Source organism: Pogona vitticeps, chromosome 2, assembly GCF_051106095.1.
Source record: "Pogona vitticeps strain Pit_001003342236 chromosome 2, PviZW2.1, whole genome shotgun sequence".
NCBI classification, from domain to species: Eukaryota; Metazoa; Chordata; class Lepidosauria; order Squamata; family Agamidae; genus Pogona; species Pogona vitticeps.
In genome coordinates, this window is record NC_135784.1 from 169901065 (window position 1) to 170022960 (window position 121896).

At 43.9% G+C, this 121896-nt stretch overlaps 1 protein-coding gene and 1 long non-coding RNA gene across 2 annotated transcripts; one reads left to right on the forward strand and one right to left on the reverse strand.

The window, feature by feature from the left end:
* Positions 1–18525: 18525 nt before the first annotated feature.
* On the reverse strand, positions 18526–23098 carry LOC140704167 (uncharacterized). Its single transcript, XR_012083297.2, has 2 exons — positions 22317–23098; positions 18526–20021 (listed from the first exon to the last, which is right to left on the reverse strand). It is a non-coding gene; the product is annotated as an uncharacterized LOC140704167 (long non-coding RNA).
* Positions 23099–67650: 44552 nt separating this feature from the next.
* Positions 67651–121268, forward strand: COXFA4L2 (cytochrome c oxidase hypoxia associated subunit FA4L2). Its single transcript, XM_020778669.3, has 4 exons — positions 67651–67905; positions 88971–89059; positions 119301–119358; positions 120171–121268. The coding sequence occupies exons 1-4, from the start codon at positions 67858–67860 to the stop codon at positions 120225–120227; spliced, it is 252 nt and encodes an 83-aa protein (XP_020634328.1). The 5' UTR covers positions 67651–67857; the 3' UTR covers positions 120228–121268.
* Positions 121269–121896: the final 628 nt, after the last annotated feature.

The window sequence follows — 121896 nt, forward strand, 5'->3', positions numbered from 1 at the left end:
CTGCTCAAGAAATATTTTGTGCCAGAGCATATTGAGGAGGGCAATTAGCTAGGGATGTTGGGTCACCCGAATGCTGAACTGCTAAAGCTAACCTCACTCGGCTCTGTGACCCTCGCTCTTCAGCTCTGCTATCTGCCTTAATTCCACCTGCCCCCAAAATGAACACGTACGGCACACAGAACAGCTCATTTCTCAAGGGACGAGGATCTTAGTGACATCCCGAACAGACACCATTAGACATCCAGTTCCCAGTTCTGGGAGTGTAACAAGCCCCAGTGGGTTCGACTGGGGTCTGGGAGTCAGGCCTTCTGGGCTTTCTCTCTGCCTGTGTCCTGAACTCCTGTTTGACCTCAACAGGCTCTGTAGGAAGAGGATAATAAAGAACAGCTTCTCCTGGTGGGCGTTGTCGTTTTGCTAATGAAGTCTGTGAAATGCTCGAACATCCTCCAGAGACCAGGAGGGGAAGTAAAGCGTTAGCCCCAGTTATTTATAGTTGGAGCCTCTGCGCAAGCACTTCCAAAGCTCCTTGTGCTGTCAGGCGTGTTCCAGGTGCTCTGCCGTGGTGGCCTCTTTCCCCCAATCTTCTGTTTTGTATAAATACATACTTTTGATTCCGTTCCCCTTGTGTCTGTGTATCAGCTCTGCTGTCATTGTGAAAGAAGGAAGAAAAATGGCCCAGCTGAAACTTTTGAAATGAATTGTGCATTACAGAATAGAAGATCACAGTTCTCCCTAATTTTAAGGCAAAGAGCACCTTCAGAACAATTGACAATTCCTGGAAGGGATTTTTTTTTTTTTGGCAGGCAAATGGAATAAGGGAAGAAAGAGTTGAACACACACACACACATCCATCATGGTGCTTGTGTGATCAGCCCCTACTTAGCTACTTGTTTATTGGGGGGGGGGTGCCAGAGCATAAGGTGGTGGAGAGCATGCTAGCCAAAGCATTGTATTCCGAGATACCTCAAAGGCAACACATAAAATGTGGAGTGTTTAAGGTACAGTTTGCCTGAACAGTGGGGTTCTGTGATTAGATTTCCTCCTGGTGTCTTGATTTTGCTCTGAAAATCATTGAGTGTTCATTTCATCTTTTTTGCTTCTGTCACATTGCCCTAGCACAAACGGACTCCTTGGAAAAAGTGTGATGTGATGGGAAGTTTGCACTAGGACCCAGAAGACCTGAGTTCAAATCCCCTCTTGGGCATTAGAAAGTCACTGATTCTGGCAATGATAAACCATTCACTGAACATTTCACATTTTCAAAAACTCTGTTGGAAGAACCATAGGATAGAAGTTACTAGACAGCACACAACACACACTGATCTGTATTTCTGCATCTGTCTGTCTGTCTGTCTGTCTGTACTGTACTGTACTGTACTGTACTGTACTGTACTGTACTGTACTGTACTGTACTGTACTGTACTGTATGTATGTATGTATGTATGTATGTATGTATGTATGTATGTATGTACAGTATGTATGTTTCTGCTAGCCTACAAATGGACTTCTGCATCCCTGCAAATGTTTGCCAGGACTTTCATCATTTGCATGCACTAACTCAAATTGATGCGCAGATATTGTGTGTACCCTGCCTTGTGCACTCATCTGCCAGGGTACCTGATTTCTTAAGGTTCGGGTCTTCTTGTGCTTTGACAGTGTGCTCTGGTTGGCAGAGATCTCTCCCAGCCGCTGCTTCTGACATATTGAAGGAAGAGGCTATTATGTTTATTAAATTGCATTGAGGCAACATTAAAGCAATTGGCAGCTGAGAACCTTGGTTATTTATGAAATGTGCATCAGGAACCGCAGCCCGCAAGACTGAGCTTTTGCTTCAGTGGATATGGAGAATGGCCGGGGTGGTCAGTTTTGTCAGGCATGAGCAAATTTGGTTTTAATTTGATATTCACTTACAGAGAACACACCTGCCAGTGCCTCTTGATACCAACAACAGCAGCTAAATAAATGAAGCTGCCCTGGTCTGCAAACACCCTCCCTCTCACCCAACACCTTGTTAATTCAACTCTTCAACAACACCCCCCCCCCAAATTTATGAATGTCTAATATTGTGCTTGCTGTGCCCACAGTTCAAAATGTCATTGGAAATGCCCCAATCTTGATGCACAATATCATGCCCACATTACCAGCAAGAAAAAGGATGGCAAGCTTTACAAAGCAAAGGGCAGCCTGAATGTTGACAACACCCATAGCAGCAGTCAAGATAGTCTTCAGGATACCCTTTGGTGCACACAAACTATGACAATTGTTTCATGTTTGAGTAAGAAGTGGTTAACTGAAAATAAGTATCTAGGATTTTCCCCTTCACTATCACTCCTTTACTTTATTTAAAGAAAGCTCTTTTTTCACTCTTCAAAGAAAATCTTTCGACTCTGTTTCTGTGATCTTTAATTGCCACAAGCTGTCTAAATATCTTCCTTCCTTGCCCACGAAGCTTCAATGATGTATCTGCTTTCCAAAGTTCTCGTTGGAAAACCTCTTCCACACATGCTCAGTGTAATAAGAAATCACTGTATCTTCCTTTTGGAAGACCTTTTCTGAGGACCAATATTTCAGCCCCTACAGTCTGGATTCTCCCCAAATTAAAGAAGAAGAAGCTGGTGGGACCAACAATTCTCTTTCAAGATAAGCAAGACTGTTTCCCCCCTGATTGATATGATTAAATCTGGGGACATTTAAGGTTGTCTATTTCTGAATGGGGGAAAAAGCAATTTTACAGTGGTGCCTCACTTAACGGGCGCCCCATTTAACGACGAAATCGCATAGCGATTAACTTTTTGTGTTTGCTTTTGCGATCGCTTTGCAATGTTCCCCATGGGGAAAAATTGCTTTGTGATGATCAGTACCCTGTTTCGCTTACCGATTATCACAAAGTGATGTTTTTTTAACAGCTAATCGGCGGTTCCAAAATGGCCGCCGGGTTAAAAAAATGGCCACCCGCTGTTTTCTGGGATGGATTCCTTGCTTACCGGGCAGCGAAAATGGCCGACGTATGGAGGATTTTCGCTTAAAGGTGAGTCTGAAGCCCATAGGAACGCATTGAAGGGGTTTCAATGCATTCCTATCGACTTTTTAATATCGCATAGCGATGAAATCGCTTTGCAGCGATTTTTGCTGCACCGATTATCGTCGCTATACGAGGCACCACTGTACTTTTAAAAAAATCATAACCCCAAATCCTTTTGCCCAAATTTCCCCAAATTTGACACAACCAAGAGCAGACTGTCTGCTACAACTGTACCACATTTGGTGCTGTTCTGAAGTCCAGTTTAAAAGTTATAGTTTTTTGTTTGGGCTTCCCCATTTTAAAAATTGCCTTATAGAATGTTGATTTGCTCTGCTAGCCCAAGATCATTGCTCCACTCTCATACAGCAATAGTAGCTGTGTTGATGTGCCTCTTCAGGGCTTCTACCTTTCTCAGCCCCCTGTCTTTGAACACAGTACTCAGAACTCTGTCCATATCCTTCAGTCCCAACACGCACACACAGCCATTATATCAAGATAGGTCGTTCACAGTCACATCCCAGAGAATAACAGTGCTTTTCTCATGGTTCAAGAAGCAGAGAGAAGGACCCTGGAGGGATGGGAAATGTATTTTCAGAAGTAATTCACAAACAAGAATAAGTTAAACACTACAGGCCCAGTATATGGAGCCAAGGTGGGCAAGAGACAAAGTGTCTTCAGTTCTCAAATCCTGAGCTAGGTTTAGTTTCCTATTAAAAGGGAGAATTGCACCAATCTTGAACAACTTTTGCTCCAGGGTTTCCCACCTTCTGAACCAGGAAGAAAGTAGATTGGAATAATAATGGGAAAGCGTGTGGCTGGTGGATGGATGTTTTACTTTTTGCTGAAAGCAAACAAAAGCATTCTCTCTCTCTCTCTCTCTCTCTCTCTCTCTCTCACACACACACACACACACACACACACACACAAAGAGAGAGGGGGAGAGAGAGAGGGAGGGACACACACACACACACACACACACACACACATTTTCAAGCTAGACAGTTGTGGTTCTAATCTCAGAACAAGAACTAGATTACTCTCTGTTGCCCTGTTTTCTTTTTCTCCTGGGTTCATTTGTGGCAACAACTGAAATCCCCATACCACAGTTCCAGGGATATCCAGGGACAAACTATATATAATCACAGCGTAATCCAAAGAGTAATATTTTTATGGGGAAATAACTGGCTTTTTGGATCATTGGTGGAACAGTTTAGTGCAATCTATTTCCTGGCAATCACATGATGTACAGAGGATCACAATCTACTCGGATGCTGATCCATGCCCAAGCTGGACCTTTTTGGTACAGCAGCAGGATTGCTCTTTCTTGTGACCAGGCAGGAGTAATTTCTCTCCAAATGGAAGGGTCGCTTGAAGGGGAGGTTGCTCCCAGCAAGGGGACCCTTTCTGTTGCAATCAAGACACAATTCTTTCTCAGCATCATATCATACCCTAATTTTAGCAGGGAAGGAGCCCAATTTGGATCAGAAGTACATTGCGGATTAGGCTGAAAACGGCTTTTTTCCCCCAAAAAAGAAAAAAAAGGCAGTTTAAGAATTTTTTTTCCCATTTAGCGATAGCGATAGGCATCCTTCCGTCTCGAGAGACTATGGTAACATGCTCTGAATCGAGGAGTGTCCTCTCGAGAGCATGAAGCCCGGGTAAGGTAATATGGAGGATAGGCTGTAACCCAAGCAGCAGATCCCCCTTCTCGTCATTGCTGAAATGGTCCAATGGAAAGGAAAGAGCCAATACAACTGGTTCCAGCAATGTCGCAGAACGACACATGCTGCCTTCGGGACTCCAGCTCCGGATTTTGCCTCGAGGTTAACTCCTGAAGCCTTTTCCATGAGTGGATATAGCCACAAGGCAGTGGAGATTTGAAATTGGAGTTTTCCTTCTCCTAGATGGAAACAAATTTATCACAATATATGATTGCCTCCCAGTTTCTCCATTTACATTTTTTCCAGATTATCAGTTTGGGATTGTTATTGGATTTGCTACGCAAGACACATTTGTACATTATTCCGTGAATATCACATCACGAGCTTGGGAGGTTCCATGAGGATAGAAAGATCTCGTGTTTACAAACCTCTTGTTCTACGAGTACCTTCTCTTTTTAAGTTGATAATCTGCTTACCTGATCAGAGAAATAGTTTGGGCCACCTGGCCTGTAGTAGCTTCTTCTCCCTCTACCCTGGAAAAGGAGTATCCTCCATTCCTTTGGCTAGTTTCATCCTAAGGAACTTAAGCTATAAAGATCCTTTAATGCTTACACAAGTCAAAGGGTAGCTCGTCTGCCATGACAAGGATGGTTCTCCATATGCGGTGTGCGGCATCAAAAAGGCACACCGAACTGGATTCATCAGGGCTCCCCAGCATGGGAGAGCATCTCTCTATTTTCTTTTGCTATACTCTTATCACACTACATCCCATCAGCCATCTGGACAGGAAAACCTTGAAGGGACCAGCGTCTTTCCATCTTCATCAGGACTCATTAAACCCATCAGGGCATGGGCTGGTCCAAAAGTGCCAATCAACAACATCTTAAAATCCACCTGTTTTTGCTGGTACTAGTGATGCAGAGAGTGATGTCAAATGTGGCCTACTCATGCATCCCCTTCTCAGGATAAGTTACACCTACAAAGGCCTCATCTCCTGCACAGCTGTTACAGATATAGGGGACTTTGTAGCCCTTGCATCGTATCAGCTTACCCTAGCATGATATCCTTATGAACAGTACAGATTTATGACGGGCATTTTGACAGTGCATTCATCGTATGGTGATCAGACCTACAGTTTTCACTCTGAGATGCAGCCTTCAAGCTCAGAGGAAACCTCTTTTCTAGTTTAAAATCCAGCTGTGCACAGCATTAATTGGCTCAGGCTTGTGATGTCATAAACCTCTTCTCTCCAGGGTAGTCTTAGCATTAAAGAAAGAACTCCAATGGAGTCAAAAAGGAAAATAAAGCATAAATGCAGCATTCTAAGCAATTTCTTTGGAAATGGGAGAATCCCTAAATGAAGTGTGGAGAAAGAAGAAAATTGAAAAAAGAAAAGGGTATTTGTTATGGAGTAGATGTGTATGTTATGTATGTGAAGGGTATGTAAATAGTTTTTGATGAGGTGGACTCAGGAAGCTGAGTCCACCTGATCAAAAACCATTGCTATCTTCTGTTGTAAAATACATCTGGAGTCACTTATGCAACGTGGCAGTGGCATAATAAGGAAAGAAGGCTCCATCCTGACTGGCCATCAGAGTCCAGAAAAACATTAGTTACTCCAGGCCAGTGAAAGAAAAGTGTAATGCTATGTCTACCCACCTTTCATGCAGAACAGCATGTTGCTTCTGAACATCTATGGCAAGATCAGAGTTTGGAAACATCATTTATAGTTATGTTAACTTCTTCTTCTTCTTCTTCTTCTTCTTCTTATTCTTATTCTTATTCTTATTATTATTATTATTATTATTATTATTATTATTATTTACTGCTGCCTGGGGGATTTTAGAAGTCATAGTTCCTCTGCTCCCAAAAAAGGTCCAATTTCCAACCTCTTAGGAAGACACAGAAGTAAGCATGTCACAGATCCTTATGAACTTGTTAGGATGCTAAGATAATCAGGGGAGGGCTTTTAGTTGCTCCCACCATCTTCACAGGTGTGTTTGATGGGGACACAGGAGAGGGCCTTCTCTGTTGTTGCTCCCTGACTTTGGAACTCCCTCCCACAGGAGGCCAGACTGGCCCCATCTTTGCTGTCATTCTGCAAGCAGTCAAAGACCTTCCTCTTCAGGCAAGCTTTCCCTTAACGATTGGCTGCCTGAGCGTGATCTTTTTAAATGGATTATTATGTATCACTGCCTTGACTGTGGTTTTAGTAGTGTTAAATATGTTTCCCATTTCTAAGAGGGGTATTTTATTTATTCCTTTAAAATATTTCTATATCTAGCATTTTTAGCTTTAAATATTGCCTTTTAATGATGCCTTTGTAGACTCTTTAAATGCTGTAAACCACCTCAGGTCCTTTTCTAAGGATAAAGGAGGATTTAAAATATTTTAAAATAAGTCAATAATAAATGAATGAAGCACTACACTGCAACATTTCATTGACTGACCATTGCTTCCTGGACCAAATTCACACTTTAATCTGAAAACTATAGAATTTTTTTCCCAGCACAAGCCTGCTGATATATTAAGATCTTTTAACAAAATCCTCCTCCTTTCTCTCAAGAACAAGGCCATTTGGCACAATCCTTCTGGGGCAAACTTTCCATGTAACTTTCAAGAAGTGTGTCAAAACAGACTTGCATCACTAGGTTTTTGAAGGTAGTTACGACCGGGGTAGCAGGTGATCTCCTTTAACTGTAAGAGCCTCATTTGGGATTGGATTATTTGAAAGTCTGCTTTTATTTATTGACTCAATTGTGCCTCCATTCATAGTTGAATTGTGAAGTGTCTTCATCTTTGTTTTGTTTTGTTTCTTGAGAAGGTATCCCAAAAGCAGTTGAACAAAAGAACTGCTAGATAGCTCAGAGGTTGAAGCATCTGGCTGCGGAGGCAAGAGTTGGGAGTTTGATTCCCCACTGGCAAGGATTGGACTTGATAATCTATAGGGTCCTTTCCAGCTCTAAGATGATGATGATGATGATTAAAAGCTGGGTTAAAAAGGCAAAGAATGAGGAAACAAATCAATGAAACAGCTCTTGCTTTAACAAGGTTTATACCTGTGTGGGTCTACCGTTAGTCACAGTGGAAGGGCCCAATCAGTCAGCAGATTTAGATTGTGATGAATGGGCAGTAAATACAGTAATACTAACCTTATTCTTCTCCTTCTTACAGGGAGAGGCAGAAATTACTTGAGGATTACCTGTTTTACACCAAGGAACTTGACCAGTGTTGATGTATACTTTGCATCTTAACCTGGGCAGAGACCTGGGCATTTGTGATTCTGCTGCGAAGCCACAGAATATTTAGGTTTGTAGTTTATTATGGGTTATCAAGTATCTTCTGACTTATGGTGATCTTATTAGTGCTTTTGAGATACATGAGATGGTCTAGGAGTGGTTTACCACTGCTCCCTTTGGTGAGTTTTCATGGCCAAGCAAGCAGTTTACCTCAGGTCTCCCGAGTCCTAGTCTGACACTCTATCCACTACACCACCACGGCCGTCATACCTGCAGTTATAGTAACATGATATAAAATTTTTCACCGTTTGAGCTGCCTATTCACACTCTACGGGCCTCACACTCTTTCCTCTTCCAAACAAACAGCACAATCAGATGTCAAGAAGCAGAGAAAGCCTAGGAGGCGATGTATGAAGATCCACGTAACGAATCCTCTTTTTCTGGCTTACGCTTGCCAGCTATTATAAAGAGAAGGAAATATAGCCATCATCAGAAAACAAAAAAGCACACCTTGGGTAAATGTGTACTAATAGCGCAGTCATAACACACTTCATTAGTAAACATCATTATTGGTGGCACAAATAAGAGCTGCTCCAGAAAATGAAAGCTTTTTGTGTGAATTTTCAGAGAGACTAGCTCTTGAATTTAGCCTAATGGGAATATTATACACAAAGACACAAACATACAAACACAGCCATGTTTGGAGCATTGCTGCTACTTGGTGGGTTTCTTTCTAAGAAAGAGACCTCTACCAAAAAGAAGGAAGGATGATCAGGTAAACTGACCCAAGTTTTAGGAAGTCTAAACTGGAGGGAGCCACTGTGTTGGGATCAGAATGTGCTGGGAACCCGCATGGAATGTAGTGCTCTGCTGCCTTACCCGTATAGCTTACAAATTTCAGAGAAAATGCAGAAGAGAGGAGGCAAAAAGCAATACAAGTAACAAATCCCGATCGCTGGAAAAGCATTTACAAAGCCCGTGGATCAAAGCATGCTGGCTGGATCGCTCTGTGAGTTAGGCATCTGGCTGCAGAACCAAAAGCTGAGAGTTCAATTCCCCACTGTGCCTCCTGGAAGAAGAGCTAGCCGGTGTGGCCTTGGGTGAATTGCACATTCTCAAGGTGCCTCCAGAAGAAGTGAATGGGAAACCACTTCTGAGTACTACTCTCTAGCTGGAAAACACTGGAAAGGGTTGCCAGAAGTCAGAACTAACTTGATGGCACACAATTGGTCAGAGGACTTAGTGGATATGGTTTCAATAGGTAAAATCTAGTATCACCCTCCCAGCATGACCATTGGGGGGATTCTGGGAATTGTAGTCTAAAAGGTGACTTTTTCTAAGCCCCACAGTTCTCACCTCTGTATTGTAATTTGTGGGCAAATGAGGAAGGGTTGAAATACTTTCCCTTCTTTTGAACCAGCCCATACACCTTTGAAAGTCACTCATTTGTAAGGTCACCACAAGTTGCAGATGACTTTATGGCACATAACAACAGCAGTGTACCTGTGCTTTTAATAATGGTCCGACCAGTAGAAATTAGTATAAGTGCTAAGAAGCAGGTAGACTGCTTCACTTGACTGATGGTAAAGCTGTATTCTTACCCAGAGATATCATGGTGTGTACCGTGTTTCCCTGAAAATAAGATAGGGTCTTATATTATTTTTTGCTCCATAAACGCATTAGGGCTTATTTTCAGGGGATGTTTTTTTTTTCATGTACAGCAATCTACATTCATTCAAATGCAGTCATGTCATCTTCTTCTGATTGCTGCACTATAGTGGAGGGTGGGTTTTCACTTAACTGTGGCTTATTTTTAGGGTAGTGCTTATATTACAAGCATCCTGAAAAATCATACTAAGGCTTATTTTCAGGTTAGGTCTTATTTGGGGGGAAACAGGGTAGTTTAGACTCCAGAAGCTATGCTGCACCAGCCTCCTGTCCCAAACAAGTTTATATGAGGCATTACTTAAACTAGGATGAGAAGGAACAGTTTAGAACAGCGGTAGATCCAATCAGACCAACAGTGCTTCTGACTCAGTTTTGTCTACACCACCAGCCATCTGCTGATGAGTGGAACTTTGTATTGGGTTTCAGCCTGATAGAGGGTGCACGGCATCAATAGCACCTATCACATCATATAAAAGTATGGTAAAAAAATTGGAAGTGGGCCTCCACATATTGTCTGAAGAGTCAGATATGAAAAATGTTAGGACCCAACACTTGCTACAAGCAAAGTTTATACTTCTGCAACTGTTCTCTCCTGCTCCACCCTAGGCATCTAGACTCTCACTGTACCCATTCTCTCTTTCTCTCTCTCTCTCTCTCTCTCTCTCTCTCTCTCTCTTATTCTGCTACCTTTAATTGAAAAAGAAAGAAATCCTGATGATCTTGACATACCCCGGTCCCCTCAAAATAAGACCTAACGTGAAAATAAGCCCTAGTATGATTTTTCAATATGCTCATCATATAAGCCCTACACCAAAAATAAGCCCCAGTTAAGTGAAACCTCACCCTCCACCATTGTGCAGCAACCAGAAGAAGATGACAGGACTGTATTTGAATAAACGTAGATGGCTGTACATGAAAAAAAAATCCCCTGAAAATAAGTCCTAATGCATTTTTGGAGCAAAAATTAATATAAGACTATGTCTTATTTTCAGGAAAACATGGTAGTAGTGCTGTTGCCCTGAAATATTAGGACCAGTGTCCGTTTGCCTGCTCACAGGGCATAGGTTTATTTTAAAGACTGATAATAGCCTGTTTGGTTAAAAAAGAAATCACCAAAACGATGCCTGACAATGCCAAAGGTGGCAAGACAGAGTGGACGCATGTGGTGGGGTGGTGATCGGGCTCTAAGTTTCAGCACAGACTTTAGAAGAGCTGTCCAGGGTGCTGAATGTACTTGGGAAACACTATTGAGCACCTAGGGCAGTTCCTTTTAGGCAAGTATTAAAACCTGGAGTGGATTTACCACCCACTGACCTTGACAGCCACCATCCTCCATTGACTACAAGTAGATCAAGTTCATCCCTCTTGGCCATAGGAGTATAAAACTGTGCATCTGTTTCAGCAGCATAAATATAACATATTGAGTTTAATAATAAAGGCAACTCCACTACACACACTGGCCAATAGATGTCACTTGGCATTTCTGAAAAACCTGAGCATGTGTTGAAACATTTTTCTTACTATCACCATAAAAAGGACGAATGTACGTATACACAGGTTTATTTTTCCTGTGACCCTAAGCTTGACAAGTGCAGAAAAAAAGAAAGGGAAGGACAGTAAGACTGAGAGAAAAGTTGGGGAGAAAAAGGAAAGATGTGGTAAGCAATGAAAGAGATCTAGACATCTACAAGGAAGGGTGGGTGAGATTAAGATGACCCTAGGAATTCAGAGTAGGTATCACCAAATGTAGTGCCAGAAAAATGATCTTTACCTGTTGTATGAAAAAAATCATACCATAAATGTACATTTATTACATAGCCCACGGAAATTTCTACCAGTCCTCAATTTCTGCCTCCTAAGGGAAAGGGGGGAATTTCTGAAGGCCACCCTCATCACCAGAACTACCAATCTGTCCTAGCTCAGACCCTTCCATTCCCCCCAGCCTCCCAGAGGCCTCTTTTCCTCCCTTGTCATGCCAGCCAACACTCGATCCTCAAGAAGACTCTGTGTCTTACAAACCTCCAGGTGGCAAGTGATATTTAGACAGTCCAGTTGGATCAGGGTGGAAGGAGCTAAGCTAAACAGAGTTGCTCTGAGGTGTGGTATGTCATTTGGGGTGATCCTTGCATCTACATGCAAGGATTGGGCGATTCTCGGACAGGAAATTACACAACAGCTCAAAGGGTCCCTGTTTAGCCCCTGCACCCTCTCCTGTCTTCCTCTCCTTGGGAAGTGGGGCAGCTGCAATTAAAAAAAAATTATAGGCAAGTGGCTTGTCACCAAATGACATAGCACTGGACTTTTAAGGAAACAACAATAAAAATAAAGGTCCTCCTTCCATCCTCTTCTGTCTGCCCCATGTGGGACAGTGGGAGAAAGATGCATTGATTCATTGATTCATTCATTTATACTTTGTTGATAGATAAAATATTGCTTACATGGGAGGGCAGAATTGATCCCAGTGATCTTACATGCCAGAAACTAGACCTAATTGGAGTGATCCTATTTATGATAAAATAAAAATACAGTAGTCCCTGACAAGGGTCAGAAAAAGGTGCAGGTAGGCATGACAAAAGGTTGGGTTGGTTCACAACGTCCAGAATGTCATGGGGATGCTGGAAAATGGACTGAACCTGGGCATATCAAAAGTGCTCCAAAAGCCCAGTTATAAAGAAACACTGACTGACTGTGCTTCATCTTCTTTTCTTCCCGAACTTTCTTGATTCCGTCAAAAGCCTTGGTCAGATGAAAGGTAATTCTTGGTCTTGTGCATCATCCCCCTTGAATCGCCTGGCAGATTACCTTTAGTTTAGCCACTCCTTTTTGAAAACTGGATTTAAAGAAGCCAATCAAACAAGTAGGGTAAAAATCATGGATTACATTTGGAAGCACACAGCATATCTCTCTGAGTTTTAGAGATCTGAAGGTCCAGGGGAAGGGAAGGGGGGAAAAAAACCAAAGAAGGGACCAAAATAACGGGAGGAAACATTCCCCCACTTTTTTCCCCTCCAAGGAGAGATGTTCAGTTTTGCATCTGAAAATTGGGGGGCTATTGGTCAGTACCTTGCTGCTCATCCCACCTAGAGTAGATCCACTGACTCAATGGAATTTACTTAAGTATTGACTTACTTTTCAGCAGTTGATTCAATAGAACTAAGAATGGGATAGTGGCCATAGGAAAATATTACAATGGAATATTTTCTCTTTGCTCACTCAAAATGTTAGGAACAGCTTGGACCCAAGCTATCTCAAGGACCACATCTCCCTTTATGATCCCTACCACATGCTCTGCGTTGGGCTGCCTTTGGAAAGTGTTCAGAAACTTCAGCAGGTCCAAAATGCTGCAGCCAGATTTGGGGGCTGATTACAGAGATCCCATAACCCCGTTACAGCAGCTCCACCAGCTGCCCATCTGTTTCTGGGCACAACTCAAAGTGCTGTTTTTAACATATGAAGCACTAAACAGCTTGAGTCCAAGTTATCTCAAAGATCTTATCTCCCTTTATGAGCCTGCATGAGTATTAAGATCATCAGGAGAGGCCTTTCTCTTGGTCCTGCCACTTTTGCTGATGTGTTTGGTGGGGACCACAGGAGAGGGCCTTCTCTGTCTCTGCTCCCAGCCTCTGGAACTCCCTCCCAAAGGGAGCCAGGCTGACCCCATCTTTGCTGTCCTTCTGCAAGCAGGCGAAGACCTTTCTCTTCAGGCAAGTTTTCCCTGAGTGACTGGCTGTCTGAATGCAGATTGTTGTACCCTACATCTTTGAACATGTCTCGGGGTTGCTCTTATTTACTGGTTTTAGTGTGGTATATGTTTGATCCTTTTTAGTACTGTATACTAATGGTTGTTAGCTTTACATGCTGTCTTTTAATGATGTAAACTGACTTTGGTCCTTTTGAAGGAGAAAGGTGGGGTAAAATATTTTTTAAATAAATAAATAAATAAATGAGAAAGATGTGTATGTAAGTCAGTCTACAGAATAAGAGAACAATAATTCATATGCATATTATAGAAATGCATAACATGCAGAGATGTACGTAGTGGGGGCAGCTCTCTCATTGGGGGGGGTTGATATGGCAGGTTGGGAGCTTCGTTGCTGGTGGATTGCTGCTTGTCTTCCGCTGGTGAGCACTGTTCTAATTTCACAAAGACACTCACTGTAGAAACATCACCATTTCTGTCCATATAGTACACTTCTTTTTCTCTCTCTCTTGCAGCATCTGTAGTTACTGCCTGTCTCCATGTTTGCCCCTTCTTCTCAAATGGCAAAAACTAAAATACACGCGGCGCAGCTTGGGGCTTGCAGTTCTTTCTTCAGTACAGGCTGTGCTCATAGTTTTGCTCTTAGAAAAACCAAGGCTTTTATTTTTTTAAAAAAATAACAATAATGAAACATGCCACATTATATCAATTTTGTAAATTACGAATGCTTTTATTCTTTTCAGTATCCTTCTCTCCCCCAAATTCCCTTGAATAAAGTAATGAATGAAGGCTTTTATATTGCTAAAGCAGTAGTTTAAGCTTGATGGGAAAATAAGTAGAGCATAAATTTCAATTTCCATAAAAAAAAAACACCCTCCATTTTCCCCACTCTGGAGGGGAAAAAGCGAGGAAAACGGGGGGGGGGGGGGCAGAGTTTGTCCCTCATGGCTTACAAATACCTGCGAATTTTACATTTCTACAGAGAGCTCTGCTGGGGATCCCCATCACTGGGAAAGCGGGTTGTCCTGAGGCTACTGGAGAGATTCCCCTGCCATGCCAGCCCCATTGTTTGTGCTACAATTTCCCTTATTGTCCTAGAGCCGTCAGGAGGGATGGCCTTACGCAACAGCATGATGCCAGGTTGAGCTCCAATGATGAATGACTGGAATTACTCTGATAATAGCCCTTTAAATGAATGTGCCACTTGGAGATGATGTATTTCTGTGCACAGATGATGGATGCAGGTGGATTCTGCTCCTCATTGCCAGAAGCTGCTTGTTCTAGGGAAATGAAGGATCAACCAGTAGGACAGGGAGATGAGATCCCTGAGCCTGAACAATGTCATGATACAACAACACCATCCAACGGAATACTGCCAGCACATATGGCGAGTAGGGCATCTCACCATTCACAAAGGCCAGTGATCAAAGCTCCTCCTGCAGCAGTGCAACAATTGCATGAGATCATGGTTGCATCAAAATGGTACGAAAACTGCTCATGTGACACAGCCTCTGTGGCGTAGATCCAGCATCACTGGCATGTTTATATCTTTAAAATTGTCTATTTTTCACATGCAGGTATGATATCATGAACTTGAGGCTGCCTGGCGATTTTGTGGACATAGGGTGGGATAGCAGAGGCATCTGACTGACTTACATCTGAATGAGTAAAGGAGCAGATATGTTCTCTCTGAAATGCTGTTTTCCATTTTCCACCCTGATCCCCTGGCCTTTATGTATAGATTTGTGCAAGAAGAACCTTCTCAGTTTCACAAGTGCATATTACCTTCCCTGACTTGGGGGAAAGTCTTGTCATGGTTCCCAATGCCATTCCTTCCTTGTGCAAAACAGAGAAGCTAGGAAAAAACAGTACGGTATGTTCCCTGATTCCACCCCCCCCCCCCAATCACTGGAGATTAGAGCAATTCTATCAGGTCAGAACACAGGGATGCTTTTATTACATGTTACAGAGAAGAACTCAACATGGTGATACCATTCTGGGCAGGAAGCCCCAACATTATTGTAATGTGTGTCCTCAAAGACTATGTGGGAAAAGATACTGAAATGCACAGGTCTCAGGCCCATCAGAATCGCAGCTGGGGGGCAACCAGAAAGAAATATGGATCTTAAGTCTTTTTTTTTTCCTATTTGCTTACTCCACTCATAGATCTCTCCATCTCCACCTCCTTAAAAAGCTAATGTAAAAAGCCTGGACATTTCCATCCACTTTCATTGCCCCCCCTTCCTGTTCCCTCCATCTGAAATCAGTGGTGCTCTGACCACAAGGCTCTGATGGTTTGATCTTTGACTTCTCAGCAGAAAAAAGCAGGGAGGGTTCATTCCGAAGGGAAAGAGCACACTCTCCTTAGTCTTCTGGAGTTTTTCCTTCTTGATGACAAATTCAACAAGCAAAGTCAATGAGGGGGTTGCTCCACCCTCCATGCATTAACACCTCTAGGCTTTTTGCCCTGCCCTAAAGTCAACCCAGAAATGCACAAATTTGCCTGATGTGGTTCACTTTTCATACATTTGCCAAAACATGATGCACATTCTTAATATCTATATGTGCATATATGCATGTGCACATGCTGTCATGCATCTGTCTGTCTGTCTATCTATCTATCTATCTATCTATCTATCTGTCTATCTATCTATCTATCTATCTATCTATCTATCTATCTATCTATCTATCTATCTATCTATCTATCTATCTGTCTATCTGTCTGTCTGTCTGTCTGTCTGTCTGTCTGTCTGTCTGTCTGTCTATCATCTTACTGAGACATACAAATACTGTATCCCCTTTCTTATGGCAGTCAAAAATGAATACCATAGTGTAGAAGATTTTGAGGATCATAGACACTTCAGAAACGTTTGGCTAGTGAGAATGAAGTAAGCAGGCAAGTGAATTCAGAGTATGAGGGTGAGAAACCAACCCAGAAATGTTCTTATGAGTATGTGAGGAAAGGTCAACAAGGCTAAATCCAGTGCTGTTTTCCTTTACAGGACTAGATGATCCTTCTACATTTTTGAGCGGCTCAGGGAACCATGCACAAACATCCAAATTGGGGGGGGGGGGGGCTCAAATAATTTCCATTAAACCTCAGTATCACTTCAGCCTGCTACATACCCCACTGCCCCCCCCACCTCGCAGCTTTTCCCAGAGAAAGGCAAGGGACAGAGATTTACAGAGAGAAATGCAATTTGATGCAGTAACTCAGCCTCCGCCCGCCGCGTCGCCAGGATTGGAATAAAGAATCCATTAAAATAACAAAGCACAAAGTGAAAAGGGGTGCCGGAGAGAAAAATAGATGTGTGCGCAGCACAAACAATAGTCAAATTGGATTTGAGATAGCAACGGGCAAGCGGGCTCTGGGTGCATCAAGGTGGGGAAGGAGAATGCAGATTGGAAAGACAAGCTTGAAAAGCACGTTTCTTCCTGGCAAAGGTGGCCATCGGGCCTGGCTTCAAATCTGGAGATAACAGACTGTGAGCCCTTGAGGGATAGGGAACCGTCTCTTTGATCTATAATTATATTTGTATGTATAATTGTGTTACTTACCCTGAGCCTTTGGAAAAGGAGAGGCTTACAGTTTTATGCATAATTCTCTTCCCCCACCCTTGGCTGTCCCAACCAACACTTGAAATGGAGAAGCAATTAAAAAGCAAACACAAAATTCAATTAAAACCACTAAATGCATAAACAGATGCTAAACCCCTCAGTCTACTGTGCTAAATGAATCCCAAAAAGGACAGCTATAGCAGAGCTATTCCCAGGCTCTGACTTTAGGGAGCCTCCAAGAAAATGGAGTTCCATATTTTTATGTCTGGCATCCCAATGATTTTGCACAGGTAGGCACCTCAAGGAGGAACTCTTAAAGCATTCGTGTCTCTCTTTCTAAGGTAGTGTAACAACCAGTTGCAAACAGGACCAGAAACAAGGAGCATGGTGTTAAAAAGATTCTTGCTGCATGAGTTTAAGAGCTGGCATTGTCATTTTGGCAAGACATGGTTCCTATATCGTTCATGCTGGTAATCCTAATATTCTGCCCACTAAGGTAGTCTAGAAGTGAATTACAAACAGAGAGAGAGAGAGAGAGAGAGAGAGAGAGAGAGAGAGAGAGAGAGAGAGAGAGAGAGAGAGAGAGGACAATCTCTTCTGAATCACAATGAAACCTAACACACTGGCTAAAATCCAACAGTAAGCCACAACTAGGGTAGACCCAGTTGACTTGGCTAATGCTAAGAGGTGAAAATTCAGTTCTAGTTCATTTATGAAGAATTGGCTGAAGCTCCCTACTCACTGTTGTGGGAAAAAGAAGAGGCCAAACTTTGAAACTCTCGAATTCAGGAGAAACTAAACTTGATATATTTTCCCATCCTAATTTTAAGGCCTCAAATCTAATCTTGGAAATACTTACCCTGTATTTATTTATTTATTAGATTTTTATCCCGCCCATTTAGAGAACGTCTACTCTGGGCAGCTTAAATCCAAACACACTTTTTCCTCATGAAGATCAATCAGTCCATTAGAGAAAGAGAGAGACAGAGAAAACGTCTGAGATGGCCATCCATGAAAGCTGCAAGACAAATGATGGATGTAATCAAGAAAACGTATTCCCTCCAACCTCCTCGGTAGAGCTGTTTTTCCACTTTTTTTTTTTAAAAAAAGTTTTTCCAAGGTTTCTAAATTAGTCTATTAATGAAGGAGCAGCTAGATGGATAAAAATGCACGGCACTTTTAATAATTAAAAAAGACAACCCAGTTGAAGCATTTGGGGACTGACAGGTGAGCTGGCATTCAGTTGCGTGGTGGGAATGTCCATCTTTTGATTTTTGAAGGCAGGAGGTACCTGGGCTCGCCTTGCAACTCAAGTGTGTTATCATGAGTACTGCTTTAAATTGATTACATCTCTCTTCGTCTTCAGAGTGTTAATTTCCCTGGTTGGTCTTAGAACATATATTGGTCCCCAATCAGGAAGAAGGATCTCACAAATAGGTTCTGCTAGAAGTTGGGAAAGGTCCTTTTGGACAAATTCACTGGTAGTTATTTGTGTTACTTTTTTCTCATCAAAATTTATATAATTTGTGCAAGTTCTGTTTGCACAAAGCTAGATTTCTGTCCCTTTGACAAGCAAAGTGTGCGTGCAAGCAGAAAACATTCTTTTTAAAAGATACAAACTTTCCCCTCAGATGCCTGTAATCCTTAAAAGATCATGTAAACAAAGCAGCCGTCATAATGATTTTGCATAATTTGTATTAATGTATTAAAGCAAGATTCCAACATGCATTTGCAATTATTCAGCTATTCCCTTACTCATTCAGATTCACACTTGGAAAAAAAAAGAATGTCAAAGTCACACTCCAGCTGCTGACTTAATTTGACCTCAGCCTCCAAATTCTGTAAGTGCTTTTGAGAAACACTTGTAATTTAATATTTCTTGTGTCATAAGTTTGTATTAGAATTTCCTTTTTAAAGGGCTTCTTTTAAAGTGCCATTTAAGCAGCCTGTCATTACTCATCCGCCCCCAAGGTGCAGGGGTGGTGATGATGAGTAACCACCCCTTTATTCAGTTACTCAGCTGAATAGAAGAGACTGCTTTAGGTCCAGTCAAACTGTGTCCTCCCTGGTCTAACTTGTAACAGCTTTCCAGGGTTTTAGACAAGGGAAAATCCCAGCCTTGGCTGGAGATGTCAGGGATCAAACCTCCTCCACTCAAAGTGACAACCGCGAGCGCACTGTGGATGATGCCAAGCCTGCGGCTCTCAGATCTTGGCTGGCTGGAGCAGAGCAAGCAGGAACTGGGAGAAGGCAAGTTTCCTCCTTTTTTTAACAGGCCAAGATGAGGGATCTTTTGTCCTCAGACTCAGCCAATGATAATGGACTATGGGAAGATCCTGGCTGGAATGAGCTGTGGAGTTTTGTTGTTGTAGTATATTTTTTATATTTTAAACTTTGTTTAAATTTTAAATAATTGTAAAACATTTAAATTGCTGGCTGGTACTCTTGTACTCTGGCCTAAGATGGCATGACATAGGCTGAGATTATAAATAAATTAATAACGATGGAAAATCCACACTTGACATTGTTGCACCCCACTGGAAAAGATCTTCCAGTCACTTCCTGTTTTGCTTGACACCCTGGTGTTGCAGAGCCACGACTTACATGGCTGAAGCTTGAGGATCCTTTGAACATCCAAGGCATGACATCAGCTGCCAGAACTTGTAGGGTTCAGAGGGAACAGGTCTACCATTATCAGAGCAATCAGAAGAAAAATGGATTTCCTCAGGAAGAGAATATTGTTGCAAACTGTCCCTGTTGTTATGCAAGCTATTTTAGGGTTGTATTCAGAGCCATTAGCTTTATAAAAGTCCTGTTTTTCATTTGTTGAAATGGACTGATCCAGCATCCTGTGTTTTTGGACTTTTTGAGGGGAGGGCAGAGTAATGATTGCAGAGGTTGTCGAGAAGAGTATCTGTACTTTCAAATTTACCACTACATCACCAACTAGAAGTGGCTGGTATGGTCTGTTTTGCTTCAAAGGCATGGCTGGAAATGGCCCCAGTTCTGTCTGAGGATGTCCTTTCCTAAGCCAGATGGACCCAGCATCTGATTGAGTAGGCCCACAACTTTCAGAAATCCACAGCCGGACTAGCTGATATGGTTATTATGCTGCATAGATCCTGCAGATTTCAAAGGGGTTTGAGCAAACTTCCTGTTTGCAGGATTGTTGGCTATATAATAAAAATAACACTCATTAGAAGACTATTCAAAACTTAATGATCATCATATGCTAAACTGATCAAACAAATGAATTTGAATGCATTGAACAGGAAAATATTGAATATTAGAGAAGTCAGGCTAATGACTACCCAGCCCAAACAACAGTTAATGTAAACCAATCACTCAACTCTGTATCAAATATGAAATTAATTAAACAAATTGCACTAATGAATATCACTTATGGAGCTAATAAACAGAGAATGCCAGGCTTGCAGAATTAGGCAGTCAAGATCGGAGGAAACTTCAGTCACAAATCTCTGCCAGGTGTCGATTTTTACACCACTGAAACCCTAGCAGGGAGGACGGTGAGCTAGGCCTGGGCAAATCCGGCCAGCGATGCCATTCTTCGAGGCACTTTCTTGGAAGGTGAATAAGAGAAGGGCAAACATCCACCACCCGCCACCGTGGTTCAGCTCATAAACAGGCTTCTCACACTAAGCTGCCCCTTTCCTCCACTCCCCCCATCCCCACTGGAGAAAACAGCTTTTTAACAATCAAGTGTGCAGCAGCTTTAAACTCCTCCCTTAACTTCCAAAAACCCTTTCCTCCATTTTACCAGGCTACTACTCTGGCAACAGTAGTGCGAAAGGAAAGGAAAGCCATATCTGCCGCCATCCTGTCCAGGGCAGCGCTAAAAAAGCTGACCCATAATCACCACTTAACTCTGGGAAATGTGGTTTCTTTCCCCAGCACTCTTGTGCACAGATATGGAAAAAGTTGCTTTTATTTATTTATTTATTTTTTTGAGAGCACCTCCCAGAACCTTCTAGCCTCACATGCTCAGCGGCCATGCCAATTGGGGTTTGGTGGGAATTAATTTTCCCATATTTGACTAAGAGTAGCCTTGAGAAAATTCAATTTCCCATGGCACCTGGGTTACTGCTACAGTTGTGCTCAAGGTTCAGTAGCCAGAGAGAAAGAAAGAGCAGCAAGCGAGGTGTGGGCAGGGCTCTTTGATATTTATAAATAAAAGGAAACTAGCTGTTCATTGAATAAGGAAAGTTACTCAAGGATAGAGGGACGTGGTGGCGCTGCGGGCTAAACCGCAGAAGCCTTTGTGTGCTGCAGGGTCAGAAGACCAGCAGTTGTAAGATCGAATCCACGCAACAGAGTGAGCTCCCGTCACTTTGTCCCAGCTCCTTGCCAACCTAGCAGTTCGAAAGCATGCAAAAGCGAGTAGATAAATAGGGACCACCTCGGTGGGAAGGTAAAGAGCGTTCCGGGTCTAAGTCACGTTGGCCACGTGACAACGGAAACTGTCGTCAGACAAACGCTGCCTCTACAGCTTGGAAACGGGGATGAGCACCTCCCCCTAGAGTCGAACACGACTGACTAAAAATGTCAAGGGGAACCTTTACCTTTACCTTACTCAAGGATAGTGCAGGAGCAGAGAGATTCACCAACTTAAATGCAGAAACCCCTGGAGGCAGCTTGCGTATTTACAGGGTTTTTTGCAGCCATCATGAAGAAACTGTGGGCTGCTTCCTCATTCTATCCCGCTGTCCGAAGAAGCAGCAAGTGGCCAAAAAGGAAGAAGGAAGTGAGCCTGAGAGTAGCAGTCTAAACACAGAAATAAAAATTGCAAGAGGGGAAATAGCTGGGCTATCAGCCTCGTCAATGTTCCCCACACACCACTTCCATTCACGGATTGCCCATGACTGCCCTCTGTTTTAAAAGATGGACCATAAATTCCAAACTGCTCGTTGAGAAGAAATTTGAAACCAACATGCATGCTGCAGCTATTTCCACCTAAGAAGTGAACCTGGCCTCAACACCATCAGCCACGCGAACTTGGGACATAAATAACAGCATATAAGTTTGGGACTACCCACAAGAGTTTGATGCACAGCTTTGAAGATGATGATTGATCATCGAAAGCTTGCTGTTTGTTTTTGGGGTTTTATTCTTTTTTGTTTTATCTTCTTAAGGGGTCAATTAAAGGTATCACCCGCTCCTGCATTTGTATTGTTTCTCCAACCATGTGGCCTTTTCCTGATTTTTCCATTCGCTGTCTACATATGTTGATGTTCAGTTCCAACAAGTGATTGGGTAGAAAGAAGATTGAGGTGTGGAAGATTAGGACGACTGGGCTCTTTTGCAGCTCAGACTAAAAAACCCAAGCCAGAGAAGAACTTCACAGCAGAGTCTTACCGCTCATCTCTTATGCAAGACAAATGCTGTGTAAGTCACTAAGGAAACACAAGCTTTCCCTTGAACTACCAACCTTATAAGAGACAAATACCTACCGGAGTCTTTCTCCGTCTGGACGGCGGTTGCTTTCAAAAGGAGAACAGCCATGTCTTTCTGCCTCGGTGGCCTTCAATGCAATTTGCAATTTGTTTTGCCCCCAAGAGGAATCGAACCTAATTAAAATCACATAACAATAACAACTATGTTTTATAATTATTTCAAAGTACAGCCCCAGATGCTTCCCCACGCACAAACGCACATCTACACCGGATTTTATGAAAATCTGTCTCTCTTCACACCTTTTGAAATAAACACCTAGCCTGAAGAAGCCAGGTGGGGGGTGGGGTGGGCTGAAACCTTCCCGGCCACTTCAGATAGTCTTTAAGAAACAGGATCACACCCGGGATGGGGGGAAGCTGTCACCCTCCCAATGTGGGTGGCATCCAGCTCCCGCTAACCCTAAGGGGCATGCTCAAGGATGATGGGAACTGTAATCCAACATCTGAAGGGGCAGAAGTGTTCCCACCATTGGATAATAGGCACACCATAAGCAGCTTGCTTCCTCTTGCGTGGTTGCGTTATTTGGGCAACGCTCTGGTTTCCGAGCCTGGTTACAACGAGGTGTGAATCTTTCCAGGGTGCTCTTCGGTAATGGCCAGATCCCCCCCAATTCCCTGTGGAGTCAACTACTCAGGGGAGGCCGTATCTCCTATATGTCTAACAGCCCTCTCCCTCCCTCGCTGCATTTCGCGCCCCCTCCCCTGTTCTGCCGAGGCCTTCGGGAAGCTCGGCTGAATGAATCTGCCGCCACCACGACGAGCTCATTTCTCTCTCCAAGAGCCGGTGGCAGCTCGGAATGAAGCACCATCGTCTAGCAAGGACAGACTCATCAAAACGACCATAATACGGACGGGGGCGGCGGCGAGGGGGAGCGAGAAAGAAAGCAAGGGGTGGGGGGAAAGGAGGGGAATCAAAGAAATATTAGCGCTATCTAATAGCCAATACTCAATGTGAAATAGGAGCCAGATCAGGCGGCTTTATGAGCTCCCGGCTGCCGGGGGTGGTGGTGGCGTGTCTTGGATGGGGGGGGGGGAATGGAAAAACCGAAGCCCGTGCGCACCAGGCGGGGAAGCCGCGTCTCCGTCTTGTGGGAAAAGGCGGGAAAAGGAGGACCTCGTCACTCGGGAGAGATAAAAATACCCATTTTTCTCCTGGGCTCTGTCCACCTTTGGCTGCTGTGTCATCCGCCCCCCCAATCAGGGTGGGCACCCGCTGCCTCCCCACAAGAGCCCCTTTCACGCCTTTTGCTGCCCTATCTGTCCTTGGCATGGCGTGGGACCCGCCATGTAGTCGCATCCAACCGGCATTGCCTTGTGTGTCCGCCCTGCAGCCCTGGCTTCAAAGAAGGTGCACTGAAGATGGCCCTTGGAAGATGGGAAGCAGGCTTCCATGGGAACTGGATGAGAGCTTAGGGAAGTTAAATTTTTTGGATGACAAGTCTTGATCCCTCAGCCGTCCTGGATTCCTGAGAGGATGCCATAGGTAGGGGATCTGGCCATCCCGCCAAAGTAATCTTTTTTTTCCCCAGCTGCAGTTCCGGACTGTGGAGATGGCACGCGTACACAGAGGCTTTCCCACTTGTAGTACAATAGGATCGCGCTATCCGGGGGGGGGGAGATTAGTTCCAAACCCACCCACCACACGCGGATGCTGAAAAACGCTGCAGTATGAAATTGCTTGGTCTCTGGCTCCCTCTAGTGACCAGTTCTGATAAATACATCCTGGAAAACATAAATAATAAATAAAAATACTGTTATTTAGTATTTTTAGCCAGCTGATAAGTGAATCAGTGGATACTGATCCCGCAGATAAGAGGGTCCTGCTGTATTCCATATTTAGTGCACAGACATTGGGATTGGGGAAATGGTGTACCACCCGGGATGGGAGTAAACCGCAGTTCCTTCAGAACTAACAAAATACCTGAAAGAAATTTCATCAGCCTTCTAGCAGCACCTTCCAGACGTGTTTAATTGCAATTTCTGCTGCTCCTGGATAGTACAGCCTGTGGCTGAGCTGAGGAAAGTGCGGCTTGTAGTCTTCACTGATACAGGTGAAAGGCCCCGTTTTAGGGAAGGCTGGACAGAAATTTTTTTAAGGTGCTGAACTGAAATCCAGTGGTCTACTCCATCGATCAGAACATAATTATCCACTAGACTGTGCACTTCCCATATGTTCCAGGACATTTCTTGGTTCAGAAACATATCTGGCTACCTGTCTCTCTAATATCCATGCATGTTTTCTTTTCTTCCACTGCAGATCGATTCAGAAATTAAACAGAATCTGTCCGTGAGTGAACAGTGAATGAATTTTTTTAAAAAATGGCCTGGCATGGAAAATAGACTGATTCCTCCAGTCATGCTTCACACTAATGTTTAGAGAAATGCATCTTCTCTGAATGCGCATTCATTTTTTGTCCAAATCCATATGTTGACCTGAAAATCAATGCTATGCGGAGACACATGCTAGCCAGGAAGACTCATTGGCACCAGCCAGGAGCAATTCTGCCACAGGGGGAAAAAGAGAGCTAAAATTGGCACTAAGGAGCTGGTGCCTGTTTGCAGGGCACTTAAAAGTAGGTATGGGCAACTAAGTCTGGTTTGCTCGCATCCACCTCCCTCGCAGAGACGGTGAGGACGCTTAACCTGAAGCATTGCATCACAGCTGCAGTGCAGCTAAACCAAGGAATGTTTCTCACCTTAGTCCAGAAAGGTTGTGCACTTTCCAACTGGGCTTTATGCTCAGAAGAAATGTCCTTTGAGTGGACATTTCTCTGCTGTACAACCGCAAGTCATTGCACAGAATAGGTGAAGGCTGTGACAACGTGGTTCATTATGGTGGGATTTGCTGTGGGATATTCATCTTAGAACTCCAGAGCTGGAAGGGACCCTATAGATCATTGAGTCCAGCCCCTATCAGGAATCCACACTGAGGAATCGAACTCCTAAATCACTGAGCTATAACAACATGAAATAGATGAATTCACTTTTTTTAACTGATCATACAACAACAATTCTGGCAAACTACAGCAGACTACTACTGTATGTGTGTATGTGTTTTTATGTTATGGAGAACTTCGGAAAACTGTCTCTCTTCCCTAGGGCTATGCAGTCCTTTAAACAGCTCACTGGCTTTACAGGGAACCAAAGGAGAGCCGGAGATCAGCAGAGGGTGGGATCAAAGGAAAAGAGGACTGCGGTGTGTGGCCTAAATCAAACCGCATCAGATTGAGGGGCCAGTGTGGACACTGACACAACCCACACTTTCCATGTGATAGGCTGCAAGCCACATGACCCTCCAGATGCCGCTTGACTACCAATCTCATCAGCCCTAGCCCAGCACAGTTGCAGCCAAAGAGAGGCGTTCAGGTGAAGTTCAAGACTGTGGGAACAAAGACCGGATAGGGAAACTCTAGCCTTCTAGTTGCTGGAATGAAACTCCCTGCATTCCTGACTGTTGCTGGCCTGGGCTGATGGGATTTGTAGTCAAGTGACATCTGGAAGGTAATGTGTTGCCTATCCTGCCGCAAATCAACGGGCTTGAAGTGTGCGTGTCTCTGGCTGATCCTATCATGCAGAAGCTTTTCCACCACCACCCCCAGTCCACAAAAAGGAAACCCCCTTTACCGAAAGGGCAAAGCAAGTAATACAAGGCAATTGAATGGTCATGAGTGCCAAGCAGAGAATCACACCACACTGGGTATTTAGTGGTGGGTGGACAAAGGAGATGGTCTTAGGTTCAAGTGTTGTAATCAAGGCGTGGAGAAAGGGAGAAAAAGACCCATCTTCCCTTCATCTCTGCCCCATCCCTCAGCCTAAGTCATCAATCAAAATAAATCCTGTTAATTCACTGCTTAATTATGGCGTGCTGCTTTATTGTTTGTTTGTATTAGTTCCTATGAATTTTTTATTCTTTGCAGACAGGAAACAAGCCTCCAAGATTTACAATACAGGGATCTCATTCTGGAGCGAGCCAAACTAAATAACAGAGGAGACAATCGGAGATTCGTTATACAGAAGGCAGAGGAAATAAATAGTCATGAAACAGAACCAACGGCACGGAGTTTGAAATATATCCACAGAAGCTCTGAAATGCAGGGACGTTCTTTATGGATTAAGCGCTGTCAGTTGTCTGTGGATTTTGATGCCTCTCAGTCAGAATGCCCCCATTGTGACAGTCGTTTTCTAACTTTCTGCCATCCAGCAGAGCGTCTTCCAAAGAACAACAAGATGGGGAAAGTTTGTTTCTTTGTGCCAGGCTGCACTTGGAGACATAAGACTTGCCCTAAAAACGGCTCCATCCCAAACTCTGTAGAGCATAGACAGCTTTCTGTTTATTAGCAATGGTTCCCAAATGTAGGTCCTGATATGTTGCTATCTATTCTCCAAAGCCCCAGCCAACACAAACCGATGGGCAGGAGATGTATATCCTCTACCTTTGGGGACCCAGTGGTCCCCAACCTTGGGTCTCCAGATGTTCTTGGACTTCAACTCCCAGAAATCCTGGCCAACAGAGATGGTGGTGAAGGCTTTCAAGAACATCTGGAGGCCCAAGGTTAGGGACCACTGCTCTAAGCTCCTTTAGTCTGCACGAATTTTATTTTAACTACAATCGAAGCTTCTTATTTGAATGTCTGCCGCTTTTAATAGTTGTACGACTTTGGGTTTTGTTTCACTGTAGTTAGGAGCCTTCTCTGTTGCTGCTACTAGACTGTGGAACTCCCTCCCACAGGAGGCCAGGCTGGCCCCATCTTTACTGTCCTTCCACTAGCAAGGTGAAGAGTTTTCTTTTCAGGCAGGCTTTTCCTTAGCGACTGGCTGTCTAAGCAGGGTTTTAAATTCTGGATAGTTAGTATTTTGTGGTTTGTAAGCCGTTGTAACAATGTTTTTATTTAACATGCTCAACATAATACTGTATATATTTAAATATTCTTAATATTTGAATAATTTATGGTTTTAATCTCTTTTCATGATGTAATCCTCCTTGTGTCCTTTTATGGAGAAATGCGGCATAAAGATAGTTTAAATAAAATGAAACAAAAGATGCAAAAGAAGCCCTTCAATAAATAAATGAACTGACTTTGAGATCATGCCTATTTTGATATAAATAAATAAGTAAATAAAGGAAAACCTGCTCCTAAAGTTTACTTTTTACCTCAACAACAAGGTTGCTTTGTACAGAAACAAATAATGTTACAGGTGGCTCCTTTTTTAGGATATTCAGAATCAAAGATATTGAGATATCTGCAGGCCAAGCCCAAGATATTTCTCAGCCTAAGGCTGCCTTCACTGCTGTGGCCACCCCACACAAGTCACATCGTTTTGGTGGATAAGACAGAAAAGTCACAAGTGCCTCTCACCATCTGGACAGTTTTTTTTTTTAAAAAATAAATAACTAAAATAAGTAACATTTGCTGCCCTTTTATGACACTCCAAAAATACTCTCTGAGGCAGTTGCTTCCTTTGCTTAATGGCAGGTCTGGCTGAGGAGCCCTCTGAAATGCAAGTCTGGAAGGAGTTCTTGCCCTGTCACATCGCCCGTACATCTGCTTCCTCCTCCTTCCTCCCTTCTTTCTCAAGGGAGGTGGTCGAGGAAAAGAACAGAGACCAAAAGAGGTGAGAGTCAGAAATACAGCTGCCTTTTATTTCACTCCCACTTCCCCGAAAGCCTTTGGATGAAAACATCTTAATTAATAGATTACACCACAATCAATTTGGATGTTTTCTTCTTCTTTTCTTCTTCAATACTCTCCAGAAGCACAAACTGAATAGTTTCCTAACGCTAGAGAAGGTCCAAAAATAGAAATATTGTCAGTTTCATTGAAGGCAGATTCACACAACACTTCCCTTGTTAGCCACATACACTCAGCGAAAATTTGCAAGCAGTGCACACCTTTAAGCGGTGAAAGAGATCTGCTTATCATTGCAACACTTTCCCTACCCTCCATGTCTTGCATTTAGGCATACCTTTTGGGTCTCTGGGATGCAAACACAATCTTAATTAAAACGTTGGATTGCAGAGGGAGACAGTTCCAAGAAGCCCCAGTGCTGGAGATAAAAATATGTTGATCTCAGGAAATATACAGACCCACTACCTTTCACCCACTGCCAGCAGAAATTCCCATCATCTCGCGGTTCTGTAAAGAAGTACCAACAGGGCCATGGGAAGTTCATTTAGCAGTCCATGGAAGGAAGGTTCCACACCTGCTCATCCCTTCATCACCTCTCCCCATCCCACCCCTCCAGGGAGGCTCTTTACAAGGGTTGGGCAGGAGGGACAGGGATCCTTCTTCTCTTACTTTGATGTCTTAGGATCCAAGCTGTTGCATTTACCCACACGAGTCAGTGTAAGAGGATGGCCAGAAAGTTGTTGTTTATGTGCAGGCCAATATTGTGTGAAGAAAAAGCTTTAAAAGGCAGGAGGTGAGGTAAGATAGTGGATGCAATGAGGACCCATGAGGGAATCGCTGCCTTTCCGAAAGAACATCAATTAAAAGACTGAAGCAAGATGATACAGATAGCAAGCACCGGGGCAGTGGATCCTGGGCTCACAGGGTCAAAACCCCAGGACATTCTGAGTAGGAGGGACTATGACGTCACCTGCTGCCACCTCCACCAACTTCCTTGCTTCCTCCAAGGTGAGCTGCAGTACTGAAGGTAACTGGGAGAGAAAGGGATTTACCCAGGACTAGGATATTGGTGCAAGCTGTCTTTATAATGCAAATTATCTGAGTGCCAATTAGCTCTTGAATGTGCAATTACGAGCTGTTACCTTTACAAAGGTCTGCTCCTTGTTGATATGAACTGATCCACATGCTGCCGTTTTTCGGCTCACCTGGTGGAAGCTGTCATGATGAGTGTCTGCACTTACAAATTTACCACTACTGTATACCACTGGTGGCCACTCTACATTTCTAATTTTCTGATTGTTTCAACAATTACCGTCCCGTGGAATATATTTCCCATGCTAGCTAGGGCTGATGGGAGCTGCATTCTAACAACATCTGAAGGACCACAGGTAGCCCACCCCATATTTATTGGGTAAAGCTCTCTTTAGAAGTTTGAATTCCAGAGACTCCCTCAGCTAAGAAGTGGGTACAATTCAAGACTGAGTCCAGAGAGCAAGAAGGGAGGAGTTCTCCTTGCTCCCTGGATCTGGCTATAGCTTGGTCTCCTTTACTGCACATCTCCACCCTTCTGCCTCTTGTCTGTATCAAAGCCATTTTGCAGGAGCCGGACAGCATGACTCATGACCGTAGTCCGGGGAGCAGAAAGAGGGGGGGGAGCCCCCTGATATTGCACTTTGCTGGATAACTCTCTCCTAATAGAAAATCACTGTGCTATAAGAGAATCCAGTTTAATAACCTTTCGGGGATGAGAGGCAGGTGGGGGCTCCTGTCAAGGGTGGGGGGAGGGTCCCAGAACAAATGGATGTGTGGGGACGTCAGGTGTCGAGGAAGCTGTTGAATCAGCCGGCATCTGAGCTACCGCATCTCCCATTAATGAAGCACTTCATCACGGTGTAGAGAGAGGAGTCCCAATTCAGGATGATATATTCCCAGCGAAGGCCTGGCGCCTGCACGAGCAATGATTCTCCTTCATCTTGAATAATATTTTTGGAGAGACTGTAAAACATGCCACTCGGAAGTGGCTCTGCCGAGAGAATGGGGACGGCGCTCCGTAACTCAGCACCAGCCCACAGCAGTGGTGGTGCTGGAGTCGGGGAAAAGGACTGGTGGGGGGGGGGACTGGAATCAGAGAGGTGACCAGGTTAGTGGTGGAGGAGGAGGAGCAAGACTGAGATACTGTACACTGAAGAGCAACATACAGCTCCTGGAGCTTCTTGGTCATCCCACTAGGCAGCTCAGCCCTAGAGCATTTACACTGGGCATTGCGGAAAGTACCACTGAGGTTGATACAAGGCCACTGGTCTTCCTTGACCAGAGATATTGGCAGGTCTTTGTGTCTGAGTCCCAAGTCCCAAGTCCCAAGTCCCAAGTCCCAAGTCTAAATGTTTGCTACCAAGACACGAATCCGAAGCCCTTATTAAAAATAAGCTTTTTCCCTCCTGGAAAAAAAGAGAGAGCAGGTAGGTGGGTTCTGAGTCGCAAGCTGAGTCTGAATCATGGGGGGGGGGAACCAAGTTAAGGCACTGGTGCGACTTAAGTCTGACTGGAGAGCGAGCCACATGACTCAAGTTCCCATCCCTGCCCTTGACTGATGGCAGACTGTAGTAACTCAGTGGCAGATCACATCACAGTCCAGAAGTTGTTAGGTTCAATTCCAGGCATATGGAGATAGAGATGAGAAGGATCCCTCTCCAAAACCCCAGAGAGGTGCTCCAAGCTGGTGCTGACTATATGGGGCTACATATGCTAGTGGCTTCATTAAGGCTGCAGTCACACTAGAGAAATCCCCCCCTTCTTTCTCGCCTCTTCTGCTTCCTGTATAGTAGCACGTTGTGGTCACGTGGCATACATCCTGTGAGGGTGGTTCATCTGTTTTTTAACTGTTCCATTTTTGGGACGGGGGTGAATTAGATGCAGTGCATTCGCCTACACCCCTCGAGCAGGACACTGGAAACAGGAAAGAAAAATTTATTGAAAAAACAAATTCTGATGGGATTCTGGGAATTGTAGTTTTTTTATATTAAAAAAACAGGCATTTTTCTTTTGTGCCTGGAAATTATAAGAGCAAAGATGAGGACGGGTAGATGTCTCTGTCTAGGGATCTCATCCACTCTCCCTAAAACAGTCACCAGGATTCGGGAAGGGGAGTCGTGTCAAGGAAACTGATATCAAACTGACAGGACCCAAGTACAGAGTGGGTGTGAGTCTTGGTGACTCTGCTCTCTCAGGAGATCATGTCACGAAATATCCTTTGCCATTGCTTTTACCCTGAGAAATGTGGTGAAGCCTACTGTCTGGTATAGAAGGGCAGAAGCTATTATCATGCCTCACTGGGTAAAATAAGCCGAAAGGAAAAACCCATGAGATAAACGAAGTTGGAAGCATAGCAAATAGCAGTAACATGTCCCTCCTTATTCCTGTCTCAGGTTCTTTGTGGACTCCAGGGCTGTATGCAGTTCACCAAAACACGATGGGCTACTGCTTAGAGGCCTAATGGTATGGCTAGACCAAGCGGTGACTCACCATGGATGAAAATCCAGCCCTCCAGTATTTAGATTTAAGTGTTGATCCTAATCCGAAACACTGCTCCCTTTATCAGGCACCTCAGGTTCTTTCTCCTGAGTAGATGCATAAGTGTGTAACTTTTGTGTGTGTGTGCATGCACACATGCATATACACACATGCACACACACACATGCACGCGCACAGCACTAATAGAAGATGGCCATATTTACCTTTTTGAATGTGTAGTGGGATCCAGTCTTTGAAAGGAATACACGGAACCAGATGTATTGTTTGCATGAAACAACATGGCATCCCTTATGCCTCATTATGACATGCCAGTGTGTTTATTGTTACGTGCTATGAGGTTGTTTCCATCTTTTGTGCTCCTACACACCTTTACCCTTAAGAACAGTGCTTAGTTCCCTCGTAGCTGCTCTTCTCAGCCTTCATTTGATTTCTTGGCTGTGGTCTGCATTTTGACTGATGCTTGGACTAAGGTATATAGATAATCTCTAGCAATCTTTTACACATGAACAAATAAAGCCCCCTGTATGTTATAGATTTACATATGTTCAAGTAAAGAATCCTATATAAGTCCATAATAATCTGTGGTGTCTCCTGTATGTTTTGTTGCCACAGAAAACATTACAACCAGGGTTGGAAATTTTTCAGGTGCAGTGCCTGGGAGCCTGAAATATTTATTCAGCCTTGTAGGGCACATAAAATGTTGAAGGTTGGTTTCTTTAAAAATTGATGGTGGCACCTAGGGACTGGAAGTGGTTTTCTAGCCCTGATGATTATGATTATGAATCTCTCATATATTATATCACTTTTTATGTCTTAGTGATTCCTTTGAACATAGCACAGAAGCCACGCTTCTAGTCTGGTAGGTTTCAAGAATGAGATTTGGTGGTTTTGTTTTTTAAAAATCTTCTTATGCACTATTTCTGCCCCCCAATTGCAAAAAAAGCAAAACATTACCGAGACTGAACCCCTGCTTTCTTCTCAAACCCAGAATACAAATTCTGCTGCTATGAATGTTGTGACAGAAACATCTCCAAGTCAGTTCACATCACCTCACTCCACCAGCTCTCCATTCTCTGTGTGTGTGTGTGTGTGTGTGTGTGTGTGTGTGTGTGTGTGTGTGTGTGTGTGTGTGTGTGTGTGTGTGTGTGTGTGTGTGTGTGTGTGTGTGTGTGTGTGTGTGTGTGTGTGTGTGTGTGTGTGTGTGTGTGTGCATGGGCATACGAGGGGGAGAGGTCCATGCACCTGTATCATGCCATTATTTTCTCTGTCATTTTCTTCCTCCACCCCCCACTACCACCTCTAGAATCATTTCCCTGGGAAGTATATATTTTACCTTGACACCTCTTTTTTATTTATTAGCCTGCGGCTGGCGGCAATAATAACATCCCTGGGCCGTGTACGGATCAGGCGAGCAGAGAGAAAGCAATGCAGCTCCCGCCTGTTCTTTAAAAAATAATAATAACATTCACTGTGGCATTTGGTAGTGAAGGATCAGGAAGGAGGTCAGGGGAAGAGAGGACTTATTTTACCTTCTCTGTTTCCCCCCACCCTTTAGTTTCCTTCCTTCCTTTCATCATGCCACAAGAAATCATGTCCTCCTTCTAGGACCAATTTGGGAAACCCCGTAGACCTCGGACACCACGAAGGTCTCCTGCCTGGCATAGGTTCTGTTTGGTGTGTCTTTCCATGTGAACCTGCAAGCCTGATATCCCGACAGAGATACCACCTGTGCAGTTTGCTTCTTTGCTGTCCACTTAGCATGAACAAACTGCACTGCAGTCAAGGTGCTGGGAAGGTTCAGTGGTGCAAGAGATAATATCTGCATGGTAACCTTCTCCTACTACATCACTGCTATTGATCTCACTGTTATGATGCCACGGAGCATGTGCAGCTGCCTTAACACTGAGCTGGGCCATTCATCTGTCCAGCCCTATACCGCTTGCTTTGACTGGCAGCAGCAGCAGCAGCTGTCTACAGTGATACAGTTAGGTGATTATAGATTCTGGATGTAATAGTTTTACAAGTTTCAAGGCATTCTTTAGAGCAAGAGGAGAAGACCTCTCTCAGCCTAAGGGCTGAATTCAACTGCAGTTAAGCTCCTGGGGTCTGTATTCAGCATGGTGCAGGGGCAAAGGTGAAAGGATGGGACCAATAATATCTACACGAGAAATTACCCAGTCATCAAATGATGGTAGCCCAAGGAGGGAAGTGTGGCCAAACGTCTTCAAAACTGTGAAGCTGGGAGTGCTGGATTTGGCCCCCTGACATGATGTTTCCCAGCACTGCTTTAGACAGGATTGCCAGGTCAGCAAAATCTTATTTCTTAGATCCTCCCCCCAATAAACCCTACAATCAGGAGTCTATCCTTGTGATGTTAGCAGGGGTGGGTCCTCAATGTCGTCGCAGTGCAGACCCTCCAGCCACATGTGCAAAACTGAGACTAGGGGATAGACTGGAATGGGGCACACGTGTGGGCCCTTGTGATGTCACAGAGGTGGGGCAGGCAAGGGTTGAGAGGAGACACAGAGTTGCCAGATTTTAGAGTGTGAGCGGAAGTCTCGGGGACTCCCTACACCTCTCTGAGTCTCCAAGTGAGGAGAGAAATCTATGGGCAAGCAATGGTGGAGAAGGAGTAAGTCTCTCTCTCTCTCTCTCTCTCTCAGCAGAAAAATCTCTCCTTTTTTGGTATGTTGCATCTACCCAATGTCTGTGCACCAAAGAATCAAGATCAAGAAGAAGAGCAGTTAAGAGAGCCAGTGGATGCACACACTTGGGCCCATCATGCCAGGTGGAACACGACAGAGACTATGGGCTCTTCCACACAGACCCCCTTCTCCCACTTTGTAAAAAAAGATAACAGGGCTTACTGTGATTCACATCCAAATCCAAGAGAAAAGGCCATTTCTCTTTAAATGACAGAATCCTTTGAATTTTTTTCACCAAATATGAAAGAAATCCAACTTCACAGCAGGAACTTTCCCTCTAGAGCTACATTTCCACCCTGTAGTTAATTGAAAGCTTGATTCAAAGTTTCTGACTGGGAGTCTGTGATGTAGAAATTATTTTCCTCCCAGAAGCACTTCAGCGCTAAAGTCCATCCATCAGCATGAAGTAGTTGTTTTTTTTTAAGCCTGAGAAGTGGACAAAAGATGTGGAAAGTCACAGATTTAGATACTATTTGAACTGAGACAAGCTTTACAACATCTGGATGGCAGGAAAATGACTGATGCAATCAGTGCTGAAATCAGGTACGACATCACCATCATCTTAGAATTGCAGAGCTAGAAGGGACCCTATGGATCCCTGAGTCCAGGCCTTGTCAAGGAGGCCCAGTGGGGAATTGAAGTCCCGTCCTCTGAAGCCCTGACAGCAGCAGTGCAAAGCTTGGAGAAAAATCTGTGTCGGCTGGAGTGTGATAACAAGAGGTTAGCTATTTGTTGTTGTTTAGTTGTTAAGTCGTATCTGACTCTTCATGACCCCATGGATCAGAGCACGGCAGGCCCTCCTGTCTTCCACTGCCTCCCAGAGTTGGGTCAAATTCATGTTGGTCGCTTCGATGACACCGTCCAACCATCTCATCCTCTGTCGTCCCCTTCTCCTATTGCCTTCACTCTTTCCCAACATCAGGAACTTTTCCAGGGAGTCTCCTCTTCTCAAGAAGTGGCCAAAGTATTGGAGACTCAGAATCATAGAAATGTGAAGTTGGAAGGGGCCTACAAGGCCATCAAGTCCAACCCTTGTTCAATACAATCAAAGCATATCTGCCCGGTGATTATCCAAGTTTTTCTTGAATGTCTCCAGTGTTGGAGCACTCACCAATTCCCAAGGTAACTGGTTCCACTGTAGTACTGCTCTAACAGTTAGGAAGTTTTTTTCTGATATTCAACCGAAATCTTACTTCCTGTAACCTTTGAGCCCATTGTTGCGTGTCCTGCACTCTGGGACGATCTAGAACAAATCTTGCCCCTCCTCTGTATGACAGCCTTTCAAATATATGAAAAGTGTTATCATATCACCCCTCAGCCTTCTTTTCTCAAGGCTAAACATGCCCATTTATTTCAGCCTTTCCTCATAAGGCTTGCTTTCCAGCCCCCTGATCACCTCTCTTAATCCAGCCTTGCACCATCATTTGTCAGGAGTAGTACACAGGATTTGCTTCTATCATAATATTTCCCAAGTGACACATTTTATTTCCCCCCCATAGGAATTCATCGTCGTTAGTCGTTTAGTCGTGTCCAACTCTTCATGACCCCATGGACCAGAGCATGGCAGGCCGTCCTGTCTTCCACTGCCTCCCCGAGCTGGGCCAAATTCATGTTGGTAGCTTCGATGACCCTGTCCAGCCATCTCGTCACCTGTCGTCCCCTTCTCCTCTTGCCTTCACACTTTCCTAACATCAAGGTCTTTTCCAAGGAGTCTTCTCTTCTCATCAGATGGCCAAAGTATTGGAGCTTTAGCTTCAGGATCTGTCCTTCCAGTGAGCACTCAGGGTTGATTTCCTTTAGAATTGATAGGTTTGTTCTCCTTGCAGTCCAGGGGACTCTCAAGAGCCTCCTCCGACACCACAATTCAAAAGCATCAATTCTTCAGTGGTCAGCTTTCTTTATGGTCCAGCTCTCACTTCCATACATCACTACAGGAAAAACCATAGCTTTGACTATGTGGACTTTTGTTGGCAAGGTGATGTCTCTGCTTTTTAGGATGCTGTCAAGGTTTGTCATCGCTTTCCTCCCAAGAAGCAAACGTGTTTTAATTTCGTGGCTGCTGTCTCCATCTGCAGTGATCATGGAGGCCCAGAAAGTAAAATCTATCACTGCCTCCATATGTTCCCCTTCAATTTCCCAGGAGGTGATGGGACCATGGCCATGATCTTAGTTTTTTTGATGTTGAGCTTCAAACCGTTTTTTTGCACTCTCCTCTTTCACCCTCATTACAAGGTTCCTTAATTCTTCCTCACTTTCTGCCATCAGAGTGGTATCATCTGCATATCGGAGGTATTTCATCTGCATATTGTTGGTATTTCTCCCGGCAATCTTGATTCCGGCTTGGGATTCCTCCAGTCCAGCTTTTCGCATGATGTATTCTGCATATAAGTTGAATAAGCAGAGGGACAATATACAGCCTTGTATTCGCGAAGTCTTTCACGGCCGGGATCTAATGGTTGTTGTGGGTTTTTCGGGCTTCTTGGCCGTGTTCTGAAAGTGGTTCTTCCTAACGTTTCGCCAGTCTCTGTGGCCGGCATCTTCAGAGGACAGCAAACTGTGCTATTGAAGATTTTAAATAGTTCAACTGGAATGCCATCACCTCCACTGGCCTTGTTGTTAGCCATGCTTTCTAAGGTCCAGTTGACTTCACTCTCCAGGATGTCTGGCTCAAGGTCTGCAACCACATTATCTGGGTTGTCTGGGATATCCAAATCTTTCTGGTATAACTCATCTGTGTATTCTTGCCACCTCTTCTAGATGTCTTCTGCTTCTGTGAGGTCTCTCCCATTTTTGTCCTTTATCATGTTCATCTTTGCACAAAATGTTCCTCTAATATCTCCAATTTTCCTGAACAGATCTCTGGTTTTTCCTTTTCTATTATTTTCCTCTATTTCTTTACATTGTTAATTTAAGAAAGCCCTCTTGTCTCTCCTTGCTATTCTTTGGAAGTCTGCATTCAATTTTCTGTAACTTTCCCTATCTCCCTTGCATTTTGTTTCCCTTCTCCTCTCTCTTATTTCTAAGGCCTCGTTGGACAGCCATTTTGCTTTCTTGCATTTCCTTTTTTTTGGGATGGTTTCTGTTGCTGCCTCCTGGACAATGTTACGAGCCTCTATCCAAAGTTCTTCAGGCACTCTGTCCACCAAATCTAGTTCCTTAAATCTGTTCTTCACTTCCACTGTGTATTCATAAGGGATGTGGTTTAGATTATACCTGACTAGCCCAGTGGTTTTTCCTACTCTCTTCAGTTTAAGCTTGAATTTTGCTATGAGAAGCTGATGATCAGAGCCACAATCAGCTCCAGGCCTTGTTTTTGCTGACTGTATTGAGCTTCTCCATCTTCTCCATAGGAATTAGTCATGGCTATTTCCGTAGTATCTTGCTCTCCCCCCCTTCAACGCTTGGAAAGCTCAGGCGAAAATAAGGATAACTCAGCCATCTGCTTAGCCCTACCACTTCATCTGCATAACCTCACTCAAGGATCTTGATCACATTACAGTGTGACCCAGGGATTGGTTTATATAGATCTCAGAACCACCTCTACTTTTTCATTTTGTAATCCTGCAGGTGATTTAGTGGAATTTTATCGTTGTCTTTTTTTTTTCTTGCCTAAGAGCCGCTTCAGGAGAGGGCGGGGGAGGAGGGAGAGAGAAAGTCCCTCCGCAGCTATGTACTATTGATGGCAGGAATGAAATCAAATGACCCTGGCCAAATGGCATACACTTGTAATCCCATTGATCAGGGAAGTCGGTGGTGGTGGTGGGGGGGAGTTTTGTTTTTCGGCTCATCGGTTCAATATCAAAATGACACCCACCCCAAAATCTATTTTCCTCTGGCTTCAGCATAGTGTGTGTGCGTGTGTTGCTGAGGTCAGGCACAGTAATTCTTTCATCTCAAGGGAAAAATTCTCAAGTTGTCTCTCGCCTGTTTTTTTTCCCCCCAAACTGCTGAGCCATCAGATCTCAAAAGTAACTCGAAGCTGGGAAGAGCATCCATAAAAGAACAGGAAATTCAAACAGATTCCATTTGGCCTGTTATTTATTGCGTTCCATATTTAGGAAGAAGGGGGAGGAGGCGAGGAATGGAGAGAGAGAGAATTTGCGTATTTTTGTACTCAATCGTTTCAAAGTTGAACCGTCGAAGTTGCTCTTGAAAGGATTTCTCTCCCAAGAAACAGAAGACTCCCCCCCCTCCCCGCTCCCCGCCGGTACTGTAATTAACAAAGAGAAGGCAATGACGGGGCTAAATTAAAGCAGATCTTAATTATAATAATTAACAATGGAGGGCACAGCTGCCTGAGGTGGTGGGTTAGCGCACAGGAAATAAAACCGCTCCTCCCGCGGGTGGAGGGGGATTTCAATTCATATAGTAGTTCCGCCAGAGTTGACTCCTGGGGGATCTCGTCCTCTCGCCGCTCGCCACCCCCCCCCCCCGCAGCCCTCCGCCCCGTCCGGCGTCTTCGGAGAGTCCCTGAAGCCACCGCGCAACCAACATCTGCCGTGTGTGCGACCCCGCGGCCTCGTTCCGAGCCGGCCGGCTGGCCGGCCGTGCGGGCACCGGGCCACCGCCAGGCCCCGGGAGCTGCCTGGGCTCCGCTCCAACATCTGCCACCACCACCACCCCGCAAGCACCCCGGCCCGGCCCGGCCCGGCCCGCCGCCGGCGACCTTGAGCGCCCGTTGCCAAGGTCACCCCGAAGTTTTTTTCCCCAAGGCCCCGCTCCTCCCCACCACCATGCTTTCTCAGCTACCCCCCTCTCCTTTCCTCTTATTCGGAAAACCGGCCGGCAGCCAAGCTGCTGCTCCCCCTCCCCTCATCTGATCTATTCAAATTGCTCAAGTGTTTAAAAAATAATATTTTTTTTAAAAGGGAGTCCAGGCAGCCTTTTCAGCCGATGCTCCCTTTGTGTGTGAACGGTGTCCATCCATTCCTATTCATCTCTCCCAGCCGGTCTGTTTCTCTCCCGCGCTTTCTTTCCCGCCATCCCTAGAGGAGCTTATTGTCTTAGGATCAGGCGGCTTCCAGGTTGCGAGGAAGATTGTCCTGCCTTTCAACCCCACGAGGTACATCCTCCCGGGAAGCAGCGCGCCCGTCCAAGTCTGTTCAGCCAGGACCACTTTCATCCATCTGTTACACTCTTTTTTTCCTTATACAGTATTTTAAATTGATAGCGGGATCTGCATCAAAATGTGGCGGCGTTCCGGATTCTGGCCAGACAGCAGCGTCCTTTGCCAGGACTTTTCATGCCGATGCCCCCCCTGCTCGCCCGCCTGCCCCATAAAGAGAATGATGGTCCCCAATGCCTGCTTGTCTTCTGCAAAGCAGGGGGTTTCCCCCATGTTTATAGACACCCCCTTTTTCCGTGGGGAGAGGTTACTGAAAGAGCAGCACTCAGGGTTCTGTGGCAAGACAGAGGGTCAAGCCAAAACCAAACAAATACCGAAGGAGAGTCGGTACCAAGGAGTGTGTAAGGGTAAAAATTACATGTAAATTAAAATGGGAAGGAGCTTTTGGGGACATGAGACATCTACAGTATCCCTATTCTAGTTGCCCTCTGGATAGCTATCATCCCCCCCCAAAAAAAGATGACAATTTGGTGGGGGGCATTTATTTGCATAAAGCTCATGCTCTGTTATGTATAGATGAGTGCACCTTTGGAGATAAGGAAAGTAATTTTTCATAGAAATAGAATACCCCTACCTTTGGTGAGGAGGAAGCCTGACCGCATGCCTGCTGGCTCAGCCAGCTGTCCTTGTTGATGGGCAATTTCAAAGTTTCAGATTTCTCTTCTTAGGGTTCATTATCTCCATACTAGATGTAGATGTGAAGAGATGTGTTTTTATTGCAGGGAGAGTAGTGGCGGGGGGCGGGGGCAGGGAGTGAGGCAGCAGTCATCAGAATTGATCAGGGCAGGGGGAGATATGGTGTGGGACAGCGGCTACAGCATTATGTAAGAGGGAAGGGCAAAAGGATATGGGTTGCCCTTAAGCCGTCTCCAAATTTAAATAGCTTGGACAGCCTTGGCGACAGGCCCCCTGGGTTGAAAGGGCTGCTGCTAAATGCCAGACTGGTCAGTGGGAAAACAACAGCCATCCAAGACTTGATCCTGTATGAGCATGTTGACCTGGCTTGCATCACAAAGATTGGGTTAAATGAGGCTGGGGGTGTTCATCTCACTGAATTTTGTCCACCAGAGTTTTCTGTGCAAGAGCAGGCAAGACCAGGGGGTGAGGAAGTGGAGTTGCAGTGCTCTATCATGATTCCATCTCCCTCCCCAGGTGCCCCACACCTCAGTTTTCCAGGTTGAAATGTGTGTATCTGAAAGTGGACGTCCAGGACTGAATTGGCCGTGGTTAGCAGCCTTGGGTCCCCAGATGTCCTTGGACGAAAATCCCAAGAAGCCTTCACCACCACCTGTGTTGGCCAGGATTCCTGGGAATTGCAGTCCAAGGACATCTGGGGACCCAAGGTTGGGAACCACTGAAATAGGGATTCTGTTGGTGTACCACCCACCTTGCTGCTCAATACTGTCCCTTCCTAAGCCATCTGAGTTAGTCTTGGGAGTGGTGTTGGAATCCCCACAGCTTGTTATGCTGGGAGGCTTCAACATCCATGCCAAGGCAGCTTTGTCAGGACTTCATGTTCTCCATGACAACCTTGGGTCTGTCACAAACGATATGTGCCCTCACCCATTTGGCAGGGCACACGGTAGACCTTTCTTTCTGTACTGCCACTATTGCATCTGCACAGAGTTCTCCAATGGACCTCTTTTGAGAGATCAAGGGCCATGCTGTCCCACGGGAAGAGATTGGAGACCACACTGTAGCTTGCTGTGAAGAATTTGCACAACACTTTGCAGGCAAAATTGCACGAATCCATTCTAACTTGGATGCTGCAGCTGATACAGGACCTGTGGATGTAACTCTGGCCTCTGCTTGTCCCATGTTAATGGATAGGTCTCAGTTCTTGCAGCCTCATTATGTGGACAGGACCCTTAGAAAGGTGATGGCTACCACATATCTGTCGGACCCTTCCTGGCTTATAAAATCCGCTAGAGAGGGACTGGCTGAGTGGGTAGGAGAAATGGTACATTGCTTCCTTGCAGCAGGGTAGGATCCCAGGATATTTAAATGAGGCAGTAGTAAGACCATTGTTGAAAAAGCCCTCCTTGGATTCCACAGTAGTGTATAATTACCAAGCAGTCTGTAATATTCCATTCTTGGGCAAGGTGCTGGAGCAGGTTGTGGCTTCTCAACCTGGATGAGACAGATTATCTAGATCCATTGCAGTCTGGCTTCAGGTCTGGTTATGGGGTGGAGACTGCTTAGGTCACCTTGGTGGATGACCTACACCAGGAGCTGGACAGGGTGTATGTGTCTCTGTTGGTTCTGCTGGACCTCTCAATGGCTTTCAATGCCATCAACCATGTTGTCTTTCTGGGCTCTCTCTCTGGGATGGGACTGGGAGGCACTCTTTTATGGTGGTTCTACTCCTTCCTGGAGGGGAGAACTTAGAAAGTAGTGCTGGGGGACTTCTTTTCGACACCCTGGCTGCTGGCCTCTAGGGTCCCCCAGTTCTGTTTTCTCCCCTATGCTATTTAACTTCTATGTTAAACTTTGGGGGGACGTTGTCGTGGGGTTCAGTGTCACTAGCATGCAGATGACACTCAACTCTATCACACTTTGCCATCTAAATGCAAGGAAGCTGCTTTGACTCTAGATTAGTGTCTGGTGTCAGTAATTGATATGAAGTGAATAAACTGAATAATCCAGACGAGGCAGAGGTGATCCTGGCCAGTCAAATGGCAGATAAGGGAAGAGGGATGCACTCTCTCTGAAAATGCAGGCATGCAGCTTGGGAATGCTCTTGGATTCATCTCTGAACCTGAACACCAAGGATCCAGTGGTGGCCAGGAGTGCCTTTGCACAGTTAAAACTAGTGTGTGAGCTGTGCTCATTCCTGGAGAGGTCTGCTTTGGCCACGGTGACACATGCCTTAGTTATATGGCTGGATCACTACAACACCCTCTACATGGGGCTGCCTTTGGAAACTGTTCAAAAATTTCAGCAGGTCCAGAAGGCTTCAGACAGGTTGTTAACTGGGGCTGGTTACAGGGATTCCATACCGCCACATACACACCGGGCACAATTCAAAGTGCTGGTTTTAACCTATAAAGCCCTGAACAGCTGGGGTCAAAGTTATCTCAAAGAGTGTATTTCCCTTTATGAGTCTGTGTGAGTATTAAAATAATCAGGAGAGGCCTTCCCCTTGGTCCCTTCACCCTCACAAGTGCATTTGGAAGGGACACGGGAGAAGGCATTCTCTGTTGCTGCTCCCAGACTCTGGAACTCCCTCCCACAGGAGAACAGGCTGGCCCCATCTGCAAGCAGACAAAAAACCTTCCTCTTCAGGCAGGCTTTTCCTGAGTGACTAAACAACAGAGCATTGAAAATATTTGCCTCTATTAAATGGCAATAACTACTTAAAGGTGATGAACTCAATGGGATTCTCCTTATTTACAGCTGAATAAAGTATCTTTTCTGGACTTCCTAATTCCCCCACTCTGCATAGTAAGTGACCACAGCTGTTTTGCCTTCTGTTGCACTGGGTGATTCAGAGGTACTTAAACATACCTTGTCTGTATTAGTTAACCCTAGTAACCAAAATAGGCTTAGATTCATCGCATAGCTTTTATCAATACTGTAGATTAATCAACAAAATATGTAATTGACTAGGGGGATTTTGATTGCATGATCTAAGAGCATCCTGATAGTTTGCTTGGATGCTCTTTGGGGGTTGTTTTGATTCGAGTGCTTTGTGGCTGAGCTACTGTCCCCGGTAATGAGAAAGCAAATATTAAAGTTGGCCTTTTCATTTAATATTGTGCGATAGCTTTTGTTTATGAAGTTATCTCACACTTCCTTCAATATTTTGAAAAAGTGCCTACCTCTGTTGAATACAGATGTCATCTCCAAATATTGGAGGAAGCATACTGAGGCTGAGGTGGCATGAAAATGTATTTCAATTTATATTTTAAATGTAAATAAATAAACATGTTAAAAAGGTAGTTGATTGGCCAACCAAAAAAGAAAAAAAAAGCAACAGTATTAGTCTCTGACTACACTATCAAATATCATGGGATTTGCTCTGTTTATCAAACAGATAAATTTGAAGTATTTTTTTACAGCTCATACAATGCAAAGGCTGATTTGAATTGGTCTGGCCCTTTTTGCTCCTAACACAGCTTTTTTTCCTCTTCCACTTGGGGGCCTCTGTTTTTTTCAAACTGGAAAGATTCAAATAGATAGGGGCATATCTGTGGGTGGTGTTTCACTGATGTAGGCAGTTGAGGCATGATGCTCAGGACCACAGGAACAACTGCCTGTGTCTTGTTTTCTCCCGATCATCCTCTGAAATTTTTATATATTTTTACCTATGTGTATGAGATTAGCACTAGATCACCTTATCACAGTATATACCAGCATTCATATACTAGTTTAACACCAGATCACCTGTGGATAAGAGGGGAATTTTAAAAAAAAAACTATGAACAAAACAGATGCAACCCAGACAAATAAAAGATGTACCTGTGGTATGTGGCATTTCTATCCATGTTAAGAAGAGCTTTGAGACACTGCCATCTTTTCTGGAACAGTGTACAACCCTTTCAAACTAAGTGGCCTGACAGTGAACCATAGAAGGATTGGCAGAGGAAAGGAAGCAAAGAAGGGAGGGGGGGGACTGTGAGCTGTAATGCGAATTGAACAATGAGCTCCTGAATCAGTCCACAAGCCCTGTGTGATCACTGAGTGAAAATGCAACCATAATACAGGCTGCGAATCAAATCACAGCAAATCACCGAATCACAGTGATTCAGATTGTCAGTGTAGGCACAGCCTTCATTGGTTCATAAACCTGATAGGAACCTACTTTTATCTGTTCTTTCTGCTTGCTAGGACTCTCTTGTCCTGTTATTAAGCCACGACCACTCTTCCTTCTTTATTACGGTATTATATGCTGTCAAGTTGCACTTGATTTATAGCAACCCGAAATGGGTTTTCGAAATATGAAATATATTTAAGCACTGCCACCTTACCAGTGCCAACCCCACCCGTGAGGTTCTATGACCAAACAAGGATTTGAACCCAGGTCTCCTGAGCCCTAGTTCATCATACTATCCACTATGCCACAGTGACTTTTTTTTTCTTTTTCATATCTTGACAGAATTACCCAATCGCTAATGCAAGAAAACAGTCAGGGAGATTAGGCCCAGCATCAGTATGTAATATCCTTAGAAAGCTGACAATAACAACAACAAAAACAACTGCACTCCACCTGGGTTTAGAGGGCACCTTCTAAATTTCCCACAGTGCACTGGGTATTGCCACACGGGAAAGTAAAATGGCAGCTCATACCTGCCAGGTTTTGATGGGAAAGTTGCTACACGCCACTCCTACTGTCATTTCATAAAGCCACCAGTTCTTATGCACCTACGAGAGAGTAGGAATGGGGGAAATCTGGCAATTCCACAATGTTGGGTAAATTCTTCACAAATGGACTAAAACAACATTTCTCCCTCATTTCCACTAGCCGAATTCAATACATATTGTACCTGTTGTGTTATGCGAATATTAACACGAGACCTCCAAAGGAAAAAAGAAAAGCAAAAAGAAATTTTAAAAAGAAGTAGCAATCTTACTTTGGCCTGAATATGGGTGAAAACATAGGGTTTCAAACCCCAATTTCTACATACTCAAGAGTCCTGGGCATGGATGGCAAATCAGTCCGGTTCAGTATACCTCACATATCAAATGCTTCTCTCAGGTTGTCTCCATTTTGAGTAGGAAGAACAATTTTGAACTTTGGAAAAATTGTATTCGAAAAAGCAAATTGAAATGAACATTTTTCCCTTCTCTATGAGGGGGCCACTGGTGGAGAAGGGAGCTTCTTGAAGGCATTTTGCCAAGATCATGTCCAAGCATGAAGATAGTATATTTTGCCTCCCTTGTGCCGTTTGAGTTAAGTAGCAGGCCCTTTCTTACCTCAAGATTGCCCGTATACATTTCCTTCACAGTCATCATTGTGATGTATTGGGGCAGCTGTGGTGGCGGGACCTCATGTAGAAAATTACAATTGAGGCTCTCATAAGTGTTTCCCCCCCACCCCAGGGAATTGCCTGCACGTGGAATAATTAGAAGAAACACACCCTTAACTAGAACTTGGGGCCACTAATCCCAGGGAGAAAGAGAGAAAGAGATACACACATGCACACACATGATTGTGAGTGCCTCCATTGTAATTTTCCGTATGTAAATTCCACCACCACAGCTGCTACAATCGTACATAATAATGTTGTCTGTGAAGAAAATGTGTAAGGGCAATCTTGAGGAAAGAAACACACACACACACACACACACACACACACACACACACACACACACACACACACAGAGAGAGAGAGAGAGAGAGAGAGAGAGAGAGAGAGAGAGAGAGAGAGCACTTTAACTTGCAGAATTATCCAGTCTAGCACAGCCAGTACTGGGGGAGATGGAAGCAGTGGTCCAACTGTATCTTGAGGACAAACAGGATGGGGGGGGGGAAGCTAGTTTAGATGGACATGTGCCTCACAAGATGGGCTAACAGCCACCAGTAAATACCAGAACCAGGCAATGCAAAGAAAACACCAGGCCTTCAGGACTCGATGCATCTGGCCTCCCAGCTGCAGAGCCAGTAAATCTCAGCCACATGGTATTTCTTGCCAAGATTAGAAAGACCTCTGGGTCTTTTGATGACTAAAGATAACCCAGTGGGCTCTTGGGGGAGATTAGTACAGTCGGGACTAGATTCAGATCTTGGGCAAAGCCTGAACTGACTACTAGAAGTAATTGTTCCCATCACAAGGACAGAGCTGTTGTTTTATTGCTGCCAGGAGATATTGATCGTACCATACCAGCTGGACATTACTATTACTTTCAGGAGGAAGTGATTAGCCCCCTTTAAGACCCCAAAACAAATTCATACATTTTCTCCTGCTGCAGAGCACTTAGGGCCCTGCCTGACTTCCAGATAATCAGTGGTGGCTGATGTCCTCTTTGGCTGATGGGGTCAGAAGGCACTGTAGTCAATGATCCATGGAGCCAAGGGCCACATGGGTACTTGGATGTTCACTCACGGAAGCAGACAAGTGTTTACAGTCATGGCCAAAAATATTGCCACCCTTGCAATTCTGTCAGAAAATGCAACTCTTCTCTCAGAAAATCATTGCAGTTGTAAATGTAGCGGTACTCACATTCCATTTCTTGGTTAGCGCTGGAACAGCACAAAAAAACAGAGAAGAAAAGTCAAATCTGATACAATCCCACAAAGAAACCCAAAAATGCACTGGCCAAAATTAACTTAATATTTGATTGCACACCCTTTGGAAGAAATAACTGAAACCATCGCTTCCTGTAACCATGAATGAGTTTCTTACACCTATCTCATGGAATTTTGGACCACTCTTCTTTTGCAAACTGCTCCATGGCCTTCAGATTTGAAGGATGCCTTCCCCCAACTGCTGCTTTGAGATCTCTCCACAGGTGTTTTATGGGATTCAGATCTGGACTCATTTCTGGCCATTTCAAAACTCTCCAGTGCTTTGTTTGTAACCATTTCTGAGTGCTTTTTGGAGTGTGTTTCAGGTCATTGTCCTGCTGGAAGACCCATGACCTTTGGTAGAGATGCAGCTTTCTGACACTGGCCACTACATTGACCCCAAAAGTCTTTGGTAATCATCAGGTTTCATGATACCGTTCACACAGTCAAGGCATCCAGTGCCAGAAGCAGCAAAGCAACCCCAAAACATCTTTGAACCTCCACCATGTTTGACTGTAGGGATTGTGTTCTTTTCTTTGAATGCCTCATTTCTTTTTCTGTAAACAGTGCCATTGATGTCTTTGACGAAAAAGCTCTACTTTTGTCTCATCTGTCCACAGTACATTCTCCCAGAAGGATTGTGGTTTTGTCACATAAGTTTTGGCATACTCTAGTCTTGCTTTTTTATGCCTTTGTGTCAGCCGTGGTGTCCTCCTGGGTCTCCAACCATAGAGTCCTTTTTCATTCAGATGCCGACGGATAGTGTGAGCTGACATTGTTGTACCCTGTGTCTGCAGATCAGCTTGAATACTTAGGAAAGTTAATCTGGGTTCTTTATCCACCATTCAAACAACCCTTCTTTGTAATTTTTCAGTAACTTTGCTCTTCCGTCCATGTCCAGGGAGGTTTAGCTACAGTGCCATGGGCTGTTAACCTCTTGATGATATTGCACACAGTGGACATAAGAACATTAAGATCTCTGGAGATGGACTTGCATTGTTGATGTTTTTCCACAATTTCCTCTCAAATCCACAGACAACTCTTTACACTTCATTCTTTTCTCCATGCTCAGTGCCACACACAAAACGAAGGCTAAGTCAACTTTTCTCCATCTTAACTGGTTCCAAGTGTGATTATTATTTTGCCCAGAGCTCTTACTTGTGACAGGTGTGTCTAAATACAAATTGAAGGAGCATCACATGTTTGAAAAGCAATTACTTCTTACAATTTAGACAGGGTGCCAATAATTTTGACCAGTGCATTTTTGGGTTTCTGTGTGGGATTGTATCAGATTTGATTTTTCTTCTCTGTTTTTTTTTTTTTTTGCATTGTTCCAATGCAAACTAAAGAAATGAATGTGTGAGTACCAAAACATTTGCAACTGCAACAATTTTCTGAGAGAAGGGTTGCAATTTCTGATAGAATTGCAAGGGTGTCAATCTTTTTGGCCATGACTGTACATACAGGACAGGCATTCAGTCAGAGGGTGACTACATAATCAAATATCATAGGATTTGCTCCACTTCTAAAACAGGTGATTTTTTTTTACTTTCTGCATGATATACAAGACTGATTCAAATCAGTTCAGCGTTCTTGCTGCCAAACTGACTTTTTTTCTCTTCCTCTAGAGGGCTTCAAGTTTTTCATGCTGAAAGGATTCAACTGGGCATTTCCCTCTACAGACATGGTTGTAAAGATGGGACCGTGTCTGTAATATCAGCATTCACCTCTCTCCACAAAGCCTCCCCTGTTCCAAGCCACTTAAAAAAATAACTCACCACTCAGGTAGGCATGATGTGCAGTATAGGAGGGCGGAACATGCAAAAGCAAAGCACTGTCCCTATGGTTTTCTGTGAAGCTGCTTTCTCATTTAAAGCTTCTCACTACTATATTTCTGAAAAACGTTTCTATAGAAATAGAAAAATAATGTAGAAAAGGTACTCCATAGTTTCAGAATACAGAACATCAAAAGTTTGAATAGTACCCCACCTATCCTAAGAGAACAGCTTCCACAGAATAATGACTTTCTTCTTTTTCGGGTTCATGGTTGACTTGTGCTGTTTATGGCATACCTCTCAGATGCTCCTCTGCTCACTTTGCTTCTGTACATAGAGCATTTTGAATGTATTTGTCACCAAATCTAACCCTTGCTGGTGCAGGTCCTAAGTTGAATTGGTCAAACATTGTCCATCACCACTTCTTTGGTGTTTTAAGGATGTATTTCCCTGCCCTGTACGATTACATTGCTCTCCTGCATGACTTCTATTCTTTATCATTTGACAACATTTACACATCCGCTACTGTCCATCACTTACCCATGCTTTAACATCCTGCAACACAGCTCATTGCAAAAGCAGATTTTTTTTAAAAAAAAGAATGAAAATCAAAATCCAGATTTTTTTTACATATCTTCAGATATTGAGCTTAGAATGTAGCATATGAATGGGGGGCATTTATACAAATAAGCATCTGTGCATACATTGGATCAATTTGCATGATTTATTCTGCACAAGCTCTTCTTGTATGTCACCTCTTCCTTCCCTGACATGCTGCTGTCTCCGCCAGCTCCTGTCTCAGTGCCTATGCATAGAACAGCCACATAGAGAGAGAGCACACGCATGTGGGTTTCACCATTTCAGGTGTGAGTTTCAGCATTTTTCAGGAAGAAGAAACACAGCCAAGCCCCCTAAGATGTATACTAGAGCTGTGCATCAGGTTTAGGCAAAGCCTGAAATACTAATGTAATCAGCCTGATCTAGATCTGTTTGTTTGAGTCTAAACTGAAAGTTTAGGCTCGATTCCAGACTCAATTCCAGAGTGCAGTGAAGAAAATTTGTACGTGGAGTGAAAATTACTTCAATCTTTTCTTCTTCATTTTTTTACAAAAAGAAAATTTAAATATCCTTGCTACACAGATGCCTGAAGCAGGCTGTCCAGCATCTGGGAAGCTTTCTCCTATCTTAGGATCTATCTTAGATTGGGCATCCTTCAGTCTCGAGAAACTATAGTAATGTGCTGTGAATAGGGCCCTCCTGACCTCATGATGCTGCGTGGTACATTTGTTCCCAAGTAGGTCTCTCCAAGGGTCTATGAGTCTTCTAGAGCAGATGCAGTTTTGCCCCATTTGAATCCCCTGTTGGTCAGTGGAAAGGGGGCGCTGCTGTTGCAATCAAAAAGTCATAAGAAGGGAGTAAATTCAATAAACACAGTGGGATTTATTTTAAAAAACCAAACTTTTTCTGGAGCCAGTGTAGCATAATGGATAGAAGGTCAGACTAGGACTCAAGAGACCTTGGCTCAAATTGCGACTTGGCCATGGAAAACTCAAGACAGGAACAATGGTAAAACCTCTCCTTAAATATCTCAAATAACTTGAAAACCCTGCTAGGGTGGCCATAGGTTGGGTGTAAATTAACAAACACGGTTGTGCTCTTTCTGTGCTTACCTGTTGGGGTTCATTCAGTTCATTTAAGTGGCCTCATTAGTTACCCATTATCATTCATTATGTGGATGTGGGCTATGTAGATTTATCTTGGACTTTCTTTTTTGTTATGCCTTTATCTTCACTGTTGTTGTTTCCCCCCCCCCCCCAAGTTTGGTAAATTGCTACCGCCTGTGGCTAGCACATTAAAATTGCATCCCATCATTATGAAGATTCATTTGTAAGATGTCATCTCACAAATGAGGATTAGACTCCCTACTGTACCCACACAGCTGTCACCCCTTGAAAGAGTGTGTACAGATTAGGGTTCAGAATTGTAGGGATTACAAACCTCATAATCCACACTCAAATTTGGCCAGGTTGGATAGGGATGATGAGAGGTGTGGTCTAATGCATCCATACAGTTCTGGTTTTGGGGAGGCTAATACAGAATCTACTCTTTTGATTCTCCGATTGTGACTTTTAAAAGGGAGTGAGAGTGTTGTTGTTGTTGTTGTTGTTGTTAGCCATCAAGTCAATTCTGACTTATGGCATCCTTTTCCCTGGTTTTCTAGGTATAAGGAGTAACTAAATCTCCAGGGCATGATCTTGTGAACACATATTTATAACTAAGAAGACTCATCTAGCAGAGCACATATATGTCAGGCCTCTCAAAATATCAGTGAAGAAAATATTATGTGATTTAAAAAAAAAACCCTCAAAGAAGTGACCTCAATTACTAATTTCAAGGAAATACATAGGGCTTGCCAGTTTTCCTGACAATGCATTGTGCAGTTTATCCACAGATTGCGATCCACTGGATCTTCCCAGTGCAGTCCTAACACAACCACCACATGTCTTGCACAGCCGTTAGCTCCCAATCCATGTCTTGCATAATCTCATCCTGAGCTCTGTTTCATCGTCACATTCATACATAGGGATGTTGGAAGACTGTGGGAAGTTGGGGTACTAGCTGAGATATCTAGGTAGCTCCCTAATGGAATATCTGTTGGATTCAAGGCTAGCCTGACCTTATTTATTAGGTAAAGTTAGGCATCTGTTCCAGGCATCCCATTTTAGATATCATAAAAGGAAAGCAAATAGTTATTCAGTGTATTAACTCTTGAGCTGCAGGACTCTTCACCAGCCTGGGCATGGCAGAATGGGAAGAGGAAGAGGAGGGGGCAGGAATCTAAAAATCATCCTGATTATTTGTTGAAGCTGTAGAATCTATAGTCAACATTCCAAGATGGAAAGGCCAGACTTTAAAGAATCAGATGGAAGTGCAGACATAGTGTTTTAATAAAGGTATTGCTGTTTTTTATTTTTCTACATGGAGCAAATCTGGTGTCATTATCTTCCCGCTTCTCTTTCCTATTTTCATTATTTCTGTGGGAAAATGTCTTTGTTAGATCTTTTCCCAGCCTTCATGCACAGTTGCGCTATTACTGCCATTGCTATCCAAATTTTTTTCAACAGAGCAAAATGTATCATACCCCAGTCGTTATACCACCTTTGCCTTTTATAGATAAGTGCCTTTCTCACTGAGGTTGGCAGTAAAGCTTATCTGATTCGATGGGGGAAAAGTGGATTTTGCCAATGGGATAGTCACAGTCAATTAACTCAAAGGTGGCGGGCCACCTTGAGGAAGCCCAGTGCATAATAAAGGGTGTAATAATCCATATTATAAGAATGAATAAAATGTTTATGCAGGATAGGAGGTGTGCAGTGACATATATTAAACTGATACCTGTGAGCCAGGAGGGAATTACCAGACACAGATGGACTGACAACTTTTCTTTCTATGCGTCCTCAAGAAAATAACTCCTTAGTCCAATAGTATGCAAAATTATTCCAAACGGTCGTGATGAGGGAAGAGCTGGTAAGGTTGTACATGGTGCAAGCAGATTACACACTGTGTGACCACCATTTTGGGGAGAGGGGGGGTCACAACATAACCATACAGATGGTTATAGGCAGAGAGAACACAAATGGGTCTCATAAACTAATTGATTAGATGGATGGAAATCACAATAAACATCTGTGCAATGCTTTTGGTTATGTTTCCCCATTAGTTTGTAAATCGAGTTTGTTATGATAATGGAAAAGTAGTAGTCATATTGTATATCTCAGAAGAACTGTTACTGCACCAGGAGAAAGAAATTCATTATATAATTGTGGGCTCCCCTGAGCTCACAGGGCTTACCCACGATAGAGGCTGCCTGCTGTTTCTCTGTATGTTTCTTTGCTCTGGCCTTGCCTTCTTCCTAGCTAACTCCACTGGGAGGTTTCATTGGAACAGGCAGTTACTCCCAGTGCAGAGATGCACACCAGAACTGCCCACAGCTCAGTGGTAGACCATGGGATGTGCTCAGGACAGAAAAGATCCAAATTTCATCTCTCAATCTCTCCAGGCAAGTGTGAGAAAGGCTTCACTCTGAAACTGGGGAGAGCCATTGCCAGTCAACATTGACAAATACTGGGTGAGGTAGAGCAGGGCCCAGAGACCGCATAAGGAAAATTCACATGTTCCTAATGACCCACCCTCAAAGGAGGTTGCCTGTTGTATCTCTGGGTGGGTGGTTGTGGTGGAATGATCTCTTTGCAATTTGGAGGTGGGCATGAAATAATAATTCATGCTGAAATTGAGGATGGGAAAGGATTGGTGTAAGAGCTTGCAAAGATGTTCCTCTTCTCAGCAAGAATGAGGTGTGTCTTTGATTTTCTTTGGGGGACGGAGTGTGCTTCAGTTGTCAGAAGACATGATGTAAGACATGGTAGCAAGTTGCCACCCAAAGTATACCCATTGGGGTTTTTATAAAAATGATTGTTTTGCAGACGGCCAAACAATACAATACACTGCATGCAAAACATAAAGATAATCATACTACGGAAATACCTTATTAGTTAGTAATGTGCCACCAAACTGGAATCAACTTATTGTGACTCTAACAGGGCTTTCAAGGTAAGTGAGCTATTTTAAGGAGTGGGCTTACTAGTTCCATTTTCCCAGTGAGTTTCCATGGCCAAGGGCAGACTCTAACCCAGGCTTTCTGAGATCTTGGTCCATCACTCTATCCTAATACTTTATCTGACTAATCTAAAGTTCTTGAAACATCCTGTTTGGGTTCTCCAGAACTGTTCTTCTTTCTAAATCAGTCTTCTGCCAAGCTAGCACTTCCCAAACATGTCGGACTTTTGCTGAGCTGTGGCCGTGCTGCCTGGAATGATGGGAGTTGTAGTTCAACAAGTTCCAGAGGGCTCCAGATTGGATGATAAGCAGTGCTGCCTGGTGTTGAAACCAAGGATTTAGTCACAGTTCTGGGCGTACCCACAGAAAACAACAATGCTTCAGTGCAAGCACCCGGGAACAGAAACGGCACAGCCAACCCTACCTGTAGAAAAGGGAAGCAGTCAAATCATGCATCAGATCTGGGATGGACGAGGCCACCCCTGCAAGACAAGAGGGGCCCCCAGAGCTCAGAAAATTCTTTGTTTCTGAATGACAGTTCCCCAAATCCCCAACCATCCTGGCTCAAATACGGAACTCTGGATCTAGCCAGCAAAATTATCCCATATAAGCCCAGCTAAAATGAATAGAAGCCACACAAGACCGTGGTCACTCACAGCCATAACAGTTTCCTTTCCTGCAGCCCTAACAATATTATTACATGTATTCGCGAAGGCTTTCACGGCTGGGATCTAATGGTTGTTGTGGGTTTTTCGGGCTCTTTGGCCATGTTCAGAAGGTTGTTCTACCTAACGTTTCGCCAGTCTCTGTGGCCGGCATCTTCAGAGGACAGCACTCTGTGCTCTGGTGTAGTTGGCTTGGGCTCCCAGAGCACAGAGTGCTGTCCTCTGAAGATGCCGGCCACAGAGACTGGCGAAATGTTAAGAAGAACAACATTCAGAACATGGCCAAAGAGCCCAAAAAACCCACAACAACTAATATGATTACACTGTACAGTGTAATCATATCGCCTCTTAAATAGTGCACAACCCACACTGAGCCTCCAGTGGCCCCTAGAGGGCGCAGCATGGAAATACTGTACTGTACTGTACTATTTCTTGCAGGCTCTCATCCCAGCGGCGCCAGTTTACCTCGTCCTCTGTCTTGAGCCAGACCTGAGTTTGGTGAGGCTTTCAGTGTCCATTGCAAGTGTTTCAAGAAGGGGAACTCAGATTATAAAACTAGTGCCTCCTAGGGAGGAATGGGTGAAGGCTTTGTCCTTCTCAAACACCGATATAGACTGATTCAGTTCCGAGCTTGGGCACAGTTTCATTTGTGGGCCTCTGGCCAAGAGATTTGGGGAGTTATGAAATGAAAAGGTAACTTTTCTAAACTTGGGACTGGAACCTACTACTCCCAGAATTAAGAGTTTCATGATCTACTGAATTTCACAACTCCTGACTATTTTGATGTGCGATTGCTTGCTTTTAAAAATAGCATCGAAATATGTTTAAAACGGCTGATTTTGAAATAATATACATTTAAACACACATTTAAGTCCCGGTTTTTAATGCAGTTTTGTTTCAGGCTGAAAGGTGACTGAAAGGACAGACAGAACAAGATAGGAGTGAATGCAATGAAGCCACTGAGAGCCAGTTATGGTGTAGTGGTTAGAGAAGTAGACCAGTCCTTCTGGATTGGCATGAACACAAAACGAGGAACTGGCAAATCTTGTGCCCTCTTTTGCACAGACATTGTTACTTGTGCTTATTCAGACATTACCCCCCAAAGGAGGGGGAATACTAAAGCTTCCTCCCAACCCTGTGCATCTGACTCAGTCTCCAAACAATATTCTCTCTCTCTCTCTCTCTCTCTCTGTGTGTGTGTGTGTGTGTGTGTGTGTGTATTTACTGAACCAATTAGGAAGAGCTCCTAGCGCAGCCCCATTCAGACATTATAGGAGCCCCCACCCTTGCCAAGCACAGCTGCCAGAGCTAAGAAATATTCACCTTCTTCTTCTGCCTCCGCGCTCCCTCTCCCCTGCTCCCAATGTTGCCCGTCGTGTTTTTTTCAAGTGAAGGGAAAGATTGCTGTGCGCGCTGATGATTGCTAAACCCCAGCCTCTGCAGTCAGGGAAAGAAGGGAGGCAATTTGTCTTGGGGAGTGGCACTTGATCAATTCTATTTCAAAACTCTAATTATATCAACAAAGGGCTCTACATGGTGCCGCTGGCTAGGATTCAAGTTCTTGTTTATTTATTTCCATGCACATCCAAGAAGTTCTCCCCTTTTGTCGCCCACCCCAATTTTTATTTTTTTAAAGAGACTTGCTGGAAGAAATGAGGTCAGGTTTGAGGTGCATCAACATACGGGCTCGGGTAGAGGGATGGAAATGGGATGGAGGAAGGGCTGAGGGCTGTAGATAGGGATGGGGTGACTTGTAGGTAGAGCCTAGTTACAATTGAGGCATGGCTGACAGTAGGGATGGAAACAAAAGGATTGAGAGTCTGAACTGGAAGTACAGTATAGGGGAAGAGGACCTACGCATACATGCTCATTTCTTCCTGGTAGCAAAGCCTCTCTGTTCTCATAGTCCCTGCCACAGACCTAACCCTATCAGGTTGACGTCTCCCATAAATGAAGTTGGCTTGCACATTCAGCATTCTTAAAGCCCGTGATAAAACCTAAAATGTTTAAGCCAAAGGTAAACATAAAAAACAAAGGACTAGGTGCCTGGTAGACAAATAAGGTTCTACCTTGGCTTCAAAACAGTGTTAATGCCAAGTGCTTCTCTCTTTGTAAGGCAATCTAAAGTTAATCTCGGCGAACCCACCCATCCTTCCCCGCCAGGGAGTGCTTAGCTTTTTCCGTTTCCCCCAGCGGCATTCCTATCTGAAGTATATAACTCTGCCCTGCCTGAGAAAAGTTATAAAAGGGAAATTAGAAAGCTAGCGTGGCAAGCGACACATGCTCTCTTTGCAAAGCTGTTGAGCCTGCTCTCCTGATAGGGAGTTCTCACACTACTCAAGGTTGGCAACTTTGGGGCAAGGCTGGGGACCAGATTTCCTGGAATCTGTTATGTGCTGATCCAGGCCTGGAGATGGAAAGGAAGAAGAGAAGAGAAGAGAAGAGAAGAGAAGAGAAGAGAAGAGAAGAGAAGAGAAGAGAAGAGAAGAGAAGAGAAGAGAAGAGGGGAAAGAAAATTTACAACTAAATGCAGAAATGACTGGACATCCACTTGTGCTTTTGATTTGGGGGGGTGGGTTGCAACTTGCCTAATACAAAAACTGATGCTCTGGAAAACTCCTTTGTGTGTGCATGCATATGTGTGTGTGTGTGTATTTACCTCTATCGCTAGATATATCTAGCCTTACTTCTATATTTCCCGAGGAGAGTATTATATAAGGTCTGTGTGGGCCTATACAATAACATAATTGTGTGCTACCAAGTCAGTTCTGACTTATGGGAACCCCTTTTCAAGGTTTTCTAGGTAAAGAGTATCCAAGAAGTGGTTTCCTGTTTCCTTCTTGGGGGGGGGGGCAGCCTGGGACTGGAGCCTGCCCAAGGCCACACAGGCTGGCTCTTCTGGAATGCACAGCAGGGGACTGAACCCCCAACCTCTGGCTCTGCAGGCAGATAGTACTTAACTCACGAGGGATCACAAAAAGTGATTTTGGGGGTGGCTGCAGCCCATGGGTGGCATTTTGCTGCCTCTCTCCACTAACCCATCAAATCATCTCCGTAATCTTCATATAAATTTATTTTTAAATTTAAATATAAAAATTATATAAATATATATATATATACACCAAGATGGCGTAGAAAATGTTCCCTCCCCCCTCCAAATCAAGGTCCCCAAAGCCTGCCCAGTTATTTTGAAACATGATAGAAAATTCGACCTGTACATCTCCGCCTGCCTGGTTTTGAAAAAAAAAAAAGAAAAAGAATAGACTAAATAAGTTAAAAGAAGACCACCATTTAATGTCACCCCAGATCTGCTGCCTGAAGTGGTCTCTTCTTTCCACCTGAGAATAGCATTGGAAAGCCTCGCTGCCAGCCCTTAGGGCTCAACCATTCTTTCCGGCTCTGAGACCAAATTCCTGGCACTGAACTAGTCGTGACGTGGCAGGTGGATGCTTTCCAACACACGGGACAGTTGACTGACTGTAGGGGCAGCTACTGCTTAGCTCTACCTCCCTTACCTATTGACCTCCTATAAAATCCTCTCCCCACTGCCATGTGCAAATGCAGCAAGTGTCCTGCCACCTGATCCCTTGCCATTCAACATTGTGGAGAGACACAGGACAGCTAGTGTGGTGTAATGGGCTGGAGTGTTCAGAAAACCTGAGTACAAATTCTTGCCCGGCTACGAAACTCACTAGGTGACCCTCAGCTAATCGGCCTTTCTCAGCCAACTCTACCTCCCAGGATTGTGTGAGAATAAGGTTAAAGAGGAAATGTCTCATGTTTTTGCTCATTGGGCTAGAGATGTAATAAAGCAATATGAATAAGAACAAATACACCACATGGGCAGGAGGAGCTTAGTGGGAGAGTGATATTTATCTCAAAATTGCTATATCTTCCAATGAGTTTTTCATCAGATGCACAGACTCCCACAGCTGTCTCTCATTCAGAACAATGCTAGGATGATGGGGAGTGTTACATAGGATTGCCTTATAAGCCCTCATACTATCTAATCCATTACCCCACCCGAAGTGATAAATAGGCATAAAATATTCATATTTCATGAACTCCAGTCTCTAGAATTCAGCAGGAATTCCCCTGGGCAGAATTTTTGGAGCTTTAATCAAGAAATCAGTCTTGACAGGTGTTTTCATGTTCCTGTTGCTCTGTGTAGTCAAGTTGGAACTGACTGACTGTGACCCTGATGGGGCTTCCAAAGTAGGTGAGATACTTAAGAAGTGGTTTTACCAGTTCCACACCCCTAGTAAGTTCTCATGGCTAAGCAGAGCTTTGAACCCAAACCTCCTGAGTCCTAGTTCATCGCTCTATCACAGTGGTTCCCAAACTTTTTTGTGTCACTGCTCCCTTTACTCCATCCTGGAGCCTCCCCAGCACAAAATGGGCACTGCCTCTGCCTCTTGTCCTCCTGCGCAGGTGGGCGTCCAGGGGCAAGGGTGCATCGTGCCCTGGGGTCTGCACCTGGGTACAGAGATAGTCTTTGGTACCACCTTGGTTGGCATGCAGGGAAACCCACTTTGGGAACTACTGCTCTGTCCACTATCACAGTGGGTAATTTCATGTTCTTTCCGGTGATTGATTAAGGGTCTGGCAGCCATTTTGTGCTGTGGAAAAGGCAGGGGAAATGCTTAGTAGCCAGTAGGCTCTATGGGAGCTGCAAGGAATTAGATTCTGGTAGGTTTTCTTAAAGATACCCTGTGCAAAGCTTAATGGGCAGAGACTACGAGATCCCTAATTCCTTGCAGCTCAGATGAAGTTTAGCCCTGCCCAGTTTGTTTCCTCTGTCTTTTCCAAAGGATGGAAATCATTGCCAGACCCTTAATTAACCACCACTAAAAACTTGAAAATGCCCGTCATGATTTTGAGTTCTTGATTAAATTCTGGCTGCAGAAATTCCTTCTGATTTCTGGGGGCTGAAGATCAAGAAATATGGCAGTCCCTCGCCTAGTGATAAACCTGAACGTGGACTGCATCACTTGGGCTATAGGTGTAACTCACACAACTGAACATTCTGCCATAGAATGAAGAAACAATTGAAACCAGACTTCAAGGAGAAAAGTAACAAACTGCCAGCCAAAACTTCAGGTATGAGCCAGATATGGTGACCTTGCCTGGCTTGCTGCCCATTTCAGTCCTTGGTTGGCACACATCCACCTGTGATGTGCAAATTAACAGATATCTTTGGTGTATTCCAGTGATGGGGACAGACGTAGCACATACTCCTGCTACAATCACTTGGCGTCCTCCCTCCCCCTCTCCCAACCCATTGTAAATATCCATTAGGAGATATTATCCGACCTGCTACACAGAATATTAAAAAAACTAATTAGAGCTACGTTTAAAGCCCAACCGGGCCTCTGTTCCTTGCTTGTATAATGGTTTAACAGCCCTCCTTCTAGGCACACATTCTGTCAATCTACAAATCTTTTGTTAAGAGTAAATGGATACAAATAGCTGTTTTCCATATGCACAGCAACATCTGTTACTGCCAGGAAAATTTGCATGGCTAAATGTAATTTGTGTATTATGTCATTTATCAACATAAAGGGGGGGGGAGAGAGAGGAGATGGGGAAGGGAACAGAGAAAAGATCAAATGCTGATGAGACAAACAGAAGGAGAAGAGGCTGTCCAGAGAAGGAAGCAGGAAATAACCTTTGCGCTCCAAGCAATCCCTATGTACTCCCTGGAAGATCAGAGTCATGGAGGAATGTTAAACCATGGGTCAGAGTACAAAGATGAAAAAAAATAAGTGGAGAGGGTGGAATCAGGGTGAGTTCCCACAGCCCCATTCAGCACTGCTGAAGTGCGGAACCAGGCAATGAATTACAGAGGTGCACGTTCACATGTTGCACTAAACACATGTTCACACTGCACATAAAACTCATGCAAGAGATTGTGAGAATCTGCCTACATGCCTTCATATTTTATTACTCCTTAGGTACTAGAATAATAGTTACTCCAGGTGCAGACCAAGCATATACGTAGCTGTCCCTGGGCAAAACAAATACATATATGGCTTTGTGAATTGATAGAAACAGATTTTCTGAGGACTGATGGAGCAGATTCTGAAAACGTTTCTTTTTTCAAGGCCACTCAGAAGGCGTTTAGAAGATTGTAAGGCAGTGGTTCCCAAACTTGGGTAGCCGAAATGTCCTTGGACTGCAACTTCTAGAAAACCCAGGCAGCACAGTTAGTGTTGAAGGCTTCTGGGAATTACAGTCCAAGAACGCCTGGGTTACCCATGATTTAGACCACTGTCGTAAGAGAAAGAGAGGGCCTCTGGAGGAAAAAGGTAATTTAAAAGTACAAGTTGGAGAACATGGTGGAGGGGAGAACTTCACACAATACCTTCACACAATATTCAGTTACAGCTGCGAAGCCGAGAGTGACCGGACGAGACCTATAACAGCATATCAACCCATGTCATCTCCTTCCCAGTCAGCGATGGAGGAACTACTAAGGGAATCAACTTAGTCCACATAGTTGCACTTATCACATACATGATGCAAGTGCATGGGATCAACATTAGGTCATGGAGAACTGGCTGTGAGTTCAGTAGAAAAGGGGGCAGGATGTCAGAGATGGTTCACATGGCAAGGGAGGAACATCTCTTACTCCCGAGTGCATATGGTGGATAAGAGAACCCAGAACTGCATGTTACTCAAATATCTTAGCATTCTTCTCAAAGTCAATAAATCCTTTATTATTACTATTACTATTATTATTATTGGCCTAAATGCAGGATTGCACTAGCAGCTAACCATTAGCACAATGGGACTTTCTTTCTCTTCCCGTGTCACTCTCTGTATTGCCTCAGAACCCATCCCAGGGGGTTTCCAGAGGGTGCACAAGACATTGTGAGGAAGGAGGAATAAAAGAACCCCCCCCTTCCTACTGGCAGAGGTTCCTGCAATAATCTCACTGATTCCTGGCTTTTATATTAGCTTTTGGTATGTGCCATCAAGTCACCTCTGACTTACGGTGACCCGATGAATGTACGACCCCCAAGATGGCCTGTCCTCAACTGACCTGCTCAGTTCTTGGAAACTCAAGCCTATGACTTCCTTTATATTAGTATTATCAACAAAATCCTCTGCCTTTTGACTGCTCTCTCACCCTTTCTTCCCACATCTTTCCCCTCCCTCCCTCCCTCCCTCTCAATCTGTGTACTGTACATATGAGTGCACATAAACATACAGAAGGAAGATTCATATCTTATAAGAGCTAAAGGGGATTCAAGCCACTAAACCCTGATCATTACTAACATGGGCTGTCACATATGGTGGTTAGGGGTCTCTCTCTCTCTCTCTCTCTCTCGCACACATACACACACACAAACTCAGAATATCCAAATTCAGTTCCTGACCTGTACAAGAGAAGTACAACAGTCCTTCATTTATATATGAGAAACTCTTTGTGGACATCAGTCAGTGGGTTGAACTATGGATCCTTCTGTAACGACCCCAGTGTCTGGTAGCAAAATGTTGGTTTGGGCTCTCCTTATAATATTGTGGATTGTAGCCTCTTTACGTTTCCCCATAGAGAACCCACAGTGAATCAAGGCTGTTCTTGTTTCCATCACCTTGGCCCCAGCTTCCTTGTCTTGATCAGTCAGACATGTGACAGGACCTGAGAGGTGCAGCTTTATAAACAGTCAAATAATGTACTGATCAGTTTGAAGCAGCATGTGAACTTCAGAAATTTTAATATGCAGAATTCAGTATGTGAAGTCGACACAAAAACACATCCAGGTGTATTTGTGTGTGTCTGCGGGTGTATGTCTGTGTGTTTTGTCTTGTCTTGCACCCTTTGATTTGCCAAGGCATAACGCTCCAACGATAGTAGACAGCACTCAGGTACGATGCAGAAATTTTATCTCCCTTGCATCCTTCCCCCCCCCACACACACACATAGCATATGTCTTCTGTTTAATTTCTTCTTAGCCTGTTGGCTATAATATGTTGTTCCAGTTTCTTGGAACAACATCTTAGCACTCTTCTTCTTACTAAGGTGCCAGCTGTTCCTCATCTTGAGTATTATGGAGCTGCTTCAACACTCTTTCTTCTGACTGGCCTCCCACTTCCGAACCTTGTCCCCTCTAGCTTTTTTCTTAAGCTGCATCTACCAACCCTTTAGGTTATGTTTCATCTGCCCACTGCATGTCTCTCTCTCTCTCTCTCTCTGTTTCCTGGCTCCCTATATGTTGAGATCTCATCTCTATCCTCAGCTATTCCCTTTGTGAGTTAAAAAAAAATCCCAGCCAAACTGACAGCTTTCTATTCCCTCACAGAAACTGACAAAAGCTTTGTTCCCTCTACTTTCTGAACCGTCAGCTAGCTCAGCCAATCAGTGTCAAAAACTTCACCACTGTGAGCTCAATACCATGTAGATAGATCAGGGGCACTTTTCAGCCTAGGTTTCAAACTGCTTTGTGATTTAGCTTCCAAACACGCCCACAGGCTAAGTTAGGCCTGAGAGCTAAAGAGACGCTCAAGGACCTCTGGTGAGCTTCATGAGTGAAAAAAGGAAGTGATCTTTGGCACTTTAACCAAATAGCCTAGCTACTTCACCTGGTCGGCTGTGATCATTTCTGATTCTGCTTCCTTCTGCTGTTTGCTCCTGTCCTATAAATTGACCTATGAGTTCAGAAGTGGTTCAAGACCATTTCATGATGCCCTCCTGAAATTTTTATATTATATATTTTTATTATATATGTGTGTGCGTAAATTCAACATCGAGAGCTTGGAAAACCGTGTTTTAAAGTAATTGATGACTTATAGTTCTATTGACTGAATTAGCTAATTATTTTATAGTACCATTAAAAAAATAACTTTCTATTTCACAAATATGACTAAACACTTGTAGTTACTTTTTTTTAAAAGGTGAGAATGCTACAAGTTGTTGCATCAACTGCCACAGTACAGCACTAGACATTACTTGAACTATGTGATGTTACTTTACTATTGATTGATTGATTGATTGATTGATTGATTGATTGATTGATTGATTGATTGATTGATTGATTGATTGATTGACTCATTGACTGACTGATTGATTGATTGATTGTATTTATATCCAGCCTATCTGGTCAAACGACCACTCTAGGCAGCTACCAACATATATAACCATATGCAAAAAATAACAACAATTTTAAACATCAATACACAAATTAATCAGGATGCAAGAAGGGAATGTAGCCTCACTACTACTGTTTAGTGAGGCTACATACCTGTAAAGATAAAAGTAAGTTGAAGTTCCAGTTCCTCCATAAAAGCAGTGTCAGAGTCTTTTACGAAGTTATAGTCATAGCGTAACTTAGGTACGTCGCCATTATCGGATAAAGGAATTAATGACACAGAAGAATCTTTCTGTATCAAGCAGCTTCCAAGCTGTGCTCCAGGTTTACTACACCACTCTATGAGGGCCAGTTCTGCAGAGGGCATTCCATGTTTTGCCTGCTCCAATCGGAATTCAGCAGATCTTCGCGTTACTATAGGAGCAGCATCAGCATCTGGCAGTGTTGGGTCCCTGAACAACACCAACACTGATGCCCACTCTAGGGGAACACATCCACATGGCACAAAACAGCTGGATCCAGCTACATTTTCGATTTCCCACAATGCTCTTGACCTACCTTTACTCTGGGGCATTTCTGGAAAACTGAGGTGTAATTAAAGCCAAGCAACTATTGAAGAACCACTGCCATCACAGCAGGATAAGCCAACAAGAACCTAGTCATGGCGTGAGTAGGGGTTCCACTGCAGCATATGCCCACGACTGTATCAAATCTGGAGCTTGTCTTCACCCTTCCAGCTCCCACTGTTCCCAGTTTCTCTTGGGGAGAAAAAATAGATTTTGCTTCCTTTCCTGAGCTCCTATGTCTACTTCAATTTCCAAGCCGATTAGAAAACCCATATAGCTGTTTGCCCCTTTCTCTCTTTCTGGAGCACCGGGGAACAGCTTGTAGTGTTTAGGGCTGTTTTTTTGTGTGTGTTCATTTTAAAAAGTAACTAAAAGTAACTGTTTGGTTACTTTTGAAAAATGGAAAACACTTTTTAAAAACAGTGACCCATAGGTATAATTAGTTGCTTTGCATAAAGACTGCTTTCTAAAAGTTGCTTTCCAGACTCTTGATTTGGGGACACCAAATTGTCAGTGCTGAAACCTCCTTTTTGCCACTGTATGAAACTATGTGGATTTCAATCTTCAGCTAAAAATGTCACTCCCTTAGATAAAAAGCACACACAGCTTCTTTGGGAGCTGGAAAGAAGATGCAGAATCCTGAGTATTGTTTTCATCCCTTCTCCCCACATTTTTGCTCACACCCCATTTTCCTTCCTGAGACTGGAACCCAAACCAGTTCCATCCTCCTCTAAGCAACAGCATGCCTGCTGTTCACAGAGGAAAGCTTTGTTTCCATCCCAGCAATCAGAGGGAAGAAGGGAAATAACACACACACACACACACACACACACACACACACACACACACACACACACACACCACATTGCATTTATAAGCAACGCAGGTTGATGGCCCCATCAGTTATAAATGTCACCCCCGCCTAATGTGAAATGTAGGGACCCAGCAGCAAACATACCTGCATTTTGTTTGTATGAAAAATAAATTGATTGCAGGCTGGCATATGGTGGAGAGACGTGCTTTTTGCCGGCCCTGGCAAATATTCCCGGCTCAGCCCTGCGAGGGGCAGGGAGAAGGAATTATGAAAATGGTAGATACCAGAAGGCTGGTATGAAAAGCCCTCTTCGTCACAGAGCTCTCCCATGCAGTGATGATAGGGCAGAGATCCAAGCGGCACGTCACAATACTAACACGGCACACAGCTCCATTTTTGTAACGTGCAGCTGGACTCCTTTACAGAAAGATGTGTGTCCATCTGTCCCAAGAAAAGGCATCCTTTGCTTTCCCATCCCATCTCTTTCCATTTGGAAAGCTGTCCATTGCAACACAAGGGCGTTTTCAAAACAATGTGCTCGCCAAGAACCTGGCTGGGGATTTCACAGGCTGTAGTCCCCTAATGCATGCAAGGATCTGGCCTTTCACATGCGTGGAAACAGCTCTGTTCCTATCCAGGAACAGTTCGTGTGTTAAGCTTTTACACCAGGATAAACCTTTAGGCTGCTTTCTTTCTCCCAAGCCAATGGCTGGCAGTTTCCCTGGACTCAAAAGCCACAACCTAAGGCAGGGGTTGGGAACATTTGGCCTACATGGTTGCTGTTGGACTGCAGCACTCATGATTCCTCACCAGCAGTTCTGTTGGCAAGGACTGATGGATGTTCAACAACCTCTAAAGGGCTTCAGATGTTGGGAGTTTTTGCAATCATGCATGCTGCCTTGGAGGGACCATTCTAGGCTGGGGTGACTGTCTATCTATCCAGCACTAGCTTCTGAATTCAGAGAAAGTCCTCCTCTTTTCTCAGTGCTTCCCCTCCTCTCTGTTGACTCTGTTGAGGTCTGTTCCTGAAAGCAGTCATGTTTGAGCCTTGTGGCGCAGTGTTTAAACTGCTGTATTTCAGCCAAAACTGTGCTCATGATCCAGGGTTCAAATCCCAGGTAGCCGGCTCAAGGTTGACTCAGCCTTCTATCCTTCCAAGGTCCATAAAATTAGTACCCAGCTTGCTGGAGAGGCAATCTATAGCCTGCATAATTAAATTTGTCAATGGCCCAGATAATGCTTTAAGCACTACGGGGCAGTTGCTCTGCTTTTTGCTTTGCTTTGTCAGTTTGCTGTTGATCTGTAAATAAATGATTTTTGTCTAATTCTTTCTGCTACTAATGTCTCAGAGTGAACTATTGAGACTGCAAGTACCAGTTAATGAGATAGTGGTGGTCTGCTCAGGGGAACCTGAAGCTATTCTGCTTTGTCAGTCTCAGCACTTCTGCTGTGTAGTTAGAGGAATTTAACCAGAAATTCAAAACTCTGCAACATAAGGTTCTCTGCTTCTGCCCTAATAGCATGGATGATGCTCCAGGCTACCCAAAGATTACATGGTCTTGCATCTACAGAAAGTAGTCACATAATCTCTTTTGAGGAATAGAGGAAAACCTTTGAAAGCTTTAGTAGGTTCTCTTCCTGCTAGAGATGGAGGCTACAACAAACTTCATAAGCAGTTGGATGCCTCTAGTTGCCAGGATAGCTAGCATGTTACTCTGGTGCAGCTCATGGGTCAGGAGGGGAGAACCCCCTCACCCCAATATTTCAGGAGTCATTTCCCCAGTCCAGCCATGATTTGGTGTTTACTAGCACCACATGTTGTCTATTCCTTTAACATGGAATAGACAACATGTGGGCCATTGTCTGTATGCAACCCACATTCCAAGTGAAGCCTTCGTAAGAAACAACCAAAAAAAAGTATTGTAGGGGAAAGTGGAGGTCCAGATCCAGGGTTGAACCCATGTTAACCCCCAGAGTGTGATCTGCAAATATTACTGGGGGTTAACATGAATGTCCATAGCAGTGACTACGGCAGTTCATGCCACTGTTCCTCGAGGCCTAGGAACAGGCCAATCTGTTTGTTCCTGCTCAGTTGACAAACTGCGTGGTAAAACCTGGCAAGCCTGCACAGATCTAGAAAGGTTTTTAAACATGTTGGTGAGAATGGTGGTCACTGCAAATCCTTCATCCACCTCCAACTTTCCCCAGGTTTTCTCACTTATTTATTTATTTATTTATTTATTTATTTATTTATTTATTTATTTATTTATTTATTTATTTATTTATTTAGTTAGTTAGTTAGTTAGTTAGTTAGTTAGTTAGTTAGTTAGTTAGTTTGCTTGCTTGCTTGCTTGCTTGCTTGCTTGCTTGCTTGCTTGCTTGCTTGCTTGTCTTCTACCCCACCCATCTAGACCAAGGTCTACTTTCAGTGGGTATCATATAATTTACAAAGCGCTTTTAAATCCCCATAAAAGTCTGTGACAGAGATGAAGGCGAACTTGAATCCACTCCGAGTTTTAGTTTATAGGACTTCTCTACGGTGGCAACTAGTAGTGTATCTACAGCTCCTGGCTGCTTGGGGAAGCCTGGGAGTTGTAGTCCAAAACGACAAATCTGCACACCTCTAGCGCTGACTCCATCCCAAGAATAAGTTCAGCACCCTGGATAACCCTTGTTAAAAAATGCGGACTGACTCAACAGCATTCCGCCCTCCAAACTGGAGTCCCCAGCTGGGGGGGGGGATTCTGCCTCCCCAGTTTTACTTTGCAACACCCCTCCCTCCCTTCTCCCGTGATTTTTTTTTTAAACGGGCTCACCATGTACAACTTTTCTCTCTTTTTTCTTTTCTCACTGGAACCGAATCCCGGTCCTATCTGGGTTCAGAAATGGGGGGGGGGGAGGGCGGGAGGGAACAGGGACTCCCTGTTTTTGTTTTTAAAAATTACAACTACAGTACAGCACCTCATTGGCGCTGTAATTCCCAAAAAGTAACTTTCTCAAGTTCCGCCTTGATTTCCTGGGTTGCGCCAGGACCGGCAGAAAAACAACGGGCGAGCCCTGCCCCCCATCACTGCTTTCCAGACCAGGAGGTGGGTGGGAGGAGAAGCACCACCTGTTGAACTTCCGCCCGATCCCAATTCAGAAAAAAGCATTGGGATCTTCCCACTAGTATCAACCTCCATGTCCGACCGACACAAATGCTGAGCCAGGTGATCCCATGAATTTTCCTGAGCTCCAGAACTCCCCTTTTGCCAAAGGTACTCGTGTTGCCTTGTTTTAAGGACAATCCCTCTCTCGCTCCCTCTTTCTAAAGGTCCCACCGGCATCGAGCCCCATAGAATAGCCTTGCCCCCCCGCCCGCCCCAAATGGCAACGGCAGGCCCTCCCGTAAGACCGGAGACGGTTCTGGGCTGAACTGAACTGAACAGGGGACAAACTTTTCTCTCTCGTCCGCTCCCGTCTCCCGACTTCCCTGGTCTTCAAACTCTTGTTACAAAGCCGACCACGTGCCGCCGCCCCCCACCCCCATCGCCACCCCCCACCCCCCGCGATCCCGATCCCTCATCGAAAGGGCTGCGCCTTCGGCACGCGTCCAACCCGCCCCCCCAAGGACCCACAATAGGTGGGAGGGGAGGAGGAAGACGAAGGGTGGGGTGGGCTACCCCGCCTTCCCCCGTCCAATATTTGCCACCGGGACGCGGCGGGCTCTGCGAACAACTCCCGGAGCAGCTGTTTCCCGTCGCCGGACTCGAGCCGAGGAAGCCCGCGCAGCCCCGGCACCCAGGGCGCCCCGATGAGGAACACGCTCTTAAACCTCCATATCCTCAAGACGAAACCAACAGTAAGTCCTCTTTCCCCGTCCTTGTCCCCCCCACCTATTATGAGCTCGGGGGGGGGACACAGGTCCCCACACCTACTTTCTAGGGAGCCCCTAAATCACCATGCCCGCACCCTGTCCTGAAATGGCTACGCCCCCCCCCGTCTCCTCTCCGCCTTCGTTGCCTGCTGAGCATACTTCCCTCCCAACAGGTGTAGCTTTCTCCTGGGAAGAGGTACAGCTTCCTCTCATCATTTTTTTTTTCTCTATACTTGGAGCTGAGGTGCCTGAGTGGGTTCACATCACGAGGATCTTGTTACAGGAGGCAAATGGAGTCTGTCTTCTTCTGGGTTGGGGAGCGGCCATCGACCCCTTCTCCAAAGAGAAGAAGTTCTTATGTTCTCTCACTCCCCGCCAGTCCACCAGGAGGGCTCTCTCTCTGTGTGTGTGTGTCAAACTTCCACTCTTATTTCTACCCCTCTGCCTGGCTACCTTTGGTCCTTATTGAACCGGATCCACCCCAGAGCCAGCCCTTGCCATTAGGCAGAGTCTGGCGGTTCCCTTTGGCCGCAGGTGCTGGGTAAGGGGCAGCCCCTGTTTCATTTTTGTTTCCAACCTCTGAGGAAGACAGAGCTGTGGGTTCCAGGCTCCCTGTAACCCAGCTCACTATCCGCAGGGGAGCGGGAGGATGCTCTTCCACCACCACCAGAACAGGAGTCATGTTCAGGGAGTGTGGCTTCTGCAGATGGAATGAGTAGGATGCCCCCCATTTTGTACTTCTCCTGAAGTAGCAAAAATGTCTCTAGCTGGACTTTCAATAATAACTAATCATAAAAATAAAAAATGGATTCTGACTTATGGCAACCCTTTCCAGGGTTTTCTAGGTATAGGGTGCTCAGAAGTGGTTTACCCACCGTCCTTTTCTTCTAGAGCTACTGTGGGACTCTGTAGCTTGGCCCAGGCTCCATAGCCTGGTTCTTCTCCTGAGAGACACAGTGGGGAATTGAACTCCCAACCTCTACCTCTGCAGCTGGGTACACAATTTACTGTGCTAGGCGGCCAGCATATAATAACTGGCATGCTATCGAGTCAATTCCTGTCCCATCTCATATTGACATTAAAGCCTGAAAGTTCAAAGCCTAGTCCTTGGTTACACTCAGGAAAAGCAACTATCACTTCTCCCAGCAAATCACATGGCTCATAACCTGCTCTCGCCATCACATCTGTAGGTGAGCCTCAGTCCTGATGTTTGCTCACTACAGTCAGAAGCAAGTAACTCTTTATGCCTGCCTCTCCCTTTACTCTCAAGACAAAATGGCCATAGGCTAAATACATTGTGGAAAGCCATGTCTCTTACCTAGTCTTCTGCCTTACATCAAAAGCTTGGGGGGGGAAATACCTTTCTCTTTTCTTTTTTTTACAACTCCCAGAATCCCCAGGCAACATTCCCACTGTCCTAAGCTCTGCTTATAGATTTGCTTGATGTGAGACCCCTTCAACAGGTGTTTCCCTATTTGACAATAAAGATGCTTTAGAGCTGCTTTAAGATATTTGCCTACATGTGTGGATGTTATCCATGCTGGAGAGAAAGTAAAAGAGAGATCACGGTAAAATAAAGTGTCTAATAAAGGTAGACATTACAATGTCTTATAGTATTAGAGGTGTTGAAATGAAAAAGTTATTTGTACAGCCAAGAAGGGTGACCAGGAGTTAGTGATTGCTCATGAATAGGGCAGAAAGGTGCCCCACCTGAACTTTTTCCGTGAGGCACTCCTCCCAACCAGGTCTACATGTTGTTCCTGCTAGGAGAAGACTTAGCAATGAGCCACCTGTTACATCCTTGAACTGATCCCAAGCCAGCAAGTTTAGATCTAAATGCCTAATTTTAGAAGTTTCAAGATCAATCCACACCGTTTCCTTTGGAAGTTAACGCTCAGCCAATGTATCTGTGAATTTATTAATTTCAAACAGTCTCTCCAGGATAAAGCCTCCTCCTCCTCTTTTGAACAAACTAATGAATTTAGCTGTCCAAAATGGTGTCTGCCTGTGCTTTTTCTGAAATACAAAACTAAATTGCCAGGAAAAACTCCAATATATTTTATTAATATTTGTTGTAAACATTATGTAGAGTTTATAACAGGCAGACCAACGTCCTGAAAATAAGAAGTCTTGCATATTTCGCACTGATCCCTCAGATTTCAGCCCATTCAGTTGTAAAACTAGTGAGTCGGCATGAAATGTTATCTCTCCTCTTGAGGAATAATCACAGATGCAGTCCAATATGCAAGGGACAGATTGATTCAAGACCATGATTACTTCTTTTCACTAATATGGCTTGTAGGTTTTATGTCAGGGAGAAGCACACTTTGCACATACCCTAGTTATTATCAGACTACAATTCCCATCATCCTGAACCACTGGCCATGGTGTCTGGGGCTGATGGGTCATGGCTGCTAACAAGACCTGGAGGCTAAGCAGTTTATTTCTACACCCTCCAGAAGGAAGCACACTTCTGTTCCTAAACTCTCTGTGCCCTCATCCTTTGGCCAAGATAAGCCCTGTTTTCACTGAAACAGTCCACTCCTCACTCAGAATGAACATATTCCAAGGATGAGCCAGAGAATCACAGCCCTGCACTCCTGCTACCACGTCTCCCACACAGTGTTCTTGGAATGATCCCTTATCCATCCACTACTCTCTCTCTCTCTCTCTCTCTCTCTCTCTCTCTCTCTCTCTCAAGGCCACAACTCCCAGAATTCCCTATTACTGGCCCAATGATGATGATGATGATGATGATGATGATGATGATGATGATGATGATGATGATGATGATGATGATGATTTATACACCTCAAGCCACATAACTCTTTCTAAGGCTTTGCCCAAGAACTTACCTGGATCCCTTAGGGTGCCAGTTTCCATCATTATGGGAAATCTTATTTTCCCCTGAAGGACAAGATCTGGTGCTATTTAAAAGATTGGTGCTATTTCCATCACCCCTCCCAATAGTTTGTTATTTAAAATCACTTAAAGGCCTCTGATTCAGAAGTACTTTTTCCCTCCACCCAGATGCTGGGTACAGTAGTTTGTTCACTAACCCTAAGATGGCTGTAGCTGGCTTGTGTGCAGTTGGCAAGGGGGAGATTTGATGCGTTGTTATTTACCTTGTTATATCTGATGCCCCAAGGGTTGTTTTTGTCCTACGCTGTAGGAATAAATCAACACAGGGAGTAGGTTTCAACCCTCCCTCACAGATATTTGCACCTCCCAAACTCAAAAGCCAGCTTAAGGTGTGTATTTTTCCCCCTTTCCCCCTGTCCTCTGTGATCTGACTGTTCCCTGACACACACACACACACTTCACAATTTCAGTGACAGCCTGGAAAGCCTACAACCCACCCACCCCCTTCACCCCATCTCCCAAAGCCATTGTCTCGCTTTCCATCAAAAATTCATGACAGGGATTTTGTTTACAAATATGAATAAACCCAGATAAATTATATATGCCCGCGAGGCCTTGATATAAATACAGTTTCCTCTCTCATAGGCTCAAGAAGGGGAGAGGGAGATGGCCTTATTTTAGCAGGCTATGCAAACACACACACACAAACACACACACAAACACACACACACACACACACACACACACACACAGACACACGTACCCCGCTGCGTTTTCATTCGCTGAAGGAAACATGTTTTAAAAATTTTTTAAGTCAGATCCTCTTCAAGGCATTCAAGATATTTTAAAGGATTTTTAAAAACTTCACATAGATCAGGGGTGGAAAGTTATCGCTCCCTCCCCATGTTGCCGGACTGCAACTCCACCAGCCCAGGCCAAGGGTGAAGATGGGAATCGTACTCCAACAACATCTGTAAGGCCACATATTTCCATACCAGATCTATAGATCACCTCATCTGAGAAGCAATTGCCATTTAGATAGTGCAGTGAACAATGCAGCCCATCTGGAATGCCCACCACGACCAGGACACAAATCTAGTCTACAATCACTCCAGAGTTAAGCACTTTGAGAGTCAAGTTATATGAGGGATGGGGGCATATGGTTCTCCCTGATGTTCTTGAGCTGCCACTCCCATCAGCCTTCACCACCATAACCCAAGGTGAAGTACGCTGGGTATTGCAGATCAAAAACATCCAGAGTGTTGTGCTTTATCCGTCTCTAGCCTTCAAATTTAATTGAAGCCTCTTTGGACTATGCCTCTTTGGGTATGTGAACTCTTGGGTATGTGAGCTTATTTCTTCTCATTCTCAGACACTGTGTCCCCTCATGGTCACTCTGACCCTGGACAGAGCAGGTCTATAAACAATAAGGTTGTGCTGTACCCAAACCAGTCTCCAGGGTCATTGAGCCAATACATTTTTTCCTTAACAACAACAACATGCTGACAAATCCATTTGGCTTATGGTAATGCTTTTAGGGTTTTCTAAGTAATGGGTATTCAGAAGTGGTTTGCCATTTAATCAGGAGTGCATTTGCACAATTAAAACTAGTGTGCCAACTGCACCCATTCCCGGAAAGGTCTGATCTGACCACAGGGACACATGCCTTAATTCCTCTTGGCTGGACTACTGTAGCACACTCTATGTGGGGCTGCCTCTGAAAAGTCTCTGAAAACTTCAGTGGGTCCAAAACACAGCTGTCAAATTGCTAACATGTCTTCCTTTATGAACCTGCTCAGGTGTTAAGATCATCAGGAGAGGCCTTTCTCTCAATCCCACCACCTTATCAGGTGTATTTGGTGGGGACACAGGAGAGGGCCTTCCCTGTTGCTGCTCTCAGGCTCTGGAACTCCCGCCCACAGGAAGCCAGTTGACCCCTTCCACAAGCAGGCAAAATCCTTTCTCTTTGAGCAAGCTTTCTCTCTGTGAAATACATGTATTTCCCTTCTTCTGGGGGCACTCTGAGATTATGTTGCTTGTCCACGGCTATGCAAGCTGATTCTTTTCCCAGGAGGCATGGCAGTAAATCAAATTCTTGGGCTCTGGGTCTGTAGCTAGGTACAGTACTCAACAGATTGAGCTATCCAGCCACTGCACTTTCCCCCAATTTATTTACCTTAAAAAGTTAACTGCAACCAACTGGTCCTCTAGGCTTGTGTGTGTGTGTGTGTGTGTGTGTGTGTGTGTGTGTGTGTGTGTGTGTGTGTGTGTGTGTGTGTGTGTGTGTGTGTGTGTGTGTGTGTGTGTGTGTGTGCGCGCGTGTGTGTGTGCGCGCGCGCGCGCCCCTTCATGGATTGCTGCCTTGTTGTGGCGAAGGGGTTTGAGTAACTCAGAGAAACTATGGGCTATGCCGTGCAGGGACACCCAAGACGGACAGGACATAGTGGAGAGTTCCAACTAAACGCAATCCACCTGGAGTAGGAAATGGCAATGCCACTCCAGTATCTTTGCCAAGAATGCCCCATGATCAGAAACAAAAGGCTAAAAGATATGACGCTGGAAGATGGGCCCCTCAGGTCGAAAGGCATCCAACATGCTACTGAGGAAGAGCGGAGGACAAGTACAAGCAGCTCCAGAGCTAATGAAGTGGTTGTGCCAAATCCGAAAGGACGCTCAACTGTGGACGCGCCTGGAAGTGAAAGGAAACTCCGTAGCGGCAAAGAAAAATACTGCATAGGAACCTGGAATGTAAGATCTATGAACCTTGGGAAGCTGGAGGTGGTCAAACAGGAGATGGCAAGAATAAACATCGACATCCTGGGCATCAGTGAACTAAAATGGACAGGAATGGGTGCATACAGCTCAGATGATTATCATATCTACTATTGTGGGCAAGAATCCCATAGAAGGAATGGAGTGGCCCTCATAGTCAACAAAAGAGTGGGAAAAGCTGTAATGGGATACAATCTCAAAAATGATAGAATGATATCAATACGAATCCAAGACAGACCTTTCAGCATCACAATAATCCAAGTTTATGCACCAACCACCACTGCTGAGGAGATTGAAATTGAACAATTTTATGAAGATTTACACCTTCTAGAACTGACACCAAAGAAAGATGTTCTTCTCATTCTAGGTCAGTGGTTCTTAAGCTTTGTTACTCGGATGCTTTTGAACTGCAACTCCCAGAAACCCCAGTCAGGACAGCTGGTGGTGAAGGCTTCTGGGAGTTGCAGTCCAAAACTCCTGAGTAACCCAAGGTTAAGAACCAGTGTTCTAGGTGACTGGAATGCTAAAGTAGGGAGCCAAGACATAAAAGGAACAACAGGGAAGTTTGGCCTTGGAGTTCAGAATGAAGCAGGACAAAGGCTAATAGAGTTTTGTCAAGAGAACAAGCTGGTCATCACAAACACTCTTTTCCAACAACAAAGTGGCTGTCCAACGAGGCCTTAGAAAAAGCAGAGAGGAGAAGGGAAGCAAAATGCAAGGCAGATAGGGAAAGTTACAGAAAACTGAATGCAGACTTCCAAAGAATAGCAAGGAGAGACAAGAGGGCCTTCTTAAATCAACAATGCAAAGAAATAGAGGAAAATAACAGAAAAGGAAAAACCAGAGATCTGTTCAGGAAAACTGGAGATATTAGAGGAACATTTTGCGCAAAGATGGACATGATAAAGGACAAAAATGGGAGGGACCTAACAGAAGCAGAAGACATCAAGAAGAGGTGGCAAGAATACACAGAGGAATTATATCAGAAAGATTTGGATATCCCAGACAACCCAGACAGTGTAGTTGCTGACCTTGAGCCAGACATCCTGGAGAGTGAAGTCAAGTGGGCCTTAGAAAGCCTGGCTAACAACACGGCCAGTGGAAGTGATGTCATTCCAGCTGAACTGTTTAAAATCTTGAAAGATGATGCTGTTAAGGTGCTACATTCAATATGCCAGCAAGTTTGGAAAACCCAACAATGGCCAGAGGATTGGAAAAGATCAGTCTACATCCCAATCCCAAAGAAAGGCAGTGCCAAAGAATGCTCCAACTACCGTACAATTGCACTCATTTCACACGCTAGCAAGGTTATGCTCAAAATCCTCCAAGGTAGACTTCAACAGTATGTGGACCGAGAACTCCCAGAAGTACAAACTGGATTCCGAAGAGGCAGAGGAACTAGAGACCAAATTGCTAACTTGTGCTGGATTATGGAAAATAGCCAGAGAGTTCCAGAAAAATATCTACTTCTGCTTCATTGACTATGCAAAAGCCTTTGACTGTGTGGACCACAACAAACTATGGCAAGTTCTTAAAGAAATGGGAGTGCCTGACCACCTTATCTATCTCCTGAGAAACCTATATGTGGGACAGGAAGCAACAGTTAGAACTGGATATGGAACAACTGACTTGTTCAAAATTGGGAAAGGAGTACGACAAGGCTGTATATTGTCCCCCTGCTTATTTAACTTATATGCAGAATACATCATGCGGAAGGCTGGACTGGAGGAATCCCAAACCGGAATTAAGATTGCTGGAAGAAATATCAACAACGTCCGATATGTAGATGATACCACTCTGATGGCAGAAAGTGAGGAGGAATTAAAGAACCTTGTAATGACAGTGAAAGAGGAGAGTGCAAAAAACGGCCTGAAACTCAACATAAAAAAACTAAGATCATGGCCACTGGTCCCATCACCTCCTGGGAAATAGAAGGGGAAGATATGGAGGCAGTGACAGATTTTATTTTCCTGGGCTCCATGATCACTGCAGATGGAGACAGCAGCCATGAAATTAAAAGACACCTGCTTCTTGGGAGGAAAGCGATGACAAATCTTGACAGCATCTTAAAAAGCAGAGACATCACCTTGCCAACAAAAGTCTGAATAGTCAAAGCTATAGTTTTTCCTGTCGTGATGTACTGTATGGAAGTGAGCGCTGGACCATAAAGAGAGCAGACCACCGAAGAATTTATGCCTTTGAATTGTGGTGCTGGAGGAGGCTCTTGAGAATCCCCTGGACTGCAATGAGAACAAATCTATCAATTCTAAAGGAAATCAACCCTGGGTGCTCACTGGAAGGACAGATCCTGAAGCTGAGGCTTCGGTACTTTGGCCATCTCATGAGAAGAGAAGACTCCTTGGAAAAAACCTTGATGTTAGGAAAGTGTAAAGGCAAGAGGAGAAGGGGACGACAGAGGATGAGATGGTTGGACAGTGTCTGCGAAGCAACCAACATGAATTTGACACAACTCTGGGAGGCAGTGGAAGATAGGAGGGCCTGGCGTGCTCTGGTCCATGGGGTCATGAAGAGTCGGACACGACTAAACGACAACGACGATGTGTGTGTGTGTTTTGCTTTTCATCTTTTATGATTTCCTGATGTTCATTCATTTGGTTCATTCATTTATTTAACCCAATAAATTCTTAGCACCGTGCCCATAGACTACCCCTTAGTCTTTTTTCTTGAAACTTATTTGAACACAACAAATGACCAAGGCAAGGGGGACAGTCCAGAGCAGGCTCCTCCATCGCATGTTATTTTTCTCAACACGTAAAGTCACTAGTGCTCCTATTTGCTGTCCACTGATTATCCTAGCTAGCCTCATGGAATTTACACCTCAACAACTTTTGGAGGGTGATCTGTTCCTCACTCCTTTCATATGAGAAGATTTAAATGAACAGCGAGAAACAAGGGTGGGTACAAGCACTGGACACTGTTTTTAGGATGTGCCTCCTTGTTGCCCTGCATATCTTTTCTCTCGTCTCACAATTAGCCAGAGTCGATTTATGCTGGGCCACTTATCTGTTGTCTTCCTTCATGCAGAATTTGGGTTGGGTATCGTTGGTTTGTTTATCTCAGGGCATGCATGATATGCTCTAGCTTCAGTTCAGTCCAGCGGGTGTCTTAAGAAGGCTTCTGACTTTACCACCAGAACAATCATAACACAGCCACACTGTCCCTCCATCCCACGGCAATTACAGCGAAAAATTGGCATTCCCCACCAATTTAGCACCAGCGTGGCGAGATTGCACTCTGCCACCACAGACACTTAAGAGGCCCTGTTTGACATGCATATGCTCTAAATTTTCACCCTCCGGCTTTGCACAGCTGAAAACAGTGCGCTTCTCACATTTCCATGCTTTTGTATGGCTATTCTTATTTTTCTTCTATTCTTCTCAGATCAAGGATTATTGCCTGAGCATGTATCTGGTTACAGGGCTTAGAAAAAAAATACCCTTCTCAATTTCAGCATTTCATTTATATAGTACTTCAGGGAGGAACATTTTGAGTGAAGGGTGCAAAATTCATCAGAAGTTCAGCTGTGGCAGCAGCAGCACCCATTTCCCTCTTTTATGGGTGGAAAACAGCCCCCCATTCTGAAGTTGTTAGACTACAGTTTCCATCACCACTATTTGCTGTGCTGCTGATGGGAGTTGTCATTAGTGCCTTTTGTAGGGCCACATGTGCCCTAGCTCTGTCTTAAAACCACACACCCCCTGGCACCAAGGAAACACTGGTGGGCACACTGGCCAGCATCCACCCTCTTCCCTTCCAGAACGTCATGAAAGAATCCTGTGCCTGGGATACCCTAGGTGGGGAACGTCAGCTGGCAGCCATTGAGAGAAATCAGATCACCAGCAGAATTCAAACAGGACAAACGAGAAATGAAAACAGGAATTGTGTCAAAACCACAGCTTATGGTAGTAGCCAACCCTACAAATCTTTGAGAAAATGTCACTTCCCCCTCAAACAGGTCCTGCACCTGCCACCATTTCAAATCCAAAATTTTCATCTGAGAGTTTTTACAAGTCATTCTTATTTAATGTCACCGGTGGCACCTGGGGCCCATTGCGAGTGGTGGGTTGAAGAACACAGTAGAAGGCAGAGACAGGAATGACAGCCTATTGGTTCCTGCCACTCCTCCCCATAGAGTAAAGCTGGGTAGGACTGGGTGACTGGGTGGACCCTAAGGTTAGGCAATGCCCCATTTGCCCTCAAACCCAGCTACCGCTGGCTGTTGCCATGAGGATCTTGAACAAGATCGACATTTTCAACCACCACTAGTGGGGAGTGGGCATAGGAAGCAGCCAGTATCCTATGGTACAAGTGCCCCCATTGCCACCAAAATCCTCTCCCAAAGGCAATAGAAAAGATACACACGTTGGAAAACAAGTCAGCTTGCTAGAAAAGAAGTACAGTTGGAGGGTACGGAAGTTGTTGTCGCTGCGATTGCCAAGCCATATGCTTACAAAAGAAGCTTCAGGGAAGATGTTGGTAGAGCTTGGGTGGCAGAAGGGGATGCCTGACACACCATCTATTACCCACAGCCAGCTGTTTTTTGCACCGTCCGCATAGTTCAGCATTTTCACCTTGCAACAGCTTCTCCTGCTGCTCTGAGGGTTATGCTTCCCAGGGTGCCCAACTGCCTCAGCTTGTGATTAATGCCAGCTCCACATCTCATGCCAGCTGGAGAGGTGGAGGGAATCTCGCAACCCCAGAACTCTGCTGGTGGACCAACAAGGGAGCAGCAACAAGCCGTTCCAAGGAAGCAAAGCTTGGGAATGTTTTGAACTTCTCTTTCTTGGAATGACAGCATAGACACGATGGGTCTCTAACATGAAGGTTGGTCGTATGGTTATAGTGGAGTGGGGGGAGTAGAGGTTGCCATCTTGGCTATAGAACAATTTCCAGAATTCCTACTGCAGGCAGCCAGAAAGGCAAAAAAACCCCAAAACAACATATAAGCTTTTGTTATCACTGAGATGACTGATTTCTTTGCTAGCAGGAAGGAAAGGGATGGGAAGTTTATGATTTGATCTTGAAACTTTACAGTCTGCAATGATTTAAGCGTAAGCCCTCCCTACTCTCCCCCCCTTTTAAAAACATCCTAGATTATTTAGGCTTCACTGACACTGCCTAGTCCTCTCTAGGTAATCTGGAACACCCTTCCTGCACCCAGTGTGGCCCACATGTGTGGGATTACAATTCCCATTAATTACAGTCAGTATGACTGTGGATGATGCGGTTCATAATCCAAAACCTCTTGATGGTGCCAGGCTGACTTAACAGAATCTTTGTTTCTTTGTTCACATCAGAAGCACCACAACACTATTAATAAACATACATCACATAATTTTTGTTCTATGATGTGCAACACCAAGAGCATTTGGGGTGGCCCACATCACATCTTCCATGATACATACTGTATGGGAGGGCATAAAGTACATTGGCAAAGGTGTAACGTTGCCTTTTTTCCCCTCTGTACTCAAAAAGGACTGCATTGGTGTGAAAATCCCATTTTCTTAGGTTCACTTTGGTTTTGTCAACTCCAGTCCATAACCCCATTAAGTGACGTTCATATACCCCTACTCCACATGTGGCATTCTTGGGATTCCATCATTTTGAGAGCTGGGTAATTTCCCCCCCTTTCCACATTATAGTCCTGCATTCTCTGTTATTCCATCAACATTCACAACTGTTCTGGGGGGAAAAAACATTTCCTTGATTTGAATCAGGGAAGGGTGAGATGGTAACCAAATAAGCTAATGGGAAACCATTTTACACCAAGCCATGCCATCCTTGTGACTGGCACTCTGTGGTTCCAGACTGGGCTCCTTTCTTGTCCTTACATGGAAATGCTATGGATTGAACTTGGGACCTTTTGAACACATTGTGTGTATTCTGTTCACTGAGCTACAGCCTCTAATAGTACTTAAACTAGACTGCGTCCTCTTTCCCATGTCCCTTTTTGATTCACTTTTTTTGTCTTGTGTCTTGCGCTTTCTCATTTTCAGAAAAGCCGGCTATTCTGCTTTCTAATCCAGAATTTATCTGTAAGGCAGAGTTACATCAGTTTTATATGGCTTGAACTACTGTTGCTCTATCGTACAGAATCTTGGGGCCTGTAGTTTGGTGAGGAGTGTGGAATTCTCCGTTACAAAGCTCCGATACACTCCCCGAAAAAGCGCATTCTAAGTCCCCCTGTAACTGCTGATCCCAGGATTCCTTAAGAGGGACCCATGGCAGCTGAAATGGTGTCAGACTGATGCAGCAGAGTACTGTAGATACACTATTAGGCAATTGATACACGTGCATGAATGAGGCTGGAAAGAACCAGGAAAAAAATTGCACTTCCCCAGGTCCTTTCTACTGTTCCCTAAGGCAGTGGTCCCCAACCTTGGGCCTCCAGATGTTCTTGGACTTCAACTCCCAGAAATCCTGGCCAGCAGAGGTAGTGGTGAAGGCTTTTGGGAGTTGTAGTCCAGGAACATCTGGAGGCCCAAGGTTGGGGACTGCTGCCCTAAGGCCATTTATCTTACACTGGAGATGAAAAAACTGATTCTTCATGGCCTGGAGTTGTATATTATTGTGCTGGACCTTCCATGTGACTAACAGTACCATCAGCAGCTGTCTTCTCCTGCAACCTCCACCCTACATTTTCTTGGACATTTTCAATTTTGTATTGTAATAACCATTTACTAAGCATTTCGTATCTTAGAACTGCAGAGCTGGAAGGGACCCTAGATCATCAAGCCCAGCCTCTGACAAGGAAGTACAGTGGGGGGATCAAATCCTCAGCCTCTGGCTCTACAGCAGATACTTAAACCAACAAGCCATCCAAGCAATATGCTCATGATTTGGGCAGGCGAGTGCCTTAGTCCAAAATTTCAGGTTGAGATGAAACTCCATAAGAGAAGCATCTATTGGAAAAATCAGCCTGTAAATTTGAATATTAATGAATTAAAATCCCAATCTTGGAAGCAGACTTCATTGCAGACTGTATTATATCTCCATTGATTCCTGCCCATTGACCTTGTTTGCTGGGGTTGATGGAACTTCAGTTCAAAACAAGACGAAATTGGTCAGGGAAAAGCTGGTGTATACAGTACTTCTGAGAGCCATTCTGCAACTGCAGAAGACTTGTGGTGTATAGAGGTACAGCTTGGGAAAGGTATGTTTTGGACAACAACTCCCAGCATACCTCACCCCATGGCCATTCGGCTGTGCTTGCTGGGGGTTCCTGGGAATTGTAGTTCAGCTCTTCCGTCCTCTGGATCGAGGAGAATACACATTCCCTGCAATCCTAGATAACATGAAATCGGTTGGAGAGACATCCTCAGACACTATTCTTCTGTGTACTGTATGGTCCACATCTTGGCTGCGATAAAGCCATTGCAGTCTCCTTCTAGGTAGCAACCAAACTCATATGTTTATCCCCAGTGACTCAACCATCCTCAGATGTTTCCCCGGCATTAATAACTCAGAAAGTGCCAATGGCAGATGGTGAAAGACATCTGCAAACCCTGACTCTTTGCAAAGGTGCCAGTAGTCCTTGGGACTGTGGCGTCATTCTTGATTATCTGGTGTATTTCAGCTAGCAGCCACTGCCAGGTCTTCCTGGCACACGGCGGGCACACAGTAGAAAAAGGAAAATCATTATTTCCCCCCGACATCTCTAACCTCTTAAATCACAATAAGCATCTGCTGCCTGAAAGGCGGATACACCCAAGGAGGTAAAGTGGGAAGCGTAATGCCTGGTACCAAGTATGCTGAGACATTGAGAGAGAGTGCCAAAGGGGGATGGGATGCAGGACGCGGACAAGTTGAAAAGTTCCAGTTTTTCTGGGTTCTGTAGTTCTCTCTCAAGTATAAGGAAAGGGGACTGAGCATAGGTGGGGATCCTGACCCCCAGTTCAGCCCTCTCTTGTCCTCAGTTAGATTTCTCTCTGCTTCAGTATCTACACTCAGCATGTTTGGTATTAGGCACTATCCTTACCACTTCACTAATCATCATCATTGCCACCATCATTGTACAACTGCAGAGCTGGAAGGGACCTGTCAAGGAGGCACACTAAGGAACTGAACTCTCAACCTCTGGCTTTGCAGCCAGATGTTTAGGCCACCGAGCTATCCAGCAGTTCCGTTGGTGTATCTCTTTTGCCTGGCTTTCTTGTACATCAAACTCCAGGTTCCTAAACATGGAAAATGTTGGCACCCCCAAATATTTTGGAACTCAAAATCCAGAAGCTCCGGGCAATTTGGCCAACTATGAAGGACAATGGGACTTGTGATTGAAAACATCTGGCGGCTCTCCATATTGTTCCAGCCTTCAACAACGATTACAGCTTTCTGCTACCTGTGTAGAAAGAATTGCCTCATATGTAACACTCCTCATAAACTTTATTTTATACAGCTTACCTGCTTTCTGATGTCCTTGGTTCTCCTCAATCTACTGTTGATTCCATTTTTTTCCACCATGCTGGATTTTGTGACTGAAACAGACTCCCCATTTGTCCTGACACCTATTATTATTACTGACATTTGCATGGATATCCTACCTGTCTTCCGAAGAGTTGAAGAGCACTCAAAAGACAGGTTAAGCTGAGAGACAACAACCAATCCAAAGTCAACCAATGAGCCTCATGACTGACATCTCCCCTGCATTAGTCCAACATTATGACATAACTCCACACCGGCCCTGTAAAATATTACACCCTTATCAGACTGATTGATGTTGCGGCCAACCCTGATATTCTGGGAGTTCTCATTCTGCAGAAGGTGTTGGGGACTCCACACAATGTTGGATCTTAGCACCTTTATAAAACTGCAGTTCCCAATATTCTTTTTGAGATAACTCTTCAGAACACTTATCCTTCTCGGAAGAAATATGTATGGCAAAAATGCATTTTCTTTACCAAAACATTTAATTATAGATTGGAGTTGGCAATATGTGGCTCTCCAGATGTTGTTGGAATGTAACTTTCTGAATTCCTCACCATTGATGGTAAGGACTGGGACTGGTGGACCTTGCAGCCCAACTGTGCCTGGAAGGCTGCACTTCACTCCTTTTTGGTACAAAGGATAAATGGGGAAGGTCCCCAGTTTTCCAAGAGGCCACCCTTTCCAGGCCTGTATGACATGGGTCTATAGCCCTACCAGCTTTCTCCATCTCAGGTGTATCATATTGATCTTTATAAAAGACAGGCTAAGGGTTCTAAGCCGGATTGTGGACCCTGATGTCAGAAACTGAGTGACATATTTTGAACCAGGGATGTGCAACTTGTAATCACCCCCAGATGTTGTTGTACTGCAGCTGCTTTCAACTATAGCCAATATGGGCAATGGTAAGCATGGACAGGACTTGCTCTCCAACAACATCTGGAAGACCAGAACTGTCATAATTTGGTTTCTTTATGTCCAGACTGAGAAAAAACTGCATATCTTCAAGTCATTGTGAGTTAGCCTCAACTCCAACCCTTACATTTTAATTGACAAGATGCTAATTTAAGAATGGTTTGGTTACAATCCTTGTCCTCTCTCTTGCTTCAGTTGAAGCCTGCTTTTTTTAAGTTTCACTTATTATTACTCTTTCATCACCATCAACAAAAACAAATATTCTAAAATGCAAATAACTTTTTTTTAAAGTGCTAAATCAAAATTCAGCCCCTTTTGCTGTAACAAGAAACAAAATATGAAAAAAAACTGATCAGGGGATGAACAAGAAGGTCAGGGCACAGTTACATTACTGATTTCTATCCATTTCAGTTCTGATGAATTTTAAATCAATTTGCAGCCATGTGGTTTTTGTATTGCTGTGCATGTTTGCTATGAAAATGTTTACTTCAATATAAAATAGAGGGTTAAAACTGCTTCAGGAAACTACACATGAGATTTTAAATTCTTTCATTAACCAGCATATTTGCAGACCATGCTGTTTCCATTGTAGCTGATCCTGGTATATTGCCAATGATTGCAACTTTCTTTTTCCCATTTGTTTTCAACATGGTGTAGTAATTCTTTGGTTTTCAGGCATCCTTTGAAATGCATGCATTTCTCTCTTTTTCAAAAAAATTAATAAATGTTAAGTGGCATAGCGCTACAATGACGCAGTGCTAAGTTAATTTTTTAAAAAATATAGGTACTTCAAATGGATGGCGTTTCTGACATCCAAAACCCGTAACCGCCCCCAAAGGCAGTATTTAATATATGGAGCATTCACATTGCCCAAATTGATTAATGAAGAATAGATTTCACAAGCATGTTAAATTAAAAAGCCCCTGCTAGTTTCCTCAAAAAAAAAAAAAAAAACACTTTGTGGCAAAAAAAAGGAGTGGGTCTCACTGTGTGTTATAGTTAGGATTTTTCAAATCTATTTTAAATAAGCAAATTAAAATCTAGTCCCTATTTTTTTGTGTAACCGTGCCCTCAATGTAGAAGTGAGATGAAGGTTGTTTCTTCATAACTTCGGAGGGTATAGACCAATCAGCAGTTTACACAGCCAGCTTCTTTTAGAAATGTTAGTGCTGGAGCTCAGAAGAAATGGGTGTGCAATGGGGATATTTCTGAATCAACACCTTTGATCTAAAAATGTTTATTCTGCTTTCATCTAGTAAGTATAGTTAATTGCCTTTGAGAGTTGTTTGATCAGTCTCAAATCTATATCCTTATAGATAGCTCAGTGGTTTAGGTATCTGGCTGGAGAGCCAGAGGTTGGGAGTTTGATTCCCCACTGTGGGTCCCAAAAGAGCCAGCCTGTGTAGCTTTGGGCAAGCTACATAGTCCCATGATACCCACAGAAGAAGGGAATGGGAAACCACTTCTGGTATTCTCTACCCAGAAAATCCTTAAAAGGGTCACCGTAAGTCAGAACTGACTTGACGGATGATGATGATGGTTGATCTCAAGAGACAAGAGTTTTAGGCACCTGGACTCTTAGCTCTCTCATAATAACAGCCCACAATAATCTTTCCCAGTTCGTTCATCCACATTAACATGGGCATTTTGATCCTCTCCTCCTCTTCTGGTTTTCACTTTGCATTCTGGTGCAGGCAAAATTTTGCCTCTCTTTTATGCCCATAGTTAAGATTATAAACACTTGGGTATTTAGTTTCCTAACAACAGGGGGTGAGGGGTTGCAGACAGGAAACTTCATTATACTCCAAATACCTGGCCAGGCATGAAGGGCCAGTGCAATTTGGGGAAGGTCAAGCAGCTGCTGTATCTGTTCAGATTGAGGCTTTGCACCTTCAGCCTCCTGGGGATTCGTAGAACAGGCTGGGAAGGAAATTGCCTTGGAATTGGATACAAAAGCTGTTGGTGCTCAGGGTGGCTTCGTTAAAGAAGGATGGTAGCTGGAACTGAAGAATCAAGTAAACAGAAACATTAGAGGGAGGGGGTTGCTCTCTCTCTCTCTCTCTCTCTCTCTCTCCATCTCGCACATGGAGAAGGTTTCACCATCATCACCAATGAGATCATATCTGCAAAGTTTTGAAAACACCACCCAAATCTGTGAAACCTGCTGATTGGAGAGGTCATGATGAGATAAATAAAGTGCACCATACTAACAGTGGTCCATTCTCTTTCACACCATTTTCAGTACTTGGTGAACTGGGGTGTGTGTGTGTCCATGTGTACTTGTAATTTGTTTCTAGTTTAATTTCCCATTCAAGGCTAACAGAGCAATAAACCATGCCCCCATTGTTTAGTCGGTAGGAATGGGAAAACACTTGTACAATCGGTGTTCATAAGTCTCTTGCACCAGGAGAGATAGCCCATGGTAGTGTCTGGAGATATGCCTGTCTGAAACATCATCTCTACAAAGTGCAGACCTTCATGTAGTGCAGAGGTTAGAAAGTTGGAGCGGATTTGGGCGAGCCAGCCATGAAGCTAACTGGGGGTGGTGGTACTTGTGACATTAAAGGAGGGCGGAGGGGAGCCATTTGCACAAGCAGGATCTCACCTAAGGACAAGTTGGGTTAGAAATGCAATCAATAAATAAACAAGCAAATAAATAATACACTTATTGTAATATCTCCAGGACCGGATGAACTGCAGCCAATAGTTTTGATGGAGCTGGTTGAAGAGCTCTCAGAGCCACTGTCCATTGAAATCATGGGAAATGAGTGAGATGCCAGATGGCCCTCCAGAGAAATGTAAAGGACAGGCGGAGGGGACAGGATTGCAGCTGGAGATAGATAAACAAATAGTCAAGGAAGACCTAATTACCTTGAAGCAAGTTCAAATCTCTAGGGTTGGATGAACTGCATCCAAGAGTATTGAAGGAACTGGCTGAAAAATGCTCAGAGCCACTGTCCTTTATTTTCTTGAAATCATGAGAATTGGGTGAGGTGCCAGAGGATTGGAGGAGGGCTATGTTGTCCCTACCAAAAAGGAGGAACCTGGGACTACAGACCAGTCAGCCTGACAGCCATCCCAGGGAAAATTCTGGAACCGATTATCAAGTGGTCGCTATGCAAGCGTCTAGAAAACAATGCAGTTATAACTCGGAGTCAACATGGATTTGTCAAGAACAAATCCTGCCAGACTAACCTGATCTCCTTTTTTGGTCTGGTAACCTCCCTGATAGACAGAGGGAATGCTGTTGACATAGTATATCTGGACATCAGCAAAGCTTTTGACAAAGTGCCCCACAATATTCTGATTAGCAAGCTAACTAGAAATGGGCTGCATAGAACAACTGTTGGGTGAAAATACACAGTTGGCTACAGAATTAGAGGATGATGGTGAATGGCTCCTTCTCCAACTGGGAGGAGGTAACAAGTGGGGAACCCCAGTCCTGGGCCCTGTGCTCTTTGTTTTTATTAATGACCTGGATCAGGTGATACAGAGAATGCTTATCAAATTTACAGATGATACAAAATTGGGTGGATTGGCTAATACCCTGGAAGACAGAAACAACGTTCAAAAAGATGTTGATAGGCTTAAGCACTGGGCTGAAAACAACAGAGTGAAATTCAACAGAGATAAATGCAAAGTATTACACCTAAGAAAAAGAAAACAAATACATTTGCAAGGGTGGGGGATACCTGGCTCAGCAATACTACAAGAAAAAGGGATCTTGGAGTTGTAGATCACAAGCTGAATATGAGCCAACAGTGTAATGTGGCTACAAAATAGGCAAGTGCTATTTTAGACTGCATTAAGAGAAGTATAGTCTCCAAATCCTGTGAGGTACTAGTTACCCTTTATTCAGCAGTGGCTAGTCCTCATCTTATGGCCACAAATTGGAACAAGTCCAGAGGAGGGCAACAAGGATGATCAGGGGCTGGAAACCAAGTCATATGAGGAAAGGCTGAAGGAAATGGCCATGTATAGTCTTGAGAAAAGAAGACTGGGGGGAGGCATGATAGCAATTTTCAAATACTTGAAAGGTGGTCATAAAAAGGACGGGCAGGATCTGTTCTCAATCATCCCTGAGTGCAGGACATGCAACAATGGGCTCAAGTTACAGGAAGCCAGATTTCAGTTGAATATCAGGAAAAACTTCCTAACTGTTAGAGCAGTATGCCAATGGAATCAATGACCTTGAGAGGTGGCGAGTGATCCAACACTGAAGACGTTCAAGAAAAATGTAGACAACCACGTGGCAGATATCCTTTGATTTGTATTCCTGCATTGAGCACAGGGTTGGACTTGATGGCCTCATAGGTCCTTCCAACTTCATTATTCTATGATTCTATGTCAAGTTTAGGTCCAGGTAACATTGGCCATGTGTGAAAAGTTCCTGTGGGGCACAGTAACTATGGAGGCCAAGATAACAATGACATATACTCATAAATGATCTGACTGAGGAGAAAAACAGATGTATTGTAGCAACAGATGCTACAGAATGTGGAACCATGGAAAGAAATACAAGTGCTTTGCCCTCCTCTCATTGTACTGCACTAGAACGTGGGGTCACCTGGTGAAACTGTCAGTCGACTCAGGAAAAACAAAACACAAGCACTTCTTCACCTTGAAAAATGCCAGGAACTATGCAGACAAGACGAGGGGGTGTGGTGGCGCTGTGGGTTAAACTGCAGAAGCCTCTGTGCTGCAAGGTCAGAAGACCTGCAGTTGTAAGATTGAATCCACACAACGGAGTGAGCCCCCATCGCTTGTCCCAGCTCCCGCCAACCTAGCGGTTCGAAAGCATGTAAATGCGAGTAGATAAATAGGTACCACTATGGTGGGAAGGTAAACGGCGTTCCGTGTCTAGTCTTGCTGGCCACGTGACCACGGAAGATTGTCTGCGGACAAACACTAGCTCTATGGGTTGGAAATGGAGATGAGCACCGCCGCCTAGAGTCGGACACAACTGGACTAAATGTCAAGGGGAACCTTTACCTTTTTATGCAGACAAGACACAGGACCAGGTCTTCTGTACCAGCATCTAAAGATTTCATTTAAGTGTTTCCCTATGTTCTTTATACCAGTAACTCATGGTAGGAACTAGGATCTTTTTTAAAAGCTGAAATTCTCAAAATTCTGAGCAGAGCTTGGAAGACCTCACTTTTGGCTGCAGTGTTCACAATCCTTCAACTAGCACAGGAATACTGGGGGATTCTGGGAGTTGTAGTCTACCCTGAAAATGGGGGGACGGGGAACTGTTCAGGCTCTGCTGAGTTGTGACAGGATGCGACGTTGTTGTAGGAAATGATGCTCCAGCAATAAGCATTCACTTATTGATAGTGCTTCAGCTAAATCATCTAGAAGATGACTTAAAGAGTAAGTGATAGTCAGAAGACGGCCAAGAAGGAAAGAAAGAGACAAAATGGTGGAGGAGAAATCAGAGAAACAAAGAAAGGTTTATAATAGGTAAGTGGATGGAAGAAGATGCATCTCATTTGGGCCTAGACGGGGTTCTCATGAAAGGTAGTGAAGTGCATTGTGTTAAATAAAGACTTCAGTCTAGTAAACGTTGGTGTTCATAACCTCATCTCCCATGTCTGCCATGAACAAGAACTGCCACTCTTCTCACTTCCATTGCTGGTATTCCCCTCCATCCATGTCCCGATTCTCTAAAGGCTCAGTGCGCAAAAGGAAGGGGGACTTTCCCATTCACTCCCCTTGTTACCTCTCCAATAGGAAACACTGTAAGCCCCTGCTCTTCTCTCATCCTGCAAGGTATTGCTGGTGTTGAGTGGTAGTGGTAGTAGGGGACTGAGTTCTTTCCCTCGGTCCAGTTGCTCTCCAAGACAGAGCTGTTTTTCTCATCCGCTTTTAACCCAGAGTGACTGCTACACAGTGTATTCAAGCTGGGCTGTATTTTCCCTGTAACTTTCTCAATGTGTTAGGGCTCCCTTTTACTCTTTTTGTCTCCTGCTAGGTATTCATCGTATTTAAGGTGTGTGTTTTTTTCTCTCCCCCATTTCTTTTTCACTCTCTTTCTCCCTTTTTATCTCATTGTGTAGATCATCTTTATCATTGGCATCATGGGAGTTGGAATAGGTAGCGGACTCCTCTGCTGCTTGAAGTATGCCATGTTCAACCCCGAAATAAGGTATGTTTCTGTTTCCAGAAGATGGTTAATTTCACAGTGGAAGAACAGCTTCTGTGAAGTTTGGAAAATCTGACATCTTTTGATGGGAGCTCCAGGGCTCTGTCACAGCAAGGACCAGCCATTCCTAACCTCGTCCCCTTCAGGTGTTTTTGGGCTTACAACTGCTGACACCTTGGGTGGTGTTTTGGTTGCAATCCAAAACATCCCCAAGGCAGCAGGATGGCTGTGGAAGGCTGGCTGAAGCCCCATAAGACAGCTGGTGACGGGAACTGGGGAGGCAACATCTCCCACCCAAATGTTTAGGTGTGGGGTCAGCCTCTAGTCCACAAAAAGTCTATGCTACAGACCAGTGGTTCTCAACCTTGGGTCCCCAGATGTTCTTGGACTGCAACTCCCAGAAAGTCTGGCTAACACAGCTGGTGGCGAAGGCTTCTAGGATTTGTAGTCCAAGAACACTTGGGCTACCCAAGGTTGGGAACCACTGCTGTAGACCAAGATAAGCCAAATTGTGTCCCTCCCGATGTTGAACCCTCTTTCACCCCTTTCCTATGGCTATGCTGACTAGGGACGATGGGAACTGCAGTCCTGTCCTATCTGGAGAGTCTAAAATACCCATCTCTGTGTGAGACCATCTCAGGATTTATGCTAGACAATGGAAGATTTGGAAAGAAAGACCTGGAAATCATGTAGGGGGATAACCTGTATGTTTGAGCTCTGCTTCTACTGACCCTATACCAGGAATTCAGTCCAGTATACTTTTGCCCTCTGTACACCCTGAGATTCACTTTGGGTGGCAATGTCTATTACTTCACTTATTTCCAGATGTGTCCCACTACTTTGTGGGGCTTTGTTCTGCTGTGTAGAAGTAACTCCACCTTTTAGCCTGACAGAAAGCCATGGCATTCTTGTATACACTAGGAAGTCAAGGGTGAGTGATGCCCTTATCAGACCACTAAAAATCACAAACATAAAGCTAGCTTTCAACCCTGTGCAGGTCTTCACCAGGCTGGGCACCACAGAGCTGCAAGGTGGTCACCAGCTGAAAAGAAACCATGTTGTGTTTGGATGGGAAAAAATATGATGAATGATTGGCAAAGGTAACAAGATTGGGAGAGAGATTCCAATTATCTAACAAGATTGGGAGAGATATTCCAGTCCACAGCATTAAAGGTGAAATCCGGAACCTATACTTCTGATCTGAAGCTTGTTTTAAATAGAGAAGCCTGACCTGCACATGAACTTGTTTCTCCTGTACCACCCTGAATTCTGTGGTCCCCAGACTGAGGAAGATGTGTCAAGTCAAAAGCTAGCTTATGTGTGTGATTTTTTAAAAATACTCTGATAAGGGTATCACCCATCTTTGCCTCCACATTTTAGGTGGGGGCCTTGACGTGATACCCAAGGAATGCTTCTCCCTTCTCTTCACCCTGCTGCCCTTTCATTTACTCATTTGCTCTGGATCCAGCCTATACAGGGAATACAGAGAAAGAAAACTAGGGGAAAGAAGAAATCTGTCCTGTCTTCTCTTTTGACTCTCTGCTTAGATGCTCAGAGAAGGCAAGTGATTGCGTGTTGACAGGTAAAAAGGAGCAACAGCAGCATGCCAGGGTATTGGCAGGTGCCCAACCATGACTACTCTTAATATTGGCCTTGCTTCCGAATGGCATCCTGGACATCTACCCCACTGTCCTGCCCAGATGAAGCTACAGATCTAGTGGAAAGAAAAGGACCCCAAAAGTTCTGCTAGGAAACAACAACAGAGGGGCTACATCTCAGGGTGCCTAAAGCTCTGCCCAATATTTATTGGTTAAAAAAAGTTGTTTGCTTTTTTTTTGCAAATCAATATTTGATGCAAGTTCTTGCATCTTGAGGAATCACTAATAGTCAAGTAGAGTATCCAAAGATTTGGGATCCATTTTTTAATAGCTTTGCATACTTATGGGAAACAGCTCATTGCAACACTGAGATTAAGCATTAACAAAGATGTCCCTAAAGACACGGATAAAGATGCATAACCTATTCATCACCAAATGGAAGCAAATATTATTTAGTATAACGGAAAATGTAAGCCACAAGACAAAAGGCCTCGTGATGTAGGGGCCAGAGATGGAGTGGTTTAATGCATTGAATCATTTTGTTGGGAGAATCTGGAAATGCTAGGGTTAAAATAAAACAAAACCTTGTGCCACATTGTCCCTCTAGTGCATATAGTCCAGAAATAAATAAGTGCATAAAATACCAATGTGGCTAATTTAATTATTATTATTTTTTTTTTTTTTGCTGAAGCAGGAGAAAACCATACAGACAAATCGTACAAGACAGATTCCTCTTGGCAATGCCTATCGCCATGGGCAAAGATGAGCAAAAGTGTGGTTAGGAAATCGAGGATCAACCTCAATTGTAGTAATGTTTACACATAAGCTTTAGAAAACTTTGACAAGAAACTGCAACCTGGTTCTCCAAATGTACTCAGGGAAAGAGTAGACAGTCCTCTCCCATCCTATTTACAGTAGCTTGGTTGGAAATGCAACCCTCAAGCATCTTCAGATATGATACCTTCTGCATGCCTCCAATGAAATATATACATAACCAGTGTGCAGATCAATGTCATGTCAGTTTAGGGAACTGAGGATCACATTAGGCATGTTGGCATAGGAGAGCCACGTTCAGAAATTCCTACATTTTGTTCTGATTATACTAGTATATCAGCCTCATGTGTCTGAAGGAAGGTATTGTTCACCCTTCCTTCCAGTGCCACCTTGATTCCAATGACTCAAGATTTGTATGTTAGTGTTTGTGTTGGAGGGCAGATGATTTTCACTGTGGCACACGAAAGAGCATCAAAAGACTGTAGGGGAAATTTATCCATCCCCATGAAGCTACCCTGTGCCCCATATTGATCTATCACTAGGGTGTGAAAAGTGTGGCTTTTGGGGCACAGTTCTCAGTGGCATTTTAGGCTATATCAATCTAGTTCCAAGTCACTTGGGGAAAAAAACATTTCAAAAAATGCCCCAACACCAAGACAAGTATCGGACACACTCTCCAGTGTCCCTTTCAACCACTAACGGTAGTCATATCCACTAAAAATGAGGGAGGGGTGAGATGATGCAAATTGCTACAACCCTCCTCCCCAACACTAGCCCCTGCCAGCTGAATAAAAAGCAACAAATGCCCAGGAAAAAAGACAGGGCTCAGTCACAATTAGCCGTATGCCATGTAGTCGGTGGAAAATAGATAGGATTTAAACTCCAACACAAACAATGGGGTAGATCTCGGGGTCATGGCATTGTCAAAGAAAATGTAAAAGCTCTCTCACTTGGTCTCCATCCATCCCTCCCAGCCCCCCCTCTCTCTGTGTGTATAACACACACACACACACACACACACAGAGAGAGAGAGAGAGAGAGAGAAAGAGAGAGAGAGAGAGAGAACACCATAACCCCTCAAAATCAAAAAGACTCAGTGATTCCACTCTGTGAGCTGTATCAGCAGTATACAACCATGTGCAAACCAATGCACAGCCGAGTAGATGGACAGAGTAGGCTTCTACTGGGGCTTCCTTGCTTTACATATAGGCATCTGGGGTTGTGCTACAGTGTGGGTGCAAATGTGGGAGTAGGGTTGCATGGCATGGCTCTGCTACCTCCTGGTTAAGGCACTGAGCTTTGTGACTTGTCTGAATAGATTTCCCACAGAAGAACCATGTGATGAGATGCCAACCAAGTTTTACATTCCCAGTGAAACTTGGTTTTTGAAAGGGAGGAGAAAAACTGAAGGTTCTGATGTCATTGCCCCATCATGTATTTTTTTTTCCATTAAGGATTACTGCAGGTGAGGGGCAGCCACACCTCCACATCTAGACCTTTCAATACTGAGAAAATACATTGTGGGAAACACCTCCCAAAGGCATGGAGGCAAGTTCCAGTATACGGGTAGCTTAGGGAGGTTTACAAGGAAGACAGACAAGCAGGCCAGTTCACCCATGCAGTTCGCCCATTTGATGACTGCACCATCCAGGAATGAAATGTACGTGTGAATGGGCCAGTACAGATCAAACAGCATCTTATGCCATCTCTAGTGCAACTGCTTATAGTAAGCTCCTTCACATACTCATCTGCAAGCCACTAAGTGTCTGACAGTCAAGGCAAGAGAAAGCTGGCAATGCAGATGCTTGTGCAAACCAGTGTAGCTTATGGGAGGGCAGAGGATATGCAGACGCAGCGACTTCCATGCACTGTCATCATTACAAATCTTTGTCAGCCCCAGCAAATGGATCATATCATCTGGCTGATCCAGTCTGAAACAGGGATCTTGTAATTGGGTCGCACCTTGGTAAACAGTCTGTATGGCACTATTCTTAGTAGCATTTTAGGCTAAGAAACGTGTCTGGGACTCACCAAGGGAAACATCCGTGGCTAGACTTTGTTTTCTAAGTTACAAGCACAAATAACAGGATACTCCTCTCCTCTCTTTAAATAAGTAATTGATCTTTTGAGAATTTTACCTACCCGCCGCAATCTTTAGGGCTCGCTTCTGTTCATTTGCACGTGCAATGCCATGCCCGGGGAAAACGGTACAAAAAGTTTGTCAGAGCTGTAGTTCTGACCCACAGAGAAGATGGAGAAAAGAGTGGGAAAGGGGTGATTGGCTACTCATTCTTCTTTCTCAATGGCCCATGCCTGCCTGCTGAACTGATAGTCTAGGCTAGGGTGCCTCTGGCAAATGCACCACACGTCACCCTTTGAAGACACCTAATGCTTTTATAATATCTATTTGCTCCTGCTAAAGCAATCATTGATTCAATTTGACACCAGCTGCCCAAGGCACTTAGCACAGCAATTATCAGCTCTAGAGCTCCTGTGCCTCTCGCTGGGAGTCAGCTGCGCACAGCGCTGGAACATAAGTCCAGAGATGATCACCAGCCTTTTAACAGGCAGTGGCAAAGTCAGCTCTGGGTTTTTATGGCCCCCTAGACCTATGGGGAGGCCTCCTGGATCCATTGTGGTCCCAGAAAAAGGAAGACCTTGCATCTGAAAACATACAAAGTGCTTTCTCTTGCCACTGCACTATCACTGGCAACCTCAGGATATCAGAACATTAGGAAAGAGTGTTTCCCAGGTCAGCACTGGTGTTTCCACCTGTTCAGTTACCTGCTTCTGAAATTTCTGCCTGCAGTCATTATCCCCAAATGACCTTGTTTAGTAGGCTTAGAAGATCGTAACCTATGTGGACGGTCGGGCAAGGATGGCCTCTTTAATACTCATGGTCCCTGCAAAGGCTGAGTACTACTGAGTACTATCATTTACACGTCACAAAAAGGTGTGTGAGAGAGGACAGCAACATCAAAACAAAGCCAAAAAAAGAATGCAGATTTGCATAACATTTGCATATATAAATATTAATTTATAGAGATGAAGATTTAGAAATAATCTCTTGGATTTAAATAGTAACTAGTAATACACCTGCCTGCCTGCCTGCCTGCCTATAAAACAATCTCAGGGTAGACACTGTATACATCATTGTTAAAAATCTAATAAAAACATACAGCTATTAGTCAGTGTCAGATTCAATATGTATCACCCTTTAAATATCTTGTACTATACCTGCCATAGAGGGGAAGGCTATGACTTGTGTGCTTGCTGTTAATTCAAGGTCCTTGCTGTAGATGAACAACATAAAGACTGCTGTCTCCCTTCTTGTGGGCCTTTATCTCAAAATCAAACAGTCCTCTGGGAGAAAGACCCTGTGGCTCTCCTGATGTTGTTGGGCTGCAACTTGCCTCTGCCTAAACCAATGATGAGAGATGAATGAGAGCTACACTGCTGCAGCATCTGCGAAGGTGGGCCATACATTCCCCATCCTTGACATGGGGGGGGGATCTCCCAAGAGAGCAACAGTTCTCAGCCTGTGGCCCTCCAGATGTTTTGGATTTCAGCTCCTAGAAACTATAGATAGGCAGCACTGCAGATGCTCAGGCTTTCTAGAAGTTGAAATCCCAGAATGCCTGAAGGTCAGATAGAGAACCATTGCATTGAGGAACTATCCTCTGCTTCTACGACTAATAATAATAATTATTATGTGCTGCCAAGTCAATTCTGACATATATTGACCCTTTTCAGGTGTGTGTGTGTGTGTGTGAGAGAGAGAGAGAGTGAGAGTGAGAGAGAGAGAGACATGCATACTAGGGTTAGGGAGGGAGCTAAAGTAAACCCAGAAGTGAAATTGTCTGGAGTTAAAACATACAAGCTCCTGTGATATGCTGATGCTAAAGCAAGCGATTTAATTCATCAGCTCTTGATTCCCACATGGAAAGTTTGGTCTCTTGTTTCCTGCCTTACACCACAGTGTTGATGGAGGAAGAGAGAGTCCATCAGTGTGTGAGAAAAAAGTTCTCGTGGGAACTTTTCCTCGGCCTTGATCTCCAGTGCTGCTGGCCTTTTTTATTTTCCCCTGACTTAACTCCCCCCCTCCCCATCTCCCTGTTCCATTCTCTACCCCTTAATGGGCTGTTTGCTCAAAGACACCTCCAAGCCTTTATTTACATTAAGTTGTAATGGCAAGAACAAAAAACCCACAAGGGATCAAATGATAAACATCGAGTTCTCTTTTTGTCTCAACACCACTTCCCCTGTTCCTTGAAAACTTACCAGGCCCATTGAAAGCTCACAGCCACCAAGGCCAGTCCTGTTTCACTCACATTCAAAAAGACCCACCACCTTCTTTTATAGACCACAGAACCTCTCCTTTAACCCCTCTGTAATTTTTGGTGTACATCCATTTCATGTCAGTGTAGGAGCCCTGTCTTCCCACAAAGAATTCTGCAATGAGTTAAAGCGCTAAGAATTCCTGTTATGGGTTCCCTAGACCTCTCCCTCTCCCACACATCCCAAGGGATTGTTAAAGGGAGAAAAGATGGCTACAACAATCCTAAATTCTGATGGCCATGCTACTAGGGGATTCTGGGAGTTGTCGTTCAAAAGAGTTAGTTTTCTGAACCCTGACCAAATCCACTAAACAATAGCTGCAGAATGTGAAGGGGGCATCCTTGCTGCAGTTAAGTGCCTTAAAATTGCTTCCAGGAGGTAGGAGAAATTTAATGCAAACTCGGGGGGGGGGGGAGGGAGAGATGGTAATTCCTATGGCCTCCAATACTTCTTGCCCTGGTCAGGTGGAGTCAATAGGCCTACGGAAGTAGTGCAGGATCTACCACTTCCATTCCACCATCACTTTGGATTATACATTAAATAAATGGAGGATTTTGGTGAAGAAAAGCATCGTGCATGTAGACTTTCCCATGGTAAGGACTTCAATGCAGCTGGACTATTCTCAGTTAAAGCCATTGTAGACTTAGTGTCTATCACCCTCAACACATGAGATCACTTGCATGCTTTAATTTCAAGCATCAGAGAGGAGTAAATGAACTGAGGATGCTGCTGTGTCAGCTTGTTGGGAGTCTGTCTGCTGAAACTTCTCCTCCTAAGCCCCTACAATTTAAAGGGCAACTCCCAAACTTAGGAAAAAGTGGCTATGAGGGAAAGGTTTAAACCTCTCCCCTTTAACACATGGTGCTTATTCAGTTTGATGGGCTTGTCTACATAGATCCTTTTAAAGCAGACTGGTACAGGCTAAAGAAGAGTCCATCAGGGTCAGTTAGACGTGTGATGTGCCATTCAGTGCAATCCTTGCACCCAAATGGCATATTAGAGCTCAAATGGTCCTATTGGGTCTGGTTCCTTCTGGTTTTAATTACTGATACAGAGGTGGCTTAATAAGTGAACCACTTCAGGATATCAGCAAATTGAACCCTTCCTCTGCTCCTTGGCAAAGGGGAAAGCAAGTGATATTTTTTTTAGACTGTAATAGACCATTGCTGATGCACTGCATCACTTATATATTTTTATACAAATGTGTTTACCTTGTCTGAAGGGCTAGTCAAGAAACTGCCTGCAGCCAAATCAATAGATTTATGGTGAAGTGTGAATTTGCTCACCCTAACAACATGGAGGGTTTAACTAGTTGCTCCTATACTCAACCCTCCCAGTTTGAAAGAAAATGGGTGATTTTGAACAAGAGAAGACTAGCAATGGTGAACAGAAATAACCACTGATGCTAGTAGGAATGTAGAAATCAGTCAATTTCACTTTCTCACATGTTTTAAAATCTCAAGTCATTTCTATCCAAAATTTAAAACTTGTGAATTTTGACAAACTCATTTTAAAAAAATGAAACAAAGCCTAAACAGTTAATGCTGGCTAAACTACACATTACCAAGGACAGAATGGAATAGCTATTGTAGGAGAAGATAAATTGGAGATAGAATCATCATCATCTTATAACTGCAGAGCTGAAAGGGACCTTATGGATCATCAAGTCCAGCTACTGTCAGGGAGGCACCGTGGGGAACTGAACTCCCCACTGATGCCTAAACCACTGAGCTATCCAGCAGTTCTAAGATATGCAACCACTAAATGAATAAGTATTCGCAAAGGGATATACTGTGCTAGAAAGTTCTACTTCCGTGTCACACTGCAGGAGTTTCTGGCCTCCCTGACCTTGCAGAGGAAGAATAATGGCAGTCAACAGCTTGAGGGCAAAGTAGGAGGCTGTACTGCCCAGGGCCATCCTGATTTCCTGATGCTCTTGCCTCAAGTTCTGCTATAGTATCTGACAGTCAGGGCCACAGTTCATGACACACACACACACTCCATCATGATGAGGGATGACAGGGCAGAATATGCCATGGGGCCCTGTAGGTGCACAGTCCATTTGGCAAAATAACCCCAAGAGGACATGGTTGGGAATTTTGCCTCAATGCATACGCAAAATGTCTGAGGTTACCTCCACAGGCTTGCTCCTTTGGTATATTCAGTCAGACAGCCCCAGCTGTTGCTGCCATGCTGTGGGAACCTGGGATTCAGTTCTGCCATTACCCAACAAGGCTAGCCTTTGGCAGTTTGCTATTTCCTCACCTTATTCTCCCTATTTGTAAAGATGGAATAAAATAATGACAAGTCACAGGTATCACAAGGGAAGTGAACTCTGGTCATCTACAATTGTGTCACAGTCATTGTGATCAGCCACAAAATAGCCACAGAAGACTCATTAGGAATTTGTCCCCACCTCAGCTCTAAATGTGTGTTGCCTTGTGGGTAACCTCAGGTAGGTTAATGCAGTAGCAGGCAAAGTTACTTTTTTGGACTCTCACAATGGACATTTTATTTGAATCCATGTTGTCTGGGGGGATTCTGAGAGCTGTAGCCTAAAAAGTAACTTTTTCAAGCTCTGCAGTGTACAGTGCACGGTGTATGTGCACATGTAGATAAACAAACAATACCCAAAGGGATCAAGGAAACGTCCTCTTATTGTCAGGTGAACAAAAACAATATTTTGCTTTTATGGGTTAATCCACAACCCGATATGGAGAAGTGAAAACATGAACTTTTTCACAACACTGAAGTAAAACATGCCCATTTGGTAATCTCTGCAGCCCTTGAGGCCATTAAAGACATGTCTGGTTTACAAATTGGCAACCTAACCCAAATGTGTGTCAGAGGTTCTCAGGTTTTGGCCCTCCAGCCGTTTTGGAGGCCAACTCTCAGAATCTATGATTGCCACCCACACTGAGGCCTTTTCTGGAATTGAAAGCCCAAGACATTTGGAAGGACCAAACATTGTGAACTATTCATGCATATGTAATGAAGCGCATCATGTATAGACTGAGCAAATCTTTCCATGATACTCTAGTGTTAAACCCAGATAAGATTATGTGGCCAAGCACCCCGCTCTACAGATACGTACTCGGGCTTCACCTATTGTCACTGGAGCACCAATACTCCCATTGCTCTTTATATAGGAGGGCACCAGGAATAGAGCCTGTGTTATGTGTGTGTGTGTTGTGTGCTGACAAATCATATTTGACTTACTTTGACCCTAGTAGGGCTTTCAAAATCTCCCAGTGAGTTTCAATGGCTTAGCATGGAGTTGAAGCCAGGTCTCCTAAGTCCCAGTGCAGGTGTGGTGAACCTTTGGCATCCTAGATGTGTTTAACAACAACTCTCACAGTTCTCTATCATTGACCACACAGGCTGGGGATTCTGGGAGCTGTAATCTGAAACGTACGGCATGTCAAAGGTTGATTGCTCTTCCTAAGGCCATCACTCTACCCACTACACAACACTGGACTCTAGGCAGACATATGGAGGTGGAAATAATTAAAGATGAAAGCTAGATAAACAGGCACTTATGAAATGTACAGACTAATCTCTGGTTATATTTACTCAGAAGTAAATGTGCATAGGGCTGCTGTCAAAGGTAGATTAGATATAGAAGAAAATATGTGTTTTGGATATGATGCTGGGTTAATTTATCACTTCAGCTCAACCTCTCTCTATTTGCCTGCCCAGCTACTCTGCAAAGAGACTGGACTGTACAGAGAATTAGAAGGTGATTTAAAGACTGTGGCTAAATTAGTTAAGTTTAGGTTGCAATCGTATTGCACAGCTGTAGCAGATTGATACCACTGTAACATAACGGCTGCATCCTAAAGAATCCTAGTAATTCTCTGAACTGTGCAATACACCAAACTACAGGGTAGCCTTTCAGAGGCTGATGGACTACAGCTCCCATCAGCCCTAGCCAGCACTGCCAATAGTGAGTGTTGCAATCCAGAAATATCACTTTATCACCTCTGTCTTATGGGTATTTAAAATACTTAGAATAAATGCTCCAAGCTATGTTTTTAGAAGAGGGACTTTCGGAAGGTTCACCTTTTTATCTAGTGTTTTTTTGGGGGGGGGGGATTTGGATTACAGATCTCATAATCTGCCAGTCAACATAAGGCAGTGGCCATTCTATCTGGGCTGCACTCCAAAAATGTAAATTGCTGAACTCCTGGATAACTCAGTGGTTTAGGCATCTGGCTATAGAACCAGAGGTTGGGAGTTTGATCCCCCCCCCCGGTGCCTCCTTGACAGGGGCTGGGCTCAATGATCAATGCTAAGCCATTGAAACTCACTGGGTCCCATCCAGCTCTGCAGTTCTAAGATAATGATGATGTTAATCACAGTAACGAAATTGTACCTGTTAAAATGTCCTTTGCCATATAAATATATAAAAAGCATAAGGAACCCTGCCCTCCTTGTTTGTACCTGCTCACTGAATAACAGTTCAATCTCTCATGTCTCTTCTGAAGCCAAAACCAAAACTTTATTTGAAAGACCATGGAAGAAAATTAGAAGAAAAAGAGAAGGAAAATATGTTGTCCTTACTGCTTGGTGGACAGAACATACTGTGGGACAATGACTGGACCAATCTCCCAAGTTACAGATTTAACTAAGTAATATGCAAGAAGGGACGTGGTGGCACTGCGAGTTAAACCGCAGAAGCCTCTGTGCTGCAAAGCCAGAAGACCAGCAGTTGTAAGATCAAATCCACACAACGGAGTAAACTCCTGTCGCTTGTCCCAGCTCCCGCCAGCCTAGCAATTCGAAAGCATGTAAATGCGAGTAGATAAATAGGTACCACCATGGCGGGAAGATAACAGCATTCTGTGTCTAAGTCGCACTGGCCACGTGACCATGGAAACTGTCTATGGACAAATGCTGGCTCTATGGCTTGGAGACAGGGATGAGCACCGCATCCTAGAATCGAACACAACTGAACTAAATGTCAAGGGGAACCTTTACCTTTTAATGCAAGGAGACCCTATGAAGTTGCTCTGAGTTTGTGGAGCAATCTTTAAACAACAGGCAACCTAGCGAATAGCAGTGTTAGTCTGTTGTCCCACAAGACAAACCAGAAGTCTTGTGGCACCTTTGAAGATGAACTAGTTTTTATTTTTCATAAGCTTTTGTGTGTCCAAGTGCACTTCTTCAAATGAATGGACTGACTGTGTCTCCATTGTGATGGTATTAACCATATCCTACTGTCTTTTAAAGTTCTTCTTCACCAACAACCAGCACACATTATTGTTGTCCTCCCCAGCACATCCTCCCCTGCAACAGTCTTATATTACACTCAGAGACACACAGACACTCCATGCACCTGAAGAAGTGTGCTTGAACACACAAAAGCTTATGAAAAATGAAAAGTAGTTCATCTTAAAGGCACTACAGACATTCTGGTTTCTTTAAAAAATAAGGTATTTTTGTGTTGTTTTGAGACAGGGATCAGCCTGACCTAAAGCACAGGCAGGAAACCTATGTCTCTCTAGCTGCTTGCACCCACAGCTCCCATCAGTCCCACCTGCATTTAGCCTAGGTAATGGTAAAGGACTATGGGAGTTCTAAGTCAAAAGATAAAGATGCAGATAAAAATAAAAATTAAAGGAGGGCCAGTGGTTCCTCACAATGGCCTACAGCAGTGGTTCTTAACGTGGGCGATAATGCCCCCCAGGGGGCGATTTCATTTTTCAGGGGGGCGGTAGAACGAAAAGGGGCGGCATGGGGGTGCTGGAGCAGAAGGGGGGCGGTAGGGGGGCGCTGGAGCAAGCCAAACCTGTGAAGATGGCTGCAGCCTTTTTACAATGTGCATGAATATATATTTTCCTCCAATCTTAATTTAGTTTCAGAGTTGCGTCTTGAAATTTTTAGTTCCTGCATTGTGGTTTGTTTTTATGCCCTTTTTATATTTCTTTTTGCGTCTTGAAATTCGCTTGCAACTACATCATTAAATGTTACTTTTTGAGGGCATTTCATTTTCTTGGAATTGAATTTTGTTTTCAGGGGTCATTGGATTTAAGTGTCTTAAAGAAAGAAAGAAAGAAAGAAAGAAAGAAAGAAAGAAAGAAAGAAAGAAAGAAAGATATCATCACCGCGGGGGGGGGGCAATGATAACTTCCTCAATGGCTCAAGGGGGCGTTTCCTTCAAAAAGGTTAAGAACCACTGGCCTACAGCATTCATGGAGAAGTGCACAAAATGGAGCACAAGACTCTTTCAACAGATAGGTAGACTGGAAGCATGAGGGTGAGATCTTAACTGTACACTAACAGGTATACCCATAAATATATACATAGCAGACCAGACATACAGGCAACAGAACAGCTGGAGTGAGAGAGGTTTGTGTCTGTGAGAGAGAGAGAGAGAGAGAGAGAGAGAGAGAGAGAGAGAGAGAGAGAGAGCAAATATGATTTCTTCAAGGGATCCACATGTGTGGTTAAATTTCTCTTCTTGGATTCACTGCTATAAGCAGCTGGAGTGTAGCTGAAGTTCTCACATGGCACCATGCCTGGCAGTCTCCCCGGCAGCCAGTTGTCATAGCTACAGGAGTTCACAGGAGTCTCACAGGTTTTGTGTGGTTTTTTAAAAAGTGTTAATTGTGAAGGCTTAATTCCATCTCTTTAGCTTCACACATGGAGATCTTGCTCTTGTTCTCCTGCTTCTCTGTGTGAAGCAGCTGTAACCTGGCTCAAAGCAAGAAGGGGCCGGATTCGGAATCAGGAAGATAAGTAGCAGGAGGAAGAGGAGTGTGAAACACTCGGCTTGAAAATATCCCCTCAGACTTCTCTTCTGAGAATTTGTGTGGCACATCCTATTGGAATCGTCTCTGAATATTCAAATTACGAGTACAGTATTTGTTGGATTTTCACTGCTGTTTGATATCTGCATTAGAGAATGGTTATATTCAATGTTATTAGTAATACTCTGAGCAAATGGAGCCAGAGGCCCTGCTGTTTTTTCAGGGTTGTAGTTCCAAAAAGTAACTTTTCTGAGATGCAGATCATAGTCTATGTTGGAACCCAATTTCCTTTCTCTCATGCAGTTCCCTGTGCGCACAGGCTAAATAGGAAGACAGGAAGACCCACAGTGCACAGTTTCTTTCTGCGTTGGCCTTCCATAATGCTGTTTGGCTGTCAGAGCTGGCCCAAGACATTTTGCCTCCTGTGGTAAAGAACAAGATGGTGCCTCTTTCGTTCCAAGTACAGACGCTACCTGGACTGGCGAGAGAATCTGTCTTTGGTGATGATAGTAGGATAGTATAATCCATTGCACCTGAAAATTGCCAGGTAGCTTAGGCAGGGTGAAGAACAGGCTGCATGGCACTTGGCTCTCTCTTCCAATGCCATATTGCCAACTCTTGTGCATTTGCTGCCTGAGGCAACCATCTCTGGCTGCCAAATTAAAAAGCAAGTCTAGTATTGTCTAGTCTACAGCCTGTAGGGGGTTCTCTGAGCACTATGCAGAGGAGGGGGAGTAGAAATGGGAAGCAAGTCCCACCCTTGCATGCATTGCACTGCACATTTAAAGTGAGCTTCCATTCACACAGCGAATTACACATGGGTCAGGAAAGGGCTTTGTGACCACGATAATCTCAGTCTCCCTACCCCCATGTTTGTATTTAGTAAATCTAACATGATATCTGCATAGGACTGTACTGTACCATTAAAAAGGCAGTGGTTTATTTCTATTTTTTTTGTTTTGTTTTGTTAAGAACAGAAAGGAGAAAGAAAAAGCTTAGGTTGGAGTCATCATAGTGCCTTGGCACATGGGGCGGGGAGGAGCCACTGGTGGCCTTGAGGTGACTGGTGTGAACGACAAGTGACCAGAAAAAAGCTGAAACTACAAGAAATAAAAAGAATAAAATGGAAATCAATCTACAAGCAGGAGCCTGAATGAACAATGTAGTGTAGCAGTCAGAAGCTGAAATCCTGTTGCAGTTATGCAAAAGATGCAACTTTTAGCATCAAACTGCTATAACTTCAGAAATCTCCATAGGCATTAGCTGTTTTATGCCAACTTGTGTCACTCACTCAGTATAAAACAGATCACGCTTCTGGAGATTTCTGAACTTACAGTAATTTAATGCTAAAAGTTACATCTTTTGCATAACTGCACAACAGGATTTGGGTCATAGCATTCAGGTTACAATAGGGAGAACTGATTCATGCCATGGCATTTATTGAGTGACCTTGACTAAACTACTGTTTCTCTGCTTAGTTTCACCTTGCAGATCATAAGGACAGTACGAGATAAGTATCTTCATTTTCCTTGTGCACCCCAGCTCTTATCTTGTTTTGTATCTATTCAACCATGGTTTTGTGAGCAGGGATGGTTTAGTCTTTTAATCTCTGTGAAGCACCTAGAAAATAAAGGCAGTTTAAAATTAAATCATATTAATGCTACTACAATTTTTTCTGAGCTCTTTAGAGGAATAGAAAATACATGTAGTCACAATAGCAGTACAAGCATTAACAATAAATAATGATGTTGATGATAGCCCAATATTTTAGGTTCCTTGGCAAAGATCCCTCCCCTCCTTCTGAAGCAGGGAGCACCCTGTCTGCTCTAGTTCCAGACAGTAATTTTCTCCATTGCTCTCCTTTATGAGTGTATTATATTTTAAATGGTGATATCGGCTCAGCATTGACCTGAGAAGAGTTAACACAACCCCATTATAAGTGAACAGGCCTGCAGCTGACAAGCAGCTTTCCATCCCCTGTCAAGCCCCAGTATCATGTCAGCCGTTAGCCTGGATATTCATTTAAATGGAAAGATGCAGGTTATTTCCCTCAGGCACCTCACCACGATCTGTGGCCATTGCCTGACAGGTAAATATACATTAAAATGCCATTCTTTAAGTCTATACACTGCCTGGCTTAAATGAGCATGTATTTCCATAATACCCAAGTACATAAAAATTTTTACCTTATTCCCACTGTGCGGTTGAAAGACAGAGGCCTTGAATAGTTTGGGTCCGTCGCCCACACTTGATCTTGCTAATGCTATAGTGGTTTATTGGTGGGTTATTTATCAGTTTGTTACACATAAAACTATCTTATGTCAGGTAAATATTAGCAGTGCTAGCTTCTGTAAAACCAGAAAAATCTTCATTCAGCTGACTTCTATCTATTGAAATGGGCAGAATCTTTCTTGTTTTTAACTCTAGTTATGTCCTGTTACCTTGCCCCAGATACCAATATTCTTGAAATCAAAAGTGGACATGGTCCATCTTGGCACTCTAGCCAGACATGGCCGACGGCCTTTTGCTTTATGACGCAAAAAGAAGAAGAAGAAGAAGAGGAAGGTGACAAAGCCCTTTGTCCCCTTAGTGACTGGCTGTCTAAGAGGGGTTGTTAACTGGATTGTTGTGCTTTACGGCTTTGAATGTAGTTTTGGTATTGTTTTTATTTACCATGTTGTAGCATGTATTTGACCCTTTCTAGTATTTGTATACTGTACTTACTGTTCTTAGCTTTAAATATGGTCTTTTAATGCTGTAAGCCGCCGTGAGTCCTTTTTAAGGAGAATCATAGGATCATAAAGTTGGCAGTGGCCTATAAGGCCGTGAAGACCAAGCCCCTGCTCAATGCAGACATACAAATCAAAGAGTATCTGCCAAGTAGTTGTCTAAACTTTTTCTTGAATGCCTCCAGTGTTGGAGCACTCATCACCTCTTCAGGTAATTGGTTCCATTGCTGTGCTACTTTACTTAGGAGGTTTTTCCTGATATTCACCCAAAATCTAGCTTCCTGTAACTTGAGCTCATTGGTGTGTGTCCTGCACTCCGGGATGATCAAGAACAGATTCTGCCCCTCCTCTTTATGTCTGCCTTGAAAATTGCTATCATATCTCCTTTCAGTCTTCTTTTCACAAGACTATACATGGCCAGTTCCTTCAGTCTTTCCTCATAAGACTTAGTTTCCAGCCCCCTGATTATCCTTGTTGTCTTGCTCTGGATTTGTTCCAATTTGTCAGCAGCATCCTTCTTGAAGTCCAGTGTCTAGAACTGGACACAGTATTCAAGATGAGGACTGCCCACTGCTGAATAAAGGGTAACTAGTACCTCACAGGATTTGGAGACTATGAGATGCAATCATTTTCTGCCTGTGATGTCAGATATGGTGGACAAAGTGCTTGATCGCTGTTGTGCCACCACCTGCTCCCTTGACCCTTGCTCGGCCTGGTTAATCAAAGCAGCCAGGCCTATAACAAGAGAAAGGGGCACTATAATAATTAGTGGGTCTCTCCAGGAAGCCAAGGATCCCCTTGCCCTCAAGGAGACACTCGTTAGGCCCATCAGGAAGAAACCACACTTGGCGGCGGACAACATTGGCAATTATAGGCCCGTCACCAATGTTTCTTTCCTTAGTAAAGTGGTAGAAATGGTGTTAGCTGACCAGCTCCAGGCTCTTTTGGATGAAACCAGTGCCTTGGATCTGTTCCAGTCAGGCTTCAGGCCGCTACATGGTACAGAAATGGCATTGGTCACCCTGTTTGATGATCTGTTGAGGGAGGTCGACGGGCAAAACGTCTCTGTTGGTCCTCCTCAATATCTGAGCTGCCTTCGATACTGTTGACCATGGTTATCCTCCTGGGGAGGCCCCCTGAGTTGGGAATCGGTGGTCTGGTGTTAGCCTGGCTCCGATCCTTCTTGGAGGGCTGTCCTCAGAGAGTACAGCTTTGGGAGAATGTATCAGCCCCGTGGAGTCTCAATTGTGGGGTTCTGCAGGGCTCAATTATCTCCCTAATGCTGTTTAATATCTATATGAGGCTGCTGGATCGGGTCATCAGGGTGTGTGGGGCTTCATGTCATCAGTACACTGTTGACACCCAGCTCTTTATCTCCTTTTTTCTAACAACAATGGATGGCATTTTGTCCCTTCGGTGCTGCCTGGGGGCTATTCTGCAATGGATGCAGGCAAATGGACTGAGGCTGAACCCAGACAAGATAAAGGTATTGAGAGTAGGTGGCCCCACCATTGGTGGTTTGGGAAACTCCCTCTCTTTTTTTGGGGGGGGGGAGTGACTCTCACCATGAAGACTGAGGTTCGCAGCTTGGGGGTCCATCTGGATCCAGCACTCACCATGGAAACCCAGGTAGCGTTAGTGGTCCGTTCCACTTATTTCCATCTTTAGCAAATTGCCCAGCTGCATCCCTATCTTGATGTTGGGACCCTCACCACCCTGGTCCATGCGCTTGTAGTTTCAAGATTAGACTACTGTAATGCGCTTTACGTGGGGCTAACTTTGAGACTGATGCGGAAGTTTCAAATGGTGCAGAATGTAGTAGCCAGACTACTCACTGGAGTGAGAAAACATCAGCATATCTCCCCACTCTGGCTGCCCTACATTGACTGCACATTCATTTCCACATTGATTTCAAAGTGTTAATGAAGACATATAAAGCCCTAAACGGTTTAGGGCCTCAATATCTAGCGCAACGCCTCCTCCCACCCAAATCACTCATCTAGCCAGGATGGGAGGCTGAGGGGCCGAACACCAAGGGAGGCCCAGAGAGAAAGAACAAGAAACCAGGCCTTCTCAGCAATGACCCCCCTCCCCGGAACAGTCTACCCACAGAAATCTGCTTGACTCCCTTGCTGGGTCTTTTTAAGAGCAAACGTAAGACCTGGCACTATACATGCATTCCCTCCTGTCATCACTTAATTTATTCATTGCCATCTTGAATTATATTAATACTGTTTTTTTTATTTTAAATTGCTTTTACTTTTATGTGTTGTTTGTTGCCTAAAGTAGACTTCGGTCTAGATGGGTGGGGTATAAATTGAATGAATGGCTGAATGAATGAATGAATGAATGAATGATATACATACATACATACAGACAGACAGACAGACAGACAGACAGACAGACAGACATTAGCGCCACCTAAAATAACATTTGCCTTTTGTGTAGCCACACCACACTGTTGGCTCATATTCAGCTTGTGATCTATGATGATTCCAAGATCCTTTTTCCTTGTAGTATTGCTAAGACAGGTATCCTCCTAGGTGTAGTACTTTGCATTTATCTCTGTTGAATTTCATTCTGTTGTTTTCAGCCCAGTGCTTAAGCCTATAAAATTCTTTTAGAATTTTGTTTCTGTCTTCCAATGTATTAGCTAGTCCATCTAATTGTGTCACCTGCAAATTTGATTAGTATTCTCTGCACCCTGTTCCAGGTCATTAATAAAAATGTTAAAGAGCACAGGGCCCAGAACCCTGGGGTTCCCCATTTGTTACCTCCTCCCAGTTGGAGAAGGAGCCATTCACCATCATCTTCTAATTCTGTAGGCAACTGTGTATTTTCACCCGACAGTTGTTCTATGCAGCCCATTTCTAGTTAGCTTGCTAATCAGAATATTGCGGGGCACTTTGTCAAAAGCTTTGCTGAAGTCCAGATATACTATGTCAACAGCATTCCCTCTGTCTATCAGGGAGGTTACCAGACCAAAAAATGAGATCAGGATAGTCTGGCAGAATTTATTCTTGACAAATCCATGTTGACTCCAGTTATAACTGCATTGTTTTCTAGACGCTTGCATAGCGACCACTTTATAATCGGTTCCAGAATTTTCCCTGGGATGGCTGTCAGGCCGACTGGTCTGTAGTCCCAGGTTCCTCCTTTTTGGTAGGGACAACATAGCCCTCCTCCAATCCTCTGGCACCTCAGCCAATTCTCATGATTTCAAGAAAATAAAGGACAGTGGCTCTGAGCATTTTTCAGCCAGTTCCTTCAATACTTTTGGATGCAGTTCATCCAACCCTAGAGATTTGAACTTGTTTCAAGGTAATTAGGTCTTCCTTGACTATTTGTTTATCTATCTCCAGCTGCAATCCTGTCCCCTCCGCCTATCCTTTACATTTCTCTGGAGGGTCATAATCTGTCCTTTGGGAAGAGACTGAGCTAAAGTAGGAATTGCCTTTGCTTTGTTGACTGTTATTATTTTTCCATACTCATTGAGTAGCTGAGTCACTGTTTCTTTTCTTTTTTTTGCTATGCACATACTCAAATAATGCTTTTTCGTTGCTTTTAATTCTCTAGCTTACCTCAGCTCATTCTCAGCTTTTGCCTTCCTAATGCCAGCCCTGCAATTTCTTGCCACTTGTCTGTTTGTCTGTACTCTTCATTTGTGACCTGGCCTTCTTTCCGCTTCCTATGTCTGTCCTTTTGTTGTTGTTGTTGTTCAGTGTCCTCTCTGAGCTTTTTGTGAAGCCACAACTGGCCTTTTAATTATTATTTTTTTGCATCTCCCCATTTTTTTTCTTTTTGGACTTGTTTGTGGTTGTATCTTTAGAATTTCCCTTTTTAGAAACTCCCACCCTTCTTGGGCTCCATTTCTTGTTAGTATCTCCTGCCATGGGACCTCAGCTCTCCTTGTTTTGAGTTTATAAAAATTGGCTTTTTAAAAAATGCAGCATATATGTGTGGCAACACTCTGCTTTGGTTTCCTTTAAAATCAAGAGATCTGGTAGAAAGCAGTCACTCTCACCCAGAGTTCCCCTTATGGCCACCTCCTCTGCCAACTTAGAATCAAGTCAAAGGTACTGTAGCTATTTTTCTAGTTTCTTCCTACACTTTTTGTAGGAGGAAATTATCAGCCAGGAGGAACGACCATAATTGGCAGAATTTGCCTTCCAACAGGTATCAGAATACAGTGGTGCCTCGCTTAACAAGTGCACTGTATAACGACGAATCCGCATAGCAATCCCTTTTTCGGGATCGCTAATGCGGAGGCATACCGACGGTCGCAATGGGCAAAACTCGCATAGCGACGATCGGTAAGCGTTTCGCTTATGGATCTTCACTTTGCGATGCCCGCAGATCAGCTGTTAGGTGGTTCCAAAATGGCTGCCAGAAGCCCCAAAATGGCTGCGCGCAGCGTTTTCGCGCCCTCCCCTCGCTTACCGAGGGCATGAAAATGGCTGCCGCTATGGAGGAAACTTCGCTGAACGGTAAGTTTAGGGCCCATTGGAACACATTAAACGATGTTTAATGCGTTCCAATGGGTTTTTACGTTCCGTTTAGCGATGTTTTCACATAGTGAGGGTTAATCTGGAACGGATTAACCTCGCTATGTGAGGCACCACTGTAATTGAAATCTCCCATCACTACAACATTGTGTCTCTTTGAAATCCTACCAATTTGCTTTTCAAAAGTTTCATCTGCATCCTCTCCTTGATTGGTCAGTCAGTAGCATACTCCAACTACCATTTTCCTTTTGTTTTTAACCCCAACTACATTGATCTGAGTGGTTCTTAACCTGTGTTACTCAGGTATTTTTGAACTGCAACTTCCAGAGACCCCAGCCAGCAGAGCTGATGGTGAAGGATTCTGGGAGTTGCAGTCCGAAAACATCTGAGTAACAAAGGTTAAGAACCAGTGATCAACAGGACAGCCAATCTCTTCCTGTATTTCTGTGCAGGAACATGGATTTTTAACATATACTGCAACTCTGCCTTCCTTTCTATTTCTGTTCGTTTTTAACTACAGTATATCTTTCAATTTCTGTATTTTAGCAATGCGAATCATCCCACCAAGTTTCAGTTATTCCTATCAAGTAATATTTACCTCCCTGGACAAGATTTCCAGTTCTTGTTTGTTTCCTATATTCGTGGCATTTGTATATAGACACTGGAGATTGTGTGATTTGTGGCCTGCTTTTCTTTGTACTTTTTAAATGAATATTATTAATAATAATGCTATTATTGACCCCCTTGTTACAACCGTTCGGTCCATTCCTCATTGTGCATAAGGCTTCATCCATCTTTACCTCTGTGCTTGTCTCTCCCTCCCATTTCCAATTCAGTTTAAAGCCCTCCTGATGAAGTTCTTCATGCTGTGGCCAAACACGTTCTCATGAGATGCAAGCCATCTATTGCCATCTTCCCAGAAGCTAAGCCTGTGGTCCCAAAAGCCAGATCCCCTCACTTTGACACCTCCTTCATAGCCAGTCTTTCACCTGGAGTATTTCCCTTTCTCTTTCTGTTCCTCTTGCAAGAGTACTGGTAGGATGGAGGAGAAAACTGTCTGGGTCCCAAAGTCCTTGAGTTTCCTTCCCAGAGCTTCAAAGTCTGATGTGATCTCTTCAGAGTTGCTCTTGGCTGTGCTTTTTGCTCCCGCAAAGGAAGGGATGTGTGTCTGTGGGTTGGAAGGGTGATGGCAACCCTTTTGTCACACATCTCTCATCTGTGCTCCAGGAAGACAGCATACCTGGCAAGTCCATGGATCTTCCCGTCATACTGTACTTCAGTTTCCATCCCATGCAGCAGGGAGTCTCCTATTACAACTACTCTTCTCTTCATCTTTTTGTAGGGTATGGGTTCAGTGCCTCTGCTTGTCTGAGTTTCAGTCCCTCTCTTACACTCCTCCAAGGCCTCCTCTTGGACTTGAGAAAGGCAGCTGAATAGTGATAGAGAGGAATTTGGAATTTGAGAATAACCTAACACGTCCCTGTAATGAGTTTTTTCTCTTGTAAAAAGGATATAATAAAGTTATCTTTCAAAAGTAACAATAATAAGTGGTTATGTCTATCTAGTGATTAATACTTTCCCGATATTTTTTTCCTAGCTGTTTTTAATAAGCATTTTGAGCAGAATTTTTCAGGGTTTATGTCAATTTTTAAATTAATTCTATATTTCTTTTTCCAAAAAATGTCATTTTCTTTTTACAGTAATTCTGTGTTTTTACACTATCAGAAAGTTATATATAATGGGATGAGACATGGCTATGATCCAGTGTTACGTTAACACCAACAAATTACTTGGGGGGGGGCAGCTTTGCAATGAGGAACATAGTTAACTACTTTTTAGAAAGAAACTTCCAAGCCCTCCTCTACCGCAGTTGAGGAAATTAATGTTAGTCAAGTTCAAGGGGTACAAGCCAAGCTGAGTGGCCTACACAGCTTGCTTTTCCAGGAGAAGGGAATTGCCAAGGACTCAGGAGGATTAGCAGGGACACTCCCAGTAGTACCCTGCAGCATTTTCTACCTGAAAAGAAGATCTTCTATCTTCTGCCTTACTCTTCTGCCTTACTCACTGAACTGTAAGATTGGTGCCTACATACTAAACTAGGCTTCAAGCTTTATTATGGTCCAAGCCAGCCAGCCAGGTACTAGGCATGTTTAGCCTTGAGAAAAGAAGATTAAGGAGGGATATGATGATAGCACTTTTCAAATACCTGAAATATAGTCATAAACAGGAGGGGTAGAATCTGTTCTCTATCTCCCAGAGTGCAGGACATGTAATAATGGGTTCAAGCTACAGGAAGACAGATTTCAGCTGAATATCAGGAAAAACCTCTTAATTGTTACAGCACTATGACAGTGGAATCCGTTACCTCAGGAGGTGGGTGAGCACTCCCATGCTGGAGTCCTTCAAGAGAAAATTGGACCACCATTTGTCAGATCTGCTCTGATTTGTATTCCTGCATTGAACAGGGGGTTGGACTCTATGGCTTTAGAGGCCCCTTCCGATTCAATTATTCTGTGATTCTATCTTAACTCCCCATTAAGTTCAAGCACATCCTGCTAGCAGATACATCACAGTGACAACACATATACATTAATCCAAGTGTAGGGTTGCTGTGTCACCTCCTCTGCCTAGGAGCATTAACGTAAGCAGCTCTCCTAATGATCATTGCTTCAAGCAATCATCATCATAATAAAGCAACATTAAGCAAAGAACTGTTCCAGCAGAATGCTTGCACAATTTCCATCCAATTGCCCATTATAAACAACAAGCCATATTTTTCCTTCTCTCTCCCCTTACCTTATTCCTTGTGTGTCATTCTTGAATTTAGAGTGTAAACCTGAAGGCATAAACAGTTGTATTCTTTTCTTGTATGTCACTTGGGAGTCTTTTTGGCTAAAGGTCAGAGTATGAATTCTTTAAATAAATGGATGTTTGATAGACTGATGGACATCCTAAGGCAGTTTTTAAAAGTCCTGGGCAGACATTGGAGAAATCTCTAGAGAAGAGTTTTAGCAACAAAAATGTTAAAGGCGTGGCTCAGAAAAAAAGGGACATAAAAGAACAACATCCCAGTGAGCCTTCTGCAGTGCATCATTCACCCTGGAATTAGGGTTGGGTGGTTTTGTATTTGTATCCCTGGGAATACAAATATGAATATTGACAGGTACTGCAGAGATCCAGCCCCTTCCCCCAAACCAGCTGGTCCACTCATTGGTCACTGCACGGCACACACTGCCATCGTCCACATCATCATGCCAGCTGTGGAAGCAGCCTGGCTAGCAGTTCCTCGGCTCCCACAGGCAGCCAACTGCTCAAAAGCTGAGCGAGGAGATTCTTCATCCCATCTCCTCACCATAGTAGTAGATGCTCAGGGAGGTGAGGCAGCTCCGCGATTGGAGCGATGATGCAGACAAAGCCTATGTGCGCTGCACGGCAGCCTGTGAGTGGACCATGTGGTTCGGGGGGAAGGGCTGGATCTCCATGGCACCTGTGGTGCTGATATTCGTATTCATATCTCCAATGATATGAATACAAATAGCCCAACTCTACCTGGACTCCTTTGCCAAGAGATACTGAGATAATTTCTTGGGTAGTAAATTTTTAAAGGATTGGACAAATTCATGTAGATGAGACCATTCATCTTCCACTTCTGTGAATCTAGTAGATCTTGTGGGTGATCTATTGAAGTTCGATGATTCCATTATTATCACGTGGCTTCTTCGTTATTTTCCCTGAGGCATCTGTTCTTGGCCAACTCTAGATGTCACCTACTGAAGTCAGAAATGCTGCTGGTTTGATCTATTTTCTCCTTTCATTTGGTCTCATTTGCATCTTTGGGTGCTGATCATTTCTTCCACAAAACATCTGTGAAATCAGAAAAGAGGCAAGGCTGGGAAGGAAAACAGTTTTGCTTGAGACCTTGAACAAGAAATCTACCTGAAAGAAGGGTGACCTTGTGCAGTCATCAGCATCCTTGTGTCTTGCACAAGTAATAACTCAGCATCTTGGCTTTCATTAGCTTTTTTCAATAGAGTGGGCAAATTCTTGCAACTAGGCTCGTAATCTCCTTCTGGGCTTCATTTAGCTCTTCTTTTTAGTTATTGTGCAGTTCTTCTCAAACGTATATTCTCAATTGACTCATCCAGCCTTACGTTTTCACAACATCAGCCATCATTCTCATTGCACAACAGTTGTCATCCACCTTCCCTACTGACCTTTTAAAAAAAATTCTTACCATGAGAAATTTATTTCCAAGACTCACTCTAATATCTTGGATTTTCTAAAGCACATCAGAACAGCTCAGGGCACATCAGCAGATACATGCATTGTGCCTTTACAAAGAATTGGTCCGTATGAAACTGCCTTTGTACCAAAGCAATTCCTTGGCCTATTTAATCCAATATTGCTGATTCTGGCAAGGAGAAGTTCCAGGGCTCCAAGCAGATATTGACTAATATTCCTTTAATAACTTGTTGTTGTTGTTGTTTAGTTGTTTAGTCGTGTCTGACTCTTTGTGACCCCATGGACCAGAGCATGCCAGGCCCTCCTGTCTTCCACTGCCTCCCAGAGTTGTGTCAAATTCATGTTAGTAGCTAGTCATCTGAATTGAATTCGCCCATTGCTGTCCATTTTAGTTCACTGATGCCCAGGATGTCAATGTTTATTCTTGCCATCTCCTGTTTGACCACATCCAGCTTCCCAAGGTTCATAGATCTTGCATTCCAGGTTCCTATGCAGTATTTTTCTTTGCCGCATTGGACTTTCCTTTCACTTCCAGGCACATCCACAGCTGAGCGTCCTTTCGGCTTTGGCCCAACCACTTAATTAGCTCTGGAGCTACTTCTACTTGTCCTTTGCTCTTCCTCAGTAGCATGTTGGATGCCTTCCGACCTGAGGGGTCCATCTTCCAGTGTCATATCTTTTAGCCTTTTGTTTCTGTTCATGGGGTATTCTTGGCAAAGATGCTGAAGTGGCTTGCCAGTTCCTGCTCCAGGTGGATCACATTTAGTCAGAACTCTCCGCTATGACCTGTCCGTCTTGGGTGTCCCTGCATGGCATAGCCCATAGCTTCTCTGAATTACTCAAATCCCTTCGCCACGACAAGGCAGCAATCCATGAAGGAGTAACAAGGTGTTAGCAGGGACTAAATTGGGGACTCTTTTTTTTTTGGCCTTTTTTTTGGCCTTTTTGACCTTTTTTTTTTTTTTTTTTTTTGGCCTTCATAGCATGAGTTCTACCTCATGGAACTCTACCACACTGGGAAAGGTTATTGGTCTGTCTTGCTTGCTATTATCTAGGAACCCAGCTGGCAACAAGGTCTCAGGCAAAACTGTTTTCTTTACCAGCCTTGCTTCTTTTATATTCTGGGGGCTTTACAGGCACATTGTGGGCCCAGGTGGTCTAGTTAACTTCTAGTCCACCACTGGAGAGCCTAAAACGATGGGATGTTCTTAAACCTTTGCCCCAGTGTGCCCCAGCTAGGCCAAGGGTGAAGTATGATGGGAGCAATATATTACATATTTCAGTAGGTAAAGTTATATCCTGTCATGATTTGTGTTATTGGTGATACGGTACTTATATCCTGCCCACCAGCAACTCCAGGCAGTGCACGTGACTGTTCTCCTTGGCAATTTGTCCTTACTACAAGACAAGTCAGGCTATGGGATAGTAGCTCATCATTCATCTTTCTGTGGCTAAGTAGGGACTTGAGCCATGATGTTCCAAGTTCCTAACTCCCAAGTTACACACATCACACTGGTCTTCCGAAATTAGGGTTAGGAACATCTGGGGAACCAAAGGTTCCCTGCCCAGGTCTAACATGTACTCTCATCTTAGGAAATAAAAACATCCAGTCTCATGCATAGAAAATATTGAGATTTAAATTATGTGGATGAAAAAAACTATAACATTGGGTTAAGTTCAACATTTGAGCTAGTAGAAGTCTTCCGTCACTTTCCCACTCTCTTCTTCCCCCCCCCCCTTCCCACTTTAAAATCTGCTGAAAAGGATGTTCCAATTATTCTCCTGAGGAGATTTTTGAGGACATAGAAGCAGCGGCCTGGGTGGCAGGAGGAGCAAAGCCTCCTGCTGGTTCTGTTAACTTAACACAGTAACACCACTGGATCAAGCCCATGATTGCTAGGATCATAACCAACATGATAATTTTGCTTACACTTCTTCCTTCCTGCAATAAGTATTTCAGGAAGTCCTGTGTCCTTTTAAAGAACATGATGACGTCAAAATATTTTAAATAAAATAAAATAAATTTACAAGTATTAATGCTAGAAACTGAGGCTGTCTTACTTTGGGCACAGGTTTCTCTGGAAGGCAGGTTTTCTGGAAAAGGCAATAATGCTGGGAAAGGTGGAAGGCAGCAGGAAAAGAGGGAGACCCAACATGAGATGGATTGACTCCATAAATGAAGTCACAGGCTTGGTTCACAAGAGTTCAGCAGGGCTGTTGAGGACAGGACATTTTGGAGATCACTCATTCACAGAGTTGCCATAAGTCAGAAGTGACTTGACAGCATGTAACAACAAGTAGGCTTAGGGGGGTGTTTTTGCTGGATGTCATGCTTGTGCAAAATGGTGTTTTAGGTTTAGAAGACTTAACGACTTGTCACGACTAAAGCACTGCTCTCTGCTCAAATATATCACCCGTCACAATTTGCCCTATGAAGTAGGTTGTGCTTTATTATTGCCCTTGACTACTTATCAATGCTGGGCTTTAATTTCCAACCCCTGGAAAGACAGTAGAGTCTTCAGCAGAAGCTATCCTCACCCATTTTACTGAGTTGCATCTAATTGCATCTTGTTCACTTTGAGTGCTTTTAAACTTCAAAGGCCAGCGTTGGAATAAAAAAAACAAAACAGAAGAACCTCTTTCTTCGCATTGATTATGTAGCGAGTCTAGTCGACGAAAGAGAATTGTAATAAGCCTTGGCAGTTTGCGGCTTACAACCATCATCTTGTTAGCAGCACATGGCATGACTTGCTAAGGCCGCAGCAACAGAGCAAGTACCCTGACGTGTGCCTGATTGCCGAGGAAGAGGCGAGGCAGGGCTGCTTCTAGAGACAGGAAAAGATTATTTTCAAGATTAAAACTCCCTGAATCCTGCAGCCATTGGTTGAACATCAAACTCTGGCCATGCCACTGGCCAGGCTGGTTTGGAAACTGAGGGGGTTCTAGCCCAACAGAGCCCACTTTTCCAAGTCTTGCTGGGATCAATGTGGGCTGGATGTAAACCCTACCTTTGTTGTCACTGTCATGGTCAGTCTGCTATAACTTGTACAAGGGGACAGGTGAGAATTTTGTTTAATCCTCTTTTTTGCAAGAACTCTCCAAATATTTGGAAACATCTTAGTTAACTGAACAAAGCTGATGTTTTAAAAAATGTTAGAGGAAGTGAAATAGACTACATGTAAGAATTCTCACCTGCACAGTAATTGTCCACAATACATGATTATACCCCTCTGGATCCTCTGTGACTCATGATTTTTTTTTTCAAATTGGTTTCCATGGACGAAAGCACTGTAGCTGTCCAGATCACAAACTATCTTCAGGATTCAGCAGGTTCAAGGGCAGAGATCTGTGTTTGCCTGGATCTCCAGCATCAGAAACTGCCTTTGACAAGGTGCTAATTGGCAATTTCTAATTTCTACCTCCTTCTAAAATTAATTTTTCCTATTGCCCTAGCAATACTCTGTTCAAGCACTACTGTGAAAGCCTCTTTTAAGAAAACAAACACTATTTAGAGACAAGAGGAACATGGTTGAGAGGAACTGACAACTCTGCAAGCACCTCTTTGCATGGATCAGGTGATCACACAGAGCAGAAAAAAAGTGATGTCAGCCCAATCAGAGCAAATTTAAACCATCCCTGTCTGCTGAACAAAAAAGGGCAATTCCCCACCAAAAAGAGACAATTCCACAATGGGCGTTCCCTTATTGAACCGTATGCTGTGTAGTTCCCCGGTTTTAATTCCAATTCATCTGTCCAATGCAAATGGCCAATATAATTGTCCCGACTCCAGAAAGTGAGTAAGGCAATAATGGGACTTTCAAGTTGTGATAAAGAAGTGATACAAATAGGAAAATGATAAAAGGAGACTAAAAGGATGAGGTCATAGAGTGAGGAAAATAATAAAGCAAAGGTTGACTACATATTTTCTTTGATAGTGTTTCCTGTATCACTCAAGCATTTTAAATCTTAACACCTCTTTGCAAGACTGTTTGCATTTCTAATTAAAAGCTAGAAATTGCATTTCATCTGGCTGAAGATCTTTTGTTAAAGTTCAATGTGTTTTACAAGTTGAACATAATACAATTGGAAATAAGCAGCACGATTGAGTTCGTTGAAGCTTACTCCCAAGATTGCAGTGAGATGTTATTAAGGGTTGGATGGCTTAGGGTGTCTGGGCTTTCTTTATGATGGAGTTTTTAACCAGGGAACATGCATTCTCCTTGGGGACACGGCTATGAACCTTGTCATGATTCGTCCCCACAACCTTTGCCACAAGCAATGATTCCACAGTTTTATAGCCATGATGAAGTCTTTGCTTTTCCTCCTAGCTGATTTAACTCAGCCAATCTCCATGCGGAGCATATGGCCCCGGGGTGGGGGCGGGGGCGGGGGCCACAGAGAACCCACCCAAGTCATTTTGCTACCTGATATGCAGCAGCCAATGTCACCCCCACCATCTTAAATTAAGGCACCTGGTGCAGAGAGCTAGACATGACTATGACATATGGGATTCAAAATCACACAGCCACCTCTTTAGCCACAGAAATACAATATGAATAAAATGAATAAGTAACTGTTTGTTGCTGACTTGTGACGTTGAAAATCTGCAACTTGAGGCAACCGCCTCATTTTTCTCACAGTACAGCCAACTCTGTTTAAGAGACCTGAACTTTTTCTGAAAGTTAGTAAATAATGTGAGAAGAGATTCTGCTCTTGCCATGGAGCCTGGATAGGTGGAGGCAAGCACCCTAAAACACAAGTTACCTCTATTTTACTTTCCAATCATGCATTGTATAGGGATGCCAGTAGTTAGGCCAGAACTTCGAATTAATAAAATAAAAATTAGTTTGTTTGGATAATGAACATATTTACATTTATTTGTTTTAATTCTTAAATGGCAACAACTTTTTTTAGGTCAGGATTTTTATTTCACAGTACCTCAGTTCATATAGGGATTTGGCTAATTGGGCCATTTTGCCCACTTGGAATTATTGCTACCAATTTAATGATTATCAGTGTTATTGACATTTATTAGCGCGGGGGGGGTCATTTATAGGTTCTCCCTAACATTTTAAGGTTTGGCGAACTGATTATTCCCTTCAGTGATTTGATGTTAATGCAGCAGAACTGACACTTCTAAGCTCTGAGCTAGGCCTACAAAAGAGTTTTCTGTTGTTGGAAGTGTAGTGATCAGAGACAAGATGTCTGGCTCCTACTTGAAGAAGGGGCCAGTATCCTCAATGGCACATCATTTTTTAAATGCTTTTTTAGTATAACTTTCTTTTCTCCCTCCCCTCTGCTTCCAGTTGGATTAAGAAGGATTCAGAAAAATGGGATGAGCAGAACCCTAATTACCCATACAAGGTATGTGAGAAATTGATTACTCCTCCTGAGAGCCAACATAATAAAGAATGATAATTAATACTGGAAGAACCAGTGACAGCTCCAAGAATTGTGAAGAACACTACTCCCTCACTTGCCCTTTTTAGACATAAACTGCACACAAAGGTTAAGACTTTGAGCAGGAGGCTGCCAAGAATGGCAGCTGTCCAATAAGGCTCACTCTTGAACCAAACCACAATAAATGTGAGGAGGTAAGCCGTACAACTCTGAAAGTTTTAAAGAGGGCGTTGAAAGGAAAGCCAAGAATTCCCTCATGCCACGGGGGTTTTATTAGGTAAGAGCAGGGCTGTCTGAGCTGATGGGTTGCCTGAGAGCACCTCCCAAATTCCGTGTACAAAAGCCAAACAGATTAAGAACTGAATCTGACTTCAGGTGGAACGCCATCTTCTATGCTGCACCCAAAGGCAGAGGGCTAGCTTAGGGGGTACAGAGCAAGTCAAATGGCATGCCTTGACCTGTCTGTTTCTCTCCCCCCCCCCCCGTCCCACAAGGATACGCCATCTGAGGTGTTTGCTTCACTTTTCCCTAGTGGCAAAAAGACAGCATAGCCTAGTGATTAAGCACCGGAGTGGAGTTTTGGAAGATACAGATTGTAGCCCCTGGTCCCCCATGAAAGCCAACCTTGGCCCGGTCTCTGAGCCCATCCCACCTCACAGAGCTTTAATGAGAGTAAAATAGGGAGGAGGAAAACCACGTGCATTACCTTGCAGGCTAGGTGGGATCTATAATAACGAAGAAATAAGTAAATACAGCAACAACTCTTTCTTCCACAGTTCGTAGGTCTCACCGAGGACAACAGTGCCAAGAAGAGAACTCGCCCAGACTTGTGAGGGTGCTGCAGCTCAGTCCTTCTCCTGCCCCCCTGCGATGTTCAGAGGAAGGACTGCCTGCTTTGCCGCTTTGCATGGCCCACATCTCTAGCTCCTGGGCTGGGCCGCCTCTTATGTGCCACGCATTTACATGGTGTACATGCCAAAGGACCGCTTCTGTTTCCTACCTGCCTGTGTGTGATTAGACGCGCCCCGAGGTTTGCCAGTAAGGTGTCAAAAGCCCATCTGGAGGAACCAAAGGAAAATATTAACCCATTCTCCTTTCTGTGAAAATGCCTCTGGGAACTGAAGTAATAAACAACTTATTTAGTAAAGGTTGACTGACCACAGTGGAGGGGAGAAAAAGAGGAAGGAAACAACCCTGTTGTTCCCTTTGGCTCCTGCAGAGGCTTCTTGGTTCACTCTTTTCCACCCTGTTCTTGTGAGTGGCCCTGACCCATATATTCTGCATTTCCTGTCTCCCACGCTCAGAGTCACCATTCCCATGGAGAAAGTGCAGCACCAGTAAGTAGATTGTGAAGCCAGTCAACCTGACTGAAGTCTTAGGAGAGATGCCCTCCATCAGACTGCCAAGTCTACCTTTTCTAAAACTGGAAATGCCAGCTGCGGTCTCTGGAGAGAGGCTATGCACAAGAGATCCAAGTCCGGGTTTGGAGGAAGTAAATTGAGGGGAGAAGGGGTAGACGATTAAGGCAACACGGCTGGAAAGGGTTTGGGAACCTTCGTATGGAACCAACCTGGGTTTCGACAACAGTTGTGGGAAGGATTGAAGATATGCCTATTTGTATATGTGGGCAATTATGAAGTTATGCTTTTGGATCTGAGTGCTATTATATGGACATCTGATTACAGTGTGTGTTAATTTATTCTATAACATTTCTGCGCATTTCCACCCAAATGATGTTGGTATGAAATTATTTGGTACAAAATATTACACAAATATAATTATAATTACACTTTGTATGCATACTCTAAGCATTCACACTATTCAGTATACGCAGATGTGTACAATCAAGATGGATAAATACATAGAAAAAGTCAGATTTTTGTTGTTGTTTCATTTGAGCCCGGGCTAACTAGGACTTAACCCCCAAATTCCCTTTTCCATGCCTGGACACCACTTGAGTCATAAAAAAATGATAAAAAGAAAATTCATATAAAGAAAATTCATATGAGTTTAAGAAGAATGAACTACTGGGACAGAGAAGTTGAAAATTTTGTATTAATTAAGCCCAGGCATTTCCTTTTGTGCATAAAACATACAAATGGCTTTTGTGTGTATATTGTAAAGATAACACAAGCACCATGCATTAGAGTAGGCTCTCATTTACAGACATACGTGAATTAAAGTTTCCCTGCATAGGCAAAAACTTCAGAAGACTACTGATCAAAATCCAGAATTAACAGGAAGGCAATACCTTTATGAGAACCAAGTAAAATTTCACAAAAGCATGCAACCTTTCTGGTTTTCCAGACCTCATTTAAGCTAGGAGCTTTTAAAAAAATACAGAAGTCATGTTATACCTATTGTCTTGTTTTTCATAAGCTTTTCTGTGTCCGAGCACACTTCTTCAGAGGAATGGAGTGGCTGTGCCTCTGGTGGGGAGTATAAAATTGTTTGCAGTTTAAAACCTATTGGCAACCATTTTAAAGTGACTACAGCTTTAAA

Excerpts from the sequence above, each read along its gene's own strand:
- COXFA4L2 (XM_020778669.3), top strand. The coding sequence starts at position 67,858 with ATGAGGAACACGCTCTTAAACCTCCATATCCTCAAGACGAAACCAACA. Across the intron at positions 67,906-88,970 it reads TCCTCAAGACGAAACCAACA|ATCATCTTTATCATTGGCAT; the intron begins GTAAGTCCTCTT and ends CTCATTGTGTAG. Across the intron at positions 89,060-119,300 it reads ATGTTCAACCCCGAAATAAG|TTGGATTAAGAAGGATTCAG; the intron begins GTATGTTTCTGT and ends CTCTGCTTCCAG.